The sequence below is a fragment of the Apteryx mantelli genome, chromosome 21 (genome assembly GCF_036417845.1).
Source record: "Apteryx mantelli isolate bAptMan1 chromosome 21, bAptMan1.hap1, whole genome shotgun sequence".
Taxonomy (NCBI): domain Eukaryota; kingdom Metazoa; phylum Chordata; class Aves; order Apterygiformes; family Apterygidae; genus Apteryx; species Apteryx mantelli.
The window spans coordinates 7,238,770-7,354,184 of NC_089998.1; the positions used below are offsets into that span (position 1 = coordinate 7,238,770).

The 115,415-nt window shown below is 46.1% G+C and overlaps 4 protein-coding genes and 1 long non-coding RNA gene across 18 annotated transcripts; 2 read left to right on the plus strand and 3 right to left on the minus strand.

The window, feature by feature from the left end:
- Positions 1–401: 401 nt before the first annotated feature.
- Positions 402–6,372, minus strand: PTGES2 (prostaglandin E synthase 2). Its single transcript, XM_067309114.1, has 7 exons — positions 6,201–6,372; positions 5,444–5,638; positions 4,749–4,804; positions 3,943–4,095; positions 3,189–3,389; positions 2,711–2,828; positions 402–1,940 (listed from the first exon to the last, which is right to left on the minus strand). Exons 2-7 carry the CDS (start codon positions 5,513–5,515, stop codon positions 1,812–1,814), a joined length of 729 nt encoding a protein of 242 aa, XP_067165215.1. The 5' UTR covers positions 5,516–5,638; positions 6,201–6,372; the 3' UTR covers positions 402–1,811.
- Positions 6,373–7,868: 1,496 nt separating this feature from the next.
- BBLN (bublin coiled coil protein) lies at positions 7,869–12,535 on the plus strand. Its single transcript, XM_067308933.1, has 2 exons — positions 7,869–8,130; positions 11,751–12,535. The coding sequence occupies exons 1-2, from the start codon at positions 8,037–8,039 to the stop codon at positions 11,942–11,944; spliced, it is 288 nt and encodes a 95-aa protein (XP_067165034.1). The 5' UTR covers positions 7,869–8,036; the 3' UTR covers positions 11,945–12,535.
- A 376-nt stretch (positions 12,536–12,911) lies between these two features.
- CIZ1 (CDKN1A interacting zinc finger protein 1) lies at positions 12,912–32,904 on the minus strand. Of its 5 annotated transcripts, XM_067308927.1 has the most exons (16): positions 32,632–32,901; positions 30,672–30,778; positions 30,419–30,534; positions 27,756–27,922; positions 26,426–26,561; positions 25,425–25,485; positions 22,499–22,578; positions 22,037–22,116; positions 20,788–20,970; positions 20,308–20,438; positions 19,815–19,899; positions 19,052–19,165; positions 18,535–18,711; positions 17,814–17,883; positions 16,569–16,690; positions 12,912–13,661 (listed from the first exon to the last, which is right to left on the minus strand). In XM_067308927.1, exons 1-16 carry the CDS (start codon positions 32,872–32,874, stop codon positions 13,056–13,058), a joined length of 2,478 nt encoding a protein of 825 aa, XP_067165028.1. In that variant the 5' UTR covers positions 32,875–32,901; the 3' UTR covers positions 12,912–13,055. The 5 variants fall into 5 exon arrangements, with proteins under 5 accessions (XP_067165028.1, XP_067165029.1, XP_067165030.1 ...); XM_067308928.1 differs by lacking the exon at positions 30,672–30,778 and having other exon boundaries at positions 32,632–32,900; XM_067308929.1 differs by lacking the exons at positions 30,672–30,778; positions 32,632–32,901 and adding an exon at positions 32,056–32,138.
- Positions 32,905–33,055: 151 nt separating this feature from the next.
- Positions 33,056–39,480, minus strand: LOC106495461 (uncharacterized). The gene is made up of 4 exons (XR_001294456.2): positions 39,394–39,480; positions 38,450–38,563; positions 35,900–35,938; positions 33,056–33,287 (listed from the first exon to the last, which is right to left on the minus strand). It is a non-coding gene; the product is annotated as an uncharacterized lncRNA (long non-coding RNA).
- Positions 39,481–39,921: 441 nt separating this feature from the next.
- Positions 39,922–113,562, plus strand: DNM1 (dynamin 1). Of its 10 annotated transcripts, XM_067308889.1 has the most exons (21): positions 39,925–40,166; positions 66,476–66,549; positions 67,724–67,873; positions 69,386–69,589; positions 70,184–70,282; positions 70,806–70,966; positions 72,147–72,289; positions 72,371–72,506; positions 73,752–73,819; positions 74,961–75,099; positions 83,733–83,819; positions 84,062–84,132; positions 84,595–84,646; positions 87,279–87,392; positions 98,459–98,568; positions 99,216–99,327; positions 101,935–102,105; positions 102,280–102,521; positions 102,922–103,140; positions 107,253–107,289; positions 111,515–111,540. In XM_067308889.1, the coding sequence occupies exons 1-20, from the start codon at positions 40,006–40,008 to the stop codon at positions 107,272–107,274; spliced, it is 2,535 nt and encodes an 844-aa protein (XP_067164990.1). In that variant the 5' UTR covers positions 39,925–40,005; the 3' UTR covers positions 107,275–107,289; positions 111,515–111,540. The 10 variants fall into 10 exon arrangements, 5 of the variants coding, with proteins under 5 accessions (XP_067164990.1, XP_067164988.1, XP_067164991.1 ...); XR_010886124.1 differs by lacking the exons at positions 107,253–107,289; positions 111,515–111,540 and adding an exon at positions 112,903–113,562 and having other exon boundaries at positions 39,922–40,166; positions 102,280–102,495; XR_010886125.1 differs by lacking the exon at positions 107,253–107,289 and having other exon boundaries at positions 39,922–40,166; positions 102,280–102,495; positions 111,515–111,596.
- The last annotated feature ends 1,853 nt before the right edge of the window (positions 113,563–115,415 follow it).

Below are 115,415 nucleotides of genomic sequence, written 5' to 3' on the forward strand. Positions count from 1 at the left end.
GAGCCGAGCGAGGCCCGCAGCCGCCGCCTCAGGAGGTCCTCGGCGTCGGCGGCGAGGCTGCCATGGAGACCCCGCGGCCGGGGCGAGGCGGGCGGCAGGAGGCAGCACCAGGGGCAGCGGGCGCCACCGCCGCCGCCGCCGCACTTCCGGGGGCGCCGCCGCGCCGCCGCCCGCGGCTCCGCCATTGGGCGATTCAAACGCCCTCGTGACGCGGCCCCGCCTCACAAGGGCACCGCCCCGGCGCCATGGCAACGGCGCCGGCCCCAGGCCGCAGCCTGCCCCCTCCCCGCCGCCCTGCTCGGGTTTACTGCGGTTTAAGGTTAAGGCTTCTCCCATCGATGTACCTCGAGCGACCTTTTATAAAGCCGGGCTTTGTTCTTTTGATACTAAGGAAAACGACCTTCAGTACAGGGCAGCTTTAATAAGCAAGTCTAGCGAGTCACAAGGCAACAAAAAGAGCTGTTTTTACTGCACACATCGTCTTTCTTCCCTCTCTAACTGAATTTGTAGTTAATTTTCCTGCTGCTACCTCTATTTATTCTGTACATTCGGAAAAATTAAACTCGACAACCATTCTTAGACCAAATAAAGGCTCCCCCCCCCAAAAAAAAAAACGAACCCCACAGTGCAAATACCTATTTTGCAGACAGATTTCAGCTGTACCCCTAATTTCTCCAAGCACCAGTTTCTTTAGAAGGCAGCCCCTGTTCTTTGGGGAAATTAGAACTGCTCATTAAGGAAGTCTAAGCCTCAGGCTGCAGAGAGGATCACTCACTTTCAAACCCACATTGTCTCTCATGAAGACACCAGGCCTTTCCAGCCCGTATAGCTCAGCAGAGTTCACATTGCACAGAAGTACCCAGTGACACTCCTGTGCCGGTTGCTCCATAGCAAATCCTTTGTTATAGTCTTACATTACAAAACATGTGGAAAGCCCCCAGGCACGTAGGTTTCTCTTAATCCCATTCTTTCCAGAACGGAAACAAACTGATTTTCAGGGGTATTTCCAGGGAGATTTTTTTGCAAGACAAATCTCTTAAGTATTTCCTGTGCATTAGTGATTCTTCCGGGTAGGGTGTGCTCTCTGGGCAAAACAATAAGCAAGGTAAGAATTCACAGATACCGCACAGGGCACATGAAGAGAAGCAGGCCTTTATCCTCGCAGACCATACAGAATCAGGTATGAAAGAACCGTTTCCAAGGAAGAGCAAAAGCATACAATCTGCGGAGTGCAGCATCTTTTCTGTCAGAGGAAGGATGCCTCTCCCAGTACCGCGGACTCCTGCACTTCCTACAGCACTAGGCTTGCAGGATTCTATTGCAGGAAAAATTGTCAGTTAAAAATCTAGTATCCAGTGCCTCAGTCAGGAAAACATTTTAAGGTGATATGGATGAGTGGAGGAAGACAGCCTGAAGCAAAAACTGCTCAGACATATCATATTTGATATGGCTGTAACATTTACTAGTCAAGAGAGTGGCTTGCTTTCACAGCAACCTGCTCTGAGCATGGCTCTCACCTAGAAGAAGCCTGTTTGCTGTAAAGGAGAACCTTGGATTGAACTGCAGAATACGGCAATGTCCAAGACCCCTTTTACCTGTCCCTGTCCTCCTAAATATCATATTCAAGCTTATGCACAGCTGGATCCCTTCTGCTCACTGAGACTTACTGCTCTAAGTGGGACAGTCTGTGTCTGCATGTCCATCCATGAGGTGTGACCAACCCATTTTAAACTCTTTTAAAAAAAATGAGATGCCTTTCCTTCTGAAGTTTTTTCCATGCAAGTATTTCAGGAAGACAGCTGCGGTCGACATCAGATTGTAAATTCAGTTTTTTGAACAACTTCCTCCATGCGCTGGTACCAAGGCTGAATCTTGGTGTTAACCATCATGTCATCAAAGGCTTCCAGTCCTTCCATGACTCTGAGGACCCCATATACTGCCTGTGTCAGAAGATAAAGATTGAAAACAACACCGAAAACAGTCAACAGTGGAAAATGCCTTAGGATACTGATGCAAATACCTCAACAGCCTAGCCAATAAGGCTCTTTCCCTGTCATACCATCTACTCCACCAGTCTGATAAGCAAGGAAGATTGTGAATGGGCAAACAGGTGGTAAGAATAAGCATGTTTTTGCATGAGGAAATAATAAGAAAAGGTCAGGAGCTACCTGCAGTTATAGGAGAAAAGCTAATCCTATCTCTGCATCAATCCCTGTTATGAAATGCTTCACTTGCATTCCATGAAGGACTTCTGATGCAGAAGATAATTTATGTTCCACTTTGCACTGCTGCCACAAAGGAAACTCCAAAAGCACTGAACGTAGTAAGTCCTGTGCAGGCGTGAGGTTTATTAACCAACATCCACTAGCCAGATCAGCATCTCCATTTGTAAACAGCTTTCATCATGCTCCCAAATGATCAGTGACATCCACCTCCAGATGCTTACGTCAATTGTAAAGTGCACACTTAGGGAACATTTTCCCCAGAGTAAAACAAAAAACAAAACAGAACAAAACAACCCTCCTCTATGCAAGATGAGTATCTCCAAGTTCTCTTTAGTGCAAATTATGTTAGTGTATAAAAAAAGGACACTGACAATGTATCTCATGTAACTTACCTTCTCTATGTTCGTATTTACTATTTCACATGGATGAACAACTGGACAATCTTGTCATATACCTAACTACAGATACAGAAATTAGCCTCTTACCAAATCAGCAAGGTTTGGCTGGCTGCCACCCATGAACAGTCGCTGTTTGCCAACAGCTTTCACCCACTCATTAACCGCTTCATATAAGTCTTCTCGGACATTATCTTGAAGGTGATGTCTAGGTAAAGAGAGAAAATACAGTGTTTTCCAACTGGTTTGTTTCTTACTTTAACCTTTCACCATCTCTAATATCAAGGGCTGGTCCCCGCCCGGGAATTCAGAAGGTAGTTCAGAGAGAGAAGGGGATAGCTAGTGAGTAATAGGTAGTACTGCACATGTATAAGCATATCTTAACATGAAGAGTAGAAGGGTTCAGTACCTTCAAAGAAGCGCCGCTGTTACTCATATGGGATTAAATGGTTTGGATTAAAACACTGAGGTTCCACACTTTGACATCTGGGGTTCACAGCTAAGGAGGTTAAAAGCAACAGGATGAGGAGCTATTCCTTTTGTGTACTTGGTGCCCAGTGATACTAACCTTTTCTTCAACCTCTTGCTAATGAAGAACATGGCAATGGCCCCCATGTACTTAGCAAAGAAACCTTCCACGGTGCCAAACTTCCCCTCACGGACAATGTAATCAAAAGATGCCAAGGCTTCCCTAGGGGTACGGTAAACATTGGGGGAGATGAGGTGAACAAGCCAATCGTCCGCCCATTTTCTCCACTTCATTTCTTCCCTGCAGGTATTCAAGAGAGACTTTTCAGTGAATGAGGTACAGACGTAAGGCTACAGGAGGTATCTAGGATCACAGTGACACTAGCTAGAGACTGTGCCAAGGATGAGTGTGTCACAAGCTCCCACCCAGCCTTCTGCTCCAGTGACCTCTCTGAAATATACTCGGAAGCATTGTCTTTGTCAAAGCTACTCCAATCTCAAACTAAAACTAAGACTAAGATAGAGCACTAGCTTCTCTTCTCATTAGGGAAACTAGAGCAGCAAGTCCACTCACAGGAAACTAGCATTCCTCTGCAGCATACAGAAAAGGCAAAGAAGGAAATTGGAGACATCTTGGGAGCTAGACAGTCTAGTTCCCACCGTCATGGTTGTGCTAACGCCATTGTTTCAAATTGTGTAAGAAACAACAATCTAGCTACCAAGCAGGGGAAAGGGGGGGGGGGGGGGTGGCAGGAGCTGTCAGTAGCAGCACCAGCAGGATTGTACCATCCCTGAGGACATCTGGAGGAGGCTGCGACCCTACCTGGAAGACCCAGAAATTTAAGAGCACTTACACTCTCACTTCTTTGACGGGATAGACTCGCTTTGTCTCTGTTTCATCCAGCATGAGCCAGTATTTGTTCCCATACTCAAATGTCTCCTTGCCTTTCTCAGACACAGTTTTCATAGGAGGATAAAAGGACACAATCTCTTCTAAGCTCTTCCTCCTGAGGACAGAAACACAGTTAGTACCTGCTCTGGCTGCTACACAAATGTGCAAGAGCAAAGACACCAGAAGATACACACTTTAAAATGTATTATTCTAAAAATAAGCATGAGGTAGCAAATTCATTTGAAATAAGTTTGAAAAAGACTCTGGAATAGTTACTGGCAAATAACATTATTATTAGTGTACATTACATTTCTCTTTGTCAGACAGGACACAAGTGGAAGTTTTTGCAGGCATAAAGCCTCCTACAACTCTCCAGTGTTTTGTAGCCTGAGTGCAAAGGACAGGCCACAAGCACAGCAATTTGATTGCACTCTAGATGTTATAACTAGCTAAACGCAAGTTTAGCTGTGGGACTAACCCAAGTCAAGGTTTAAGTAATCTTTGTGCAAAGAGAATCTCAGAGCTGAAAAAGGGTTCTGAAAGGTAAAAGCTGATCTTTAACATACACCCCCCCCCACCCCCCAACATATACATGCATTAGCCACACCATCATAGCCTGGGATCAGGTCAGCTGAGCCAAATACGCAGAGCTTCAAACACTAAGGTCAGCAAGATACTAATGTGCTAATCTCTGAGAGGGTGCTCTAAATCTCCAGGTTGCTGGGGCCATTCAGATTCAATTCTCCTCCCATCATCCTGTTTTCTTACTTGGAAATAAGATAGGTCTTTATTGCACTGATGATCACTGAAGAATCGTTCAATTGCTGAAAAACAGAATTAAGACAGAATTTAAGAAGAAGTTCTTGGTGAAATTGAAAGTTCTTCAAAGTCTTTACCCCAGCATTCTGAGTCGCTTTTTCCCCACACACTTTTACAGGCAGCCCTACACTGAGATCTCTTCTGTGATGATCACTTCCGAGTCTGTCTTTCATTCTGACAACAGGGGACCCGACGGCTAGGTATAAGGGCAATACTGGCAGGTTTGGGATTTCAGCTCTTGGCAGCAAAGAAGGAAAAGAAACATTAGGGATGGACACACACTTAAGTCTTCAGTTTTCTTGAGATCTCATTCTTTTCCTCCAGGATATAAGCAGTTCTCATTACTCTCTGGTACAAAAAAGTGTGTCTTGTATAAGGGCTATTAGGAGCTATATAATCACTGGAGTCATTATAGAGTCATTACACAAACTAATGAGTCTTGGAAGAAAGAAACAAACAAAAAACTCTAATAACGCCAACGGACAGGAGACCATGAAGCAAGGAACAAATCTTAGGCTCCTAAGAGAATAAAAGATGATTTAAAGATTATACTGTATGTGACAAATGAAAGAGAGGCACAAATCTAGTGCTAGGGGTGAAATCAAGCAAGCTTTCAAAATAGTTGAAACTATTTTCCAACTTACCAGAGGACTTCCAGCATTGGCTAGCAGGATAGGCACCTTTCTGTAGGATGAGAATTTGATCTCTTTCCTCATTATTGGGTTCACTTCCACAATTTCATAGGGCAACCCATGATAATCAAGAAAAGCTCGGACTTTGCTGCAGAAAGGACATGTTTTATACTGGTAGAGAGTGAGCTGCAGGCTCCCTTCAGGCAGCTGGGGAAGGAAGAGACCAGGAGTTTGTATTTCCTACTAAAAATATAAACATGCTATCTTCCTTCCACCCTTATCTTTATAAGAAAATTGTAGCTGTTAACATTCAGTTTCAACATTTGATCATCAAAATATCCTGGCTAACAGATGCTTTCTTCAAACAGCATTCCAAATATTCACCTATTTGGATCAAATACCTGTTTTTTTAAATATTTATTTATCCTGCTGGAAAGTCCCAGTCATAGCAAAAAAAGGAGTTAAAATCTGACACTTCAAGTCCTCTACACACAATTTGGAAGCCAAAGAAAAACACAACAGTATTTTAATGGCATTTAAAACAAACCAAAACCAAAACACTTTTCTCGCTTAGCAAGTTTACCCAATGCTCTCTCTGAAGCCCACAGAGTGGGGGAGGATGGAAAGAGACACTCTCTTCACCGTGAGACAGAAAGCGGGAGCAGTACACCGCAGTTCAGTTGATTACAGAAACACGGTGCTAGAAATCTGCCAGAAAACGGCTTTAGGCATGCAACTGCCAAAGCTCAGACTCCTGGGAATAACCAACCTGTGCTTAACCGGCGACAAGGAGAACCGGGGCAGCACAGATAAAGCACCAGGCCAGGGACGCTTCGCAGCGACGCTCTGACAGACTGTGCTCATTATGTCACACGTTATAAGACGCACGCAGTCATCTCACCTTGCTTCTCATGTGTAATTTGTTTGGTTACGCAACCGCCCGCGGGTGCTGGAAGGAAAACAGCTAACAGGCAACACTCCCCCCCCCCCCCCAGCAAGCTCTCCCTTTCCAACAAGCGCCCCCCACAGCTCCTCGCTGAAGACAACCCTGGGACCACTTCTGCGTTATTTTAAGCCGTTTCCTCACTGCAACCAGGGCAGAAGCAGGGCGCTCGGGGCGCGGAGCCTGGCGCCTCCCCCGAGCCCGTCCCCTCAGGGGGCTCCGGCCACGGCAGGGCCCCCGCGCGGGGGAAGGGCGGGCGCCCGGGGCGACGAGCGGGGCCCGGCGGCGGCGCGTTACCTCAGCGGCCGAGTGCTCCCGCAGGCGGTGCCGCGCCACCTGGTAGAGGCCGGCGCCGCCGCCCAGCGCGAAGGCAGCGCCCAGCAGCAGGCGGCCGCGGCCGCCCGGCCCGCCGCCCTCCGCGGCGCCGTAAGCGCGGCGCGGAGCCCGCAGCCGCCAGGGCGGCAGCAGCGCCACAGCCCGCCAGGCTCTGCCGGCGGCGGCAGCCATCTTCCCGGCACGGCGCGGCGCGGGCGAGCGCGTCGGGGGGGGGGCCTTAAAGGGACCGCGCCGCCGCGGGGAGGGGAGGGGTGCACCCCCCCCCCGCCCCCCAAAATGGCGGCAGCGGTTTTGTGCTCGGCAAATCAATACAGCAAAATCTCTCCCTTGTGAAGCGCTGTAAAATCCACACGCGCGGGGCACTTCGCTGTAGGGAGCTTCTCCGGTGACAAAGCCAACGGTTAGACGCATAATCGTCCCGATGTTAATGTTCACTTCCCCTACTTAGGGCATAACGCGGGGTCCAGCTCAGCAGCGCGCAGCTGGGTTCCGCTAAAGACACAAGAGCTGGCTGCAACGTTAAATCAGGACATGACCTTTCCTTTCTTCGTCGCCCCCAATACCCACTTAATTATGGAGCCCTCAAAGCAGGTTCACCTCAGGAGCACCGCTCAACTGAGCGCTCTAATTGCAAGTTATTTTCATCCCGGAGACAGCTCCCCGAGGACGAAAAAATCATGCAGCGATCAGATACCCCCAGGGTGGGCCAATGATAAGGAAAGGCAAAGTAAATTGCGCGTATTCTCTCGAGGAAGAGATTTGAATGTGACCTCGGGGCGGCTCACGGCGCCCGGCGGGCCCGACCCGCCTCCCGCGGGCCAACGGCTTCGCGCCTCCTCACAGGGAAGGGGGAGGGGCCGAGCAGGGGGAGCCCCCGCTGCGTGGGCAGTAAAAGTCATCTCGGGGGATGAGCACCGGTGGTGCCCCCGCTGTGCTGGGCATCCGCCGTGGCCGGGCAGGGTGAGCCAGGAGACAGCTTCGTTTTTGGGGAAAACACCGCGGAAACGGCGGCTGCGGGGCTGCGCCCCTCCCCTCCCGCCCGCGGGCCGCCCGCCGCGCGCCCTGACCCTAACCACAGGCTTTACCCCGGCGCGGGGCGGCCGGGCTGCGTGACGAGCGGCGGCGCGGAGCTCTCCCATTGGCCAGCGCTGCGGCGTTCCGCCGCGCTCAGCGGGCGCCCCGCCCCCGACGTTCCAACGCGGTGTCGGGACATTCCAACGCGTTCCGACGGGCGGTCCCGACGTTCCAGCGCGGCGGCGGCGCGATCCAACGCATTCCAACGCGGTCCGCGGGCGTTCCGTCGCGCTGTCCCGGCCTTGCAGCGCCATGTCGGGGCCTAACGGGGAGCCGCACGTGGCGGCGGGCGCCGCCGGGCGGGATGACGACGGGGACGACGATGGGGACAGCTTCGGGGAGGCAGGTGCGTGAGGGCCGCGGTGTCTGGCCGGGCCGGGGTCGGGCCGCCCGGCCTGGCTTTGCTCCCGGGGAGGCCGCGTCTCCCGTCCCCACCGCGCCTCGTGGTGGTGTTTGCACTGACCGCAGGCTACGCCTTTTCCTAGATTTCTTGCTGCAAGTCCCTACTGCCTTGGGGATTCACGCTTGTCCGTGAGCTCCGTTTCTTAGGGGTTTTTTTTCGAAACCAGACCTAGCACTTCCCAGCACTCGCCTGACGACCTCGGCAGTTACACGCGTGAAGGCGGAGGAGAGGATTCCTTCCCCCCCCAGCGCAGCACGGCAGCTCTTGCATGTTGCTTTGTTTTGTTTTGTTTTGTTTTTCCTGTAAAAAGAAGATTATTCAGCGCTTTTGTTAGCGTACAAGCCATGATGACCAAGGAAAAAGGATGTTCCGATTTTGAACCCGCAGGAAAGATCACATGGGCAGATCTGGATGAAGTAGTCATGGGCGGAAAAACCGTGTCTGATGCAATCAGCTTGGCAAATTCCACTTTCAGTCATTTCTGCAATGCCTAGGTATGAAATTTTTGATACTGTCCTGCCCAGTTAGACAAAAAACGCCTGGAGGAAATGAGAAAACACCAGAGCTCAAATGGGTACGTATGGGTCATTCTTAACATCGGAAATTTTAGGAAGAGTAAGCACATAGCTACTCTCTTCTTGAAAGTGGGGAAGAGTGGAGATTTGCTTTCCATTTCTCAAAAGATCATCGAGTTTCCAGCAAGCACAGACCTGCTGCGCAGGTGAATCTCGCTCTTCTGGGTGATCGTCCCGCAGTGACAGAAGGAGCATTTCTGTTGCTGCGGTACCCCAGGAGCGGTCACGGCACCGCATCATCCGACAGTGATTTGTGTTTCAAACTTTTCAAAGAACTAAGAGATGCAGTCGATGCGATGGAGACAGTCACTAAATCCAGTTTACATCAAGTCTCCGCATTAGGCTGTTCTGTTTGTAATTAGCTGAGGTTTTGTGCGCATTATCTAGTTGTAATGATCTGTAGATATTTCCTGGTTTAGTTGAGGGAAAACTCAAGATCACTTCTTTGATCTCCAACAGGAAACCTTATTTCATGGCAACTGTTACCATAAGAATGCAGAAAAGTTAAAACGTGATTGCCACACTCCTGGTGAACATCAGTTAAGTGTCCACAAGAATACATCAAGCTTGCAACTAGCAGAAAACAATCAAATTAACTGTTTTTACAGCTTATTTTAAAATTGTTAACAATTTTCCACTTCCCAAAGCTGCACAATTTTTATAGCCTTTTTTTGAGCATTGGGCACCAAAACAATTAGGCTTCTGCTTCTGATTACAGACTTCTTGACCAAGTTGATGAATAACGTTATTTTCTTGTCAGAAGTAGTCATCATATCTGCTTGAGATCCTCTCATGATTTAACTGGAACGTGCTGCATCACACCTAGAGCAAATACTTTATTAAAGAAAAGAGTGCTGTAACTCCTGGGCATTCTGGTATCATATACAAAATATTGATGACTGCCACTTTTTTGGAAAGAATGTGTTTGTGAGATTGGTTTTTAAGTGGAAGGACATCAGCTGTGCTCTTGTTCATAATACCACCTCTGCATATACCTGCAAGGCCAAAATTTTCTCTTATAAACATGCTTAAGTGCCACATATGCACTTCTCCAAGCAATTAAAGGCTGCAGCACTGCTCTGAATGGCTCCATCAAAGTAGCATAAGAAAAGGAGGAAAATTCTTTTACAATTAAATTCATCCTCAGCTATTAGTAATGCAAATGACTAATACTTAAGTATTCACAGTTCTTTTTAAAATAGTTATACTGCAAACTGTGGAAGTAACTTCTCTCAAAGAGCATCCAGCTCTACCACTCAACTCTGCTCTGCTTCTTGACCTGTTCCCAGGGTTGGTTCCTTCACCCTTGGGAAGATCTGCCTTTTGGAAGCAGCACGGCTGCACAGACTAGTGATTATTCACCACAGGCAAATCATGCCCAGTAAAATCCTGCCTGGTCCCCTTACCTACCTCAACATCTGTCCTCTTGAGTCAGTGTGTATGGGCTTGGTGTGACACCGGTTAGAAAATGGTAACTTAAAAGTAATTGACTTTATTCATAAGGGTCTGGTGTGCGCGGGGGCTTCTGGGCACTTAGCCCACAAGGGCATCAGGGCTCAGCAGCCAAGAGGGGCAAAGCTGGGCTCATGAGCTCAGGGGCTTTCAGCATGGCTCAACCCTCACCCCTCGGAGCTCACTAGAAGGGTGCTCGGAGCCGTTCCTCCTCCTAATTTTCTCCGTGTTCTCCATTAGCTCATAGCACCGTTCCAGCCAGGCACCGCGTGCGCGTTACACTTGGCTCTAATGCTCTCCCAGCTGCTCAGAGGAGTCTATGGAGAACGGCCAGCCCCAGCTGGCAAGGTGGGGGCTTGTCCCACTCACGCAGACCCCTTTTCCTCTCCTGCAGCCCACAATCTGCACAGATCTCAGCCCGTCGATCACACAGCCCGATGCCTGCCTCCCGTGCTTGCTCAGCCCATGCTTCTTCAGAAGGGAATATGGGCCTGGTTCTGCCCAAGCTCTCCTGTAACCCCTGGGGCTTCAGCTCATGCCAGATTTCCAGTTCCTAAGTAACTTGTCAGCAGAGGTTTATCTTGTCTGGTTTTCCAGTGTAGCTTTTTGTTTTTCTCCAAGATTGCATGACTATTGCTTGGAGCAATCCAAAACCAAGTGTTTCATCACAACAACGCAGCTACCTTCATCTGATTAACAGTACTAATACACATTGCTGTGAAATGCCGTTGTATTGAGGCCAACAATTCTGTACTTGAAACAAGCGCTTTAAATAAGAAGCTGTAACTAGGGAACCAACTTCAGTTTCACTATTGGATTTGTCTGTTAGGTTGCATAAATCTAACAGGATCATTTTGAAGGAATTTCTTCTGGTTTTAACCTGAAATACCCAAAGTCTTAATGGTGTATGAAAATGCTGTGGTCGGACTTGGTGTTCCACAGTTATTTCACTTTGCAAACTGGTGTGGCTACTTGGCATCTTTAGGTCTCATCCCACCTTCTGCCACAGTAATGGCTCTCCTGTTTTGGCTGTCTGATCCAAACCAGGCCCTCATGAGACACATCTCAGCCTGGAAGCCTTAAACAAGTAATTTACAGAATGTAAACTCTCTGATATGCTGCCAAAATGTTTGCATCCTCATCGGGAAAGATGATGCCTAAGGCTGCTAAAAAGGCTAACTTGTCCTTGGGATTTATTTAGTTCTGTTGCAGTGTGGATCCCTGCACACTAGCCGTCAGCCTGGGATCAGCTATTTATGTAAGAGATCAAAGGCTGTCAGATGTGCCCAGAACGCATTTCACTGCGCACAGGTTATTTGCCTCAGATCTTGTTACCAGTCCCACTTTCCCATTGGTCTCATTTGATTAGTGAACACAATACAGGCAGGATTCAGTTGCATGTTACTTCACCCAACCTGTGGCAGGTAAGGCATGGCCAAAATGCTGTAGGCATGTTTTGCAAGAGCTCTTGCTGCCTTAACTGACTGCAGTAATAGTACTTACATTGTTCAGTCTCTCATTTTCCCTTCCCTTTAGAATACGCAGCAATAAACTCCATGCTAGACCAGATCAACTCTTGCTTGGATCACCTGGAGGAGAAGAATGATTATCTACATGCCTGCTTGAAAGAACTGCTGGAGTCCAACCGCCAGACCCGCCTGGAGTTCCAGCAGCAAAGCGAGCAGCAGAACATGGAAGATGACGTGCAGGGATCAGAGCCTGCTATCTAGTTGACTGGCCACAAACTGTCAGTTAGTATCGCTAAGGGGACGTTTACTGGTTGCTGGTTTAATGTAAAACTTGAATAGAAGAGTACCTCCTGCCTGTTATGTGTCCCTTCCTGTGGTTGTGTCCTGCCATTCACCTCTATGTTCTGCAATACTCACATTAGTTGTGATGTAAGAAATACTGGCAGACGTCTTAGACCAGGCTTTTCTATCCCCTTCCAAGTAGATGAGAAAAGCCACCGGTGTGATGTTTTTGACTGTCATAATTGGCAGTTGCCTACCTCCTTAAGCTGCCATTAAGGTCTCAGGCCTTAGAGAGAGGCATAGCAGACTGGTTAGCTCCCACCGCCACGACAGCTGTATAGAGAAAGGAGATGGGCCTGCCTGCCCTGGGCTGTGAACAGCATCCTCCCTGTACATTTTGACAGCAGCATGCATGAGCTCTGTGGTCCGAAACCTTGTGAACTTGGCAGGATGGCCTGGGGCCAACATGGTGGAGTCTTATTACATTGTTCTACTTTTGTACAGTTAAAGGAGTTTTGGGGGAAGTTATTTATAAAAAAAATCTGTTTTATTAAAAAGTTTGAAACCAAATTTGTTCCGAAAGTCTCTGATATGAAAACAGACTGTTTTAAATCTTGTACTGTTAACAGACGACCAAGATACACATCCTTGCCTAGCTCAGGACACAGTCCTGGTCCAGGAGTGTGCATCCTTGAAAGAGAACTGGTCTGAGAACTGGACATACAATCTACAAGAGATTAACTACCCTTCTGCCTGGAAAGGAAACAGAGAGGAGCTACAGAGGATTCTTGGGGGGGGGTGGGGGGTGTAATCAGACTACATCCAATTCCTGAACCTTGTCTCTGTGAAGATCAGATCACCTTCTTTCAGGTTCAGCAACCCAAGCCTCAGTCTTTCCACAGAACTACTGTATCCCAACTGTACAATAATAATCAACACCATCCTGTATTAGACACGCTAAAGCCAGGCTTATTTTATTCTTAAAATAAAAACAGCAGTAAAGTTGAAGGTTTTCGCTCTATTAAAAGACTCCGAAAATAAACATTTCCAGCAAATATCATGTGTAAAGGGCTCTCCCTTTAAGGCCATTCTATCTGGGTTTGCGCCTAGTAGAGCGCCTGCACCCAGCAGAGGTAAGACTGGCTGCCTCACCTTTGGCGAGAGAGGAAGGCTCAGCCACTTCCTCCTGGCCCGTGTTTGCTGGCTCATTCCGTTCTAAACCCCCTCCGCTCCCTGGATCCTGGCAGTTGTCTGTGCCTTCGCTCTGCCTGGCTCCATTGCCTTCTTCCTCCTTACACCCAGTGTGTCCCAACAACTCCCCTGCGGTGCTGCTCTCTTCAAGGAGCAAGCAATCGGCACTAGTGGTAGTGGATTTGTTCTCCTCCTGTAGATTTCCTTCTTCTACGACCATGACTCCACACGTGTCGTCAGTCTCGCTGGCTAGGCTTTTGTCCTCTGCTACAGAGGTGGCCAGCTCATCCTTACCCTCTGGAGGCCGTGAAGCTGCTTCTTGTACTGCCGACAGCTCCGTACCTTCCTTGCCTATCCCGTGATCAGCATTCATCTTCTTGCCAATATTGACAGCTGTAGTAGGAGGTTGGTTTTGATCACCCAGCAATTGGGAGCTGGAGCCCTGGGAATGCAAAGGAGCCTCGGGATAGGCAGCTGTGGCACGATGCCTTGCTGCCTTGTATCTCTGCAAACATAAACAAACCACTGTGAGAGATGAGCCCAGGCCAGTTACTGTCACTGCAGCAAGCAGCAGCTGGTCCAGGAAAACCTGTACAAAGACAGCAGTGAGTGACAGCTAGAATCTGCAGGGGTGCATACTGTCTCGGCAGCTCTCCTGGCCTGGCTGCTGAGCCTTTCAAGCAGAGAAGGGTTAGCTCCTGTGAGGAAAAGTGATGATATTAATTAAAAATTTAACTCCCTCTTGCATTACTTAATGCTGAGCAAGTGCATGACATGTGGCTCCTGAGACAAAATCATGTTTTGACAACTGTTCATCTCAATCAGGGACTTCGTAGATATAACAGTAAAAATGAGAGCTCTTGCTCCAGCTACTGCCAGGATTCAGCTCTGGACATGTACCCTGGAAACATGAGGCTATGGGCTGTCCTTAGCTAGAGAGGAGTGATTTAATGTTTAACCACCACAGCAAGATTTAAGTTGAAAGCTTAAGATTTTTCATTCTGCGCACCAGGATCAGAGAGCCCTTCAGGGAAGCTGTTGACAGGAATACTAAGATATCGAGAATATCTTCGTGCTACAAGGTACTGAGATTTTCTCTAGAATGCAGTTAAGCATATTATCAATAAAATGACTCATTTACACTAGCTACCATGGTGAACCAGCAGAGGTCTGTAAAGAGATAAACATGGCCACTCGCTCTGGACTGGACTGCAGAAAAGCAGTAGCTCTGTATAGTATCTGACATGCAGGAAGAAGCTGGTCTTCAAGTCCCAGACAGATTTTGAACTAAGGGAACGAAACAAGGCTTCTTCTCTTCCACGGCAGTTCCCTTCACCATTAACTCACTTTCAGCTTTCTGCTAAGAGGTCCCTTGAATTGGCACTAGCATTAGACCCAACAATTTAAAGAAACTATTTTGAGTGTACTGTCTTTCACCACAGTCTAAGCAGTATTACTGCAGTCCACAGTGTGGAATTAAGGTGCTTCAGACAGCCAGCTTTACATTTTAATTCAGTTTATCACTGCTGGCTTTTCTTTCCCTGTCCTCAAGTAATAGGATGCTTTTCAGGGGCAGGGTATTATATTCCTCACTTCTAACTACCCAGAAGTATCGTATGTAATAAGAGTACGGTCAGGGCCATGGCTACTGTTTGTTTGCAACATTCAATCAGTTTCACTTTTAAAAATTTCCCAGAACTGCTATAGGTTGGTTTCAGAAGGGGGAGGAAAATAACACACAGTTTCTGTTCCCTAGTGCTTAGGGTAGAGTAAGAGGCTGGATACCATTACGCACTGGCGCTAGATCAGTTGAGTCATAACTTCGCACCCAACTTCAGCCAGGCGCAAGCATGCTGGTTTGTTTTCAGAGTGACGCTGTGAACTGCCTCACCAGCAGGCAATTCTTGTTTCAAAACCCTTCGCTGAGCTAATCTGATGAGAAAAATTTCTTTTAACTTCAGAAACTGGAAGGGATTTAACTCAGACTATGACAACCCCAAGGCCTCCAGGCAGCCAAGATGAATAGTTATCTGTTGGACTCTTGTCCTTCCAGGTCACTACAACATGCATTTGAAGGGTGCCTGATTTCAGCTCTAAATGGGCCAGGAGGGAGGCATACACATGCTGCAGTTTCACACCAAGCTGCTCTAAAATAGGGCAGGAAAGTTTCATTCCAGAAGTGACTAGCAGGAGTGGGAGAGGATGAGCAACCCTGAAGGAACAGCTGTAGTCTTCTCCAGCTACTTGCCATTCCAAATCTCCAGCTCTAAGTGCTGGTTTCTGCAGCACTCCCTACCCCAGCCTTTGCTGTAGGCAGCAACAGCAGACTGGGAACAGCTAACCTGTCTGAAGACTAGCAGGAAAACACTACGATATAACAAAGACTGAATGTATCTGTGGCAGGGAAGCACAACAGCTTTTGTTGGGGCAGGTTTTGGGTGCAGGCAGAAGACAAGGTGACAGTGGGAACCTCCCTCCTCACCAGGGTCAGGAAATACCACTCTCCTGCACAGGCAGGGCCCAGGCAGTGGTCAAAGGGAGGGAGCAGAGACAGTACAAGTCCTGCATACCCACCACGAGGCACTAATCCAGCCCCTCACCCACTGCAAGTCAACAAGGACAGAACGATGGAGGCAGACTGCAGGCCAGCCCCGTAGGGAACGTTCCTAGATAGGAAAGCAGCAAGGTGCAATAGGGGCATTACTGCTTCTTCAGGTGGAGCCAGTAAAGCAAAGGAACAGCATCAGCTGGCCAAGCTTTGTGCTAAGGAGTATCCAGGAAAGGTAGCAGACAGACTGACGGACTTCCTGCTGCAGGCTGAACCTTGGGGCCCAAATGGACTCTCACCAGCACTTGGCTTGTAGTTTCCATCATCTAAATAGTGCTGTAATGTTAATTTCCAGATTTTTAAAATGTATATCTGATATTACCTGGCCCCTTAATGGATGAATCACACCTGCAATTCTGGTTAAAGGAGCTGTTCCTGCAGTCACTGTAGCATCACATGAAAAAGATGTGTGTGTACCAGCTTTCTTGAACAGCCTCTTTCTGTCTAGCTCTTTCCCCATTTTGACCCACCTGTAATCTGTCTAACAGAGAAAAGAAGATGCCTAGACTTGAATGAGAGACTCCACAGGCTCAGCAAACAGAGCAGACACTCTGAGAAAGATTTCCAGCTAGAAATGGGCAACAAGATGACAGTAGCAGTAGCTGGGAAGCAGGATTGGATTGGTTTTCAATCTACAGGGGTGATGGAGACAAGCACAGAGCACATCAGGGAAAGCTGTGGCATGATGGACATCAAGGATGATGGAAATGAACTGAAGACAAGACAGCTAACGTGGAGGAGTCAATGAAGAGACACGCACAGGGGTAACAAATGCCAGGCCATGCAATCGCCAAAGGGTCTAACCTGAAAGTTCTCAAAATGCATCAGGGACTTGCAGTGTGCGAGCCGGGCAGCAGAGTCGCTATGGTAGAATTTGTGACACAGCCTGCAGAGGTAACCTGCGACGGGGACCAGAAAATCCAGGCCTGCGAAACGGGAGGGGAAGGGAAATCACAGATCACATTGAATGGAACTCAAAATAATGAAAGCATGTTAAAAGGGAAATTAGAGGTGTGGAGGGGAATAAAAATGGAAAGCTTTGCTTCTGTTAATCAGGGATTTGCAAGATGACTTGCTGAATATCTCATCTTACCACGGAATGGCTGTGTGGTTGATATTCAGAGAGAAATCTGGCTACCAGAGCAAAGAAATTACACAGAGCATTAAGAAAAAAAAAAAAAAAAAACAGAAAAAAAGAAAAAAGAATACAATGGAAAACTACAGAGAACATGTGATCTAATGTAATGGGATCAAACCAAGCAGAAGACAGCAGGCGCGCAAGAGGAACACGCAGAGAACATTCACAGCATGAATCATTATTCCATCTGCCACATGATAGTGGAAGGTTACAGCGATGTGGAAAATTGGTGTAAACAGAGCTCTCCTTGGGCACCAAACAGCCTCTGCAGAGCTGCCCTCCTCACAACATGAGTGGCCATTAGAGGTTTGAAGTCAGAGCTGCTTACATGGTGGGGACTGGAGACAGCCATCTGGAGGCAACACTGCCCACCAGTCCAGAAACGTCTCTGAACAGCCACTAGGTAGAGCGTGGGGGTTCTGAAGCAGAGGAAACATGCACAGTTTGGGCTCTGGCAGAGAGCTCGATACTGTCAGTACTGCTCAGTATCTCTATATATGCTGCATTTCTGCTGGAAAATGTTCTGATCAACATGCTCTCAGGCTCCATCCTCTTTCCAGAGCATCCTTTATTTGCTACCTACTTTCTTCAGTACTTCTCCTGCCTTACTTGTTCTGTTCCCTACCTTGCTAAAATAACTGGCTCTCACCCTTTCTTCCTAAAAGGCAAAAGGTAGCTGACAAACATCAATCACATCCTTTATCAATCACATCAGTTTATCACTGAGTAAGAGAGCAATGTTTGGCCCTTTCTCCAGGCAGCAGTGACCTGCACCAGTCTGATGCAGATGCTGAAGCAGTATGGCCCAAGAACTCATTACAGCAGTAGGTAGATACCATTCTCTCTTATAGCTGTGGTACATGACCAGAAGAAGGCTCTGTGGGCCTTAGTGCTTAACTGTGCTTGCTTACCATAGGCTGTGTCTGGACAGTACTTCTCGCTTCCTTCATAATCCTCCAAAGTCACTTCTTTCAGCCCAGTCTGGAAAGCAAAAGAATGTTAGTGCCTAGTGCACCTATACCAATTCCCTTCCTGAGCCTTTAGTTTTTTTACTGGTAAGCCTGGGAGCAAAACAGAGAAGTCAGGTACCGAGAAGGAGTTACACAGCATCTGGTTAGGGCCAAATAAAAAAAAAATTCAGTGACAGGAGACCACTTCATTACAAGGGTTAAAAATGCCCCCAGCACTCCAACCGTGAAGCACCTTAGCCATGTACCTCCTCTTGATAACTGTTCTCTACTGCGAAAACAATACTTGTCAAGATAAATCTCCACACATATGTATGCTAGGGGACTAAGCTGCTGCTGGGCTACTCCAAGAGACTATGACATCTTTGTCAGAAATCAGTCCTCTCGAAAAAACAAGTTGCTTCTGCTCTTCAGCAGCAATGTAACATTTGAAAACACCAGTAGAAACCCCACAGAAAAACCCTCCTCCATCCCACGAGTAGTGTATGATTCTCTTTTGCACTGTCCTGTGCTCTAGAAGAACCCCAGAGCCCTCATCCTCCTGCTGCAGGGTGCAGAGTTGACTGGACACTTGAAATCCTGAGCTCAGTCAGCCAAGACCAACTAAGTCGCAAGAGCCCACAGCAGATTCTCAGATCAGACTTTCTCCTTTGTCATGGCATACCTGCTTGGCAGCAGAATCCTCATTCTCTATCAGCACTACATCAAGGTCTTCCTCCTCACCAGCTCCCTCTTCCTCCTCCTCCTCCTCCTCATCATCTTCAAAACAGCCAACAGCATCCACTGTGATCAACTCCTCTGAATCTTCTGGGCTGCCCAGCTCCTTCTCTCCCAGCCTCACCTGTTAGGTACAGAACAGAAAGATCAGACCAACTTTGCACACTCCACCTGACCAAGGAAGACACCAGACGCTGAACAAACTGCATTTGATGACTAGATGAGACTGCAAGAGAGGGACAAAGCTATCTTGCTTCTAGACACATCCAAACTTTGCCCTTTTTTCCTTCATTTCTTTAAGTTCTGATAATGGAAGTCCAGACAAAGATGAGAAGAAAAACAGGGCTGGAAGAACTGCATGCCTTCCTCGTCATCTGTGTAATAGTCAGGGAAGCTGAAAGTTAACATGCTCTGCAACATAGCTGCCTCCAATGCTGCACAGCTCTCTCCTCAGGTAGTATTACCTCTTTGGCTTTCTGTTTGTGCTCAGGGGACTTCATATGCTCCACAAACTTGCGAGGGGTCTTGAAGTGGCGGCTGCAGACAGTGCAAAAAGGACGGAGTGAGCGTTTGGCCAACTGAGGAAAGAGGGACGAGAAGATCCAGTAAGTCACAAGAGGCACCACTTTGGGAGAAATGCAGATAAATCTTCACTGAAACAAAGTCACAGCCCTTCCTAGAACAGGGAGACCACAAAAATGAGTCGTCTTTACAGCAGAAAGGGATCCCTAGCTCACATTCTCCATCTCTTTGGCAGATATATGTGCAGAGCAAAACAAATGTGGTTTATAAAACATGTTCTTGCTCTTGTCCCCTAGGAACCAGTAACTACGGTGTCCTGCCCAAGTTTTAGCTTGAATATTTACAGGCTGCCCACCAAATATTCCTCTATTCAATTATAACTGATTAGGTAAGTATCTGTGCATACAAGAAGATGACAGACCATATTTATTCAGAAAAATCAAAATAAAACCACAACCCAGAGGTGCTTCAGGCCATACTAATTTAGTATGACACCTGGCGGTTCAACCAACACCAGTGTTCAGAGGCAGCGGGTAATACGGCAGTGCCCTCCGGCAGTGAGGATATTACAGGCAGAACTTTCCGTGCATCTCTCCTCTCCAGTCATCTTTCCCTTGCTGCTTGTGGAGCAGGAGATACTAGACACTTCCACTCAATCTCCATGAAAGGTCAGGGCAAAGAAGAAATCCATGCTATGTTTGTTACCTTGTGTTCCTGGGTCCTGCGATGTTTGATTAGATCCCCTGTGAAGTGTATCTGACAAGTGTTACACCATCGCTGCTGGGTCTCTCTGAAGTGAGAACAGAGATAGCTAAGTCACACCTTTTTACATTCTCCAAGGAATACTGCAGCCTGCAATCTGTTCTCAGCATTATTCTCCCAAACATACCTATCTTTACAGACTGGTACTTATCTTCTCCCCTTCCCTGCCCCTCATACAGGTTGGTGTAACTCATGTTGACAGAAAGGCACCAGTTAAAACAAATCTCCAAGCTGATCTACTGTATGAAAAACTACACAGCAGGTCAAAGTCAACACTGGTGTCCTTCAGCAGTAAGAAATTTGCCTGAAAGATTAAAGCCCAAGAAACCAGAGGGATTTTGCACTTTATCACCCGTAACACTGGTCCAGTGAGGAATTTTGCAACCTATGTAGGTCCATGTTCAGATTTTGTTTTCTAGAAAACACCAACACCTACCCATCTTTCTCTGCCAGCATTTTTCGCTCCTTCACCATGGGCAGCAGTGAGACAAAACAAACATTGCTCATGTGCTGAATCTCCCCAAGTCGCTGCTGGTGCTGAATCCCAGCCATGTGGGATTGGAAATTCTGAGAGGTAAGTTAGGAGAAAGTCACTTAGATGAATTCAAAATGCAGAAAATATCAGGTATGAGCTATGCTTTCCATTCTCTTGACTGATGTACAACAATGAAATGGTATAAAAGCTTAAGAGCATGGCTGCCTGCGGATCCGCCCACACTGGTTCTCTAGCACGTTGCTTGCCAGCTCCTTAAAACAGGTTTTTATCTGCCTGCTTGTCAGCTTTTTTTTATGCTCCTTGTTCCTAAAGCATGAGCCCTTGCTAACAAGTCTCCTGCTGCATCCCTTCCCCATGGCAGCTGGCCATCCAGTTCCTTCCCTTGTCCATCCCATCCCCATCAGACCCGTTGATTTATACCTGCTGACTGCAGCAGTCAGTCTTGCAGATGTAACAGTAGAATTTAAGGACTGATTCAGAGCTAGGATCAGCTGCGCCCACCTCGCAGGTCCAGTGCCCTGGTTTCAGAGCCGTTGTACTGATAGCTCTGCTCTCACTGCTCTGCTGGATAGTCACTTTCAGTGAACCTCCAGAGCTCAACACCTGCCAAAAAAAGAAGTCAAGACTGAGTCCAATCCCTTTGTAGGAAAAATTAAAGATTATACCTGCTTTTTAAATGCAACCTATGCTCCCTACCCCTTAAGAAAATGCATTTATGCTTGAATGCACAGGAGGCTGATCAAAAAGACTCTCATACACACTCCTTCTCCCAGCACTGCTAGATCAGCAATGCCCAGGTCATTAGTACCAGGCTTGTTAGTACAGGCAGTTGTTGCTATAGCCTCTGCAGACACTGTATTATCCCATCTCTGGAGACTGGAGCAACAGTATCTTGGTACGAGACACTATCAGCTCATGCTTCTCCACTGTGGAATTAAAGGCAATTCAGCACCACACCCAATGGAAGATGGAACCGATCAAACAAGGGCAAGGTGACAGATTTGAAGGAACACATCACTAAGACACAAATATATCCAGTTATGGAAGACCATCAAGTCTGATTCAGAAAAAGGGTTAAATCTTTGTCCGTTCTCATAATTTACACAACTTAAGGACCCAGGGTAATGTCTATTGCATGGGAAAGGTATTTGGTATAAAAGGCTCTCAGGTCACCGACTTCACCTGTCTCATTCTTCCCAAATGCCTTTCAGAAGCAGAGTCTCACTGTCTGCTCATGCCTGCTGTGATGGCAAGTCCCACAGCAGCTGCATCTTTACCATCACCTGAATTTTTTACCTCTGCTCTTCAGTGACAGAGAAGATGTATTTAGCTAATGGCCTTTAATACATATATTTTTCAGTGGCTCTTTTGCTTCAGCTTTCTGTCTTTCCAGATGAGTACTTAAGTCTCAGCCAACACCAGTTTCCACAAACAGGCAGAGGCAGGTAGGGTACAGGCTAACGGAGGTACAAAAGCAGTAAGTCAGAGCAAACTGTGCATGAACAGCAGACACACTATGCCCTATTGCCATGGACAACAGCTTACAGCAGGAGAGACAGCTCCAGATGTGGGTGCTATCTGATTCCCAGTGTCAACAGGGATCTCTGCAATGGAGGGGGAGGCTGTACGTTCTGTCCCTACCAGTCTGCATGGAGTGGTGCCTACCCACCTCGGGGACCTTTGGTTCCTCAGAGAATTTCCTCTCTTTAGAGAGGTCTTCAACTGTGTACTCCTTCACACGGTCTGTACCTAGAAACACAGAATCCTTTTAGCTGCCTTAAAACAAAACAACAGAAAAAAAACAAAGCAGCAGGTGAAGGAAGTCGGGGATTGTTGCTCACAGTGCTGTCTGGCCATAAGCCCAGCCTATAAGCCTTTCTCCAAAGAATCCTTATCAAAGAGGGAAACTCTTCCTATCACTTGCATTTGGTAGGCTACAACAACAGCTTTTAGGGCACTATGTTTGGATATGTGTCCTAGATTTTCTCCTCCTTCCTCCATCCTGTATGGTTGGAGGAGGACATTTCTGAAGACACTTATGGGACCTACAGATGCTGAGTGTTAAGTGCAGTTTCAGAAAGGAGTGCCCTAAAAACACAAACATCTACTGCCATGATGCCCAACAACTCACCATCAGCTTGGACTTGTGTGCTCGACTCTCCTGCTTCCTTGCTGCCTGTTGCATCCTCTAATGTAGACTCTTCTGTCACACTTCAAGGATATCAAGAGAATAATCTTATTTGCCATGTCACAGACCAAGAGATTCAAAGACACACCAATACACAGGCTGGGGTCTAAGCCATCACGCTCTCCACTAACCCCCCCAAATCAGTAAACTATTGGAAGTGTTATTTCAGGCAGGGATTTGGCAGAAATAAATAAATAAACAAAACTAATGCAGAGGGGGCATTCTAGAACAGACTCAGAAACAGCAGCCAAATAATCTGGCCAAGGTGGTTACAACTCATTCTTTGGATCACTGCCCTCTCCTGCATGAGATGAGGGAGAATAAGCTCATACAGGAAATATTCTGAGTAAGACCTCTGAGAGCTCACTCCTGTCTTGGTGACCTGCAGGGAAATTGCAGTACCTGGACATTACTCCAGGCTGTTCCGTGCATGAGGGATAGCTGGAAGAAAGGAACAAACAGAGACCTGTCAGAACCAACCAGGTTCTCAGTTATGTCTTACAGGGATTTCATCATAACTGGCTGCTGTATTTGTATCAGTCATGTTTCATTCCAGAGTCCCTACAGTTTGGCTTTTGTGGGAAGTTTGGTTGGACAAGATATATATCAAATGAGTTTGCTTTGTTTTCTTTGTTACTGCTGATCTGATCTAAGAAGAAAAAAGATCCTGAGAGGACTGGTAAGAATAAATGGTTGCCCTGCGGAGGGCACAAAATCTGCTTTACAGTATCCTTCTCCATCCCCCATTTCTCCATCGGGACTAACACTTCACCACAGCTTGAATGTCTTCTCTCAGGCCAGCCCTATATCCCACCAGCTAGTGGTATTCTGCCAACAGGGAGCAGCACATTCTGCGCAGGCAGGAACGCAGACTGTGCAGGTACTGAATCCAATGATCCAAACACACGCACCGCATAATTTATCAGATTGATAAGTGATAATGTAACTGGGTTACACAGCTATAAATATGCAGCAGGGTTTGGGCAGTGCAAACATGAAGAAAACAAGAGTGGCTGGCATTAACATTATTTGTCAAGTGCTGCCAGCAGGCTCAACACCATACCACACACAGATGGTGACAGCACTCCAGGGCAAGGGTTTGCAGTCTAAAACTCACATCTAGGGGAGCAAAAGCCGTCACAAGCAGGAGCTAAGGAGGAAATGGTATTATATGGATACTTGTCAGGCCATGCTAGAAGTGGGTGTTCAAGGTGGATTAGAAGATGATGAATGCTTTCTGCCCTGGAATGAGGATGTTGTTCCAGCCATTCAGATGGCTGATAGGAGAAAAGGCAGGAGTGGGAAAAACCTGAAATGAAGAAGGAGGCTGGTATTCCTGGCCAACGTGAAATAACAGGATGAAGCAAGAAAGAAAAATATGTGATGTGGATGGGGGAGACCTATTCTCATCTATGGAGGGCAATACGAGAACAGTAAACTATCTTTTTCAGAGATCCATCATAATAAGTAAACTGAAACACTTCATAAAGAGCTAATGAAGGATCTATTCTAATTAAATACCAGCTATAATACCTACAGCAAATCTGGCAGACCCTAACTGCTGCTTTGGAAAGGATTCTCCTAGTAGCAGGCTTGCTGCAGTGAGAACTGTCATTCCTCAGACTTGATTCTTTTTTTAATGTATATAACAGGACTTTGATTAATACCCTACTAAATATTAATGTAATTAAAGTTAAATTAGCTTTGGCAAACAGATTAACAAAGCAAATGCTCAGATGCACTCAACTTCGCTTTAATTGAATATATTCACTTTCTTGCTAATTCACAGAATCCATAATTCACAATGGTCTCTGATCACATAATACTTATCATTTTAATGTTTTACGTGATCAAGGTAATATCTGAACATCAAAGTAATCCTGGAATATTCTCCCCAAAGCTAGCCATTAATCTCTAATCTACAGATGAGAAAGAGGTGAAGAAACTTGTCCAAAAATCACACAGTGAATTGTTAACAGGGAAGATAAGAGGACCCAGGAGTCCTGACTCATAGTCATTAACATATGTTGGAGAGCTCTCAAATCGATGCCTCCAGAAATCTTCATTCCCTCCCTCCTCCTCCTCCTCTCCCACTGCACAAGCGTAACAGCGGCAGTTCTGGGAGAGGTGCGGCACCGCACAGATGGCACCAAGAGCTTTGTAACAGGCCCTTCCCGCTAGATGGCAATACAGCCTTGACTGTCCCTCCGTGCACCAGCCAGAGAAGCAGGGAGTGCCAAGATGGGCCCGCTACGGCCGGCGTGCCTGCGGGCTGCGCCTCCCTGGCGGATAACAGGGTGCCTTTGTTTATTTCTACCCCAAATACAGGGGTACTGGCAGTACGATCTTTTCAGAAGGGATACAGAACCCAACACTCATGGATAGAGGCTCAAGTACTAAGGAGTATTAACTCCCTTCCCCTTCTCATCCCTCAAAATAAACTACCCTCTCCCATACCCACCTTAACCTGCCTATTCCAAAGCTTTTCCTCTCTGCTGATACCTGCCTGCTCACGTCCCTTTTAGCATTTGGGCAGGAAAATTAGAGAAATATATTAAAACAGAAAAAAATTCTCTGCTTCTTACAAGAACCCAGGCAGGAGAACACATGACCACACTCCGTTACGTTACGTGCTTACAAGATGCATCTCATTTTTCATTCCCCTTGTTGGGTCACCGTCAGGAGGGATCCTTACAACCCCTTAAATTGCAGCAAACATTGTAAGATTTTCTGAGTTGTCCAAGAACATCTGAAATACCTTTTAAATGTCAGACATCAGGCCAGTACAGTACTGTCCAAATTACAGGAAAATAAAATTAGACAACAATTCTAAAGCTAGTGACTATTCAATACTGCATTCAATAAATACCTCTTCAGTCTCTTTGCAGCAGGCTCAATGTTCAACACAGATTCTGTTGGAGTTCTTGGCTCTGCAGGAATACAGAAGGAGATCTCCTTAGCAAAGCAGGCCATGCTACCTTAAGCATGTTCCCTAACCGAATGGCCAATGCCAATAAAAGTATGTTAAGAGCAAATAATACTATATATTTGATTATTCTGATTTTGAGAATGACAGTGACAAGGTTAGATAATTCAAGAAATTAATAATGACCTAAGAGATGGAGTTCTATTGCAGACGTCACTGTAAGAGACGTGGCCCAGGAAGAGATCTATATTTGTGTCTACTAAGTGGCCTTAGTCCTACACCTAGGTGACAAGAACACAGACCACAGGAACTTTAATATATGCGCCAAGGTAGGACATCAATCTGACACTAATCCAGTAGTTTTCCCCATGCATATGAACAAGTAGTTCACTGGTCACAACCTCACCATCTGCCTGCATTTTTAGCTTATGCACCCTTCAGTCAGAGATCACATTCCCATGCCTATATCATATCAGACACTGCAGAGAGACTCAGTGCCAATAGTTTCCATTCTGATAACTGGAGTACAAGTACTCTTTCAATTCATCTTTTCCTTAGCATGTTGACTGCAGCTGGTTCTGCTTCATGTGTGTCTGACTACATGACATGTTGAGTTCAGCATGGGTAAGGAAACGTGGAAGCTTTAATTTCAAGATAGTTTTCTTTTCTCTCCCCATTTTAAAGGGAGCTCACTGTCAAAGTGACTTCTGAGAGGCTTACATGCAAGAGATATGGAGCTGGTTTATTTAAAAAGAAAAAAAAATCCAGATAAAAAGGATACATGAAGCACGCAGCAGAGGACTCCCACAGGCAGTTTAGATATTTACAATTACTGAGAAAGCTAGCTGAGTAATACTAAAGCCATCTCTGGTCTGCAGGAATAGCCAAGGGAAGTTTCTTTATCACGCCTAGAAGCATTTCTTTCACTACCGGCTCTCTCTTACCTGCGGATGGCAAGGAGTTGTTCTGCTCTGACCCTGCTTGCACTTCCTCTGGGATTTCCATTTTCTCATCACCTTGCGTCTGAGACGAAGAACCTGGATCTAGTTCCCGCTTCCTGTCAGGGACCCTCTGGAAATCCTGCAATGGGCAGAGTCTCACAACCAGCTCTCTGTCCTTCCTCAAACTCAACATATTGCCTAAAGCCCCCCAGAGTCTTACATTGGGATATTCCAGCACAGGGTGAAGAAGGGAGGAGAGGGACATAGATGGTTTACATTGGACTTTCTTGCTTCAAGCAAGTTTACATAGCTGAACAGAGAAATGCACTTGAATTCCAGACCACATGCATCCCTTTAATTTGTTTGATGCTTTAAATAGCAGCTTTAGGGAACCTGCTGCTACAGAGAGCAGGGGCACTTCAGAGAGACCCTGGCAAGACGTGCTTGGGCTGGGAGGAAGAAGAGTCTCAAATAACTACTCCTCCTTTTGCCTCTGGAGAAAGGACAGTCCAAGAGTGGAAGGCTACTTTATTCAGCACATCTTTTTGACAGAATGGGATTGGACATGCAAAAGTTAATCTAAAATGAGAGAAGTAATGGTCAACTAATTGAAGAATCAATCTAGGACAAAAGAGGTCTTAATAGTGGAAGGGGTAAGAGGCAGGTCAAAAAGGGGAAAAACAAGCTGCAGTTTTGGTACTCCAAAAATTCTGCTGCTATACAGCACCATTCAGTCAGGATTCCTCCAAAATGTTATAAGCATTCAGCAATTAAGTTTCATGACATCTGCCTGAACAGGTACGATCCTGATCTTAAAAAAAGGTAAAACAGCCCAAAGAGGCACAGTGACTTGTCCATGGTAGCAAGTCATTTGGGAACAGCGGCCTGGAGTGATAAATCCCAACCTCTTATAATAGGCATTTGTCATCAGGAAGGCCAGTTCCCAGGCAGAACAAGGCTTTGTGGGTGCTGCTCTGGAAGGCTAAGGGGCAGAACTCTAGCCTCTGAAGAGCAAAGCACTCAGCCAGGATGTCTTCTACTGCAATTACTTTGAAGCAGGTACTTCTAAAGGTTCCTTTTATTTTAGGTCTAAACAGTTCTGCTATGAGGAATTCTCGGTCCTGGGCAGGAAGGGACAAGAAACCTTTGCATCATAAATGTAAATACGGACCACAAGAACCTTAGGGAAGGACTATGTCAGCAGTATGGTGCTAAAGTAGTTTTCATTATAAAGCTTTCTCCTTTCTCTTTTATTCTCATCTACAATACAGTCAATTACTGCAAGTGCAAGAGGAGCACAAAGCTCCCAAACAGTTGGAAATCACAACCCCACCTTGCGAAAAATCCGGTTCTGCCGTTGGAAGGGAAGGCTGGGGAAGCCCAGCCGCGTCGGCTTTAACGAGACCCCAACAGGTGGTGGCCCCAGGAGGGAATGTCTTGTAGCCTGAGGGAAAAACTGCTGCAGTGCTGGGGCTGTCATGTTAAATCCACGCAAGTTTCCTACAAATGCAAACACACGGTACATCACTACCCTGCAGCGAGCAAAGGAGAGAGAAAATCTCCCACCCGTACGAGCAGCAGGGAAAGAGGGGCACAGCTCCTCCACACAAGACATTGTTTTGCTGGGCACTTATGAGCGCTCTGTGCTTTACCCTTTTTGCCCCCATCCAGCAATCTCATGTCATAGTAACTATTACTGTGCATTGGCCTATTATTCTTGATTGTTACTGCAGACTAAGATCATTAGAGCAATTATTTAATCTGAGCACACTAGTGCTTGTGTTCGCAACAAAACAAGGTCTCATTTTACAGAAATTCTCTGCAGAAAGGAAAAAGTCATCCCACATTTGTGCAGCTGGCAGCTCAAGCCATAATATGGACACTATTTAACACAGGCCAGCAACAACATTTCATTTAAAACAACACTGGACTTTTCAAACACGAGATTTCACAGTCCTCTCTGCCACCTGGTTATCATGCAAGCTCAACATGTCAGCCTCAACTCAGACACTTGAGACGCTGCCATTTCCAATTATAATGGTCGGCTTTCTGAACAGTTCTCTTCAGCATCCACAGACTATTAAGTAAGTCGCAACAATTTTTTTTATGAAGGCAGTCCTTGCCATCCCCATTTCAGGGGTGAAGGAATGGAGGTACACAGATGCCTCAGCCACATCCCCAGCAGCTGTCCATCACTCTGGAAACCTGCATTTATACCCCTATTATTTGTTTCTCTCAAATTAGTACAAACCCTGTCTGTTAGCAGCTGTTAAAATCAGGCCAGAGAAGTTTAGAGACCAGCACCCAAAATCTGAAAAGCCAAGCCATGCTGTTGAAAGGCTGCAACACAATAGGAAGTACTCCCCCCGTGTTTGTCTTTAAAAGCAATCCAAACTCTTATTACTTATCATAAGTAACCTCTTATTGTAAAAAGATGTAATTTATTGCTAAATACATATTTTAATAGTTATTTCCTGCTCCTAGTTTAGTACCTTTGAAGAACTGTACATCCATTTCAATTCAAGATTATTTATTTTTTCCTAATCCCACTGCTGAGGCCACGTGCAGTCACTGAATTATTTATGTTGGTGTTTCTTAGGTATAGAAATACTACAGCATCAGATATTCTTACACGTAACCCAAACCTGAGTGACCAAAAATTCAGATCCCTAAGAAGGGCTGTAGTGAACACTGTGACTGTACTACATGTTACCCATGGCTAGCTGATGTAGATTATTGAAAGACAAGTCACATTCCAATGTAGCAAGTAAGGGTGAAAAGAAAAAGAAACAACACTAAATGAGAGTGCGGTAGAGTGATCATTAATACACCTTGTCCTGCCGCCACATCTAATTTGCCTCAGGTCCTTGGCACACGATTCCTATGCAGCTTCTCAATAAAAGATTTTCCTTTAGAGAAAAGGTCAGCCTATGCTAACACCAAAGGTATCCGAAAGGAATACGACTGACTAAAGTGGATTCAAACTTTTTCCTGACACAAATATACACGTTAATCTTCAGAACGTGGCTTGTCCTTTAATCACTGCCAGTTTCCCTACAACCCAAGAGAGATCTGTAGAGAGCCACTGGAGTCACTAGAGAGCCCTCTCATTAAACGGGCAAGAGAGAACAAAAGGCAAGTTAACAACATGCAGAATAAATCTATTGTGTTCACATCTGGGCATGATTCACAAGCAAGACAAAATTCTAGTCATTAATCTAACCTAGGCAATTTAAAACTATTCAAGGTACTGACGTTTTTCTGTTGAAAGAGCTATGGGGTTAAAATATATTAAAAAAAACCCAAACTCATAGCTTTATTCTTAATACCCTTATGTTAGCATACTATCATGGCAGCTTCATAAATTTGTTTTGAAAATATATTAAATCCAGCAAAATTTTACTTGCTGTGAAAACATAATGATGGAAGAACAGTGATATTATCCACTATACAAACTGGTAGTCATTTGAGGCAACCAAAATTTCACAAGACAACTGAAACTCAAACCATTTTTCACCATGATACACTTTATTTGTTTGTACTTCACTAGGCTTAGACAAAGACCAATGTCTCTTTCTGCAAAGAACATTAGTGTATATGTAGCGGACAACAGAAGAAATTATTTAATCCTCCAACCTGAGAAAGACAAATAAACAATAAAAATCTAAGTATTTTATCTAAATATATTCAGTGAAAAATACTCTATCATCAGTTCTAAAAGGGAAGGCTTTTCCAGAACAAATATTTAGTATCTAAACTGCTAACTTCTATTTCTGGTTTCCAACTGTGAACATTTGGGCACATGGGATTTTCAACAGCCGAAGAAACTCTATGATACAGACTATCAATAAATTTGAAGAGGAAAAAAGGAGACAAACAAAACTGTCAAATACAGGGAGGGCGATGCTTCAGCAAGAAATAGCCATACTATGGTTTCAGTCCATGAAGGGTGATTAAATAGCTGCAATAAGTAAGCGTCTCCCATAACGACAGTACCTTGCATCTGTTGCATGAGTAAGGCCCGCTGAAGCATAGGATTGGCATTGAGTAGTGATGGTTGATTCGTTGCCCGTAAGCTCAGCATCTGTTGCTGTTGTGGTGGTGGCAAACCCCTGGAAAAGAAGGTATTAATCATACCAATCCACTTAAAAATGCCCTTCAATTTCAAGCATCGAACAAATATAAAACAGAGGAGCAAAGAACAGCTGAAATGCTCATATACATGCATTAAAAGATACTGTACACCAACACTGTATCCTCTTTCTTCCACTCTCCTGGAATTTCCAAAGCTGACAGATTGTCTATCAAGGAATTTGAGGTCAGAGAGAACTCCTCAGCACCAAGCCCACATAAAACCTGTCAAGCAGCATAAAAAAAGCTCAGGAGCTGACTGCAGATCTCTGGAATTATGCAGCACCTCATCACTGGAAACTAGCGATCTGGATCAGCAACTACATTTAACAAATAAACAAGAAAAAGTTCTAAAAAAAAAGGAGAGTTTTCTCAACAGCCTAAAGCACATTTTCCCAAATTTACACCTCCCACGCGGAGCCAGACGGGTCACAGTTGTAAATGGTGCCCCCTTACTGCAAGTACAGAAGAGTAAAATAAAGCAAGGCCCTCACATTTACAGCATGAGGAGGAAGAAATGAGCTGAAAGGGACTCTCCAGCCCTAAAGAGGGTGGAGCAGACGGGAGAGAAAAGCTTGAAGAAACGGGCATGCGTTTCTTTAGGCGATCGCAAGGTCAGGCCTACCTCTAAAAACCACTGCTGACACAGCTAAATCTGTCAGGGCTGTAAAAAGGTACAAACACGGATCAAAATATCCATGCGGAGGAAAACAAAAAAAAACCCAAAGCAAAAAACCCAACTCTTAACAGTATTTATAGAAGCTAAACTTCATGTTTGCTGCTCTAGATTATTGCAGTCTCAGAGCTAAGCGATTTATTCCGGAAAAGCCATACTTTTAAAGTGTAAGATGCAGCTGTGCTATCTCTTAGTTGACCCCATACCAACATTTTCGGTATAAGGGCAACTTTGCATATTGTATAGGACAGATAAAAACGGAGGAAAGATTTAAGAGAGATTTGTATTTCCAGCAGACCAGAAAGATTCCCACTTTTATCTCAAAAACCTATTCTTTATACAAATAAATAATTATCACTATTAAATAAGGAATTAACTTTCTTCTTAAATTCACATCCTGTTGCTCTGAATTTCCAGAGCATGAGGCTTTCGAGAAAACAGCAGCTGTAAATAAACACATCATTTCAGGGATTTTTTATCAGTCCTATGTATCTCAGCTCATCAGGGACAACGGTTCTTAGATAAGAACTGCTTTTAGACAAGAACACTTGTTTTCTCTCTTCTGTGTTTTAGAAAAACATTGTTTATTTGCCCTTTTATGCCTTGCAGGTGTCGTTTTCTTTTACCAAAACAAACAAACAAATCCCCGGGCCGCCTCCCCCCCCCCCCCCCCGATAACCCGCCGCCACAGCCTCAGCTGAGCGAGGGCTCATTGCAGAAAGAAGTTGCCTGAACAGCACGCAGCAATCTCACCCCGAGTGGGAGAGGCAGCAAAAGAGAGAATATATATAAATAAATAAATAAATATATATATACACACACACACCCCGGAAAGGAAGTTCAATCACTGCAATATAATCGAGTCCGCGCCTCTCTCATACGGTTCGGCGAGATGCGCATACACATCCGAGCAGGAAAAGGCTTCTTCCTCCGAGCCCCCTCGCCCGCCCCGCGGGAAGACACTTGACTTTGGGGCATCGTGTTGGCCGCGACCTGCCCCGCGCCCCCCCCCCCCCCCCGCCCTCAGCGAGCGCAACGCGGGCAGCGGCCGCGGCGCCTCCACACACGAGCGGCGGCGAGACGCGGCCGGGCCGCGGCCGCCACCACAGCGCCGCCGCCCCTCCCCCCGCCCCTCCGCCCCCCCCCGCGGCCTCCGGCCCCCTCGGCTCTGCCGCGATCCCGCTTCCCTCAAGGCCGTGTCCCCCCCGCCGCCGCCGCCGCCCCAGGCCCGGCGGCCGCCGCCTCCCTTTGTCGCCTTCCCCGCCGCCGGGGAAGGGCGGGAGGGCGCCGCGCCGGCCCCGGCTCCGGCCTCCGCGCGGCGAGCAGGGACGGAGGGAGGCGGAGGAGAGCAGGTCCCCCGGGGCCAGGCCCGCGATCCCCGGCCTCGCGTAGCGGCGCTTACCGGCCTCCCTGCTGCGCCGGCGGAGGGTGGTGCTGGTGGTGCTGCTGCTGCTGCTGGAGGAGGTGCTGGAGCTGCAGCAGCTGCTGCTGGAACTGCTGCTGGTTGAACATGTCTGGGGAGCCCCGAGCGGGGCGAGCCCGAGACAAAACGCGGCAGGGCGAGGGAGGCACCGGCTGCGGGGCTGGTGCGTATCAGCCTAGCAGCCATTGAGCAGGGGAGCCGCCGCCGCGGCCGCCCATTCATTCACGGAGCCGATCCCCCCTTTCCTCCTCCTCCTCCTCCTCCTTCCCCCCGGGGTCACGGCGAGCGGCAGCCGACGGGGGAGGTTCCCAAACCCCACCTCCAAACCCGCTCCGGCCCGGCCCGGCCCGGCCCCTCCCCGCCCCGCCGCCGCCTCCATCTTCCCGCCGCGGGCAGCCGCCGCCGCGGGCGGCCGGGGGGCCCCGAGGGGACGGGCGGCGTCTGCCCGGGGCTGAGGGGGCAGCAGGTGGTGTCCAACAGCGCCGGGCTTTTGCTTTTGCTTTGTTTTTTCAAATAGTTCAGGGGAATCCTTGTTACCTGTCTCGTCGAGGAGATTAAAAAAACCACAACACCCACCCCACCACCTTCTCTGGCCATTTGCTGTGCTCACGTGGTGGTGAACCTGCCACGAGAACCTGGAACAAAACAAACAGGGATTTTTCAATATTATTCTGTAGTCTAGATTGAGAATACTTTTCTAGCAGGCCCATCTGTTTTTCTATTTTGTTTTGTTTTGGGGTTGGTTTTTTTTTTTTTGGTTAGAGTTTGCAGCAAAATCTTTCCTGTGCCACCTGCTTTCCAAAAATAGCAAATTCATATTTAAGTGTGTGTCCAATACACATGACCACTGCATGAAAAAAAAAATACTGTGACTGTCATTTCTTCCTATACGAAACCTAGCTAGGGTAAAGATGTAGTTCAGCTGTTTGCTGTTCTGGAGAATCCATCCTGCAATAATTACTGTATAAATAGTTTTGTCATTCACACCAGTAAAGACTACTTGGATCATTAAAGGCTACAGGATTGATTTTTAGCTGAAAGTATTGCAAGCTGAACACAATCATTGGTGATAAACAGTTACCATTAATACTTTTCAACAAAGCAGCATATGTTGACTTTTCCTTTGGGCCTTTTCATACTGCCCTGATTTTACAATAATCAATTTGGAGATGACCATCTGTATTAATCAATGACTGGCTGGGTTAATGCCCAGAGTCCTTTATCCAGGCAGTCACAGCCGTCTGCACACAGAGAAAATGCTCTCCTGTTAAGCATTAAAGCTTAAGCATCATCCCAGGGAATACATACATGGAGTGGAAAACATATGTGGAGTCTATTTCAAATCATTTTGCATAATTGATCCTTTTTGCTCCTGTAATTGTGCTATTATAGAAACTACCAGTCTGACTAGTTTGCCGTGGTGAAAGAGGGGGTTAATTTATGATTTTACCGATGCCCAGCTAGTCCCTGTATTTGCTGGACACCCAAAAGACAGAACTAAGGTTGTAGAACTAACTGTAAAGTGACAACACCTGCTATTTTATCAACCTACATTCCAAAGGTTGATCTTCAAAGATGTCTTTATGCATCAGAAGTAGAGATGGTTTAAGTGAACCCAGAACAGAAGGCTCTAGATTTAGCTAATCACACCATTCAGTTTGAAGGTCATGCACAGAGGTGTAAGTTAACAGCACAGGAAATGGGGCTCGGATCTTTTTATTTGCTTTATTGTGAGCAGCTAAACAGTGCGTCTGAGCTGACAGCTAAAGGGTACGGTCTGTGCTCACTGAGCATGGATACACAGAGCTTTACCTCCCGTGTCCTGTCAATAAAGTTCTTTTTCTGCAAGGAACATCTTTTCAATTACTAAGCGACTTGCTGCTAAATGATCTATATGCACACAGTAAATACATGTCATTATGTGAGTATACATAGAATCTCAGAAATTTATAGTGCTATAGTAAAGAATACAGTGTTCTTATTCAGTCCCATTTAAGTCACAGAAACCTAGGTATCCACTAAGCTCAGGGATAGTTACACAGCAAAAATTGTGTCTTATTGACAATGGGAATAAATTAAACAGAATGATGAGAACTAAAAGATAAATACAGGAAAATGACCGAGAAAGTACTCTTCAGAAAAGAGACTTACATTAGCTGAACTGTTGGATCCCTGTAAAGCAACCTACAGTTTACTTCAATATGACTTAGATCAAGGTTATCCAACCTCTTGGCAGATGAGGGGACAGACCATATGATTGCTTTTTATTCAGAGGCTGGACTGCATTATATAGTCAGTCAAGCTTTTACTGGGCTATATGGATTTGTTCCGTGGACCAGATCAGGCCTGCAGATAACCAGACATTTCCAGTTTACAGAACAAGACTAGATTGTGCATTTGTATGTTTTAATTTTGGCTCTGAGGAAGACTTGCTATCAAGCCCTTGGTGGAGATGCATACAACTGAATTTTCAAAAGCAGTCTCTGGTTTCTGCAGTCTCAGTTTCTTAGTGCCTGTGAGAGCACCAAGAAGCAGAGGTGCCCACATTTGTAATTGAAATCTGCAAGGATGGCATTACCCGTTTTACTAGGATGTGACAGGAGTTTCCCACCTTAATGTCGCTGAACCTCCCAACTTGGAGAAAAAGTTCTATGGAACTTTAAAGTACTTAAAAGCAGTACCCCTCTGCTTTGGGGGCCTATCCAATGAAAGAATAGGTATCATTTGGTTTCATGTTTCACTAGCCCTGCCCTCAACTGCTGATACTAATTATTGCAGTTCCGCTGTTTTTCATGTCTGTTTTATATGTGGGAATACCATACTCACATACATGAAAGCAGTAGCACACAGTATTTTAAAGCAAGGTAATCTGTGCATTAAGATACTTGCACCCAGTCTTTGCTCTATTGCTTTAGAAACCTGTTCCCAATATTTCTTGATTGACAGGGCTGGCCCACAGCATATAAACTAACATACTTCTTTTACATCCTTTTTGTCACGTGGCCAAACAGCTTCTATCAATGATTTTCAGTCTCACAGGGTAAAATATATTCCTGTTACTATCTTGTATCTTCTCTCTGGATGTGGAAAGCCCAGTGAACTCAGCTTTGCCGCTTTTAAAATATTTATCTAAACACACATCCATGTCCAGATCCCTCTCCTGATGGACTATATTCTGACTGCTGTGGAGTTACACCAAAAATAAACCTGACACAGTGTCTTCTACAACAGATTAACCTTCTTTTACCTCTTTTTGAGGGATTCTCAGACCAGTTCAGCAAATTTCCTGTTTCACAACAGAAGAGAAAATGAGAAAGTATTTCACTGTTTTATTCTAGAAAGACAAGCTACATATTTGAAAATCACAAAAATAAAGGTTACTTCTTTTTCAGATAGTTTTTCCAACTAATAGGAACACTAGAGAGAGACCTTTCTTTCTGAGTAACTGATACTACAAAAGATCAGTGATGCTACAGCACAAAATACATACTTAAAAAAATTATATTACTACGTAAAGCTGCCTATAGAGATAGAAACAATTTAAGAGGTTAATTCTATTGTTTTTTAACTATTCATCAGCTGTATAATATATTCCATATTGATACACACAATGACAATCCTATCTCTGATCCTTTTTGGAGTTTATATTCTTACCTCTATAAACATTTCTTACAAAACCAAAGGACCAAGAGCATCCACTTCATGATCCCCTGTGAAATGTTCTGAACATTCATAGCTCTGGCTGGAGTCAACGGGAACTGTGGGGCACCTGCACCTCTGAGAAATAGTTTGCAGATGACTAGGAGACTAGTAAGGTAATTATATTCCACATTTTTTAATCTTTCTTCTCCCAGGACTGGATATATTATTTTTACGTTGATAGTAATACATGGAAACAGGCATATTTATGCTCAGGTACATTTTTAGGGGATTCATATTAAAGTATGGCTGGAAATATTTACAACAGAGAAAAAAAAGTCTTTCTCTTAGTTTTTCTTTGCTTACATATCTCAAGGCTTTTTAAGATAGACACAAATGGATTTTTCCTGTCTGTTCCTGTTTGTAAAGTCTTTTTAATTTCCAAATCCCTCCTATTTTTCAGTATTTCCCATGAAGGATGATCACATAATTGTTTTTCTCCTACGGCTGCTACATGCTGCTGAGTAAGTCATCGGAAGGAGGTGCCGCAGAATCAAAAGGCCTGTCTGTTGCTAATATCCTTGCAAATCACAGTTTCTTGCAGGAGAGAAAATGGAAGGCTTTAGGATGGGGAGTCTGAGTGCCTGCAGTTCTCGTTTTCATCGATGGGAGGCGTAGGTTTCTAAAGCTTCTTAAAATCAAACCTCACTTTCTTTGAGGTTTGAGTTGGGGTCTCTCTGCTCTCTGGGGGGTGTGATTACAATTGCTGCAGAAGTGCTTAGACAGACTCCACGATATTAGTGAGTTCTTGTAGAGGTAATGCTGCAGGCATACACTTATCCTCATTTACTTATGAGGGCAGCCATAAAACAGGGGAAACGGGAGTGTACTTTGTGCACCTTACAGTGTTACACTCATAATGATCTGCGGAGAAAAATCAATGCAAAGTTTGCCAACATTTCTGCAGAGTTTTAATGCTCCTTTTTCCCTTTTCTGCCTTTCTTATCTACTTGGAGATGACCCTATTAACTCCCTACGGTGTCTCCAGTGAGCTTTTGCCCCTTGAGACCTCAGTAGATTAGACCAAACCCCTAAATGATGGGCCATGTGTTTCCTGAGATCTAACTAGCAGTCTTATATAAAAATAAAATTGGAGAGAGAATACCTCAAAGAATACCTGCAAAAAAAGTCCTGCTGCAGCCTTTCTGCTGCACTAGATCCCTAACTCCGACAACATGAATCCTGTTTTTTTTTCCAGTCTTAAATGTCAGCTGTTGACATAGTGTGCTTTCAGTGTTATTTCACAAACCTTTCTCGATAGAAAAAAAAAGTATTAATTTAATTTTAGCTCTTCCAGAGAAAGGTATGATCCTGAATGATAATTTCTGGATTAAAATGGGCTCACTCGGAGCAAAATACCTGCTTAGAATGCTAAACAGCCAGATGGGAGTGAAATCCAATATTTATAGTTTGATGGTTATATTGTTAGCAAAAATGTTGATAGCCATAATTAAATATAGTTGCTTTTATGGGAATATTAAAGGCAGGTGTGGATTCATGGCGGGGGGGGCAAGGAAGGGAAGGGAGGCAAGTAAAGGCCCTTTTGGCATTAGCTAGGTGGCAAATGCCACTATGTTATCTGACATCATCACAGTGATGTAGCTGGGCAAACTTCCCCTGCGTTGAAATCAGGGCTGTGCAGGTTAACTGCAGGTTACAGCAACCTCTGGCAAAGGGCAACCTTCTTCTCATGGTTCTTGGGGTAAAACTTCAACAATCCTCATGATTTGAAATTCCTTGAACATCAGCTCTGGCCCAGGCAGGAATACGACACCATTTTTTAAGTCTGTGATGCTCTTTGTTGTTATTTTTGCTGAGACTTCTAACAAGGGGGAGGTGTCAACTTTTGGAAGAAAAGCCATGTCCTTTCTGCAGGTTCTTTCTACATAAGTGACCAGAATGGCTGGGCAGATGCTCGGAGACATTTGTCCACAGTCTCCATTGGGTTTCTGAAGCTCGTTTCTCCTTGGATCTGTTGGGCAATTTGCTGAAAGGAAAAAATTAGCATTGACAGCCCCCAAAACAACCCACACGTGTCCTACAATAACGTTACCCACACAGACGGAGCAGCTTTCACTCCCTCCCTCAGCTTTCTTACCTGAATGCTGGTGACATTTTCAAAGCATTTTCCTTGGGCATCTTCACTGACACAAGTGAGGTAAATTCACCCCTCACAACAGTTGTTCCAGTTTCTCTGCATACTCCGGCATTTCTGCATAGATTACATTTGACGGATCTGTGAAATTTTGCTTAAAACCATTATAACTAAAGAGTGGCTGTTTACAATGAAAAATAAAGCTCAAAATCTGTTGCAGTTTTGTTATTCCTTCCCCCACCCACCCCCAGCTGTATCTAAGCTGCAAACAAGAGTCCTGGATAGCATGGACGAAGAAGCGTTTGAAATGCAGCATACTCTATTCTCCTGAGTCACCACTAGCCATCAATTCCTTTTCTGAACACACTTGTTTTCACTGGTACACTTTCAAATCAAATATGGATGCACATTATATTTTTAATAAAAAAAATCCTTTTAAAAAGTCTAAAACCAAACAGTTTCCTCTTTACTGTAGGCAAATGAAAATTTTTTTAAAGAAGATGGAAGCACATAAAATGAAGTACTTTGCGTTTGGGTAAATCAAACATAGCAACGGCAGCAATAGCTACTGTTCTGCAGCCATAAACAGAAATCCATGAGTTTTTCATCCATGTCTCAATGAAAGTCAAGCAGCAGAAAGGCGGAAGCATTTTTGCAAGCCTCCAGTTTCATCAGGTCAAGTATTGCTCATATTCTGGCCGTTCCACAAGTGCCCCCTGGCGCAAAGCCCTCACGTACAGGTGTATCGACCAAACCATACAGGTATATCACACAAACTGTACAGCTGTAGCACCCAAACCCTACAGGTACAGTGACCCAACTGCACCGGTATGGCTACCAAAGAGTACGTTGACCAAACTGCACAGGTATAACGACCAAACCGCACAAATAGACTGAGCGAACCGTAGAGGTTCGGTGCCCGAACCGTGCAGATCCAAGTGACTAACCTGCACGGGTGCGTCAACCGGACTGTGTGGGTACAACGACCAAACTGTGCAGGTACAGCAGCTGAACCAAAGAGGTACCGTGACCAAACCGCACAGTTACGGCGACCGAGCGGGGTGGGTGTAGAGACCCCACTATACAGATACAGTGACTGAACCATAGGCGTACCCTAACTCAACCGTACAGGCGCGTGGACCCAACCGCGCGCGGGCCGAGGCGCCACACGCCCCGCGGCGCCGGGCGGGCTAAGATGGCGCGGGGCTTCGCCGCGGGGCGCCGACCGCGCTGCGGAGCGCGCGCCCCCTCCGCACTACAACTCCCAGCGTGCTCCGGGGCGCGGCGCCCTTAAGCCCCCCCTGGCGGCGGCGGCGCGCGACGAGCGCGAGCCGAGCCGAGCCGAGCCCGGGCGGGCAGCGGGGCAGCGCCGAGCCGAGCCGAGCCGAGCCGGGCGAGGTGCGGACGGGCGGGCGGGCGGGCAGGTCCCACCGGGCCGCGCTACCCGTCGGTGAGGGCGTGAGGGGCCGCGCCGCGGCACTGCCCCCTCGGCGGCGCGAGCAGGGCGGCGGCGGCGGTGCGAGCTCCGCGGGGCGAGGTGCCGGTGCAGCGCCGCAGCCATGGGGAACCGCGGGATGGAGGACCTCATCCCCCTGGTCAACCGGCTCCAGGATGCCTTCGCCGCCATCGGCCAGAACGCCAACCTGGACCTGCCGCAGATCGCCGTGGTGGGGGGGCAGAGCGCCGGCAAGAGCTCCGTGCTGGAGAATTTCGTGGGGAGGTAAGGTGCCCCCCCCCCCCCCCGGAGCCCCGCGGCGTCCGCGTCCCGGGAAGGGCTGCGGGGCGCGGGGGCAGAGCCGCTGGATGCGGGGCAGTGCGGTGCACGGGCGCCGCCGCCGCACGCGTGTGCGCGGGCAGTGCGGTGCAGGGACAGAGCCGCTGGATGCCCGGGCGGTGCAGTGCAGGGGCAGAGCTGCTGGTCGCATGCGCTGGGGCAGTGCGGTGCAGGGGCAGAGCTGCTGGATGCACGGGGGGGTCAGCGCAGGGGCAAAACTGCTGGATGCATGCACAGGGGCAGAGTTGCTTGGATGCACGAGGGGCAGTGCAGCGCAGGGGCAGAGCTGCTGGGTGCACGGGGCAGCGCAGGGGCAGTGCAACGCAGGGGCAAAGCTGCTGGATGCAGGCGCCGGGGCAGAGCTGCTGGGTGCACGGGGGGCAGCGCCGGGGCAGAGCCGCTGGGCGCATGGGGCAGCGCCGGGGCAGAGGCGCTGGATGCATGCACGGGGGCAGCGCGGCGCTGCCGGGGCCGCGGGCAGAGCCGGGGGCTCTCGGGCATTGCGGTGCGCGGGTGGAGAGAAGGTCTCCCCGCCGCGGGGTGGGGGGGTCCCCGCCTTTGCCGCACCGGGGGGGGGGGGGGCCGAGCCCCTGCCCGGCTGTTATATAAGGGCGGGGGGGGAGGGCAGGAAAGTGGGGGAAATCGCCCCCGAGCCGCGTTTTTGTGCGGGGCCGGGCGGCGGCCCGGGCTGCCCCGGCGCGTCCCTCGGTGCCGCCCGGCGCCGGAGGTGGATGCGGCCTCTGAGAGCCGGGGGTGGGGGTTAAGTTTAATCCCCTCCGGGGCCGGCTGCGCTGCCCTCCGTCGCGGGTGCCATGTCAGGAGCTGCGGGGAAGCCGGAGGAAGGACGGGGCTCTGCCCGCTCCACGCTCCAGCCCCCCGCTACCATTTTGAGACGGGCACGGCTCTGCCGCCTTGCCGTGACCTTCACATCCATCATCTGCAACCTGAGCAAATCGCAGAGCGCCCGGCCTGGCTACCGGCTCCCAGCGCAGACGCACAGCACCTGGGGAAGCAGGGTCGTTCCCCAGCTTGTGGTCCGGCCTGGTTAAATAATCGCAATCCCGGGTACATGGGTTAGTTAGCAAGGTCCACCCTCAGCTACGAGGAGAGGGCAGGTTGCTGGTGACTTGTCTTAAAACCAGCTACTGCTGCGATACCTGGTCAGATGTTTGTGTGGCTTTTCTCATTTTCTGCAAGCTGCGTTTGTGACAACCTCTGTCGCATGTTGTTTCTCCTCCCACCCTCCCCAAACGCCTGCTTTTTCTTTCCGTGGGAACTGTTTGCTAACAAGCGCCTCGTAAAGCTCCCCCACCGTTGGAAGGGGCTGCGGTGTTGTATGAACTGCTTGTTTATCTGAGAGTGTCCCCAAATTCTGGACCCATGCGTGGTAGGCTCGGGCCGCAAGTGCAGTGTGTGCCCTAAATGTATTAGGGAGAAGGTGCAGTGGTTGTATCCGGTGAAAAAGCGTAGTCAGAATGATTTTGGTTTTGTTCTAGCATGTAAATACATGTCCAGAGAGAGGTTGGGGATCCCCTCCAGCTGCATCCGACAGTCCATGCAGCCTCCTCCAGGGCTCCTGGGGAAGGACCTTCCAGAAACGCTGTTATTTTACTGCACCCCAGGTCATGGGCCAGGACCCATTTGTTTGTCTGTAGATCCAGAAGAAAATGATGATTCCTGCCCCTAAAGGGAAGTATTTGCTCTACTATAGCTTACTAGGAAGAAAGGGAAAAGAGGTCCTCAGAAAAACATGAGCAAAGCTGTGCTTCACCTGTTGGCTCTGCTGTTTTCATGCTTTCTAGCTACTGGCAGTCTAACCTAGTAAATCCTTTTTAGAGGATCTGTGCAGGTAGTGCTGCAGTGGCGTAATATCTAATGCATGGCTGTTGGGCCAGAGGATGGTTCTTCTAAGGACAGCTGGTGAACCGGAGTATGCTGTCCCTTTCTTCTAGACTGAGCTAGATCCATCCTTGGTGCATCTCCACTAACACCAACTGAGAACTGGGGAGCTTATCTGTCTGGTGGGAGAGCAAATGGATTAAATTCTGTTTTCTCTCTTTCTAATGATCCCTATCCCTGGAGAACTTGTGACCTCACCATGTCCCATCAGCTGTCTCCGTAGCAGCATGTTATGGTGCTGTGGCTTTTAGAAAATGAAATTATGAAGGGTCCCTTGAGCAGAAGCTGAGAGGCCTGAGTGAAATGGGCTGTAGAAAAGCATTTAGAGAAATAATTGAAACGAAAATGGAAAATATGTCGAAGGAAAGAGGTCTTTCTCCGTTCAATACTTGAGTGCTGACTAGTTTAGAGACTGGTAATATGAGACTTCTTACCACATGAATGTATGTGCATATACTGCAAAAACAATGCTGTTAAAATAATGATGGGGTCCTGCTGTGATGTATCACCCTTTTTCTTTTGTGTACATCTTAAACTGTGGTAGGAAGCTATGGAAATAGCATCTAGAATAAACATGGCTCCTCATGGCATGAGTTATTTTCTTGTCTGAACAGGCATAAGAGAAATTACGCGTAGACCTACTGTGTACGCATACGATTATTGCTGTAGTGTGGACATGACATATGTCACTGCTCCAGCTTGATATCGGGGCGGTGGAGCAGCTATTGCTCTGCAGCTGCTCACTGCACAGTGCATGTGAGCGCTGATGAGTTCCTCTCCGAGTGGATGGAAATTTGTGCAGGAACAAATACAGAGGCTGTTGGTACTGACCGATCTGCTTGATGGGGGCACTTGAGGGACTGGAGGCCTTGCCCGGGCTCATTTCTCCCCCTCAGTACATGAGGGGTTTCTTTCAAATTGCGGTCGAGGCATGTCCAGGTAGCAGAGCGGCACAGTCCCCCCGCAGCGCCAGGCCTCGCCTGTGGCTATGCAGGACTTCAGTCTAGGTCTGCTGCTGGCATCTTGCAGTAGCGCTAAATCCCACGCATGCTGGAAACCTCAAAGCACGGAGGAGCAATGCTGAACGCAATCGTATCTCACCAGACTTTTTTTTTTCTTTCTCCTCCTGAATGCAATGGCTTACTAGTTGCTGCTAATTACTCTTTCAATGTCACTTACGCTGCTGTTAACGGATCACCCAACAATGCAGAGCCTATATTTATAATACCAGATGTTGATGTGGCTGCTATGTGTGCTTTTGCTGCCGAGGACTCACCAGCTGACGGTGTTATAATCATTGAAGATGTGCGAGAAGGCAGGTGGAAGCCAGGCAGGTGACATACCTCTTTGTGGACTGGTTTATCCTGGGCCACGCAATGGGAAGGAGGGTTAGTCTGGTCAGCCCTAGGCATTTCCCGTTGGTGCTGTCATAGGCTCCTAGGCTAATTCAGGTTGGAAGGGACCTCAGGGGGTCATTTAGCCCATTGCTTATGGTGTTGCTATATCCCCTCCTGCCACCTCTTACTTTATTTAGAAGTCCTTAGACTTGGCACCAGTGCTAGCGAAATTGCTGTGATAAAAAGAATGGTGTGTGTTCATCTAACTTGAGAGAGCCCAAAAGACAGAGAAGGGGGGATGTACAAGACAAAGCCATTTCTAAAATCCATCTGTGTTCATGCCACTCTTATTTTGCCATGTGAAAATAAATAACGAATGCAGGTGCCTTTTTTTAAATAAGATCTCAAAGCACTGTTGCACAAATTCTGGATTTGTGGGAGTATTACTGTTATCTGTGCTTTATGAACAGAGAAAACTGAAAGCACTGGGCTGCGTTCAGATGGCTGCGTAACTGCCTGTGTGCTGTGTTCTTGCTGGCTGATCCAAGGCAGCGTGCTGCTCAGCCCTGTTAGGACAGCTGCATTGCTCGTCGTGGAAAAACAAGGCACCTCTGACTTCTGCAGAACAGATGGTCTAAGGGGGCTGCTGAGAAGGGAATGACTAAGGCCTGCGAGCAGTAGGTGGAGGGACTAAATGGAGATGAGACCATCTTGTTTCTGGTCAAGGAAGCTAAGCCGTGTCAAAGCTATGGAAGCTGAATCTGGAGTTATATTTGGTCCCAGACCTGAGCATTAGCCTCAAAAGCATCCTTCTCCCTTGGGAACTTCTATACCCCAAACCAAACAGGGGTACTTAGCTGCCTGTCTCCAGGCTCTGATGGTACATGCTGAATTAGCTGATGTTCGTACATTGCCTGGTCATCAGGAGGGCTTTGGCTCTGGAGAAGGAAGTGTGTATATTTACCATGCTGTATAAAGGTGTCTGCACCTCTGTATGTCATGTAGTGTAGTGCTGAACAGCAAAGCTAGATGATATGGCTTTTGTGGAGGTGCATTACATACCTGTGTTCACTTGTTTAATACAGATAGCTGAAATGAGCTAGGTGGGTGTAAAGTACCTTAGGGCAATGAAATGCCATCCTCGGATGAGGTTTTATTGGTATTCTTGTGTTTAAAAAGAAAAATGGCACTCCTGAGTGTTGATCGTCTCTGGGGGATCCTCCACAAATTGCTGAAGGAATGTGGGGGCGGGTACAGACCCAAACCCAGCCTCTCCTAGCAGGCTGAAATCCCAGCAATGGAGAAAGGTGCTCTTATAGTATGAGCTAGCATACATAGAGCAGGAAAAATGCAGCATTGCAAGCAGCCATGGTACAATATCTCTGGCAGTGCTAAGTGTAGGTACCTATTAAGTAGCTGGTGCTACTGTAATTGCTTTGACAAAACTGGACAAGGGCAAGGCAGCGTGTTACAGTTGTGTCTTTGCCCTGCTGCGTGACATACTGAAAATGCAAAGCCAGATCCTGAAGTCATGAGTTTTAGTTTGGCTTCGGGTAAATTATAACTTTCAGGAACAACTGAATGTCTTCAAGTCTCAACCTCCTCCAGCCATATAGAGATAAATACTTACACCCCCAGTATATGATAAAGGAATGCCTACTTTGATAATGCATACTTTGCTTTCTTGTGGGAAGCCTCTCCAGCAAAATACCTTCAGAGGTGTCAACAGTAGCATTTAACAACTACTGTCTAGAAGTGAAAAAGCCCATAGGGATGCCTAAGAGATGGTGCAGATACCTGGCCTTTTTGGATACTGCATGAAAACTGTTTTATCAACAATCTTCATGCTTTAGGTTACTTGGGCTTCTGCCACAGTATTTGCTTCATGAGCTTACTGACTGCTGCATGAAAGAACTGATAGATTAAATTTAAAAATCATAGCTATGTTGCTTACAGTTCGAGTGTCCGCTATACTGGGTAATGCTGAGCATCGATGCAGTACTCTAATGGCAGATTTTAAACTGAGCAAGGAGATACTCACTTGCTCTTGGCCCTTGCCACTGAAGGGGTCCTTAAATGTAATTATTTTGTTCTGCTTTGGGATACTTTTACATGCCCAGAATGCTGGTGGAGAGACTGATTATGAGACAGTGATCCTAAAATGTTGTATGATAAATATATTTGTGAGCTGGCTAAATACTGTTATGTATTGCAGGTTAAGGGAGTAGGCATTTTGGGGGGAAATGACCTATCTAGGATTACAGAGGATGATGCAAAAGCCAGGAGTGGGACTCTATCTTCTAGTGAAATACATCAGGGTCAAGTAGTAGTCCTTCAAATAGCAGTGAGCCTTCAGTCTTCAGTAAAGAATGTACCTCACTTATCAGGTTAATTGGAGAAGAAAGGAAAAAGTGGAGCATGGGAAATGGATAGTGTGTTACAATAGACCACAAGAGAAAATGATTTAACTTAAGAGAAATGTATATAGCTCCCAGTAAACACTTGTGGGAGGAAGAACATTAGGGGGAGATATGTAATTAAATCATAGTGTAACATGGATGGATGTAAGGGGGGGGGGAAAAGTGTGGATCTCAACCTCTGTAGATGCAGCAGTGTCTGCCCATATGATTTGTCCTCTGACTACTTGTGTGAATGTTATGGGGAAGACTCAAATAAATACAAGTTTTTAATATCTTTTCTGCTTCCTGCAGCAGTTAAATGTTCTCTGCAGACCTCACTGACTGTATTTGTCAGCTTAACTCCTTAGTGATGATCTCATGCTTTTTGGGAACTGCCTCTTGGCCTTGTACTCACTAGGAAAAGAGACATCCTTACGGCATGCATCAGGGTATGTCAGAATTAACACAAGGAAAGGGTGATGCGCAGTAACTTGGCAATTATGTGCTCGCCTGGACCTACCAGCCTGTGAAAGTGGCATGCTGCCTTATTTCTGGAATTTATCACCTGACAGCTAGCATGTCAGGAGGATACCTTATTTGCTTTTGTGGACTCTTCCTTGTTACCATAATAATCTTCATGCTGGGAATCTTAAAACATCTTGAGCATTAATTAATCCTTATAGTACTTTGAGGTAGTAAGTGGTGTGTGTGTGTGTTCGTTCTTTTAGAGTCTGCAAAACCAGCAGGAAATAGAAGTCATAGTATCTGAAGACATTTCCTTATGCTAAAATAGTTACCTGTTCTGGTCATTGGAGGGGGAAGGAAAAAAAAAAAAGCTAAATGCTTATAACACTGCCCACAGTCAGTTTACACTGACATGAAGATAGAAAAAGGCAAACATTTTATTTTTTTGTAAGGCTACTGATTTGTTTTCAGAAGTCTTAGTTTAATAGCTAGCTGGGGATGCCGAGAAGAGTCCTTGAACCTGACATCTCCGGATGCTCCAAGTAGGCAGAGCTCCACTAGCCTTAAATAGAAGGTGTGGGAGTCTGTCTGAGGCACCTCATATCTGAGGCAGCTTCTGAAAATGTTTTTCTCTGGCAGGAAGCAAACCCCATTCCTGATCTGGTGAATTACTGAATGTCCCTACTTTGTACTTAACTGGAAGCTTGAGCCTGGCTTTCCAAGTGTGAGTAAAAAAAAAGACTCTTCCGAGTGAGGCTTTCTTAGCATCTGAGATGAACCCCTTTTGAGGGGAGACAGAAGAAGTTTGCAATTTAGCATAAGTTAATCAAAGAAAACTTAGCTCTTGCTGTGTTTACCCACTGGGGTAAAACTTACTATGGTGTATTGAGCAGCATGTTTGTTAGACAGGAGCCAAACCCATGTGTGCTCCACCCATGTGAGCCAGTACTCAGATTTTTGTTTCAGGCAGTGCATTTAAATGGCAAAATCGAGAGCGTGACTGAAAGGGGGGTGGGTGGGCAGTCGCCTAAAAGAATATGGCATTCTGCCTAAATGCCCAGTACAAAAAATTGGTTTTGAGGTGGTATCTGTGAAAGGAAATGTTCTGCCAGTGTGCCCAGTAAGCCTCCTTCCTGAAAAAGCGACTTAAAAAAAAAAAGGAAGAATCTTTGAGTGTAATACTTTCCTTCTTGGACTCAGAAATCTATACGCCTATGAGTCAGAGCCCTGTTAGTTGGGAGGAGAGCTAAAACAATCTGTGAAAAATAGAAATCCAGTCATGCGTGGTGGGGTAATAGCCCACTGCTAGGAGAGTTTCTCATTGCGCTTGAACTTTGTTCGTCCTGATCTCAGACCTGGTTTTGCACTTCCCGACTGAGAGTGGAAGCTCAGGTTAAAGGAAGGCCGTCTGTGTGATAACAGGCAGATGGGCCTGTGTAGCCTTGAGACCGAGTTATGTTCTCAGCTCTGAAACAAAGTTCTTGAGTGACTAATTTCTTTGCACCTTTTTCTCCATCTGTAGAAAGGACAGGGTATCAGCCTTGCTTTCATAGGTCTGACAAAATATCATGTCATGTAGACTTGTAGCATTAATTGGCACTTGAAATAGCACTGGAAAAGGTTAATTGTGAAGTAGAAGAAAAATTCTTAACAATAAATTCAGACTTTGCAAAGAGGATGCACTGGTGTCTGCCCGAGTGCTTTGGAAGAACTGCCTTCCCTACTGCCGTGGTGTGACGGCAGCTTCAGCCGTTTGTGCAGTCTCATTCACCCTCTGGTATCAGATGTCACCGGTCACTTAGGTCTGCTCCGCAAAGAGGTCGGGGATGATGCAGCCCTCTTTGGCTGCTGATAGAGACCATATGCCGGCTTTGAGGGCTTGGGGTTCTCTTAAAATCATTGGGAAATGAGAAGCTGCCCTAGATGCATTGGTAGTATTGAACTTTGGGGCATAGCCTTTCATAGATGCAAAGGAGTTGTGCAGACTGTGGACTCCTTGGAGCTTGTGTCTCAATACCTGTTGCCGTACGGCCTTTACCTCCTTTCCTGACATCATTTGCCAGATGGTGACCTGAATCAAAACTGGTGGGTTGTCCGGGTCTCTAGGCAGCGATGAGTAGTTCAGGCCCTATGAAGGAATGAGCCCAGAGCTCTGCCTGGAGCAACTTCAAACACTCTGGCCAGACTTTAAACACTCTGATCTGGCCAGGCCTGGAGGGGTCAGGCTATGCAAGCAGGACTGGTGCCGGAAGCTCCAAAATGCTCTTTATTTACTTCTGTCTATGGCACTTCTAAAGCATGCATCATGCTTATTTATAGGTGATTTGATGAAGTTTAGTAATTAGTACTGGGTGTCTTGCTCAGGACTAACTACTATAAATATTAGTGTGGCTATGAAAAGAGGACTGAGACAACTTTTCAGTGTTTACTGAGGGGCAGGCAAGAGTATGTATCAGAACACTGTGAGTGGCAGCTGAGAGCACAATTTAGTGTTAAATATTTAAACAATTATTCTGGGAGACTTGTTGATACTTTGCACTTGTGTCCAGCTTTTCATTTTTTGAAGTCCTATGAGTGAATGTTGTAATTTATAGCAGTCTAATGTAAAGTCACTCATAACCATCTTAAGCTCTTCTATATACATGGGAGAACAGAAACTACGTTACTCGCTGATGGTTGTTTCCTGTATGGCCTTGTTACAGCTTCTAAGCTGACCATAATAGACATTGCTTTTCTTTCCTTCAAGACATGGTACGGGAAGAATGAGCCACGAGTCTGAAATCCAACGGTGCCTCCGGTTGCTCTCGGCTATGTTAGACGTTCTCAAAGCTCTGGCAGGCCCAGCCGTAACCAACTGGAAGTGGGATGGTGTTTCAGTCCCTTGCAGTTCAGCATGAGATGTTCTTGAATGTGTTGGAAGCAGACGTTATGCAAGCTCTTCAAACTGTCTTCTTGCTGACTGGAAGCAAGTTTGCCAGCTTCTGCCACTTTTCTGCAAGTCTTGTGACTTGTGTGGCTTTTCCTGGAGCACCGGACGCAGTAATCAGATTGGCAGAAGAGCAGTGTAGCTTTTGTATTGAAAACACCCATTTCTAACGTGGATGCTTGTGGCTTTTTGTGTTTCAAATGCACTGTTTTTTACGTGCTCCAGGAGACAAATGTACAGAATTGCAAAACTTTAAGACCTGTATCATGAACCCTTCCCTTCCTAAAAATCAGGGCTTATGTCCCAGAGCTATAAGCCCTGCTAAAATACTTCTACAGTCATGCTGAACAATAAGTTATACTCAGTGAGGTTTGGGATAAACCCAGTTCCTTGCTTGTGACTGAAACAGGAATTGAACTTGGGCCTCTAGGGCAGAAATACTGTTTTAATAATCTCTTGCCTCAACAGTCCCCTTTCACACTCCCTTTCCTGTTTCCTCGGGGCTTTCGGTTGCATCGCCGCAGCTGCTGAGGGGTGAGGAGTTAACGCTCCCATAGCAAACACACCAATTGCTGGGCTCTCGTCTTGCTGGGCCGGTACAGACGTTTTGTGGCAGTGAAACTGAATCTTGATATAAGAGGAGCCGGAGTAGTATATGGGCTGCCTGAGAGAAGACATAGCGGATATTAAGCTGATACTGCTGTGGATTTTGGCTGAAGAGCCAGGCAGTGTTGCTCAAATGTGGTGTAAAAGTTGAGCATAAACTGCAGCTGTATCGTGGAGCAGTTTCTCAGCTACATTAACAAACTTTCTCAAAGCCTCAACAGGCAGAAGTCTACAAGGATGCAGAGTAGTCGGTTCTCAACATCTGCAAGCACTTGTACAGCAGAGCTAATCTACCTGGGGGAGCACTAGGAAAAACTTTTTTTTTCTCTGAGGCAGGGGATCAGGACAGGGAAAGGCTGTGCTGAATTTCTAAGCACAAGGAAGAGAGTCCTAAGGGCAAAATTTTGGAGTCTTTGTGCAGTTCCCCTTTGCTTTCCCGCCACTCTTGCCCGTGTAAAGACAGTAAGTTTTTTACAACCTGGCTCAGAGCTCTGGCAACAAATCAACAGGCTGTTTCAGCTGAGGGAGTGCTTCCTTACCCAGGTAATTATAAACCTCTATGAACAGGGGCTTATAATGAAAATAACTGTCCCTTTGCCACCCGAGTGCTGGCTCAAGAACAGTTCTCTATCAGCAGGGGAGTATACCGGATGCCCTGTTCAGAATGGAGCCTGTAGAAAATGAAGCTGTAACTTTTTTTTATACTAGTGTTTAGCTCCACTAACTTGCTTGAGACTTGAGCAACTTGCACTGCTGTGAGTCAGGATGGGGCCCTTTGATTCTAATACATGTTAGGGTAATCTCAGGCTGTTTCTTAAGCTGATTGTGCTTTTACTTTTAATAGAAGCTTCTCTATGAATAGCTGGGAATTGCCTGGGCATGGTGGTGGCCTTGAGGAGATCTGTCGCAGTGGGGTTATCGCTAGAGGTGAGGAGGGGATCGGTACGTACTGAAGTGCAGAGCAACTTCTAGGGATTGGTGCGTGACATGGGTCATGCTGCAGAGCTGATGCTGCAGCTCTAGGGCTGAAACTCAGGTCACCTCTTCTACATCAGTGCAGTTCTCACAAGAGATCCCAGCAGGATTTCTCTTTCCCTTCAGGCTACGCTACTTTGACCTGGTGTTCCTGTTCCTAGGGATCACTCCGTCTATGCATGTTCACACGTGATGCATTTGTTATGCCAGGCCTGCAAACTACCTGGCACTCCAAACTCATGTTGGAGAAGGAGGTCCATTCCCTGTATGAATTCTTATAGACTATTTAAAGGAGATTTAGGCCCAAAAAAGTGAGGTGCTGCCTTAGCATGTCATCTTTTGGAATCTGCTATTTGGACAGCTTTGATTTCAAACTGGACACCTGGACAGGCAAAAGCAAATACTATTAGAAATCAGTGTATTGGTTTGGAGTGGGGGAATATTGGGGGAAGGGAATCAAATAAATGCTTTTCCTGTGGCGAACAGGGAAAGGAATGGAAGACCAGAAGACTGGCCTGTTTGTCCAGGTCACTGCACCATAATTTCCCTATAGATTCAGAGTGCCCATGAACATACAGTGCTGGTTTTAACCCTCCCCCTGCTTTTTGAATTTAAACCCTAAAATGTTATCCATGAGTGTTTGGACCCCTTTAGAAATCCTGTGTATGTGTACTGTATATAAACTTGCTTTTCTTTGTCATTTCCTGTGGCCCCTGCCCCAAAGTTGACCAGAGAGATGAAAATATTCCCTAGAACCTGAGGAAAGCTGTCCCACTGGTTGATCAGAAAGGATATATACCCTGGCAGAGGCATCCCCTTAGGTGGGACCAGCCAGAGAGACAGAATGCCTTCTCTCCTGGGACTGTTGATCCAACTTTCATTTCTATGTAGCTTGAAAAATCTTGTGTGTGTTTGTTTGTTTTTGTTTAAGTACAGTTTAATGCCTCTGACTTTCTCTGACCTAAAGCTGTTAGCACACAGTCTGTTGGTTTGTTATTCTTCAAGGGCTTAAGAAGCAGTGTCTCTGATGCACCATGTTTCCAGCCAGGGTGATCCTAATTATATCTGAAACTGCAGAGGTGCAGTGTATAGCAAGGAGCTTGGCACTGTTCCTGCATACTACTTCTCCAGGCAGAATAGAGATGCACATCAGCATCTTAAATGCCCTCTGCAGGGCGGCCATGCACCTCAAACAGCTTCAGCAGGATGCCTGAGTGTTGCATGACCTCCTTACCCTGCAGAACTCTGTCCTTCCTGCCTGGACTGTTCACAGGGAATTGGTCTACCTTGCTGTCCACAATACACTCCACCTCTTACCTCTGATGCAGGATAAATATGTGATAGCACATCATGGCTTGATATCTCTGCCCCTTTCCTCATACAGCTTCCCTTTAGGTTCTTATTAGTGGGCTCAGCAAAGTGCTTCTGCCTTTTCCAGTAGACCCTTTCAGTTCTGTGTAACCCCCGTAAAGGCATTCCAGCTCTGGGGAGACAGTCTCCTCTCCTAGCACTCACTGCTGTCTGGGAGTGGAGGAAGTGTCATACTGCAGTGATGGAATGTCCCTCGAGCTACGTTTGTTCTCCTTTTAGGTCTTGCAGCAAATACGCGGACTCCAGAGGTAGTGGAGTTTTGATGAGAAATCTAAGATACCGCTTACCCATGAGTCTCTGGTATCTTGGAGTCTGCCATTATACTAGATCTCCTTCTCTAAAGGAGAGAATGGCAAAAAAGGAGGATAAAAACCCCTCTTTATCCAGTGTCCTAGAGGTTCCAAGAAGCAAGCTTCCATTTATCAGAGGCTGGAAAATGCAGTGTTCCAGGTGCTGAGTCTTGGTGTAATGAATGCCTTCAATATTAGTCCTTTTTGCACAATCTATTGATATCCCTTGACCCAGGAGAGACTTCACTGCAGGACAACTTTGAGTCTAGACTCAGCTGCAGCCTGACTCCAGAGAGCTAGGACAAATTAGGGCACTGGTAGTGGGAAATAGCAAGGTCAGCCTGTTGCTCAGCAGTCTTAGCACATGTTAATCCTAGTGTGTTATTGTGGCTGTGCTTTCCCATCAGTTATTCCTCTCCAAAGTTTTATTGTGCATCTTGTCCTTTTGTTTTCTCCCCCTCAAGTTGCAGATGCTGTACAGGTCATGTTTTGCAGGGCTGCAGCTTTCTTCTGTTATGATAAAGCCAAGATTTATCAGTAGGTTTGTTTGTGCCAAAGCAGAGCAGTGTTACTGCAGAATTATGACAGCTCAGTGCAGCTTGAGGAGGAGACAAGCAAAGATGCCGGGTCATGGACTTACTGTTATGGCCATAAAAACTGGATCTCTTCACTACTGCCATCAGGATGGGGTTAATTTGATGTTCTAGAGTGTTGCTGATGCCTAATATTGTCCTCTTGAAGACTATTGTCTGGAAGTTGCAGATTCTGGAGATAAAGCCTTGCAGGCTAAGGTACATAGTAGAATAAACTATGTACATGGTGGCTTTTGCCAGTGTGTATATTTTTCAGTGAGAGTAGAAGGAAAACATACTCTCATGCTATAATGGTGAAAAATCAGCCTGGCAGAGAGAAGGGTCTTGCAGCTTCTGGGGTGGGAATACATCATGCTGCTGCAGTGTTTCCTGTAACTGTGGTTCTTGAGACCTCTGGACCCAGGCAGTGCTGTAGTCACTGTTCCCTTGAATCCTAGTATCACTACCCAGGTCTGATGCTATATGGTTTTGTTGTTGTTTTTAAATCAAGTTGAAGATGCCAATCCCCTAAAGTGAAACCAGCCTTGTTTTCCCCCCGAGAATTGCCAGCCTTGAAATCGAAGTTGCATTTTCCACAAATGTGTAATCCTTGCTGCCACATCCATTCAGAATATGCTGGGCTGTTTATTCCCTTGAGTTCCTGATATTGTCATGTAGAATCAGTGCTCTGTTTTTCTTTGCCTTGAATATCCCAAGGCAGTAAGCCAGATCAGGACTTTGCTTTCTATTCCTCCAAAGATCCCAGAGGAAGCTGCATGGCGGCAGTGCTGCATTTTATAGTGTCAAGACTCTTGCCTTCACCAGTGCTGCAGCCTAGAGTCAATGCGGCATTTACTATAATGGGCAGTGACTTTTTGAGACCAGGCATTGCACTGTAGGCTGCACCACTCTCTAAATAATCTTCCTCAGTAAAATGCAGAGCTTCAAACAAGAAAATCCCTTTACAGTTGTTATCTGCAAAAATACAAAGAGGAAATTGGCTCACAGGTGCATTTGAGGTGGTGGAGTGTCCTGTATGCCTTTCCCATCTGTGTTTTATGTCCTTGTGTATTCAGGACTAACCCATCTGCAGGGGAGATCTGGCAGATAAGTCAATCCTCAAAATGGAGGAGGGAAAGTATGTTCCTGGTTAATTCTCTCACAGCAGACATCAGCTGAAATAAGTGGCATCTCAGGCGAGACGGTGAGTTTAATGTGCCTGGAATTCCTCCTGTTTCTCCTGCGATCTCTTGACCTAAACCTGTAGACATTTGCTTAAATCTCTTAGCCTCAGCAGCTTGAGGCTGAGATATGGCAGTGAGGGATGCAGGGACTGTGTGGACATCAAACTGATTTGTTTCTATGGAAACAAGTAGACTTCACCATGCTGTAGGGTAGTAGGAGGGGAATTATCCCCCTGGGCCTGGTTCTGGCTCTCGGATTGGATTGGTTGCTGTACTGCAATCGTAGAGCAGCCGCCCATGAAGGGATTATCTATCTAGTCAGTGATCACAACTAGGAGAGGAGCATGTGGATCCAATCTGTTCCCTTTGCAGCCTTCCTCAGCAGGGATAACACAAGGCACCGTGGTTGTGTGCCAGGATTCCCAGGGTCACAAGCCCTCCATGGCACTTAGAAGCAAAGAATTAACCTTGGTTGCTATTGACCAGAAAGGAGGGGGAATGACATTACAGGCAGCTATGCCTGTATATCCTGCCCAGATCTTCAGAGATGATGGCCAGAGTAATGACCTGTGCTCACACTTCAGCACGTGGTCTTCTAGGCAAGAGCTTGGTGCTATCTGTGGTGCCTGCAGGGACTGGGGGAAGCTGAGATCTTTCAGCAACAAGCAAAACTTGAAGCCTGTCTGAGATTAATGCATATCTTGTGATACGTGGTGTACTCTTTTTCAGAAAGCTCCAACACCTGATGTCCTATGACTAGGTGATGATCTTAAAACCTTTTTGCTAAAATGAAAGCTAATCTCACAATACCGGGGAAGGAATCAAAGCAAGACTACAAACATCTTTCAGGTTCGAATGAAAACAATACTTACTAAAAATCTTATATTCATACTGGTCTGCAGTACTGAGTCTCTCTAAATGGGTCCTGTGCCCTTGTATGAGATTCTAGTGCTGATCCTTAGAAGGGGCTGGCTTAGACCTTTTGTATGCCACAGACTTTCTCATCTCCTAAGGGCACTTGCCCATCTAGGCCACAGTGATGATTCTGAAAGGGAAAGCTTAGATTTTTAGCTGGGAGGAAAGCAGACCATGGAAAGCTGGTAAAGTGGTAGTGCCGGTGTTTGAGCTTCCTCCCTTGATGTAGGGAGGTGGGCAGTGACTCCAAACCTAGACCTGCTCATCAGGGGAGTGCTCAGAAGCCTATTTTAATAGGAAATGTTTATTTTTCAAGGCGCTGAGGATTTTACACTCCTCATATGTGATCACTGCTTTTTTTTTCTTTGTTGTTTTGTATTTTCACCGCAAAAGTCACGTGGCTTTTCTAGGGCCATTAGTAGGTCCATGAGCAGCCACAATAGCATGCTTTTATTGCAATTAACCACTGATTTCCTCTCTTTTTTCTTTTAATTGTTTCACTTTTTCTCTATACAATTAGCAAGAAGGAAAAAAAACGGTAGCTAGAGGCTCCCTTGCCTATTCTCTTCCTCCCCTCCTATGATTATGGTACAGGAGCTATGTCACCTTCTCAAAGGGAGAGAAATTCCATTTGCTCTGCTTCTGTCCCCCTGCACTGTGCATAGAGACTTTAGTGCAGGTTGTGTAGATTGAGTTGAGGATGAAGTGCAGCTCTGTATCAGAAGTCCTTGCTGTACGCTTTGTAACACAGCCAGCAAGCTGATTGAATGCAGTAACTCTTGTTTTTGAGTTCAGTGCAGGGGTGTATCAAGAATATGGCAACATCTCTCCTTCCTTTCAGGTTATCTAAAAATATATAGTACACCTTGAAAAGTCAAGCCAGATCCTGCTGTAAGGTATACCAGCATAAAGCTAGGGTAATGCTGGCTTCCCTGAAATTGCTTTAGGCATACAGCAGCAGAAATCCTCAGGGTAAACTCTCAGCTGTGTCAGTTCACTCTGGTGCAGGCTGGCAGGCCCACAGGCCATCAGAAGAAAGCAGAATACCCTAAGTTGCAAGAATGCTCCTGACTTTCTTGAATATCCTTTGCACTGTGAAGGCAGTACGGGCATGAAGCTCTGTAATTCTGAATCAGCTTAACTTGTGCACAGTCTCCAGTTTAGCTATGACTTGGCACAATGCATGCAGTTCTTGTCCAGATTTTGACTTACCCTGAAGCTAGTGGAGTGTGAAAAAGAAATCAACCCTAAGGATTCAAATCAAAGTAAACAGTAAATAATAAAAAAAACCTTTTTATCTTATCCCACTGGTTCCAGAGACCTGCATAGAGACATGTGCAGGAAAGGGGCTGAGTGAGTTGCAAAGAGAGGAGATGTGAATAGAATGAATGAGAGAGGAAATGACTGTAATGACTCTTGGGAGCTAGTGTGTGCAGTCAGAGATAAGCCAGAGAAGCAAAATTTAGTACGCTCTGGAAGAGATTTGGTGGGAGGGGTAGGGCAAGGGAGAGAAGAGCTGTTTCTAAGCAAATGTTCATGCAAAAATTGCTATGCACTTTCTTTTCACTTTAGTAGCATTGCTTATAAAGGTGCTGCGGTCTGAACCCAGCCACTGCAACTAAAACACTGGTGACCTGAGAGAACACTGGGCCCATCCCCTGCTTGGTTGTCTGAGCCCCTTCAGCCCGCCCTTACCTCAACAAATATGCTCCGAGTGGGGCCCTCGCTTTTGATTAACATTTTCGATGTTGAGAGCATGTGGGTCCTCCCGGAGACCTACAAGAGCACATAAAATAAATATCGCAATGCCTTTCAGTGACAGAGGCTTTCTCCTGTTCCATAGGAAAAAAGATCTATGCTTGACCAAAAACATCTTCGCCCAAGAAGGGGATAGAAGGATAGGTTGGATTATGTCACCTCTATAGATCTAGATCAGTGGCCAGGCAATTTTGCTGTGTCCCATGCTGAGAAGACAACCCATCTCAACGTGTGGTTGAGATGGAAGCTCATTCAGCTGTTGGCTCTTCGTGGAGGCTGTCTGTGCAAGTCATTTGTTCCCACATATCAGTGGGACAAAACCCACCATTATGCTTGTTCACTAGGACCTGGGTTGCACTCGCTGAATTTGTTCTGCGTAGGCTTTTAAACAGCCACCAATCCAGCTTTCCACGGAGCTGGATCCTCTTGGAGAGGGAAGTCTGCAAGGTGTAAGGTTTCCTGTCTTCTTGGCACAAAGCATGTGACGTGGGGTGTGTTTTGTTGTGTTTCCTATTGCCTTTTGCAGTAGATATAGCTTGCTCATGCGATTTTATTTACTTCATGTATAACTCTCAACATGCTACTTCTTCTCATTTTGAATAAAGTGAGAGCATAGCATGGGAAAAAGATGCAGTAGAGCTCCAAAATATCACACATCCTGTTCAATTGTAGAAGGGGAACAACAACAAAATGGGGAAAGGTGATTCTTGCAGCGAATATCATAAGGTCAGTTCTGGAGCAGAATGTGTGTGTGGTAGATAACAGGTTCTATTTCTTCGTTTATTTATTTATTTTTTTTTGGTACAGTGAATTAGCACAGTTGACTTTTTTTTTTTCCATGTTTGAAGACCACAGTGCCTCGGTCTGTGCATAAAATCTTAATAGAGGCATCTCAAACAAAATGCCCCTCATGTTTGCAGGGACTTGTGCTGGTATCAACTGCAAGACTGTGCAAAGGAATAGAAGGACTTGATGCAGATAGGGGACTACAAGAAGCTGCAAACTTAGGTAGCTTCTTTCTAGTTCATTATACATCCCTCCTGGCTCTTGTGTGTAAATCTTTAGTATGCTCTGAATGGGTTCAGCTTGTACTCGCACTAGTGCTTTGCAGTGCTGGGAGAGCACCTGTGAAGCTGGTCTGACAGTCTCTGGGAACTCATCTGATGTAAGGCAAACTCAGAGAAGTCTGCTTGGCCCTTCTTGGCTACTGATCTGGAGAGCTGTATTGGGGAGGAATGTCTAGGTGTTGGAGATACTGTTTGGGTGCCAGGATCGCTCTGCACAGCCATTGTAAGTGCTCCAAGTCAGCACAATAGTGTTAACCTCTCTTTGCAGCGCTCTAAATAGCAACTCAAGGTGCAAGGCAGTGGGAGGCCTCCTTCTGTTTTGTTTTTGTTTCTGCTAACATGTGTATATTATACTCATGAACTATTGCCTGTCTTTATTTTTCACAATTGTATTCTTAAATAATGAATCATTGTATGCAATAACATTGCCAGTATGATAGAATATGGAGTACTTGCATATAGAAATAAAGATCTATTGTATTCATTGTGTGACCAGTACCATATTACACTCTAACGAACTTATACCAAGTGGTTATGAATTTGCTCTTTCTTTCACCCTGGGTCAAGGCTAAACTCACTGTGGTCTAGAGATGTACAGATAAATAATACATATCCCCTGACTTAAACTTCTGAGTCTAAAAGTGCTGTCCTTCATGGAAAGAACATGGCTACTTAGGAATGAGACTTACATGTGCTTTACGATTCTGTAGGACTGGTGCCCAAGTTCACATGATGCAGCATGAAAGGAGGATGAAAGCTAAAGGTAGAGGGAAAAAAAGTATTAGAACAACAGGTTGAGTGCTTTTGTTCATAATGCACCTGTTCTTAAATTCTTGCTGTTTGTGTTTTCTTCTTCTTTTTTTTTTTTTTTGAATAGTACTCCTTTTCAGGGGAAATAAGAGCTCCTAGGGGCCACACAGTCAACAGGAAAGGAGAGAAAAGTCGGTCTGTAATGCAACTCTCTTACTAGCCTGTTAGGTGGCAGAGGGAAAAACAAACTTGTCCTTACTCTTGCACCACATGTGAGTGAGTTTCTTATGAAGGTACTTGCATACAGTTTGAAGGATCAGAGACCAGGTAAATGTTCTCAAGGGAGCATGCTGTTCTGCATTTCTGTACCATCTGGGAGAACTAAAAATGCCTGTTATGAAGGAGAGCCAGGCTTGAGTTAGTCTTCAAGAAATGGAAAACCTACCATTTCTGAGGTGCTTGTTTTTAGCAGTCAATAACATTTGTATTAAATGTCTTGTGCCTTATAGATATTCTGTGGCTGATATGCGTCTTATAGGAATCAGCCTGTGTTTTAAAGATCCATTTTAGAAAGACATGCTGGAGTAAGAATATGTTTGAAAACATAGCTGTTGTGCTGTGAGATGAAGTGCATTTGAGATGTGTAAGCTGTTGATAAAAATGCAGCCTATATCAAGCAGATGTAAATGTTGCCATTCAGTACAATTAGTGTCTTTGACCCATGACTTCCCTGATGATTCCCCTAGATTGTATTGAGATTCTTGTAATGCATGGTGCCGCACAGTGAGTTAAAATGGGGAACTCTTGCTGATCTGTGTGAATGATGGATGATTAACTATAAGACTTGACAGATGAAGCAAAAGTAGTTCTGACCTTAAAAACAGGAGCATGTCTGAATTGTGTAAGTAGACTGAAAAGTCTGTAGGAGCAGGAACTGTATTTGTTGCTGTGTATTGGCATAGTGCTTTGTGGAATGAAGTTCTGATCCAATTGCTGTCCCTGGGCTCCACCAGAATGCAAAAAATAAATACTAGGTTTAAAAACCAGAAACAACTGTGTGGAAAAAATTCTAGATGCTGTGTGAATCTCAATCTCCTGAAACTAATACAGTCCAAACTGGGGGTTAATTGCATCCCTTAATACCCTATTTGTGTGCAAATAGTTAATAAGAAATCAAATGGAAATAAAATGATCAGATGGTGGTGTTCTCTCTTCTGTTCTTTGGAGTTCCTTTTATGTCTTCATAAGCTGCTGCTTTGGCTTTTTAATTGAGGCTTTACCTTCTCTAGTGCATTCAGTCCAAGAATCTCAAAAGACTGACAAACACTGAACTGCAAGGATGCTGGATTGGTTGTATCTAGACCAGGACTTGAGTCATATTTCAAAGCCCACTATAGGCAGCTTTGCAAGCCTTCCAGCTTCCCTGGAGGGAAGGAAGGTAAGTGTTAGTGGAAGCATTTGGTCTGTGTTTCAGTTAGAACAAAGAGCAGAAGCATGGGCCTGCTTCTGCTGCTGGCTGTCCCAAGTCCTGTTGTAATTTCAGTCAAGTCACTTAATTTTTCCTTGCTAAAACTAGTCTTGCACAGAGATGTGCTGACTCAAAGTTCTTTCAGTAATAGAGGTTATCAGTGGATGTAGAGCTACAAATGTGTTTTAATTCCATGGTGCAAAGTAATTTGTTCAGAAGGCTCAATAAAACCCTGACAAAATTAGTATTAATGTTAATATTAAGTTTAGGAGTCCTAGCTGCCCATCCTGTGAGCTGACAAATTTTCTTGGGTCTGCCTGTGTGCATGTTTTGTGCGTGTCTTCCTGTTTTGGAATTGAATTCTTCCTGGTCTGAGAGCTGGGCTCAGAAATGTGTTTGCGCTGCCACATAATGGATTGCAAAAAGCCTTGTCCTGGCCATATTAAAGCCTCTAGAATGTATGAGCAATAAGAAAGTTTTTCCTGCTGCATCTTTCTCTTGGTCTGTCCCTGAAGGTCTGCATTAATGCAGTCTCCTCTCAGGGGTATGTTTATAAGCAAAATGAAACTTCTTGGTCAGTACTGCATACTGATCTTTCCACAAACCTCAAGGGACCTTTATGCTATTATTAAAGCGATGAGCTGCTACAAGCAGGCAGGTTTCTATGTGCAACATGAAGGAGGATACCAGAAAGAGGTGCTCTTCTGCTTGAATGTGATGGAAAGTGAAGGCACAATGGTCAGATTTGCAGTGGAAGATCATCTGTTGAGAAGCAGCTGCTGTTGGAGCTGATATGCAGGGATGCCATTAGCATCTATTATCTTCCCCCACTGCTGAGAAGAGGGGGCTGTATCAACAGAATGGCATGGCGACAAAAGCATAGGCAGGTGAGCTGCAAATGTTGTACTGCTGGGATTAAATGCTGCTGTTATGGGGAATCTCTAAGCTTTAAAGCGCAAAACCAGAACAGTGATCGGATTCCCTTATAGCAAAGCAGGAAGGGACAGACTTGCTCATGCAATCCCTTATTTCTCTTGTGTTTATCAGGTTTGAGACTGTTAATCCTAACAAAGCAGGTGAACCGGGCACAATATGCCCATGATGATCATCTTAATGATCGCTGTGATGCTGGAAGACTAGTTCCTCCTCCAAAGGGCTAATATCTCTTGTTTAACAAGAAACCATCAGATTGAGATTATTTCTTTGACCAAAGGAGTAAACCAGTATTTTTTTTGACTAGCAAATTGTGTGTGTTCTTTAGGAACAAATGTGATCCTGCTACAGGAAACCAGCTCAGGCAAGTTTCTGCTTTTAATGGAGGCAGTCTTGTTTTCCTCAATGTAGTAGCAGTGAATAAACACAAGCAACTTTATGACAGTTTTGATGCACATCTTTTCAGGAAGTCCTAGGCTGCTTATGTGGGTGTATTTCCTGCCTTTTTTTGTCTGCCTTTAATAAAATTTCTCTTCCCTTTCCGTACAACATTAGGACAAACTGCTTGTAGCATTCAACGCATCCCCTGTGTTTTACAACTGGTCCAAAGGAAACAACTTTGGTCTATGTGACCTTTAACTTCTAATCCTCTGTACCACACGGGTTACCTAATGAGGTCTGAAATTTGTTTATAGAGCAAACATCTGCTTGTTCCATCATTAATACCACTTTTTTATTCTGTAGGATCCCAAGGTACCTAATACGTGAAGGATTTTAGTATAGGGTGTTTAACTTCATTTATTTTTAGGAACTTGTGGGAGATATCTCCTTGCCAATGCCCTGATCATAAATGTATTGTTGCAAGACATCAAGATTGCCTTAATAGGTTTTAGTATGTTGACATGTTTGGATTTCATTTGAGTGTTGCTTTACAGTAACAGCTAGATTCTGTTTTCTGTCCCTCAAACATCTTTTGGCTATTGCATTACTAATGCAAGCTTTCAGCCCAAATCTGTATTTTAATGCAGCTATGCATACTAAAATAGAAATAAGACTGGAAGGCATCATGTGATTGGGTTTGCCCTGAGGTTGCTGTGATGCTAGTTGAGAACATGTGTAAGCACTTCAAAAGTGAACAACGCAAGACATAACAATGGGTGTTTTTCAGGTCATTTCTCTGCCTGAAACTTTTCCGCTTGTGACCTGTCAAGACTTGTCTCCCTTAGCTTTCGTCCTTGGCTTAGAAGAGGAGAGCTATCCCTCTTCAGACCAAGAATTTTCTTAGCTCAGTATCCTCTCTCTGATAGCAGTTAATAAGAGATCTTGGAGAGTGTGGAATATGAACAAGTATGTCTTCCCCTGGCTGTCAGTTCAGAGAATGTAGTTGATCTGAGTCTCGTTTTCCAACTTTGATAAAATGCTTGGAGAGGCATTACTAGAACTGATACTTCAAAATCCTGATGGGGACTTTTGCGTAGATGGTAAGCCAAAGATATAAACAAAGTAAGTATCTCTATTGCATGAATATAGCTCTGTCTAGTTGCAACTTTATCTCCTTTATACTCTGGTTGAAACCTAGCTGGAAAAAGTAGCATAGGGTGCTATTCCTGCTTAAAAGCTTTGAAATCAAGGGTTGTGTTGCCACTTGAGCACATCATAAACTAAACAACAACAAAAGTAATTTTTAGTTCTCATGGCGCAAAGTGGATGAGGAAAAAACAGGAGGCTGATGATCTTAACCTACCTGAATATCCTGTTTCAGGCACCACACTTTAGTGATGCATGCAATGAGGCTACTTTTTGACCTCATGCTAGAGGCTGCCTTGTTGTACAGGTGGAACGCCTGCTGCCCTTGTCATTCCAGTGCTCGGAGCCTTACAGCCCGTTATCTCTGAAGATACATGCTATATCTGCTGCTCTCCCCCCCCCCCCCCCCAAATGATGCTGGAATTGAATAAGCCAGTTTATCTAACCCTTCTGCTCTTGTCTGCCCAACTCATCTGGAGTGTAATTGTATTGATTCCCTGTTTCTGATTTAACTTCATCACTTGTGTTCTCCAGAAAAAGGAGCACAAATATGTGTTAATGTACATGTTTTCTTCCCTGGCCGCTAAGCGGACTCAAAACTTGGACTGGGCGTGTTGTCCATGCCACACGGGCTCTGTCATTGCAGCTTGTTGGCAGAAGCAATTTATTCTGCCTACTTGAAGAGGGCAGGCAAGGTTCCTTTACACTGCATTCTCCCTGACACCCAGCCAGCTTGTCGCAGCACTTACTAATCTTTACTTTTTAGTGCCTATCATTTGAAAGGCTTAGCCTGAGCAGGAGGAAGAAGACAGAGTCTGTCCAACAGATTGTAGAGAGAAAGGAGATGAATGAAAGAACAGGAAATAATGTGGATGCAATGGGGAGATAGTGCATCAGTTTTATAGCGCTCTTGTCAGTGTTACTCCTATACCTCTGATAGTCAAGTATGGAAAAAACTTGCAGGTTGAACTGCATGCGCCTCCCAATAGCTTATGGATAAGAATACACATTAATTTCTTGTTATTAGGGATCAAATTGCACATATCTTCACTTGGAAATAAAACAGCACTAAAACTGCTGATTTAGGTGACTAGTTACGGATTTGGATAATGAACCTTCAGCCTCCCTACGAAGGGAGACTTAACAGAAGAATAATGATAGCGTAGCTTTATCCCTGAAGTTCTGCCAGAGTAACTCCCGGTGTGCATACTCCCACTGACTTATTTTAACATCAGTATAACTATAGTGGTGTAATTTTGCTGGTAAATGTCTCCATGTAGACAAGCCCTAGATTCTCAAGACTAGGAAGTGTCTAATTTTACATCATGAGGAACTGAGAAAATACTTCTTTAGTAATATCATTATGTAAAGTTTGTTGAAGTTAAACTTAAACAACGTGTGATTCTGTAATGCAAAACTCTAAAAGGTCAAAATACTGAGTTAATAACATGATAAACATGTTCTTTCAACTCACGGTAAAGTAACATACTACTTAATATTTCAAAGGGTGGAGTTGCTAGAGTTGATAACAGAAGAACAGAAAGTGGAGGCGCAAATGATCCTTCTTGTATCTTGAATGAAATCAGTAGAATTACTCAAATGGTATCTGGCCCACTGTGTTCAGAGGAAGACTACTGAAAAAAGTATATCTTGAATTAGACTATCTTTTTAGCTTTTCTGTTTTGTGTGAGGACTTAGTATTTTTTTTCTTGGAATAGCCCAGAAGTTGCTCAGTTTACATGATGAATTGGATCAGTCTTCTATAATGCCAGAATCCAGATGCCACACAGGTTTTCCATCCGCCTTTCCCTGAATTTTTCTTTTGTAGCTGTGACAAGCACAACAGAGAAGTCAATTCTGGCCAAAGCAGAAAGCTTCAGGAAAAGCTGGAGATCAACATGAGGAGAAACTTGATTCCTAGAGAACTCCTTCATGTAAATGCAAGTGGCTGCTTTTCCTGCAGTAAAGTAGGATCTGATACTGCAAGTTGGAGTTCAGCAGCTTAAGTACTGTCTCTGTGCTAAAAAAGGAATCTGTAGTAATGGGATACCTCTTGCTCAGGTATAATCAATTCAAAGTAAGTCAGTGCAACTCCATATTTGTAATTACTTATGCTAAAACCTAATGCTAGAGTAGGACTTTATTTTGCATATTGACCACGGACATCTATAGGAATAAAGCTGAGACAGCAGAAAGCTGCTAGAATGATGCAATGCCTCAAAGATTCCAGGATTAATCCTGCCGGAGTGGAAAAAACTAGAGCTGTATTATTTGAAAAACAAATGAAAGACAAACCCCAGTTAACTCTTTGTCCTTCTGAAAAGCCTGAAATAATGAGAAGGGGTTACACTCTTATTTTAGCTGGTGTAGGTTTGCACCAGAGGTTACATTACTCCAGACTTACAGTAACTGACAGCAGATGTTTTTGAGGTGCGAAGAGATATTGTAGGGTGCCTCCTTGCCCTCCCTGTACTTGAGGTGCAGAACTGTTGCTCTGCACCTTTTCATATTACTGAGTTATTCTGACAACCCACAGATGGAGAATTATTTTTATAGTGGAGGAAAGGAAGGTACAGAGAAATAGAAGAATTTGCATTGGAAATCAGTGGCCAAACCAGGAGCTGAAATCAAACTTCTCAAGTCCTTTTCTGATATGTTAAAACAAAAGCTTATTTCTCATCTTCACTTTGTTAAGTATAAGTTCATTCAGGACAAGAGCAAGAAAATAACACTCAAAACTGAGGGGCCTGGATTTCCCTTTCACCAGAACAGTTGGAATCTGCTGATATTAGCAAAATTATTCACTGCCCCTGCTACCAAGGGAGGAAGGATTGCGTGCCAGAATCCAAGCAGTGTAGGCAGGACTTTGTTTAAAAAAAAAAAAAAAAAAAAAACAAATCCATGCTGTAGGCACCAAATTTTCAAGGGATGCTTCTCCCACTGGGCAAGAAAGCAAATTGATCATGTTTTCAGAAATGCTCCATGGCTCTTGAAGAGCCACATGAACAGCTGAGCACTTGAAAACCAGGCCACAAACTAGCAAGGCCATCAGCAGATGCAATGAGCATGCCTAGCTTTGCTTAAAGAAGCATTTGGATTGAAAAAAGCAAAGGAGAGCTTGTGGGCTGTGGCTGCTAAGTCAGCATTAGGAAAAAGGATAGAGAGAGGCTTCCTTCCTTTGAAATTACTTGGAGTACAGAAAACTTCAGGGTTCTCGTGGAATTTGGGAAGAAACTGCTGCTGCTTTTGCCTTGGCAGGAGTTGTTTCGATCAGGGAGCCAGGAGAAGTCCTGGGTGGAGGCAAGCCTTTGGCTGCTCTTTATTCTGTTTCAGATGGATTATGTGCTGTTTGCACACTGGGACAATGCAGTATCCTCTCAACCCCAAAAGCACAGGGTGTGAGTTGTGTGTGGTTGTGTGTTGCTTTTTGTCATAGCTCGGGTAGTTGTGTTTTGTCAAAAGGAGGCATGTTGTTAGTTTTCAGCCTCTGCTTCTTCAACTTCTCCTTTCTCTTTCTGATGAAACCTAGATTAATTTCTCCAAAATACAGATACCTGGATTAAAAGGGCTCTTTAGTCTGGAACTTCAGCTGAGGGAGCTATACCTGTCAGAGATGAGATTAGAGGAGATGTGCTGAGGGTATCGGCCTCCTCAAAACTACAGTTCCTCATCCTCCTTTAAGTGCCTTAAACTCTATCACACCCATGGCTGAGATGCCCTGTTAGAATCCATGAATGCTTATAAAAGCAGAAAAGCCACGGAAAAGGAAGGAAATAATCACTCAGTCATCTGAACCTTCTTATTTCATTTCAGGGACTTTCTGCCACGTGGATCTGGTATCGTAACCAGACGCCCGCTGGTCCTGCAGCTGGTGAACTCCAGCACAGGTATGTGAGCTGCCTCCCCTGTGTGTCCAGCTGGATTGCTGTCTTAGTCCAGAAAGATTATTTGATCAGTGGCACTGCTCAGTGTGAAAAAGCAAATGAGAACTTTCCTTGCTAAAAATGACCTGCAGCTGGTTTTTAGTTCTGCTTGTTTAATATCTGATGGATTAAATATTCGGATGCAAAATGCTTCTCAGTCATTTTGTTTGAATTTATTAGGCAGGGTTTCATGCATACACTTGTCATGATTTTCTTTTATGTCTACAGCTGTGACTTTTATGAGTGGATAAGACCGAAAAGGCTAGGAGGACCCTGCTGATTATCCCCTGAAATAAGGGACTGAGATGAGTTTAGTGCACTGAAAACCCAGTGTAAGAACACTGGGGTCTGGAGAGGAGAGACTCTAGTAGAGTTCTGTGGCTGATCTTTTGAGCAGTTCACTGTTGTTGCTACTTTCTTGCAGAGGTATTTTTCATTAGTCTTCCCCTAGTTACAGGTCTCATCCAGGAAGCTGGTGAGGGAATGTTTCAGGGTGCTCTTCCTCTCTTGCCAGGTGAACTTGGCCTTTTCACAGCAGTCCTCTTATCTCGAATAGTGAGGCAATTTGAAATAGGGCTTTTTGGATTGAAACAGAGTTCTTGGATTGGTTAGCCTATTCAAGGACTAAAAGCAGCTGCCTTGTCAGAAGTTTTCTTTGCTCTCCCTCTCTGTGGGTCTCTTCTCATTGCATGAGACTATTATTTACCCCTAGCACTTTAATACAGAGCTAGCCCAAGCTCTCCTAAGTACCAAGGTAACTTCCACTGCAGTTGTGGCAGTCATCCCTGCAGGCAGGTGCATGCTAAGCTTGCTTAGTTCCAATAGAGGAAGGCTTGGATTATTAATTGAATGAGGAAAAGTGAGGATGCCACCTCTGCTGGGGTAAGAGCTGGACTGGGAAGCTCTTGGGCTCACTTTAGGCTCTCTCAGCTGTTGATCAGGTAGCATGATTGCAGTTACTTCTTTTGCAAGCCTGTCAGGCTCTAGTGGCTGAGGCCTTTGCCAGACCTTATCCCTTCAACCGTTCTATTGTTTTGTTTTGTTTTTACTCCAGTACATTACATTTTCATTTAAAAAATTGAATGTTACTCTATTGACTCCAATGACTATTTCTGACTCTTTGCTTCTGTTTAATTAGAATATGGGGAGTTCCTACACTGCAAAGGAAAGAAATTTACTGATTTTGAAGAGGTCCGTTTGGAGATTGAGGCTGAAACAGACCGTGTTACTGGCTCCAACAAAGGGATTTCTCCTGTGCCCATCAATCTCCGAGTCTACTCTCCCCATGGTGAGTCCTTATGCAGCATCTGAAGTCAGGAGGTAGGTGAGGCAGGTTGTTGCTTTGTTATGAAGCAAAGATGGAAAGAAGAGATGAAATGGGGAGTGTTTGGATTTCCCCCCCACACACACACACACTAATCTCTGTGTGCCTGGGCCATGCTGTACCAAACTGCCAGCCTTTGCCATGCTTCTGGAAGGGTTTTGTCTGCTACGTTCTAGTCTTTTGACTTTCTCCAGTTGAAGTATATGACTGCCAGCAAATGACCTCTCCCTGGAACAACTATCTTCAGAAACAACTTGCTCCTCAAAGGACAGCTCTGTTCAATCAACATGCGCTTTGCTGTAAAGAGCTGCTGTCTCCCCTCACTTTTTGATACTGCTTTACTGGGTACAAGAAATGCAACAAAAATGTCTATGGAAAAGGGAGAAGGGTGGCTTTCTTCAAGAGCGTTCGTCTTCTGTTGGCGTGGAAGTAAGCAATATTCTTTGCTTAGTTCTCTCTGGATAGTGCCCACATCATATGCCATTGATTTTCAGTGGAAGAATTCTGCTCTAACAATGGTCCCAGATTTGTCAGCTTTTTAAATGTGAACAGCTGCTTGGGTGTCATTTGTAAAGCAGCAGCTTGGTGCTACATCAGCAGTTGGCTGGGTAGGACTTGTGCATGACTTTTTCTCAATAAGATAATTAAACAATTATAGGGCTGCATGTTATAGTCCTTCAGGAGAAGGCCCAGCTGACTTTGACAGGACCACTGCTTGAATAAGGGGTGTGTGATTGAGCCCGTTAATCCTGGGAGTAGTCCGTAATGAGCGGAACCAACTCTCTTGATTCCCCCAATCTATGCTGTGGGGTGACAAGAGTTATGATCATCTCTTTTCCTTCAGTGTAGCATATAAGGAAGGACTTTGAGGACACAGAGTTCCCCTGATCAGTCTGAGAACAAGTGATTTAAAGGGAATGACAAGAGATAAGAAAATTGTAGCAACTCTGGACAATTGTGCTGTAGGACTCAGGCTGCAGGTATGATGCTGCTCACCAGCTGAGTCAATCTTGGTGTTCATTCAGTATAAACGCTGTCAAAAAAAAGTGTTGATAGTCCCCAGAGCCCCTCTTGTATCTGCTGTCCTTTATCATTACCTCCCAGATTTGCAACAGCCTTGTGGGATGTTACTAACCTCATTTTACAGATAAGAGAATGGACATGTGGAGAACTATGACCTTTCAGAGTCTTGCAGCAAGTCAAACAGCAGATCTTAAGACTGCTTGCTCTAGACTCTGTCCTTTGGAATTCTGATATCCATGTTCTGCCTTCTGGGTTCCACTTCTAGTCTCCAGACTGAACTAGTTGTTACTAAGCAGTAACAAAAAAGAACTAGAAAACTCTGCTTCTGAGTTGTGTGTGCAGCTGTCACGCCTATTGTGTGTTGGAGACATTACAGCTACAGGTATTCCTTAGACCTGAACAGTCCTACCTCAACTCTCACTTGTGTTTTCTCCTGTTGTTTCCTATGCCTAGTCCTGAACCTGACCTTGGTGGACCTACCAGGTATGACAAAAGTCCCGGTGGGGGACCAGCCCCCTGACATTGAGTTCCAGATCCGAGATATGCTCATGCAGTTTGTCACCAAAGAGAACTGCCTCATCCTGGCGGTATCCCCAGCCAACTCTGATCTGGCCAACTCTGATGCTCTGAAGATTGCAAAGGAGGTGGATCCTCAAGGTAAATCTGTCTCTTATTTTAGCATGATATTGCTAATTATTAAATAATAATATTTTAGCATGACATTGCCTCATTGTCAGAGGCCTGATTCTCCCTTTATCTTTTGGTTATGACTATCCCAGTAGCTGTGGGCTTCCATCTCCTGTCTGGGGTTGTATGTTCCCCAGCACACAATCTTCTGGGTGGTTGTGAGTGTCAGCAAGGCCTGCCATAATAATTTTTTTTTTTTTTTTTTTTTTGGTAATCTCTTCCTTTGCCCCTGCCCCATTCCCGAAGGGGTAGAAGACTTCCCTTTGTTCACTTCACCCATCCACAGTCTGCCTGGTGAATGTAATAAGTAAGCAGGAAACTTTACACTAAACTCCCTCTCTTCTGTGGCATAGCATACGGGCATTTCAGGAGGGCGTAACTGAGAACTGACCTCCATTATTTGGTTTGGTTTCATGGCCTCTTGGGCATGGTGGGAATCTCGCATGTTTGAGTCCAAGAGCCCATGAGTAGCCAAGTTGGGCAATGTGTAATATTTTCTCTGTTCAGAGAACTTACAGGAGCTATTTGTTGCTTGATCAAGTATGCTTGTGGGTTTTTCAATAGGGCAACGCACTATTGGAGTCATCACTAAACTGGATCTTATGGATGAAGGAACTGATGCACGAGATGTATTAGAAAATAAATTGCTTCCTCTTCGTAGAGGTATGGTTTCTCTTGCTTTGCTCATGATCTCCTGTCTCCATCCTCCCTGTGTAAAGAACCCTGGCTTCATCCCCTTCTTTTGATGTTCCTAGAACTTCTGCTATAACTTGTGGTTAAGCCATCTCTGTTCCAAGCCAAAATCAAGAAAAGTTGGGGGAAAGGGATGAGTCACACTGTTAATGGGAACTCTTCAGATATTTGAATCTTGATATGGAGTCCTAGCAGAAGCATAGCCTTATTCTTTGATAATCTTTACATTCTTTCCTCACTTCTTTGGGAAACAAAGTAATACATAAAATAATTCTCAGTTACATGGTCATATTCTTATTCTGCATACTAAGTACCAAACCTTGGTTTTTCAGAGGAAATTCTAGTTTTAAACTCTTCTAATTGTTTCCTAATAATTATCTGCCTTTGGAGTCTCCCTCTTACTGTGTTGCTATCTAACTTTCTCCTCAAGCTCGGACTCCCCTTTATGTTCTCATCCTTGCAGCCATCTGATCTCTAACCCCCTCTCTTCCAGGTTACATTGGTGTAGTCAACAGAAGTCAGAAGGACATTGATGGCAAGAAGGACATTCAGGCTGCTCTGGCTGCAGAGAGAAAATTTTTTCTCTCCCACCCAGCCTACAGACACATGGCTGATCGCATGGGAACCCCCTACCTGCAGAAAGTATTGAACCAGGTACTATCACCAGTTGGGAACTGCCACCTACTGTGTCACAAAACTGTGGCTAGCCTGGTCATCAGGGCTTCTCTGAGATGGAAAAATACTGAAAATCCTGCAGTTTTTGGTCAACAAGCTGATAAATATTTACAGTCCTCTGGAAAGAGGGCTCTCTCAATCCCTGTTTTGCCAGTGAGCCTTGTGAGGATTGGTTGACTCTTTTTTTCCTTCTCTGCATCATAAAAAGAGTTCCAGTGCCAGGTCTTATGAAATGTGCCTGACTGGGATAACACTGATATAGTGAAACACATTAAGGTCAATAATTGAGCTTACACTCTAAAGGCAAAGCACTGCTTTATTCTCTCAGTGGCACTGGTGCAAAATTAATAGTCAGTTCATAAAGTTCATCTGCATTTACACTAACAGAATGCAAGATTTTTCTGGTTTGCTTAAAAAATTCCCTTCTAAACCTCTAGTGGGTTCTGTGCCAAATGGTAAGCTGCAAAGATTGTTTTTTACATGTGAAATAAAATTGATACTGGTAGTAGTCATTTTTCTCTTCTATTAAGGCTGTTTTATCTCCTGTCTCATGCAATAGCAACTTATTGTTGCTTTCCTCTCTGCTCCCTTGAAATACTCCCTTAAATGGAGAAGAAGCATTCTGTTTTTGTTCCTGCCCTCTTAGTAACATTTGGAGTGTTCCATAGCTGTGCTCTGTGGAAGCCTTCTTTTTAGAGCCTTACCAGTAGCTTTGACTCCTTCCACCTTGCCTTGTCACTCTTACTGGTGACAATGGGCTTAACCACTACCCTCCAGTGTGCTGCAGTGAAGCTGCAGAGATGGGTGTCAGTGGTGTGCTAACTTGTGGACAGAATAGCCTTTACCCTGGTGTAAGTGGCAGAGGCTGATGATTGTAAGTAGAGTTTAATCCTGGGTTTGAGATGACAAGTTTGTATGAATGGGAGGCGTGGACTATCCTAGAAGGACAGACTTGAGGGTAAAATAGGCAGGAGTTGGGGAGGCAGGATTCACCCAGCTTATGACTAATATCTGTCCTGGGATAGACTTATTATTAGGAACACTCAAAGGAATTGAAAACAGAGTAATTGAAGAGCTTTCATCTTTCTGTTGAGGTAGCAAACTCTTCCCAGTAACCATATACAAGTTCATTATCTTCGTAAACCTTCTTCCTGTGCAGCAATTGACCAACCACATCCGTGACACCCTGCCAGGGCTGCGGAATAAGCTCCAGAGCCAGCTCCTCTCCATTGAGAAGGAGGTGGAGGAGTACAAGAACTTCCGCCCTGATGACCCTGCCCGCAAGACCAAAGCTCTGCTTCAGTAAGTGACCTCAACTGCATGCCCCTCCCTGGAGAAACTGCTTAGCCCTGTGTTCTGCTTCATTCTTTTTGTTTGCTTCAGGATGGTCCAGCAGTTTGCTGTGGACTTTGAGAAACGCATTGAAGGCTCTGGAGACCAAATTGATACCTATGAGCTGTCAGGAGGAGCTAGGATTAACCGCATCTTCCATGAGCGTTTTCCCTTTGAACTGGTGAAGGTATAACTGGCTGTTGAGATCCAATTTTTCTCTTTGCCTGCTGTCTATTACCTCTCTCTTCTGTCTGGCTTTTTACCTCTCTTGGCATCTTTCATCAGCTCTCTTCCCTTTAACTGACCACTATTTTTTTTTATTTTGTCTTTCCTTTTATCACCACCTTCTTCATTTCCTGTTGTCTTCCTTTGCTGGAGCCTTTTTACAGTGCTGACCTTTCCCTTAGCCCTTGTCCTTGTGACAGAACTTGAACCTTCTCCTCCTAATTAGATGAAAACATTTGTCTGGCTTAAATCCCCTAAATGCTAAATTAAATGTGCAGAGTAACTTCCTTTGACACGGACAATAGCAAAACAATGTCTGAATGTCCTTGCAGATACGGAGTGTCAGAGCTGTTTTCCAGACTGAATTGCACATAGTGCAGATGGTGCTGAAACCTGTACTTCCTTGATCATCAGCACCAGACTGGGCCTGAAGTTGCCCTAACGCATATGCATGAAGCAGGAAAGACGATGTAGGATATACCTGGGGATACATCTGTTTTTCTCTATCAGTGGCCTTGAGGTGGGAATGGTATAGAAACTCCTCTACTGTCATAACAGCTGAAGAGAATCTTTATGGAATGATAGTTTTCTTGGACAACAAAGTATACTAAATTGATAGGAAGACGTGATAGGGGAAAACTTTTTTTAGTGTCTGTTTGAACAGAATCAAGAGACACAACATTCCACTCTGTTTTGGATCTTCTGCATTTTTTTTGTTTCCTTTTTGCATTTAAATAAGATGAGACCTTGTTATTGAAGGCTCTAGCCTGCCTTGTATTGGATAATACATTTCTAAGGTCTTCATTGAAGAAGGGGGGCGGGAGAGAAGCTGCCAAGACCTTATGCTAAATTACAGGAGACAAACCAGCTTGTTTTAGAAAGCAATCTAGCAATTCAGTCTCATTCCTTTTGTCTCTAAGGAGACACCATGTTGTCCATGGGAGCTGCTGGGGCTTGGCACCTGTAAATACAGGCCCTTAGCTTTTCACATTTGTCCAGGATGTCCCCACTGGCAACAGAAGCCTTATGGCTGGACTCAATATCCAACTTTTGGGCCAGTATCTCGTCTGTCTCATGACAGTGGGTGCTCATGGCTTGGCATGGCTCCGTTCTCTGCAATGCGTGCTGTTGTATATCCTATTTGTGTGTGTGCGTGTGCAAATAGGAGGGTCAGACTGATTCTGATTAAAATTCTCTCTTGGTGCAGATGGAGTTTGATGAGAAGGAGCTGCGACGAGAGATTAGCTATGCCATCAAGAACATCCATGGTATAAGGCACGTATCAGGCACTAGGCAGACCACTGGCTGCATAGCCTTGTAAATACCTCTAGACCTTCCGAGTGGAGCTGAAGACTGCAGAGGTACGGTAGGTCAGCTGGAGGGGAAGGATTGCCTTCCCAGGCCCTCCAGCAGCTCGAGCAGCCTTGAAATTTGGAAGTAGGAACAATCATCCAAGTCAGTTGTGCTTTCTCTTTCCGTGTGAGAGTCACAGAAACCCAAAAGGTAAAACTGCCTTGGTGATCAGTTATTTTCCTGCTCCTCGTGTTTTGGTGTAAGAAAGGAGAGAGGGAGGGATGCAAGCCCCTACTTGCTACTTCATTTAGTTTTAAAAGTTTGTTTGCCCACTTCCCCCCCCATATTAACCAACATTCAAAATAATCCCCTGGTGCTGAGCACCTCAACTGCTACAGAGTTGAGGCAGCATTGGGGTGCCCAGTGCCAGGGTCCCAATGGCGCAGGTGGGAGCGAATCCCAGTGGCCGGCTAGCGAACACACCTGCATTCCCATCGGTGGAGGTTAACGGTCAGAAAGCGCAGCCTCAAGACCCGCCGCTCCCAGGAAGGCAGCTGGAGCCTGGCGCCTCTCAGTGCCCTTCCTGCAGGCTGGGATGCAGGCAGATACTGACCTACATTTATTTTCACTTTTTTTTTTTTTTTTTTTTTTTTGCTTAGTCACTAGCTGAGTTTGAGAGAGGGGATCAAATGTGTTAGTGTTCAAATCATTGAGAAAAGGCCTCTCACCTGCTGCACAACTCCGAGGTAAAATACGCTGTGGAGGGGGTCGGCCCCTCGTTGCCCTCAGGCCTGGTGCCAATGGCAAAATGGCGGCTGAAGTGAAATGACGGCCTGGCGCCAGCAGCAAAATGGCGGCTGAGGTGAAAAGGCAGCCTGGCGCTGGTGTCCAGCGGGAGGATGATTCTGCCCACAGTGCCTCTATCTTGGGAGGTGCTGAGCACCCTCCCTTTTCAAAGGACTTTGTTCAGGGCTCGTGCGAGGGGTGTGAGGCCCCCTCAGCCCCGCGTGCTGGGTTTCAGCGATGGCGGTGCCTGCTCTAAGATGTGTATGTAATGCTGTGACGTTCTCCTTGCCCCCTCTCCCCCTCCTGCCTTGTCTCGCCCCCCACCCTGGGTGTTTAGAACCGGTCTCTTCACGCCCGACATGGCCTTTGAGACCATTGTGAAAAAGCAGGTGAAGAAGATTAAAGAGCCTTGCCTGAAATGCGTGGACATGGTCATTTCGGAGTTAATCAATACCGTTAGACAGTGCACCAAGAAGGTAACCGGAGGCAGCATGGAGCTGACCTGTTCCCACTGCTCGCTGGCTGCGGCGCAGCACTGCGGCCCGGGCAGGGCCTTGCCTGCAGTGAAACTCGGTGTTTCTAACCACCTCCTCAGCATGACTAGACCTGAGTGGTACCAGCCCGGGGCGATCCAGCCAACAAGCCAAACAGAAAAGGAAGCGCTGCGGGACGTGGGCTGTGGCCTGGCTCTCCTGCGGCGTTAGAGCCGAGGGGATGCTGGAAATGTCCCTCCTGCCCCCTCCTGCTCTGTGGCATGACTCCCGATTCCTTCCAAAGCCAGGGTTATTTCTTCTTATGGAGCTATGTTTGACTTTAAATTTAGTTTCTGGCTTTGTTTTCCAAGCCAGAAGCATGGGATTTAAATTTTGCCCCTCCGTGCTTGTAAAAGCCAGGGTGGGTTAATCCTGAGCTAGCCTTCAATGTCAGTGCTGGGTGTACGGAGCTGAATGTTGTAGGCCACAGTGGTTACGGCTGCGGGTTGTGTTGCAGGGAAACATTCCTGTGGTGTTTGGCTTGGTTTCTGGTTGGCTTGGTCCATATCCTGTTCTGGAAGAGTGGCGCATGGCTGAGAAGAAGCAAGTTAGAAACATCCATCCACCTCTGGGCTCCTCTTGCCCCCTCTGAGAGAGGGAGGGCTTTGGGCTGTGCCCTCTGGGACCCATACTGGGCTTCAGCGGAGCTGTGGGGGGAACCTGCCATAACTCTGCTCTCTGGATATGGCAGCCTGTTTCTGCAGCTGGGCTTGGGCTGGGGTTGAAAAGTGGCAGGAGATGGATGGGAAAACACCTGCTGTTCCTCTCAGCCATGGCTTGCTGCTTCAGACAGGGACAGATACTGGTGAAAAGGCACCTGAGTTAGGAGGTAGCATGGGCACCACAGACTGGAATCACCACTGGCTTTTCAGGTGCAGGTAAATGGGCATTGCAGGAGGCGCCTGGGGAGTCTGATGTCTTGCCTTTGCAAAGGGAAAGAGGTGCCCAAGTGTTGACACTCAGGTGTTTCTGCAAGCGACAGCAGCTCTTGAGGCCAGGAGCCTCTGCAGAAGGGCTCAGGTGTGCAGACACATGCTTTGCCCCCCAGGACAGACTGGGAAAGCAAAGTGGCTGCAGTGAGAGATTGCTCAGGTTTCTAGAGTGCTGGAGGAGCTTCCTTTTTCTGTCCTGCTGTCCTCTTTTGGGGTGTGTGACTGTGGGAAGCACCCAGAAAATTGCCATTAGAGCCTGGCGACAGGTAAGCACTGGCCCTCGGGCTGCCAAGTATCCAGAGTCGCCTGCTAATGGGATCAGGAGGGCCTTCCTTTTTCATGCCCTCTGCAGTTTCTCTTGGTTTGTTCACCATCCATCAGTTGCTATCCAAAAATCTCCCATTCATTCTGTCTCCCTCTGCTCCCTTTCCTCCATTTTCAGCTTTTCTTCGTCTTTTCTTTCTTTGCTCCCTTTTTCCCCTGATAAAAATTTCACTAGTGAAGAGACTGTTTGCTCTGACAGCAGTGGGTTCCTCAGGTCACCAGGTGACAAGTGCAGACAGGTGGGACACAAGGGAGGAGAAGGGCCAGGGCAGAAAAGGTCACAGATGCAGGATTAAGACACTCCCTTTCTTGTTTGGGTCCCATTGCTGGGAATATGATCACTGATTTCAGTGCTGGTTGTTCTGTGTGTGTGCCAGGAGTCACGGTTACTGTTTGTTTCTTCAGAAACAAAATGATACTGTCACTCGGGTGGCCTTCAGATGCTTGAAGGGACTGGTTTCTGTGCCGGGCTCCCTCTGAGCGTGCCCCACTCCCAGGGCCAGGTAGTAAAGGAAATAGTAACTGAGTTTGTATTGAGGTTAGCTGGCTGGCTGGATGAGTAGGAAATGGTTTTGAGTCAGAGGGTGTGAAAGTAACTCTGCAAATGCCCTCGCTTTGCTCAAAAGGGGCTTTGGCGACTTGAGAGAGGCCTTTGGGTGAAGCTGAATCCTATCACATATCCTGACACTCTTGCTTTAATGACAGATTAGTTGCCAGTCCCATAGTACGTGTTGGAGAGCATTTTAATAGAGCAGTGGGGCTTGGTGTCTTGCGGATGCTATCCGGAAATGTGCAAGATGGTAAGGTGAATGAGCAAATATTTGATATAAACAAAATGGTGATTGTTTTCAGCTGTAGGCACCCCAGATTTAACTATTAACCCTACCTTGCAGGGTGTTCTCCTTATGTTAAACGGACAACGCTCCCTTGAAAGCACTAATACATCATACTAAAAGCAGTGTCTGAGACTGTGTTACAAAGAGCACCCTAGCAGAAGCTTTAGAGAGTTAAAGATGTGCTGAAAAACTTGTGTGCAGTAATAGCCTTGAATTTGATTAATCTTGTCCATATTTCAATAGCTTCAGTTTCTGTGGACTTTCTCCTTTTTATTAGTGGAACCACTGAAAATACAGGCCACTTATACTAATTTCCACCAATACTGCATTTCCTTAAAAACCTTGACTGGCCTGTATCAGTCTGGTGCTACAGGTTAGCTAGGGCAAAATTGATGTTTTGTACAGGTATGGATGCCTTGTCTGCATTTTCGTAAATACTGCGTGCATCTGATTAGTCTTATTGAGGAAGTTGCTATTGCAGGGAAGGTGAGTGAGACAAAAGATGCTCCATAAATAGAGCAGTTTGTCTGAACCCCTGCAACCAAGCAAGGCATGCATTCAGATCGGCTTTCCTGCTGCCAAAACCAGACGCAAGTGACAGACCTTTGCAAGCCTTAACTTGGCTCCTGTTCAGGCCTCCTGCAGCTGGAATAAGGAAAGCGGAAGGGGATAACCATGGTGGGAAGGGGGAATGCCTGAGACAAAGGGAAAGGAGACATGGTGGGTCTCTAGGAAAAGAGTCAGTGGCCCACTGTGGTAAGCAGATTTACCTTAAAATGCAAAGAAGCATTATTCAGTAAAACATCACTTGCTCCTTGGGGGTTTCCATTCATTCATCTTGTTCTTGACAGCTCACCATTTCACCAGCCCAGCTGCTCCTTCTTCCTTCCCCTCTGCTGCTTCCATCTGCCTGTAGACTCTCCCGATACTTGGCAGTGCACAGGCCCCATAGCAATGCTCACCTGGTTCGATGAACTGATGGAGTGAACCAAAATCTCACTTTTCATTTTGCCTTGTGTTTTCTCTCTTTTCCCTTTTCCTTCCTCCTCTTTCCTCCTCTTTCCTGCTCCTCCTCTGCTTCGCTCTTTTCTTCCTCGTTGCTTCCTCCCACCCTGCCCTTGCCATGCAGAACGGGTCTCTTCACGCCTGACCTCGCTTTTGAAGCCATAGTGAAAAAGCAGGTGCAGAAGTTGAAGGAGCCGAGTCTGAAGTGTGTGGATATGGTAGTGAGTGAGCTCACATCCACCATCAGAAAGTGTAGCGAAAAGGTAAAGAAACCAAAAATGCAAAGAAAGGACAACGCCCCCTCCTTCCCACACACACTCACACTATTTTCTCACATGCACTGCAGGAACTCCAACAAACTAGTTAGAGCAAATAGCTATAAAGATGCATCTAAAGGAGAGCAGCAATCTGTAGGCACTGGAGCAGTTACAATTAAAAGCAGGCCAAGAAAAGTGGGTATTAGCTCATGGGCTCTTTAGCCAAGTAGTGAGCTGGATCCAGTGGATTGCTTTGCATCCTGCCCTCTTCCTCTGCCTAGGTCAGTGGCATTCAGCTCAGTGTGGATTAAACCCCATCGCAAGCTGTTTGCTGTGCCACTGCCTGCACATCTGGAACCTTTCATTTGTTTTTGCAGTGGCCCCCTTAGAAATCCAGATACCCTAGGAAATGGTAAAAAGCCAGAAATAGATTACATCCCCCCCAGCATGAGCAGTCTGCAGGCTTCTGCTCTGTCTGCAGAGCTATGTTAAACAGTGTCATGTACAACGCAGCAATCGGTTGAAAGTTTGAGGTGCAAAATGTTCTGCCAAAGGTAGTTGGTGTCAGAAAGACCACTGTCCCTTGCACCCTCTGCATCATTCTCCTGCTGGTCTCTCGCTCCATGGACTATGCTTGCTGCGAGGTAGTGTGGAGGCTCTTGCTTGTATGCTGTAAACCAACAGAGGTGAAGCCTTAGGCTAGCAGAGGGCAGCTGTAGGTAGAGAGGGAAAAACTGCCTCTGAGTGAAATGGAGGGTGTTAAATGAATGCTGCTCAGAGGTTGGGGCAAGAGTGGGTTTGTTTCCCAGGCTAGTTTCCTCCAGGAGAGGGCACCACCTGCCTCCTGAAAATAAAGGAAACGTGGCAATTATTTTGTGTTAAATTTACCAGTGAGGGGCCAGAAACCCATCCATGGCAAAACAGTAGTGGGTTCTTCTGGAAACTGAGATGGAAAGGGCTGTTCTGCTATGTATTTTAAGACTTAAATTGCAATCCCCTTCTGCAGATTTGGATCAAGGTTCACTGACATAATCCTAAATTGGGAAGGAAGGGAAGATCGGAACTGATTTGAGTTCAGAGCGAAGGCGAGAGCTGAACTAATGAGGTCTAGTTGTACTTACAATGCAGAGCTCATCTCCCGCCCCTGTTACAGAGACAACTCTAACAAGCCCTGAGCACTGCCCAATCTATTTCTTGCTGTGTCCTGCTGTTGCCAGATCACTGTGGCAATGCAGAACTCCTCTCCAGACTGTTTCTTTTGTGGGTTTTTTGATGTCAGTGGCTTTGATTTTTGTTTACACTGTTTTTCTGCATCTGGCTGGAGATGTCTGCTGTGGGTGGGGAGAGGTGGGAGGGGAGAAGGATCATGAAAACCCTGAGGATGTTGAATTTCAGTTGCTTTTTTGGACCACCTTATTAGATGTGCTGGACACTCACTTGCTCTCCATGGATTTTTAATGCATGACATGGTAGAGGACCTGGCGGGGATATTTCAGGGTGATGCAAGCAAGATGTCCTGCAAGGAAGCTGATGGTAGCAGTGATGTTTTTAGGAGACTAATGGCTGTAATAAAAGCCCGAGAGGCCAGGGGGGCAGATGTTAAATACAGATGAGAAATAAATACCTGAATGAAGCCAACCGGCAATAGTATTAGAAAATAAAAGGGAGGCTCCAGCAATGCTTGAAGTCAAAAGTCTACGTGTGTTGAGAGAAGGTTAATCTTGCCTGTATCTCCCTCTGAAAGAGGGTAGAAGGTCAGGAGATATCTGAAAGTGCCATAGGCCACTTAGCAGCCAGTCTGCAAGATATGTTCTAATGGCCTAAAGCAAAGGGGACCAGCTGCGTAGGGGCACTCGCTGGTATGCAGTATTTGTTACCTTGCCTGTCCCAGCCTCAACTGCCTGACCTGGACAAGAGCATGTGCTGTTTGGGGAAGCATTTGGAAAAGGCTGCTCAGGAACTGATACTAACAGTAAGGCAGTTACAGCCTCCCTGTTGTGTTGTGGACTGATGCTGTCTTTTGGGTGACAGACCTTTGAGCTTGCTGAAGATCCTGTAAGGCTTCTTGAAGACAGACAGCTTGGGCTGGCACCTCTTGAATTAGCTTAATGGCCTTTGTTGCTGTCCTAAAGTATTGTGTGTTCTTGTTGTTGTATGCTGTCACAATTATTTCATTTCACCCAAGTTGGTGAAGGGATCTTTGTACATGCAGTTGGTAAAGCTGCATGGATGGAATAATAAGGGGTTATGAATAAAGAACATGGAGTCAAATCCATCTGTTCTTGAGTGCTGCAGAAGTACAGCTTCCCTCTGTGCAAAGAGACTTGCGGTTTACTATCTCTTGACTTTTAGACAAAGTTGAGGGCTAAAGAGAAGAAAGCCATTAACAGCTGTTTTGCCTGGCCTGCTGCTGAACTTCTTGCAGTTGGTTAAATGGAGAGTAGCTTTGAAATACAGAGAGATGGTGTAAGTATGTGGACACTTGCATTCAGGAAGATAGCGTTGTAGCTAGTGCTGTTCCAAAAGCGGGAACCTTCTGTGCCAGGCTGCACTGCAGCATCTCACTAGTGCAGAAAGGTGTCACAGCTCAGCATCCTTTCCACTAGAGGTAGAGATCTTCAGTGTGCTTGCAGGGACTCCTGGAATTTGCAAAAGGGGGATCTAAGGAGCATTGGGATGAATTGTTTTTCAAAGAGGGCCAGGAGCTTGTATTGATTGAACAGGAAAGTGCAGCTGAAACAGGACTAAAAACCCACTTGAGCTGGTAAATGATCCCAGCTGGCAGACTTAGCCTTTTGAAGGGTCACCTGCTCTCCTGTCTTTCAGAGTCATGGCATTTCTGGGTGCTGTTTGTACTGCTGGTGTTAACTCCCTGCCCCTCTGTGCCCTCTTGCATGTTGCCTGGTGGATGTGACATCTTGTGGCTGGTGTCTGTGTCCTTTTCCCTTATCCACCCTTGCTTCTATGCATGCTTGGGGTTGGAAGATCCTGCACGGGGATCGATGCTGTCAATTTATTTTGCACATAATTTGCTGAATGACCTGGGTTCCGAATAAACTGCAACTCATTTTGCACCCTTTGTTTGCCTTTGGGTTGTTTGGGGTGGGGGGGATAGGGGTGGTGTGTATATGTGTATATATATATGTATTTCTTTTTCTTTTTTTTTTTTTTTTGGAAGCAAAGAAGCTGAGACTTGCTTAGAGGTTTTCCGACTTCCTGTTTTTGTCTGTTTGACATAACTTGCCCATCTATCCTTTGCCAACCCCCCAAAGGAAACAGGAAGCTTTTGCCTGTGTGTCTCTGAAGCAACCAGCTGCCTGAACCATAAAGATCATGGAGAACACCTCGTTTGCCCTTTCAAGACAAGGTGGTGGTGGGGAGAGCTAATTTCCACTCATTTTTTCCCTGTCTCTAGGGTCACTGGCATTCAGACAGACATCGCATTTGAAAATAGGCAATATAAAAGTTAGTTCTCAACTTGAGTTTCAGGTTACTGCAACTGCCCTGACTCTTAAGAGTGTTAAGAGGGTCTGAGAGTGTTTGTAGTCAGAAGTTAGGAAAATTGTTGCCCGAGATAGTGTAAAATCTGGCTTCCAGCAGTGATGCTGCGTTCCTTGAGCCAGTTTCTTCTAGAGTGTTGCAGCTGCTTATGTATATGGAGCAAAAGGCTGGATGAGTTAAAGAAGCAGCTCTCGTGTAAACTGCAGAAACAAACTCATGCAATACAGGTCAGAGGCAAATGAGATTTTTAAATATACCCTGTGAGGGGGTATAATGGAATGATACTAGGAAATGATGTTTGCCACTGTAGTCAAACTGAAGGTGATTGGAAACAATGGAGGAAATGATTTCGCAGAGGATAGGAAAAGAGGCAGGAAAAAAAGACTAGATCCTGCAGCTGGAGAATTAATTTTATTTCTGAGTCTAGGTGTGACCTGAGAAAGCTTTCAGGTGCTGTCACTGAAATTGCTGGAGGCTTATGAATTGCATTCTCTGCTAGGCTTCAGTAAGATGGTGTCATGCGCTGTTGTAAAGAGTAGAGAGGGGTTTACTTTATCATGCAGCTTGGTAAGCATAGTTTCACAGACGAAGGGCCTTAACTATTACTATTGCTAAGGTCTTCAGATGGTACTGCACCAGTCATGGCAAAGAGCTGAATGTACTTAAATGAGAAATAATCCTGACTCAGAAAACATGGGACTTGCATTAAACAACTGATTTTTTTTTTTTCCAGTCATTGACCTGAATGCTGGAGTAACCTCCTACTGGTAGCTGAGATTTGGCAGTGAAGCCTGATCCTATTGAAGACAATGGCCAAAGTCCTTTAGATCTTAGCCAGATCAAGTGTCCCTGTCATACTACTGCTCTGCTCTGAGGCAGGTGTTGTGTGAATGCCAGAGGACTTTAAGGGTGCTCATTTTGAAAGAGGTTTCTCTTATATGATCTCTATGGATATTTTCTCTTGAACCAGACAATAATGTCTTTCTACTTCCTTCTCAGTGTGCTCAGGAATGAATCTTCCCTACACCCCCCTCACTCCATAATGTGGGAAAAAGTGTGGTGTAGGCGTGATATGAACTTAGGCCCCAACTGTGTGATCCTGCCCCAACACAGGCAGAGAGCAGGTAGAAGCAGTGTCCTGATGCCCAGAGCACGATGGTCCTTGGAGACCAGCCCCCTCGAGCTGGTCAGAGCCTCTGTCTCTGCTTGCGGGTGTCAACAAAGAGGGCTGGATGCTTTATCATAGTGTCTCAGCAAATGAGGGGTGAAATCCACTTCTCCTCCCAGGGAGACTTCCTATAGGATTCAGCAGGCTGTAGCAACAGGGTCATTCACCTACTTAGCCAGTGAGATGCTGAACTTCTAGAGAAATGGCTCAGTTTAGTGGGAAAAACCCAACAGACAACCACTGTGTTCACATGTGGGGTTTGAGACAAGCCTTGTACTAGGAAGAGTGTGGTGGGTTTGGAGCAGGTCTCCCATGAGACAGAACAGTTGCTCTAAGAGTGAAAAGGGCTTTTCTCTGAAGCTCAGAGCAAAAGGGAATGAGAGCCTTGCCCCAACAGACCCCAAGGAACTTGGAAAATCTGTCTGCAAGTCCAGCCTTCCAGAACTTTAAAATGTCTGATTGCAGGGTGTATGTGTGCACGCTTACATGCAGGGGGCTGTTCCCCCCTTTATGCCTCCCTTTCCCATGTGCACGTGTGCTCTCTCTCCTGCAGCTCAGCCAGTACCCTCACCTGCGCGAGGAGATGGAGAGGATTGTTACTACCCACATCCGCGAGAGAGAGGGCAGGACCAAGGATCAGGTAGGGGCTCAGGAGCATGTGAGAGGGGGGTGGGTGGGTAGGTGGGGAGGGGGGTGGGCAGCCTTTGAGGGGACACTCTGGGCTAGAGAGAGGCCTCTCCAAGTTTGGATTTGGAGCTGAGCTCTGAGCCCGGGGCCTCCAGCTGATCAGATGAACAATGTACAGGGCTCTTTTTGCCCCGGACTATTCTCAGTGTCAGTCACTGGTGTTTTACCTGCTCTGTCTGTGCCTCTGTTTGGCAGGTCATGCTTCTAATAGACATCGAGCTGGCTTACATGAACACAAACCATGAGGATTTCATTGGCTTTGCCAAGTAAGCACCGATATCCTACTGCCTCCTCTCCTCTATGTGTGTTCCCTGTGGCCCTGCCCTATAGCTGCTCCAGTAAATGGGTTGCAGAGGCCCTGGTGCAGATACTGTGATCCCAACATACAGCTCAGTCTCAGTGTTGCTCCTCTCTTCAGTGGCTCCATATCGCAAAGCTACTTAGATCATTTGCTGGTGGGGAACAGAGAGGGATGCTCGAAAGATGTAGGGTTGTGTCGGGGGGAAAAAGGCAAAAACTGTGGAGGGTTAGTGGCCCAGGTGTGGTTCAGGTGGGAGTGAGAAGATCAGGCCAGGCTGAGAGAGCAGATGGAGATAAATGGGGTTATCATGGCTTGGAAGCCAGTGGTGAGGAGCATGAACTCACCGTAGCAGCTCTCTGGTGGGAGCAGGATTCAGGTGGTCAAGGAGAGCCTGAGGGGTTTTGAATGTCTCTGCTGTTGTTTGCAGTGCTCAGCAGAGGAGCAGCCAGATGAGCAAGAAGAAGGCAGCTGGCAACCAGGTAGGCCAAGTTTCATCTCATTCACTGCTGCAAGGAGGAAGGATGTATTTTCTACCTGGAAGCTACCAGGTGGACAAGCGCTGAGCTGGATGCAGCAGTGCTCTAATTTTTTACTCAACCTCTATTTATACCTGGAAGATAGCATTTTGGGCTGACTGTGGTCAGGAAGAGCTGAGCATTTAGGAGCAACAAAGGGGAAATGTAGAGGGAAATGGACCCTTGATCATTAAGATCTAGTCTTGCAGGGCTGCTCCACTTGCATGGTCAGAAGGGTGTACAACATCTCATGTAAGCTCACTGCTGTTGTCTGGCTAATAGTAGACGTACATGATGTTGCGTACATCCATGGGTCCTCTCTCCCCTTCTCCAGCTGTGCCATCTCTTCTGCTGAGGTGAAGGGTAGCGATCACTTGGCATATCATAGATGCAGATTCAGATTCATAAGCTGCTTATAAATGGGTTAAGCTCCCTTCTGCAGTCCCCCCTCCCCCCACTGCCAGGGTTGAACTGCTTCAGTCAGTACAGACTCTCCTTTTTTAGTTGTCTTTTCTGTTGATGGTATCTACTTTCTGGAAGGGGATTTCAAGAGAGGTCATGGGCTTTCTTCTGGAAAGCTTCACTGGAAAGGCTTAAAACCCTGCAGGTGGAGGCAAAGAGTGCTCTGTAGCCAAGGCTGCACTGGGTGTGTAACAACATGCCCTTGGGAGAAGACAGCAGTGGAGAGGAGGAGGTCCCTCTTCCTGTAGGAACTGTAAGGAGGGTATATGCAATTAAAAATTTAAGGGGCTAATGACACCTTCCTCTCCCAGATTTTTGGGGGAAATGGCAGTGTTATTTAGGCTAGAAGATCCTGTAGAAACAAGACCTTACAAGCAGCTTGGTAAAGAATGGAAGCAAATGCTTTCCTTTATTCCTCTTTTTAAAGACCTTCACTTCTGACATGCATAGTCTTAGAACATGTTTGACCACCTTTCCCTGCACGCAGATGGGCATGTGGTTTCAGTGCTGTTGACAGGCTGATAGTTTAGCAAGCTTGGCTGGCCAACTATTTGCTTCATGGGATCTTGGTGCAGCTGTAGGGATCCCCGTCCTTCGCAGTATACCTACTGAAGAGCTGAGTGGTGTACAATAACTCAAAGGACAAGCTCTGGATCTACCTGTAAAGCACTTGGACTTTTCCCTCTAGCAGACTTTTTTTTTTTTAAGCACCTGGGGTAAAAGATTTGGTACAGGTTCCAATTTATTTTATTTTTGAGCCTCTCTTCTCCTGCTCCAGCTTTCCTAGTAACAATCTTTCCTCTCTTTGCTCCTCTCCTGCTCTCTGCTCTGCTGCTGTTGCTATGGTTCCCCTTTGCAGGATGAGATCCTGGTGAGTAGAAGGCCACTCAGCAGGGTGTGCTAATGAACATTAATGTTGCATCTGGGAAGGCAAGAACAGTGCATAGACAAGCTATTCCCTCTGCTGCTGAACAGGGAGAGGAAAAGAGCTGGTAATAGACACAGGTGAAGCAGAAATGAGGTGCAAAGGTAGTATGTTAAAGAACATTTCAGAGCTGCTGATAGATGGTGTGAGTGGGTGGAGATGAAAAGCAGTAATCTAGGGATCTGGGGTTCTGTTTCACTGCCCCCTCCTGTCCACAAAGAGAATAGGTCTAGCTTGAATTTAACAGTGGGTGTGAAGTGAAGATCCAGTGTTTCTACATTTACCTTTGTAGGATAAATTGACAGTGAAAAGGATTGTGTGCCTCCATGGTAGGCTACTTGCCCAGTGCAACTTGCTAATATGCAGTGCAGTTGCATGGTTTTTCAACATTAGCTTGTTTTCAACAAGCATACCCATACGACAGGGTACCCACATGTACATGCATATGTATCTGGGTGTTAACAGTGAAGTAATATGCATAAAAAGGCTGATGCATTTAAGCTGATGCATACTTGTATTTGATTACTGCACACATGAGTCTCTAAAAAAGCACGTGGTGAGTTGGAATGTCCTAGAGAGTAATAGCCTGGCTTCTCTGCAAACCAAAAGTGTAGGAACTTGTACTGCCCTAAACTAGTGTGATTATTCAAATACATGGGTACGCTGAAGTCCAAGGTACTGATTCCAGATGCACCATTTTGTTCCTTCATACTTAATGTCTCCTTGTTACTAAACTAAACCCTTTCTGATCTGCTCACCCGTATCTTCCTCTTGAACTGGTCCCCACACACCCCCACCCCTGAGTTGGGTGAAGCACTCCTTGTGTACAGCATGCCAAAAGGTTTGCTGCTGGCTTGGTTTACTCTAGGCATGGCCTTCTCTGGGTGTTTTGCGGTGATCTGGTGCTTGTAGGTTGTGCCAGTGCCTGAGGTGCTCTCTGATGCAGTTCTTCCTGCATCTCTCTCCCCTTGGCAGAGGGTATAATGCACAGCACAGCCAGGTTCCTTCCTGCCTCCTTTTTGTACTATTCCTGGCCCTTTTGAGCCCTAGGCCAATTGAGTTGGGGGGCTCTCTTGGCAGCAGCAGAGAGCATGGTGTTCCTTGTCTTTCTATGGTGTTCTGTGTGTAGGGATACCCTGTTCTTTCCCTTGTCACCTAAGGCCAGGCTTTTAGGATTCTTGTTAATGCTTGCTACTCCTGTCCCCTTAGGTGATCCGAAAGGGCTGGCTCACCATCAACAACATCGGGATCATGAAGGGTGGCTCCAAGGAGTATTGGTTTGTCCTGACAGCAGAGAACCTCTCCTGGTATAAGGATGATGAGGTGAGTAGCTCAGCTCTGAGACTTCAGTCTTGGGGGAACTGAGCATCTGATGAGGATTAGGCCTTCAGTTCTCTGGGTGTTACAAGTGTATCCAAGTACTGAGTGTCTCCTTCTGTGCAGCTTGTGACATAAGCTGAAATGATCCTTGGGCCTGGTTCCCTGCGGTCTCGCTGCTGCTGAACAGTTCTGTATTGATCTGAATGTGGCTTTCTTGACACACAAGGGGAAACTCATTTGGTAACATTTGTGCTTGAAGCCCTAGCTCAGCAGAAAGTTGACAGACACTTGGAACGGACTTGACCTTCTTCTGGCTTGCTGTGGCAGCTGTGTTCAAGGGAGTGATGGGTTAGCTCTGAGATCTGGGCTTTTTGGTATTTCTGGAGTAGCCATGGTGAATTCTTTGAAGGAGTGTGGCAGAGTTTTTGATGTGTCTCTGTCACGAGAAAAAAAGCCATCTCCTTTCTGAGCACAGCAGCAGGAGCTGTGGAGCTAAAGCTGCAGCTCAGATGCTGGCTCCTTCTGACTCTGGGTAACTTACTTAACCTCTCCAGGATTCAGTTACCGCAGCTGCAAAGCAAGAATATCTCTTTTCAACATTTGTGTATTGAACAGTTAGCTTGTATTTGTAAAATTCTTTGAATTGTGAGTGGTCAGAGTATTAATCATTAAAAGTGATGTGTGAAAAGTGATTCCACACAGTGATGTGTGGAAAAGCACTGATAGTAACATGGACCTACTCTGCAGAGTTGCTTAGAAATATTGAATATTAGGAATCCTCGCACTGTGCTGTAGTGTCTTTCTCCTTTAGTAGGAAATGAGATACAAGCTGCCAGAACTATGTCCCAGCTGAAATTATCATTGTCAGCTGTCAATGGTGTGTTGCTTCCTGTTCAAGACAAAGGTAGACAGTTGTCCTGTGGATTTACTTTGAGTAGAGAAAAGCGTAGCAAGATGGTTTTGGTAAGAACATAACTGAAAGGCTTAGCCCCACTCGGTATGCTGGAGGGTGTGAGGAAGTGCGTAGTACACTGTAGTCCATACATTGGGTTGATTGGCACTTCCAATTCCAGATAAAGAAACTGTCTCATCCCTTGTTGTGATTTCTTTTTATTTATTCTTTGTCTAAGTGGTATGCCTGGGAACTGCAGCCAGACCCATTCTTCTCTTGCTGATTTGAGTGGGTCTGTCCATTTTCAAGCAGGTGGAAATGATGAGAAAGATGGTGATGAGTCATCCTCCAAATATCATCTTCCGCATGGAGACTGCTATAGTGCCGCTATGGCTGAGCAGGCAGCAATCTCTCCGTTAAAGACCCAGGCACTGGAATAGCTTTTGCTACATCAGTGCGTCTCTGCTGCAAGACCTTTGCATTCAGAGCTGCTGGGGGATGCTTTGCTGTCCTCCAGGTTACATAGGCAGGTCGGGTGGTTATGAACATTGAGTGGTTTAAATCAAAGCCAGCTGCTACATCTGTATTGCAGAGATGATGAGAACTGCCTGTTCTTCCCCGGGGGAGTGGGAGGGCTGCAGTGGGGGTGTGTAAGCTGTTGATAGATCCCAGCTGATGGGGTGAGGGTTGGCTGTCCCTTCCCTCCTGAGGGAGGGCAGCTTTGGGGGTGGGCAGCAGCTGGAGGTCTGCACCGCTTCCCCTCTGTATGGCGAGAGGTAGAGCTGCCTAATTAAAGCAGTGCCCTGCCAGCCAGCATCCCTTAAACAAACACAGGAGACCCAGTGCTGCCGAGGCTCGAGCAGCCTCTGAGAAAGGAGCCTTTGTTTTTAACTGGGTGGGAGCAGAGGGGAAAGGGGAGCATGTTTTTATTTCTTATTTTTTTTTCCCCCCTTCCCCCACCTCACATTCAGCTTCTTGATCTGTGGCCACTGCTGGGATGAAAGGAAGCAGCTTCCCCCTGGACTCCGTAGCTGAGCGGGGCTAAAAGTTGGTGCATTTGAGGGGCGGCTTGGAGAGCCGCGAGCGTGGGGATCCCCCTGCTAAACCTCGGTCCCGCAGGGAGCTGGCTCCGGCTCAGAGCCTGCCGCCGTGCGCGGCCCTCTGTCGAGCAAGGGTCCCCTGTCGGTCTGTCCCCGTCCTCGCCTTCCCCACCAGCTCGGGAGGAGGCCTGGCATCCTCCAAGGCTCCTGCAATCCTCTCGTGTGTGTGTGTGTGTGTTTTATAAAGGCTGTATACCGTGATCTTTCTTCCTTTAAACTCCAGGCAGACAAAGCCGCCCCCCTCCTTCCCAACTCGACTCCGGTGGGCTCTTGCCCCAGATCCCCTGAGCTCTGGCAAGCGTCCAGAGGAAATGAGGGAAGCGAGCGTGTCCTGTGCGGCTGGAAGCGCCCGCAGCGGAGTTGGGGGCAGCGACGGGGGAAGGAGCGGGGGCAACCCGCGTGCGCTGGGATCGGGGCGAAGGCTGGGCTAGCCCCGCCGGCGAGCCGAGGGGGGAGTGGGGCGCGCCGTCCCTCCCTGCCCCATTTCGTGAGCCCGGGCCCAGAGTCTGAGCGCTGGAGACATCTGGACCCCATTAGTGAAATACCAGCCTTTCCGCAATGCTCGCTTGTTTTTCCTCCCCTCTGAAGAAACGAACTGAAACTTAAAATGCCTTAAAGGGCCCAGCATCGCGTGTTAGCGAGGACGCGGCTGCTGGTGCTCTGCAGGGGCCTGAAGGAGTGCGCTGGGAGGGGAAGGGAGCCAGCGGGCCAGCGGGGGTGGAAAATTGGCTCCCTGCTCTGCCTGGCTGCCAAGGGCTTTTCTTTTTTTCATGTATGTGTGTGCGTTTGGGTTCTCTGTTTTTCTTCCTGTCTCCTTTCAATGAGTCAAACACTGACCCCATGGAGAGCGGCCCCACATAGCACTGGCTGCCCAAGACCTGGAGACCCTTCGGAGATGCCTGCACGCGGTGGGGTTGCGCTGGCGGGGGGAGGCGGGGAGGACCCTGCGCCGGTGCCTGCCGCTGACACGGAGCGCGATCCCCTCGCTCGGGGAGGCCACCGGGTCCCCAGGGCTGGAGCAGCAGCACAGCGCTCCCGCGTGCCGGCTGGCTGCTCGGCGAGCACCGCCGCAGACACGATGCAAGAACTGAATTAGACTAGTCCTTCTGCCTGACTCCCTTACGAAAGCCCCAGTGCCGCCTTCTCTGCAGGACTCGCTTCCCCTCCAGCAGGGAAAGAGGGGCAGTGAGCGGGGCTAGAGTTGCTGGTGATAGGGACCTCGTAGAGGAGCTGTAACGAGCGCTGTGCTTAGTGGTTCCCATTAGTAAAGCTTAATGCCTGCTGGAGGGGACCCCGGGCTCTCCGTTCTGCAAGAGTGACCGTTTCTGCTGGAGTGCCCGTGCCTGTGTGTGCCCCTGTGTGCAGGAGTGGGGGATATATCTGCTGCTCCCTTTGGGAATTTGTGTGAATGTACAATACAGATGGGACCTTCTGCCCTTACTCAGGTAAATCATGTACTAGAAGTTTGGGGCTTATAATAACAGGTGACTGCATGAGAGGAATATGACCTTATTTGCTTGTGTAAGAGTATTGCAGTGTGATGTGTGCGATGTCGGTGCATTTGAGTGTGTGTGTGTGTACAGGAGGGGTGGGTGCAGTTTTAGGCACTTTCAGGTATTTATGTGATGGGGGAATATTTCATATTCTTTGTGTCATACTGATTCCTACTGGATCAGTGCTTGGGATCTTTTGCTGTCCTCGTGCCTTCCTTCTCTTTTGCTTGAGGTAGAAAGGTACTTTCTCCTGTCTAGGGGAAAATGTGACCTTATTCACAGTCATTAGACTGTCACTTACTCTGCTGTCAGTGGCTTCTACCTAATTCTAGTTAGAAATAAATAAATCAATAATGAGATTGTTTTTCCCACCCCATCCCAAGCAATTTATGTCCTTGAGGCCCAACTCAGCCAGTGGAAATCTTTTCTTTGCTCTAATGCTTAAAGCCCCACAAGTCATCAGAAAGTTGCTGTAACGGGGTGGTGACTGTGGCTGGCCCAGTTGCAGCTCAGTTTTTGTACCTGGTTTGTTTTAAGACCATAGAAGTATGTTTGCTCCGAGGTTCATCCTGTGCCACTTTCACACTGGTCTCGGGCTCTGAAACATGTTCGTTCTTTGTCCTTTTCTTTTTTTTTCATTCAGTCAGTCATTCTCTTGCACACGTGCATGTTTTATCGTGAATAATATCTTACTCTCTTGTCTTGCTCAGTCCTTATTTGTCCTTTCACTCGCTGTTTCTCGTCTTTCTTTTCCAGACAAACATCAAAGCAAACACAACTTCCAGAGCATCCAAACCTCCAACTTTCAGTCCTTTGTGGGTTTTTTCTTTATTAATGGTCAGCATTCTTCATGAAGTGAAATCCCCTTTTTTCAGTCACTTTTCTCTGCTTGATCCTCCCTTCCCAGGTAGCAAGACGCGGTGCAGCTGTAACTCATTCAGGCCCTTGTCTCCAACTGTGCATTTTATGGCAAAGTTCAGCATATGAAACAAGCAGTCATGAACACATCTGTCCCTGGGACAAGTGCGTGAAACTGAAAGAAATGATTGCAAAGAAGGGAGTAGAGGAGAGGGAGAAGGAGTGACAGGAGGGGTGTGAGTAGGCTGGTGAAGAGGCAGGTAAAAGTGACCATCAAGCATGGCTCCGCAGGGTTATATCCTTGCAGGTTTAGACACAGGTGAAGCTTGCATGCAGCTGCCCACAGCCCACCCTCTCCAAGCGTGTCCCTCTGCCGTGCAGGTGTTTCCATCCCCGTGCAGCACTGGCAGTGTGTGGTGTATCCCAGCACAGCCTAACCAATGTGCAGACTACTGTACAATCTCGTAGTCCTGAACAGGTAGTCTGAACACTGGGCAGACGGAGTGGAGCCTCTGTGATCTGCTCTCCGGCTATCAGCAGCTTATTAGTCCTTTCCCCTCCCTGCCTTTGGGATGGGGTTTTGGGGACAGAGATGGGGTGAGAGAAAGTCCAGGTCCCGATTGAAGAAACATCCTCCTTCGGCAGCTGGGAAAAAAAGATGTTGCTCCCTGCATGTTTCCAATTTCGAGCAAGCTTCCAAGCCCTTTTCTCTTCCAGCGCTGGTGTCGGGAGGCTGGTACCTGGTTTCCACCTGGGCGTGCTGCACCTTTGTGGAAAGAGGGAGGAGGGAAAAAAAAAAACAATCAATTACTGCTGTTCAGGGAGGAAATGCTGAAGCTTTGGCCGTCACCCAGGTGTGCAGAACTCATTGCTTCATTCAACCCTTTTTCTCCCCCCTGCGTCTGGCGCAGCAGTTGGTGGTTCTGGGCGGGAGGATTCCCAGGCCCCATGCACCTTCATCTCCTCCGGCCCAGCTCTGTCCTGAAGAACAGCCCTTGCCTGGGGTCCAGAGCAAAGCGCAAACAAGACCGGCCTTTGCTTCCAAGCCCTCAACAAGAGTCCTTTGACCCGCCTTGGCCAGCTGCCTTTGCAGCTAGCCTCCGGCTACTGCAGGAGCAATCCGCATCCCCTCCTTTTCTCCCCCCACCATGTCTGGCACTCGCTGAGCCTTCCCTCCCTCTTCTGGTTTTTGCTCCCTCCCTTCTTGCTTCCCTTCTGTCCTTCTGCCTCAATTGACGTGGCAGTGGAAAGCTAACTAGACTCGAGGGAGGAGCTTGCTGGCTGCTGGGAAGGCCAGAGGTTGGCAGGAAGTGAGCCGTCTGACGGATAAGGTTGCGTGGGGGAAAGGAAGGTTCCCTACCTCGCCTGGAAACTTGAGGAATGCCGTCTCCTTCTGCGGCGCTTGGCTCCCATGTAGCGATTCCAGATGTTCTCTAGCCCATGTGGTTCGCTCCCTCTCTCCCTGGTGCTGCAGGGATAAAGAGGGCTTTATGTACGCTGCACGTCTCTCTTCCAGGATCCCTTTTTCTTGTGTGTATACTGGTGGACAGTTAAAATTTATGGCCAAAAATATGAATACCTGGAACCTCCCACTTTGGCCCTAACCATGCACTGGGGAAGAATAACTGAGCCGCTCCTTTTCCCAGGGGTGTGCAACACTCTGCACATGTGTCACACTTTGCCTCATCAAAGCAAGTCGAATACTTGGTGTTGGTTCATCTCTGCCCTGGCGCAGGGGCAGGCGTGGGAAGGAGTGCGTGCCCGTCCTTTGCGGCGGCTGACCTTACGGAGGTCACAACAGTGGAGGTCTGGGCACGGCGGCCTCTTTAGTTCTTAAGCCACACAGTTTCTGCCTGTGTTTTCTGATGCACCCTCTAATGGCCTCCGAGGGGTGAACGCAGCTGGCTTTGGCCATCCATTCACTAGCTACATGTTTAAATCTGCATATTATTTCAGCTGATGTCTGTTTTTGCAGTTTTGAGCAGGTGAGGAACATGCATGCAGTTGATTACTATTGTGCTCACTGAGCCAACAGTGATGGTTGTATTTAATCCCATGAGTCCAGGTCTAGTGTCTACAGAACTTTTGAACTAAATCAGCTTAAAATCTTAGGGTGTGATGTTAAACCGATCTAGCTTTCCTATGTAAACAAGCCATTATGGCTGCTTTGCAGTTCAGAGCAGTGACCACACAGTGACCAGTAAATTATGCTCTGAGGGGAAAAAGTGAGGCAGGTGGACTGTGTTTTGGGAAGATGTTCTTGAGACATGCATATTTTGAGTGACTGAGGCTTCCTGGAAAAACCACAGCTCAGGAATATAGCTCTTCTAATGTGGATTTTCTTTGCAAAGGCAAGAAGCAGATGAGTGGTTGGCAAGGTCTTGTTTTTGGGGGGGGGGGAGGTTCCTAGTTAAAATGCTTAACCAACTTCAGTGTGTATATTCTTAATTATAATACTAATATTTTTCCACTCGGGTAGGGTCTTATTGCAGGAGACTCCAAAATACCATGCATGAGTTGAACGCAAATGAGCTGACTGAAGTTCCAGCCATCTCTGGGGCAGATTTATTTACCCACAGCACTCTACACTTACAAGAAGGAAAGGAGACTAAGAGGTTTAAGCCTGATGAATTGCTTCTAATTTCACAGGGCCACCAATTAAAACAATGGTAGTGCTCCTTCTCCCATACCACAGACCCTCGTCTCTGTGCAAAAAGTGGTGTTTGTTATAACAGCCACAGGGAAACCTTTAATTAGTTTATCTGTGCTCCAAACTCAAACTGAGACCTAATAATTCTGCCAATTACTTTCTTTACTGCAAGTGCCAATTTCCAACCTCAGGGGAGCCTACACATGCATCTGTCAGCTTCACTTCACATGTATCCAAGAGCAGGAAAATTTAACTTGCTATTGAGAAAGTCCAGTTGAATGAAGGAACTGCTTTGGCTCAGGCTGGCCTGCTGAGTCTTCTGGATTTCTTGGAGGCTATTTCCTAGAGGAAAGCAATGAATATTTAGGTGATAGTGCAGACCATTACTGCCTCTAGCCAAAGCCAGTCTCTTGAACTTGGCCAAAATAAAGGTATGTGTAGGGTCATCAAGCTGCAACTGAAGCATCCCTTTCTCTTCTCCTGCTGTTATGCTTCATGTTCCACAACTGGATCCTGATCTTTCCTGGCAGTGTCTTTTTGTGGTGGTAGGTGTGAAGTACAGAGCCCTACGGCTGTGTCTACACTGTTAGGGGTGAGGGGTAGTCTTCAGGCACTTATCCTGCCTGTGCAAGTAGCTTGCAGTCATCTCTTTCTGTAGTTCTTCATGCAAGTGGTGCAACTCCTGTTAGGAACAGTAGCCTGGATTAGGGGTAGCTAACCCTGTGCCCGCAATATTCTCTTGCCAGTATTTGGGCATTTGTGTTTTGTTTCATACTGCCAGTCTGAGTGCTTCTACCGCTTCTCTACCTCTCCTTGGCCTAGTGGCTGTACAGATTAATTCACAGCCAATGCACTCATTTCACAGAACCTGTATTCTGCTACTGAGCGATAGTTCTGTCTGTGGTTTTTTTCTGCTTGTTTTCTGTCTTGTGGCCAGGAGGAGATACCTTATGAGCAACACAAGCCTCTTGGGATCAAGCTGAGGGCTTTGAATATAGTATCGCACAAACTCCCTTTCCCATCTCAGTGTGCGCTGGCTCTTCTTCCTCTTCCTTCTCTTCCCCCTCCAAATGTGTTAAACTAGAGAGAGAAGCCCTCTTCCCCTTTTGGCCAGGATGCTGTTCAGCCAGAGCACATACTGCCAGATTGCTAACATATGGGCAGAAGGCTCAGCCAAAGTTTTGAGAGGCTCAGCCCTTGGCAGCTCGTTCCACACTTTCCTGTCTCTGCATTCAGGAAATGAAGTCAGAGTGTTGATATAAAACAGGCTGGACTGAAAACTGAGAAGCTGGAAAGACTGAAGTGGGAGCTCGAAGGGGGGAGGTGTGGGGAGATGGAGAGCGGCAGGGGCTCCTTGCACTGTTCATTGCCCTGCAAAATGCATGGACTGGGATGTTGTTGCCTTGCACAGTGTCCTCCCTTTGATTGTTCTCTCTACCTCAGAGCCAGAGAACTGGAACTTTTTGCTGGCAGACAGATGTACACATCTTGCCTCTGGTATACGGAAAGATGAGCATGCAGAAACAGTGTTGTCTTGATCACATGGAAGCATTTATGCAAGAGCTCTGAAAGGGTGAAAGACAAAACAACTCTGGCAAAGAACATGTATTTCCACATCTGGGACATGGGATGCCCTCATCATTTGACTGTTTCCTGAATGACTTTATTGCTAAATTTCTATGGAATGATGTGGTTCTAACACTATGGAATAGCTTTTCCCAGATAGCTTTCCACATGCATTATTTCTGACTAGCCCAGAGACCCCATTGGTGGGGTGTGAAGGGAGTTCCAGCTGAGTGAGGCTGCAGTGGGATGGGCCGGCTTGCCTAGGGCTCAGCAGTTGGTGTGCTGCACTTCTCGGACACTAGTTCAGCCTAAAGCAGCACAATAATGCCTGAAAGTAATAGAAAGCTGGAGGTGAAGACTTCTCTTGCCTTTATAACCCAGTGTCTTCGGTGGAAGAGAATGGGGGGTTTGGTAGCTACACAAGTGATATCTTGCTGTATTTTTCTAGATACTGGTTTCTAGGATGTCCTTGTTATGTAAATGTTCTAATGGACCAGTATAGTTTGATCTTTAGGGCATGTGTGAGCTGTGTAGGGCTTGGTGTCCTTGGCAAACTCAGGTCAATTTAACTGAGACTTAGGAGGATGTTAGGCTGGACTTGCCATCCTCTGAGTGTTGGAGCTCAGCACCTTTGCCATCCTTATCTGCTGCTCTGCCCTGCCTTTTTCTTCTAGTTAGATTTTTAGTATCTTTGCTCACTGACCATCTTTCCTTTCCCTTCTCATTTCCCCTGTGAGCGATCACATTTTCTTGTTTCCAGTCAAGAGAGCTTTACAGACGTACTAGTTGCTCAGAAGGGGACAGTCATACATGAGTATGCCATACTTCCACTGGAGTCTTGGATAGATGCTTTCTGCCTTTTGGAGATCAGTGTGATGGCTCCCTCTTTTGTTATTTTGGGGTATAATGTCCAGCTGGAAACTGGATGTTTAAAATGGGAACCTCAATCCAAACTCACTTCTGTTAATTTCCTGTAGATCCAGATTTGAAACTAAGGGGAGAAAATGACTTCTAGCTTAGTTTCTGAATGTTAATGTCAAAATTAAAATCAAGTTTGTGGTTTTTCTTTTTGTTTAAAGAGGGCACCTAGGACTAAAAATGTTGGATTTAGTTTTGAGTGCCATGTCCTATATGTTTGGTTGGAAGTATCAGATAGGAACCAAACCATAAGGCCGTGGATGCTGTTACTCTGAAAAATAGTTGCCTGAAGATGTCTGAGACTAGTCACTTCTAGAATTTTAGATTTTGGTTTTTAACATTCACCAGGTGATAAAGTGCTTATTTTGCTTGAGCTTCTGACTGCTCAGAGCATGAGATTTTCATTAGTGAAGACAGTTATTTGATTATTTTCAACATAGGAGGCCTTTAGGCAGCCTTACAGTATCCTGCATTATTGCAGTCAGAGCTGCTGTTTAATCTACTGATGCATATTTATTCTTGCTTAAAATACTTTATTGGTTAGAGATAAATTTAAGTTGATAGTCCTTAAGTTCTGTGTCAACTCAGGTTCTGTATCAAGTGACTGGCTCTTTTTGGACCCGGAACATAGGTTTTAGTAATGAAAATAAGAAAATGAAGAGATGACAGTGTGGCAGTGAGAGCTGTGTGGCAGACTGACTTGAGGAGATAACAGGACTCATGCTGAGAGCCCTTCTTGGTGCCAGGGCCCTCGAGTGGGTCATAACATGGAGCAAGTGATGACCTGCTCATAGGCTGTTGGAGCAGGGCTGGCATGTCCCCCGCTGGCTGAGCCTCGTGGGGGTGCCACAGCAGGCGTGGGAGGCCCATTTGCGAGGGAGTGTAGGGAGCTGGTGTTTAGGGCCATGCATTTTACCAATCGCTTCGGGAGATGGCGGGAGTGGGGCTTGCGGGGTGCTGCTCTTGGTACTCTTTCATGGAGCACGAGGGGCTCTTTGACTGCTTCCCCAAGGAGGTAAGTAGGGCTGAGGGTGCTCTGTTTGGAGGTGTATGTGTGGGTTTTCTTGGGTTTTTTTGGAGGGGATGGAGATGTCCAGCTTTGTGGACTGATGTGTCAAGGGTAACAGGAAAACTAGTCCCCTGCGTCCCCTCAAACCAGCTCCTCGGCGAGGCAGCACAGCAGGGCTGTGTTAGCATCCTCCTGAGAGCAGTTATGGGGAGCCTTTTCCAGACAGATGTGCTCTGGGTGTCAAACAGCCTGTGAGGGCCTTGGGGATGACGGACCCCGTGCCAAGAAGAGGGAGCCAAGTGGCAAGGACCTCGATGTTGACTGCAGTGTGGGAGAACTGGGACAGAGTGCCCTGCTTCTGGCTTTCACCTGGAGGAGTTATTGGAGCAGGGTTGTTGAACCAGAGCCCAAAAGTGGTCAGGACAGGCAAACCTTGGTTTTTAGAGGTGCCTTTTTCTGACTGACTTATGGGAGCAGGGGACGTGGGTTGGGAATGCTTCCCCAGTGGTGATATGGGATCTGCACTGCTGACTGAATAGGGACTTTGGAGCAGTGAGTGACTTGTTACCAATCCCCTTTTCAGGAGAAGGAGAAGAAATATATGCTACCGGTGGATAACCTGAAACTGCGAGATGTTGAGAAAGGCTTCATGTCCAGCAAACACATCTTTGCTCTCTTCAACACTGAACAGAGGTGCGCTAATGTCTCCAAACACACCAAGCTGTTGAAGCTAGAGATAAGATTTTTATAAAATTAGATGGCAAGGAGTCCAAGGAGGATGCGCATATCCTTTAAGGATGATCAGTAGGAGGAAATGTTGTTGAGAGAAGTCTGGCTTCATTCCTTCTGGTCTTACAGCTGTGTGCTGTTTTCTTTCTCCACCAAAGCATGCTCTGCAGTGTGATCCTAGTTTTCAGCTATTTGGTGTGGTTACCTGGGCCTGGCCATGACTGGAACACGTATTTAGAATCCAACTTTTTTTTTTTTTCCCCTCAAGTGAATGAATAGGGAAAGCCATAGGAGACAGGGGACTTGGGTTGGTTGGAGAAGGCCAGCAGTAAGTAGAACTAAAAGGGGAATCTCTTTCAGGCCCCATCAAATCAGTATTTTCAGGACAGGGCTGGAGTCTTGAGGGGAAACTGAACAGCAGTAGTCAGACTTGCTCATGAAAAACTCATTTCCTTTCCCCTCTGTAGGGCCACCATGAAGATGCTAGGAAGGGACTAAAAGTGTATCTACCTTAAGATAACAGGAGGATACACTGGTCATTTAACATCTTTGTCAAATATGGGCAAATGCCTGTTTTGCTATGGAGAAGGGTAAAGTGTTTTGTCTTCCAGGAATGTTTACAAGGACTACCGGCAGCTGGAGCTGGCCTGTGAGACCCAGGAGGAGGTGGATAGCTGGAAGGCTTCCTTCCTTCGTGCAGGAGTCTACCCGGAGCGTGTTGGGGTAAGTTACAATCATAGCAACGGGATGGGAAGGAACAGAGCATGTGTCTCGGGAAGGATAACTGACCTGCATCCTCTTGAGTTTAAAAATAAGCCTGTGAAGGTTTTGTCTCTTTCCTGGACTGGGGATATTCTGGAACAAATCTAAACTTTTGGTATGTGCTGGTGCTTCCTTTGAGGAAATTTGGGATAATACAACTGGCAACTTCAAAGGGGAGAGAAAGTAGGCAAAGACTGCCTTGATGAACCCTTCCAGCTCTCTTGTTCTGTTGGCAATAAAACTCAAAGGTTTACTGGGGAGGGCGGACATGTCCCGGCATAAGGAATGTATTTAACTACCTCACTACTAGGTGGTTTGTGTCTGCTGAGCAAAGGCACCATTCCTTCTCAGTACTGGTGCTGTACAGCCAGGTTAGGAGTCTCTCAATTTTTTCAGCAGTTATTTTCCTGTTCTTTTTCCCCTCCCAATCAGGAAGGGTTTTTCTGTGATTTTTTTTTTATGGCTTTTTAAATATCTCAATGTACTACTTTAGCAAGACTTCTGATCTCTTCCCATAGCCTTTTCCCACAACTCTTTTACTGTCAGCATTCTGCTCTGCTTTGAGTGTCTTCTAGAGAAGTGTGGTATGTTCCTGTTCAAAGCTTTCCTGTCCCTCTGTGTGAGGGGAAGCTTCTGTAAATAGTTTCCCCGTTAGAAAAGCAATAATTGCTTATCTGCTTGTTTTTTGTTGCTTCCAATAGACCTTTTGCATTCATCTTTCCTGTTAAACTTGAAGGAGTTTTTTTTGTCTTAATTCATTTCCTGACAAACTGATGCAAGATTAAAAAACATAAATTGGGAATTAGGGACATTGGTCCTTATCAGTGACATAACTTCAAATGGGCTTTGGACCAGACTGAGCACTGTAAATGAATGCTCCTAAAGGACACATGCCACCTATTGGTGAGGAAACAGAGTGGTTTGATATAGGAACAGGGTGATCTCTGGTTTATGACCATCTCAATTCCCTATGTAAGAAGTAACAAATAGCCTTTGTAGGTAAGTAACTTGCCCTTTGTTGCTAATAATGTAATTTCATTTGCAAAGGTTCCCGTCCTGATTTTCAGTTTAGGTAAACAGTTCATTTGTTTGTGTTCCAGGGTAATGTAGGTACCTATATGTTTTTGGTGGGTATGATCGTCTCTGTTCAGTGCTATAAAGAAGTTCTTCTCCAAACTCTGAGACCAACTAAAGTTCTTTTTTTATTTTTGTCCCTTTTTGTTTTAATTTTTTTTACGTGTGCTCAAACTGGCCTGCCAGGACAAGGACAAAGTAAGTCTCATCCTCTCTGCCTGTGTTGTCCCCTGGGGCTCTCACCAGATAGTTCTCTTTTGTTTTTTCCTTTTGTCACCATTTCCTGAGAGGCATTTGCTTCTTCTCCCTCTTTGTACCTTCTGTTGGACTGCTGCCGTTTGTTTCTGTTCTTGATTTGAGTTTTCCTTTTTTCTCTTTTTATTTCTCCCTTTTTATATGATTCCTGAATCTCACTGAAAACTTGTTTTTGGTTTTGTTTTTTTGATCCTCATTTTTTGAGTCGTCCTGTTTGACTTCCACTTCCTTTACCTTATGTTTCTCAGATTGCGAGGCCTTCTATTCCTTTGAGAGTATGCAAGATCCTCCCAGGAAAAGCTCAAATGGAGAAAAGAATTTGCCCTTTCTTGTCTATTTTGTTCCTCAAAATAAAGGATGATAGTGCAGTCTCCTATGCTGCTGCAAGTCCTTCAGACTAGAGCTGTTTAAATGAGAGGGTTTTTTATAAATTCGGGGGGGGGGGGGGTTGGTTTTTTTTTTTTTTTTTTTTTTTTTGAATAGCGCATTGAGAAACACAGGAAAGACTTTCATGCTTTATCTGCTTTGAAATTGTTCCCAAATGGATGAACTTTGGAGATTGTTTGCTGTCAAACAGCACACACCAGGTTTTGCATTACAGAAAGTTAAATGATACATTTCAGGCAAAAGTGAAAAGATTCTTCTGCTTAGTATGGAGGAAAACTTGCATGCAATTTTAAGATGCAGGATTTGCAGTTAGGTGATCTGGAGGATTTTTTTAGGTTATTCCACCAACCTGCAGTCTGACTGAGCCGTTATTTTATCTCTCTGTATCTGTTTCCTCATTTGTGTAATGAGGATAAAGATGCAGCGTGTCAGCCCTTGAGGCTTAATTTATGGTGAGTGATTATCAAATCTAAACTGAATTTGGGCATGGAAAGCTGCTCAAATGAAGAAGCTTTCAAGAAACTATAACATTATAAGTAAAAATATAGCTTTGAATATTCTCTAGAGCCAGTGCCTATGAATATTAGTCAGGAATCCTGATTGCCATTCACCTTTGTGTAGTAACTTCCTCTGAAGAGCAGCTTCACTGTTAGTGTCCCTTGGATCTGACCTGGAGAAGTTTATAAAAGCTGAGCTGTGCCCTGGCAATCACAGCTCAAAATGCAAGTCTAAATGTTTTGTTTGTAGCATGTACTTCCTGCATGTTTCCTTACCTTCTTCACTTAGCTGTATCACAAAATACTAATTTTATATTGCACTGAAGAACTGACCTGTTTCTCCCTTTCCTCGCAGGCCAGTGAAACAGAAGAGAATGGATCAGACAATTTCATGCATTCCATGGACCCTCAGCTAGAGAGACAAGTGGAAACTATCAGGAACTTGGTGGATTCCTACATGGCAATTGTCAACAAAACCATCAGAGACCTCATGCCGAAGACGATCATGCACCTCATGATAAACAATGTACTTATCGCACTGTGGAGATGGGGGAGACTTGGAGAAGGGGAAAAGTAGAGAGGGGAAGAAAGAATGAAGAAAAACTACAGGCAGCTTGAAAGGAGGAGGTGGAGATAAAATGGAGGTTTTCGGGGGGGGGAAAAGGGTGGAAACTAACTCCCTCTTCATGCTCCTTTACAGACCAAGGACTTTATCCATTCGGAGCTGCTGGCAAACCTGTACTCCTGTGGTGACCAAAACACGCTGATGGAGGAATCGGCAGAGCAGGCTCAGCGGCGTGATGAAATGCTGCGCATGTACCATGCCCTGAAAGAGGCCCTCAACATCATCGGGGACATCAACACCAGCACTATCAGCACCCCAATGCCCCCACCGGTGGACGACTCTTGGCTGCAGGTGCAGAGCGTACCATCTGGACGCAGGTACCAGAGGCTCAGGGGGAGAGCCCCACAGACCTGCCTGATGCCTCTTTAGTGGCTAGCTGGGGCCTCCTACTGGGACAGGGAGTCCTTCTCCTCCCCTCGTCTCCCTGAGGTTGAAGAGTGCTTGGAGTTTGCATTGGGAGGCTTCTAGACCTTGAAAGCTATGTAAGATTACTACAGTTTTACGGATGTTGAGACTGCTAGACCTTTAGATTAGGTGGGGCCTGAAGTAGCTTTGAAAGCAAGCTGGAGCCTAGTGTGGGCTTTGAAAAGCCAAAGGGAGGTGTGTGAAGTGACAGAAGACTAAAGAAGGAACAGTGAAGGCAGCATATGGGGACCTGATGGTGGCACATTGTTGGCCTGTTGTTGCAGTTGAACTTTCTCTTTGTTTGTTTGTTAGGTCTCCTACATCCAGCCCCACGCCACAGAGGAGAGCTCCCGCTGTTCCACCCGCCAGACCTGGGTCCCGAGGCCCAGCTCCTGGGCCACCTCCTGCTGGTGGGTCCACGCTGGGTGGTGCCCCCCCTGTGCCCTCCAGGCCAGGTGCCTCTCCTGATCCCTTTGGGCCCCCACCTCAGGTTCCTTCTCGGCCAAACCGTGCTCCTCCTGGTGTTCCCAGGTAAGTCCTGAGGGGCTGCTCTGCAGAGAGGTGGAATATGTCCAATTTTGGGGTAGCCACTTTGTCAGTACTTCACCTGCCTGGGTCGTAGGATGGGAGTAGAAGGCTTGGTGTGGATAAAGTCTTTGGCTGTTGGAATTTGTTAAAATAGGCCAGAGCATTGCTGTCCACTGAGGTTTCATTGTATAGGTGAGGTGATGCAGAGGCAGCTCTCAGGAGTAGAGAGGCGACCTCTTCTTTGCACAAACCTCCACCCAAAAGTTGGGGGAAGAGGACTTTGTACCTGACAGATGTATTAAAGCAATCATATCAACACCTCTGCTCACAAGTAGGAGATAAATCACCAGAAAACCACAGGACTGGAGTGAGCATACACCTTTCAAGGCAGTTCCCCTCTGTGTAGGGAGTCCCAAAGTCTGAAGTTGCCCTTTTCTCCTGACACAGGCTGTTTCAAGGTGAGTTAGAGCGGGTTTCTTTTAGGATGTCTAGATGTTTTTTGGCTAGGAGAATATTGCAAGATTACTGGTGGGAGAAATGGAATTTTGCTCTCTCTGTGTAGACATGTTTATTGCTTCTGCAATCAACTCAAGCACATTTTCCAGCCTAGAGGTTCAAATGACTCAACTTTGCTTTCCCATTAGGAAATTTTAATCCCCTTCCTATTCAGTCACTGTGCAACTTTGCACATTTTCCTAAAGAGGAGTTAGGAAGCAATCTGTAACCAGGAATGTTTTCATGTTAGGTAGCTGGTCTCTCTATGAGGAAGAGAAAGTAATGGCAGAGTAAAGAATGAACATAACCAGAAACTCCCAAATGACATGCCTAAGGAAACGTTTCCCTTGTGGGAAAGAACTGCTCTCCAGTGGGTGCCAGTGGCACGTGTCTGATGAAGCTTTTCCCTTTTCTGTGAAAACACCCAGACTGCTGTGGCTGGTGTTGGTATACAGCAGAGCCTATTTGGTCTTCCCCCTGTGATGGTGCCTCAGCTTATACCAGGCACTGCCTGTTTGGAGAGGAAGTCTTCTCTGCCAGGCTGTATCCAGCCCAGAAGAGGATGAGTCCAAAGAGATTGTAGTTTTTGACTCTGGTGTGTGCAAATGGTTTTACTTTCTTGGTGCCTCTGCCCCAGTCTTCCCTCTGTGCCTTGATGCAGCTCCCACAATAACCTATCCATATTTGCCTCTGTTGCCCCAGAGACTGCAATCCTGCTGGCGGCACTTGTGGATGTCAGCATGCTTCTGCTGTGTATTTTTGACTCTTGCTTATTGTGACTCTGCTTTCCCATATACTGTTAATTTCTTTGTTTTTAGTATTTCTCACATGTCTTTCTGTCTCCATCTTTCCCCACTCACTCAATTTCATTTTTTTCACTCATGAAAAATATTCTATATACCTGGTTGTCATGATAGAATTTCCCAAGTGGGCTGAGCTGAATTGGCCTTTTTTGAAGAAGTCTGTAATAGTCTACCTTAATGGCTCTTCTGGTTGATCCCCTTTTTCATGGAATAGAAAGGTTTAGAGGAAGGATGGGAACCACAGTGGAGTAGAGGAAGGAAATATTTCATAGTTAAATGAACAGTCCCTTCCTTTAGAAGGAGAGATGGTAGGCTGGATTGCATGCTGCTGATTGCCTTGATCTGGAGCTGAGGAAGTAATTCCAGAAGCTGTGAAGTGAAGTTTCCATGCTTGTTCTCTGATTCCCCTCTTTGATTCTTCCAGTTGTTCATAGACTCCTCCGGATCCTGATATGCGTCATTTGAGTTCACTGATGAACAGAGAAATGCCAAAGACAAGGGACTCTTTCTCTTCTTCTCCTGTATATAGAATAAAAATGTTCCCTGCTAGCACTTGGACTTGGGTCCTTCTGCCATGGGTGAACAAATGCCATCTCCATTGTTGCTTTTTTTTAATACCCATCGCTTCCCTTGCTAACTGGACTACACTACTTTGCTTGAGTGTGAAATGGAGCTCTTGTAGGTAGTGCGAGTGGGCTTTGCTGTAGGAGTCGGTGCTATAAGATAGTGAACTACAAGTGCATGGTGGTGCTGGGTGTCCTGCATGTGTATGCATGTTGGTGTCAACATAGCAGTATGGTGTATGTTTGTGCCTCCAGTTTGTGCGAGTGTCTGATTTTATGTATGATGAACTGAAAGACAGAGTTGCTCGGCTGCTTTCTCATAAACATAATTGAATAGACGCGTATGCTTTCACATACAACCACCACGTGGTTCTTTCCTTTCGCAGGAAGGTTTTCCTGAGTATAACTAGGTAGAGCTATAACAGGTCTTGCCCCTACCCCCAGATGTAATGGTTTGTCAGTCTACTGCAGAAGTCCATATCACCAAATATATGTACCTTTGGGAGCTGACAGAAACAACATAAGGTCCTGCTTGTGCACAAGGACTGCATTCTGACTCTATACCTACTGGGGCTGTGCATGACGTTGCAGTCTGGGAAGGAAAACCTTATCCAGTCAACTTAATGGGAGAACAAACTATTATGGCAAATCAACATGGTTTATGTAGATGGATTTAAGCTTTTGTGAATTTGTTGATTTAGTGTTGTACACTAACTAAACACTATGCAGTTTCAGGAAAGTACATGTTAAATGATTCAGGATTGGTAAAGTGGGAATCTTTGAAACAGTTAGTGAGGAATCCTTCTCCAAGGAGGAAGTATCTGATGATGTTCCTTCAAGGTTAATAGTAATGCTCATGGTATTGCACACTCGCTAGGCATCTAAGTGAAAATCAAATCACTACCAAGGGGAAGGTAGCTGACGAAACAAAGGTTAGCAGAACAAGCCAAGACAGTACAGAAATAATATAAGCTGATCGGGACCACTTAAACTGTATTTAAAACCTGCTTTTCTGAATGAGTCAATCATATGAAGTGAAATATGTGAGGGGAAGAAGAGAAGGACAGTGGCAATTACTACAAAATATCTCAGCAAGCAGTTACTTTGGAAAGAGGTTCAAGAGTCAGAGCAAACGTGCAACTCATCATGGGCTGCCAGTGTGATGCTCTGGCGAAAAGGATCAATGTAAACTTTTCTATATTCAAGCAGGGAATGATGGTTCACATTACAAAGGTGATACTATAATGCTTTACCCACTTCTGTAGTCTACACTTTCTTGAAAGGATCCAGAGGAAAGTGATTCAGACAGTGAGATTTAGAGTTCTTTTTCCAAGGAAGGAAGGTCAGCAAGTGATTCAAAAAAATATTTTACCCCATGAAGATATACCTGCAGGCACTTATGGTCTCTTCACTTTAAAATAGTTTGACAAAAGCTAATAAGTGGAAAAAGCTTAGGCAAATTAAAGTGAGAAATAAGACAGTTTTAGTGAGAATGACTTAACCATTGGAGAAGCTTGCTGAAGGCTCTAGCAGGTTCTCCATCCTTTGATTATATCCAAGGAAGAAAAGACACAAGCGATCAGCATCACTACAAGGATAACGTCATGCAATTTTATGACTTGAGTTATTCAGGAGGTCAGAGTAGCTGATCTCTTGGTTTGTGGCCTCTAAAATATAAATCTTCTGCTGCCTCTTCCCTTCTTGAGTGGTACTGTAGGCTCAGGACAACATATTATCTCCCTCTTTCCTGAGCTGTTTGTTTCAACTCCCTAACATTTAATATGGTCAAAAGATGTGAATCCTCACTGCAAGAAAGTCAGCCCCCTCGCCCCCAGCCTCGGTGCCGAGACCGAGGCATCCTGCTGTTGGAGCAGGTGTGAACGTAATTGGGGTCTCTGCCAGCCTGGATGTGTGAGTGTGCGTGGCGTGTGTCCGGCCGCATGGCAGAGCGAGCGGCAGCCGGCGGGTGCGTGAATAGACGGTGGGCTTTGAACGGGGCCCTGCGTGCGATGCAGCGGGGCTGCGGATGCGTGCGAGGATGAGGCTGTGAATGCGCAGGCGTGCGAGAGTGCGGCGCAGCTGAGTGCGGCCCTACCCAGCGGTGCACGCTCGTGCCGGGTCTGGGGCGGGGGGGAGCGCGTGTGGCTCTGTCTGTGCAAGCGCACGCCTGTCTCTGTTCCGCCTTCCCGACAGTCTGCGTGGCCTCTGCCTTGAACTGTCTGAACTGCCATGTTGATTTCGTGTTGTCTTTCAGAATCACTATCAGTGACCCCTGAGGACTGGCGGCCACGGTACGTTCTGCACTCTCCCCGCAATGCATGAGTCAGTGTGTCCCCATCCTCCATCACTCTTGCTCTGCAGCTCGCCTCTGCTGCCTAGCTCCTGTACTAGTAACAGAGTCCCTTGTCCAAAGAACCACCTCTGCCAGGATCTCGTAAAGGGAGGAGTCTTGAACAGAAAAGCTGGCTGATCAGAGACAGCAGCTGCTGGAGCTGCGGGGAGCTGGAAGAGCCTCAGTCGCTGACTTAAGGTCATTAGAGGAACCTTCCTCTGCCTGCAGGTAGAGGAGTGGGGATGGGGGAGAGAGTTCTGGGACAAGGTCTGACCAGTGCGCATCTTTCATTTGGATTTGGCTCAAATCCACGCTGACTAGGAGATGGACTGAATGAACTTGGTTTTGGTCTGGTTTCCATCTGTCAGCTCAGTTAGTCTTGAGACAAAGAGCTGGGGAGCTGTTAGTTCAGACTCCTCTTCTTATATTCCAGCATCTGCCTGGAGAAGTGCTCCCCTCCTTGCTGTGTCCCTGGTGCTCGTGGAAGATAGGATTTTGGGTCATTAATATCAGGACTTCAGTGTCCGAGTACAGAGTGACTCTGCTCTGGCACTGGATGTTCTCTGTTATCCTGGTTTCCCATCCTTGCAGTTAGAAGCAAACTTCCTTTGCTCGTTCTCCTCTTGGTCCTTCTTCTCAATTTCTCTTCAGCTTCCATTCAGACCCCCTCCCTCCTCAGCCTCCTGCCCCTGGCGAGGAAGCGGTTAGTGACCCGTAGCCCCCAGCCCCCCTGCCCTGGGCTCCTGCCTGTTTCCCTTTCCTGTCTCGCCCTGCATTTTGCACCGTTGCACTTGCTGAGCGACGTAGCGAGGTATCGGGGCAGGCTCCTGTGCGTTGTGCTGGCCCAGTATTCAAGGACCAACTCTTGTGTCCTGTTAACAGCAAGGGGGAAGAGGATGGGGGTGTGAAGAGGGAGGTCTGGCAGATTCTCCTGAGCCCTTCTCCTGGGGACTTCCAGCCCTTACTGACAAAGGGGGGGAGCGAGAGCAGCGCGGGATGGTTGTGGGCAGGTTTCGGGCCAGCTCTCCCTGCCTGCATGGATGCTGGTTCTCCACGTGACGGGTCTGGCCCGGAGCAGTGGAGCAACCGCAGCTCCTGTGGCTGCTGCTGGTGACGGCTGGCAGAGCCGAGGGAGCGTGTGCTGAGGTCAGGACCTGCACAGGAATAGCACAGGTTCAACCCCCCGTGTCAGGCCAGGGCTTTGCAGCTACCAGCGAGCCTGCCAGGTCGCAGCTAGCCCCTCTCCTATGGCAAGTGGTGACTGTGTTACTGCTGCATGTAACTGCTGTTAAAGCTGAGAGGCGCCACGTTGCATCAGCCCAATGCAGTGATTGTTCAGTGATTGACGTGTTGTTTGGGGACGTCATCTGTCAGCCCTCCTCGCTGATGGCATACTGCAGAGGTGTTGGAGCAATCGGAAATTTCCTCCAATCCTCTGCCTGCTGCAGACATCCCTGGCAGCCCTGGAAACATGCATCTTGGTGAGAAACCTCAGAAAAGAGGTTTGCTGTTGTCCATACCTTGTTCTGGGACTCGCTGTTACGGGGCATTCTCTGCTCTTAATCTGGCATAAAGAGCACCAAGGAAATAAAAATAATATAAGTCATAATAATAAACTTCTGACAGCAGACTTCTGCAGCTCAAGGGAATAAATTTAGTGTGTCGCAGTCTTGGTTAAGTCCTCATCAGCAGAAGTTATGATTACCCCATTGCTTCCTAGAAATGACCGGGTCAATGTTCTAGTTTGGGTATGGTTTGAACAGCATTTTGTTCCTTGTTGTCCTCACCCAGAGTTAAGTGACTTGATGAGGGCTTGGCTAGCAACATAGTAAGGCAGACTGAAACAGTACATCGGGGTAAATGTTGCCTGTTTGAGAGACAACCTCTTCATCCCTTTTTGTGCTTGGGAAACAGTTCTCAGCCTCCGGTAACCTTTCTAGCCAGATCCTCCAAAGGGCTCAAGAAATCCTCTGAAAAATCTGAGCAGAGAGAAAAATCTGTAACTTTAAAAACTGACAACCCCTGCCCCCAAATCCCTGAGTGATGAGAGGAACAAGAATATCTGTGCAAAGCCATCATAGTGCATTACAAAAATGCAGGCTATCTATCTGGAAATGATTTGTGCTTTTCTTTCAGCCCTAATTTATTTTGGTAGGGTCAAGTGGCCCCTCTTGCCAGAACATATGTAGTCCGGTGACTTCAAGCATCCTTTTCATTTGAATCTAGAGAGACTGTCAGGGCAACCTGTCCAAACTCCTGAAATGCAAAAAGCCCTTTCAGCTTCTTGAAAAACACTTTCCAACACACATGACAATGCAGCAGCGTCTCACTAAAGGTCAAACCCATATACTGCTGAAGCTTGTAGGATTTTTTCCAGTGACGGTAGCAGTTGTTAGATGGCTACTTGGCTGCTGCTACACCATGAGCACCCTTGAGAGATAATGCATGGATCCCACATGTGTCATGAAGCTCAAGGTCAGACTCCCCAGGCCATAACATCTTGTTGCAAGTTTTCCTTCTGGGTGATAGTTACTTCAATATCCTTCCAAGATAGTTGTAACTTTCAGGTTAACTTAATTCCATCATTATTTGCTTGACTGGAACAGTAATTTGTGAATGACGTGCTGACAATGGGGTTTTGCAGTTCCCACTACACTTGCACTTACAGTCAAGGAAAAAATGTTTGAAAGTGTTTTACTTTCTGAAGCTTTTTTAATGTGTCCTTATACAAGGCAAGGAACAAATAGTTGCGATTGTTTTGGTTGAGATCCGGGGCTTAATAGATACAGAGCAATAAATTCTGCTGAGGTCTCATAAGCAGGACTGTAGAGTTTCTCTCTAGAGCTGTTCCTTTGCTGAGATGAGGAAGCTTGCACCAGTTCATAGGAATATAGCTCCTCTGGTACCCACAGCATTGCAGACTTGCTGTCAGTGTGAAACAAGACTTCTCCACTTTTAGAAGATGCACTAGTGCAAATACCCTCCTCTTTCCCTCTGTTTCCCCCTACCCATCCTCACTCCTGGGAAAAAAATCTTACACTGGTTGTGTAATCAACAGTAGTCAGTTGTTTCTCTGTAATCTAAGTTAGCATAAGACTTGCCAGTGTGGAATTGTCGAGGCCTTAATTCTGTACCTCTGGATTCTGTTTGATCAGTACCAATTCTTCCTCTCCGTTTGGTCCGCATCCTGCTTTGTTTGCTCTTTGCACTTCAGGCAGTTTGGACTCTGAAACTACTCTGGCTTTGTGCTGAGCAATTTAATTTGTCTCTTATGATACACTACCTTGATGCTGTTTACGTTGCAGACACTGCAGGAAGCATACTCTTAAAGGAAAAAGGTAGATTGGGCTTGCTGACTTCCAGAACACTCTTGGATTATGTGTAGACTCCCTTAAAGCTTGTACTCTGAGTCTGAAGTGGTCTTTCAAGTAATGAGTTGAGAGAGGGCAGTGGGGTGTTTGTCCTTGTTTTTTTCCAGGTTTTTGTTTCCTGCCAGTCCCTTGCAGGAAGAGATCCTGGAACACTTAAATGTTTGCCTTTTGCATGGATTAAATTGCTGCCCACTTACCTAGCTAAAACACTAGCAAGAGAGCTGAAATGCAACTGAATTGCAATGGCCAAAGTCCTCTTAAAGTCAGTGGAAGCTGCATTTGCTGGGCCCCAGAACTAGAGAGCTGAAAGCAGCAAGTTTGACCCTAATATGAAAGATCAGTATCAGTATTGGAACAGGCAATCTAAGGCTTGCAGAAAGCAGGTGCTCCTCCAAACCAGCCAGGAACCTCTGACAGCGCCTCTCAGAGGACCCCATCCATGCTGTGTGACTGTCATGTGCTTGATACAGGAGCTCACTGTTGTCCATGCTTCTCAACTCTCATTCCAGAGCCAGTTCAGTCACTGGCAATAAATCTCTGATTTCCAAATTTGCAGAGGGAAAGCAAAACTAGCTGTGCAGCGGATTCCTTTACTGGTGATCCATGCTGGGCAGAAATTTCAATGTGAGGCCTGATTTAAGCTGTGAGTCTCCCCTGTGGAGCAGCACTGCTGGGGTAGGTCTGTGCCCCCAGCTGGTTTTTTTCTCTTGCTGGCGCGGGTGAGGTGGAGAAGCATGCGTGATTGTGACTGCGATTGCTGTGCTAACCACAGTGTGTGTTCTCTTGTTTTTGTTTTCTGCTTTTTCACAGCAGAAGGGGCCCTGCCTCACCTACTCGACCTACCATAATCCGACCGGCTGAACCGTCCCTCTTAGATTTATAACTCGAGGCTGTAGACAGCTGGCGACGAATGCCGTGCTGGCGGCTTCCCCATTCCACCCTCCCTTCCACAGCCACAGTCACTCCTCTCATCCATCCCACATCTCTGCCTCCCACCGCCCCTTCCCGGTGTGTCGTAAAGCTCTAGCCTAGTGATCGAGCTCTTCGTCTTCACTCGTGCGTCCTGTATTGCTTTGTGAGTGTAGAGTAGCCTTCATTCAGTGGCATGGATCCCTGAAGTGCACAGGCTCCTTCGAGAGATCAGCTGCAGGGACGTCCTTAAGTCCAAGTGGCGGCTGCCCATCCAGTTGTTTCATCTGCCTGGTCTAGCCTGGATAAGTGTCCTGCCTGCATCCGTTAGCTGTAGCACCTAGGACTGATCTGTAGCTCCGTAGCTATTTTCTTTTCTTGTAGTTAAGAAGACAAAAGCGTGACATAAAAGAAAAAAATAATACTGTCGAAACGTGTGACGCTGTTAGGAACAGATTAAATGTCCTGTGTATTAGGTGACCTCTAAGGTGCAAAAACTCATGTTGGGAACAGTGCAATCAACTTTATCTCAAAGCAAGGCAGGGAGATCGAGAAGGGGGGAACTCGATGGATCGGCATAGTCCTGCTAGAGTGAAGTCCGAGATAGCGCACACACACCTCAGTGCAGGGAGCACGTGGACCTGCTCGCGCTCCGCTCTCCAGAATAGCTGAGGAAATGCTGCTGGCGAAGCGCTGGCTGCTGCCGGTGTTCGTCTTGCATCCTCTCTTGTGGCTGACTTTCCTGAACCCAGCAGGGAGAGGGTGATAGATATGCTGCTCCCCCCTTGCAAATGGACAACCAAATGTTTTCAGGGAGTTTGCTGTGTAATGTTTTGTTGAAAATATTTCTGCTTTGAAGAAGCACATCTTTCAGTGTTTTTTGGGTACCGTGGTGACTTTCGTAGCCTTTTCTTCTTGCATGTGGATGGTACGTGTTTGGGGAAACTTGTAACTGTTGTTGATCACAACTCATCTTCTTAAGGTTTGTTTTTTACTTTTTATGTTACATGTATTAAAAAAAAATAATAATTAAAAATCTATCAACCCTGTACATTTCAGATGTCATGTCTCTACCACAGCTAAATGAGCCACCGATGTTACAAGCTTTCGAACGGGCCTGATGCAGTTTTAAGTTATCTTATTTCAGTGCTATTGCCTTTGACTTCTCTTCTGGATCCTCGATTGTTCTGATGCTGGTTTCTTTCTGTATTTTAACTATTGTTTTACTGCTTCTTCCCCTCTTCCTTCCCTTCCCCTTTTTTCTTTTTTCTTTTTTTGTCTTTGAATTCCAGCCGGCCGGGTAAGGCCAGTCCCTCCCGCCCGGAGAGTCCAAAACCACCATTTGACATGTAGGCCTGCTCCCTCTGAGACTCTCTGCCTGCCTCTTAGCTGTTCTGTCCTGGAGTGGTCTGACTCGAATCTCATACCTGGCTCGTTTTGTTTGTATTTTGTGACACACACACACATATCAGATGTGACTGTAGTGAAACTGTTTTTTTTTTTTTTTTTCCCAGCTGCTTAAAGGAGTTAAAACAAGTATATTGTAGTAATGAGAAACATATCTTTACTGTTATAAATATCTATAAATATATATATAAGATCAAAAATCTATATATGTCCAGGTGTTTAAAGCCATTTGTGCTTCCATGTGGATTTTAGGAAATACTTAAGTAGGGAAAGAATATCTATATACATACATATATATATATACACCCAAAAATTAACCAAATCCTGACGTTGAATTTTTGAGCTGATTGTTAAATTCTCTGCTGTGTGCAGTTGGGTTATTGTATTACCCCAGACTTGTGGGTGAACTGTCTCAGTGCTGGTAGTAGCTGTGATGCAGTTTGTGATCTACCTGTCACTCTTGTTTATTGAATGAAATAAACTATCATTTCTGTATAATGAAGGACTCTATGACTAGAATAAAACCATCTCTCTCTTGTTCTTTTTCTGGGTGGTTTTCAAACTGTGTTTAATTATAATAACCTAATCTTTTCATCCCATAGAGCTTAAAAAGATGCATGTGCATGCAGGTGTTATCACTAATAAGGGACTTAAAGCAGATCTGCATTGACCCTGGTGTCCAGGAGCTGTGATAGAGTGAAAAAGTTCATCAGCTGTTGACGTTAACTTTCTCCATTGTAAAGGAAAGTGCATGGAGGTGCTTCAGTGACTGGACGTACATAAGGTGGGAGTGTTGCATACCAGTTTGCTTGGCTCTTAACAGGGTATTTTGCACGGGCCTGTTGGTGGAACACAGCAAGCAGGCGTGGAGCTGGGGAGTTTCTCTGGCCAGCAGTATCTGTTGGGGCCATGTCTGAAATACAGGCTAAGCAGATGGTGTAAAACATGTGTGGCCAGCTTTTACTTAATACTTGCTTTTAATCTGAAGTGGCATTTATGTCCTGCAGTAAACTTTAGGGTAAACCTTATTACTGCTGTCTCCATGCCAAAGCAGCGCTATAGGTCTTAGGCCAGTTCTATTTCTTACACTGGCAGCAGCCATGTTTCGCCATAATCCCTGAGTTTAGCACTGTCATCCCAACGATTACAGTGGATTCCTTATGTCATGGTTGAACAGGGTTCAAGCACTTCTTGCTGTGAAAAAATCCAGGAGCCTTGGGCTTGCAGAGGTATTTTATATCGCTTGAGTACTGCTGACTGATGCAGCACTGAGTGCTGCTGGCCAGCTGGTTGTGTTACATGTGGAGTCTCCATATTACAATTTTAATAAGCTAAAAACCTCCTTGAACTTTCTATGCATAGCTGATACTGGTGTGGGTTGGGGGGCTAGAGTAGATGTCTAGTGATTCCTCCCTATGTGTGTTCCAGCTATTTCCATCCTTGCATGTTTTTCCAGGATGTAACTTCAGCTTCTGCACAACTGAGGCAATAACTGGTTACTGCTTGCCCTACACTGCCCTAGTCTTTCTCTCACTGGAACTGGCCCATCTATCCCTGGGATTGCGTATAGGGTTGCTTCTAAAGAACATGGTACCCTTTAAAGCTGAAACTACACATATTTCTTCAACTAAATGTTAGAGCCTTATTTTGAAAAACTAGAAGCCTCTGATCTGCTGGTTGCCAAAGGTTAGGGATGTTCTGATGAGAGCATCAGCTACCCTGAGTGGGCAAGATAAACTCCTACCCACTGATCTGCAACATGTTGTTTAACAAAATGTCCTGTCTCCATCTTCCTCTATTTGGAATGGTCTTAACAGCTGTTTCCTGTTTGCTTGGCACTTAGGGCTGTTAAGAAGCATTTTTCTATTTATTTTTTCTTCAAATCAGAGATGTTGGGGCAGTTCAGTTACTCCAGTGTAAAGCTATCGTGTGTCAGATGAACTGTAGTTACTGCTTGTGTGTCTGCTCTTAGTTCATTGCAAGTAAAGGTGGGGTCAGGAAAATGCTTCCAGAAGAGAGTAAAAAGTGCATCAGAATCCAGGGTCATATGTGAGCTATTGGACAAGACAAAAATGTCTCTGCTAACGGTTACCTTAAGCATGGCAGCTTAAGTATTTGCTGATCTGCAGCAGTAGCAGGGTAAAGAATATTATAAAACCCACAAATCATATAGATTTGTGGTACTGGCTCATATGGGATGAGAGTGTACCAGCAGGGGAACGAAGGCAGGACTTTCCTCTGCGGAGGGGGGCTACCCTGCCCTTAGGTTAGCCTACTATATTGTCAAGTAAGTAAAAATTTAAGAGCACTCATCTCTTTTGGGGAGGCTCTTAGCAGTTTACAAAATAGCCCCTAATGGACTCCAGTAACAAGTATAGCACCTGAATCCAGAAAAAAG

Excerpts from the sequence above, each read along its gene's own strand:
- CIZ1 (XM_067308927.1), bottom strand. The coding sequence starts at position 32,874 with ATGAATGGGCGGCCGCGGCGGCGGCTCCCCTGCTCAATGGCTGCTAGG. Across the intron at positions 30,779-32,631 it reads CCGGCGCAGCAGGGAGGCCG|GTTTTATGTGGGCTTGGTGC; the intron begins GTAAGCGCCGCT and ends GCTGCTTGACAG. Across the intron at positions 19,900-20,307 it reads ATGCTGGCAGAGAAAGATGG|AGAGACCCAGCAGCGATGGT; the intron begins GTAGGTGTTGGT and ends TTCTCACTTCAG.
- BBLN (XM_067308933.1), top strand. The coding sequence starts at position 8,037 with ATGTCGGGGCCTAACGGGGAGCCGCACGTGGCGGCGGGCGCCGCCGGG. Across the intron at positions 8,131-11,750 it reads GGACAGCTTCGGGGAGGCAG|AATACGCAGCAATAAACTCC; the intron begins GTGCGTGAGGGC and ends CCTTCCCTTTAG.
- PTGES2 (XM_067309114.1), bottom strand. The coding sequence starts at position 5,515 with ATGAGGAAAGAGATCAAATTCTCATCCTACAGAAAGGTGCCTATCCTG. Across the intron at positions 4,805-5,443 it reads CCAATGCTGGAAGTCCTCTG|CAATTGAACGATTCTTCAGT; the intron begins GTAAGTTGGAAA and ends TCTGTTTTTCAG. Across the intron at positions 4,096-4,748 it reads AAGACCTATCTTATTTCCAA|GAGGAAGAGCTTAGAAGAGA; the intron begins GTAAGAAAACAG and ends TTCTGTCCTCAG.
- DNM1 (XM_067308886.1), top strand. The coding sequence starts at position 40,006 with ATGGGGAACCGCGGGATGGAGGACCTCATCCCCCTGGTCAACCGGCTC. Across the intron at positions 75,100-83,732 it reads TTAGACAGTGCACCAAGAAG|CTCAGCCAGTACCCTCACCT; the intron begins GTAACCGGAGGC and ends TCTCTCCTGCAG. Across the intron at positions 102,106-102,279 it reads TGCACCTCATGATAAACAAT|ACCAAGGACTTTATCCATTC; the intron begins GTACTTATCGCA and ends GCTCCTTTACAG.